This window comes from Anomalospiza imberbis, chromosome 5 (assembly GCF_031753505.1).
Source record: "Anomalospiza imberbis isolate Cuckoo-Finch-1a 21T00152 chromosome 5, ASM3175350v1, whole genome shotgun sequence".
Lineage (NCBI taxonomy): Eukaryota > Metazoa > Chordata > Aves > Passeriformes > Viduidae > Anomalospiza > Anomalospiza imberbis.
Window position 1 is genome coordinate 54,080,972 of NC_089685.1, and position 144,179 is coordinate 54,225,150.

At 40.1% G+C, this 144,179-nt stretch overlaps 3 protein-coding genes across 5 annotated transcripts; 2 read left to right on the top strand and 1 right to left on the bottom strand.

Annotated features, from left to right (window-relative positions):
• The first annotated feature begins 20,070 nt into the window (after nucleotides 1-20,070).
• Nucleotides 20,071-45,530, top strand: FAM180A (family with sequence similarity 180 member A). 2 transcript variants are annotated; one of them, XM_068190852.1, is made up of 4 exons: nucleotides 20,071-20,799; nucleotides 41,964-42,064; nucleotides 42,359-42,734; nucleotides 44,301-45,530. In XM_068190852.1, exons 1-3 carry the CDS (start codon nucleotides 20,724-20,726, stop codon nucleotides 42,698-42,700), a joined length of 519 nt encoding a protein of 172 aa, XP_068046953.1. In that variant the 5' UTR covers nucleotides 20,071-20,723; the 3' UTR covers nucleotides 42,701-42,734; nucleotides 44,301-45,530. The 2 variants fall into 2 exon arrangements, with proteins under 2 accessions (XP_068046953.1, XP_068046952.1); XM_068190851.1 differs by lacking the exon at nucleotides 44,301-45,530 and having other exon boundaries at nucleotides 20,120-20,799; nucleotides 42,359-43,920.
• Nucleotides 45,531-46,597: 1,067 nt separating this feature from the next.
• On the top strand, nucleotides 46,598-72,906 carry SLC13A4 (solute carrier family 13 member 4). 2 transcript variants are annotated; one of them, XM_068190853.1, is made up of 16 exons: nucleotides 46,601-47,523; nucleotides 53,191-53,319; nucleotides 55,956-56,092; nucleotides 56,299-56,480; nucleotides 57,164-57,218; nucleotides 58,834-58,873; nucleotides 59,571-59,648; nucleotides 60,965-61,155; nucleotides 62,308-62,427; nucleotides 65,258-65,359; nucleotides 66,445-66,546; nucleotides 67,601-67,698; nucleotides 68,817-68,947; nucleotides 69,294-69,455; nucleotides 70,942-71,079; nucleotides 71,758-72,906. In XM_068190853.1, exons 1-16 carry the CDS (start codon nucleotides 47,359-47,361, stop codon nucleotides 71,893-71,895), a joined length of 1,968 nt encoding a protein of 655 aa, XP_068046954.1. In that variant the 5' UTR covers nucleotides 46,601-47,358; the 3' UTR covers nucleotides 71,896-72,906. The 2 variants fall into 2 exon arrangements, with proteins under 2 accessions (XP_068046955.1, XP_068046954.1); XM_068190854.1 differs by lacking the exon at nucleotides 62,308-62,427 and having other exon boundaries at nucleotides 46,598-47,523.
• A 4,186-nt stretch (nucleotides 72,907-77,092) lies between these two features.
• Nucleotides 77,093-83,265, bottom strand: STMP1 (short transmembrane mitochondrial protein 1). Its single transcript, XM_068190855.1, has 3 exons — nucleotides 83,129-83,265; nucleotides 80,024-80,077; nucleotides 77,093-77,556 (listed from the first exon to the last, which is right to left on the bottom strand). The coding sequence occupies exons 1-3, from the start codon at nucleotides 83,234-83,236 to the stop codon at nucleotides 77,476-77,478; spliced, it is 243 nt and encodes an 80-aa protein (XP_068046956.1). The 5' UTR covers nucleotides 83,237-83,265; the 3' UTR covers nucleotides 77,093-77,475.
• Nucleotides 83,266-144,179: the final 60,914 nt, after the last annotated feature.

The window sequence follows — 144,179 nt, forward strand, 5'->3', positions numbered from 1 at the left end:
CTCTTCCAGGACTTTTTATCCAGACACTGAGCTTTCAGAGTTTGCTTACTCTGTAACAGGTGGAATCAGTGCTCTGTAGTTACCTTCCCATGAAATTATTTAGTTTGAGTTGGGGTGATCACCCAGGAATATGCAGCAAGCAAAATAACAGTGCTTCAATTAAAAGAGTGCCTAGGTTCACTGCTTTATGAGGTCTTGTAACTTAATTACCAGCACATAGATCAGCAGAGCTTTGATGTTCTAGAGTGAACCTGCTTTAACAAGAGGGCTGGACTAGATGATCTCTAGATGTCTCTTCAACCCCAACCATTAATGATTCTGATACAGCAATATAGCAATTTATTTAATAAATTAATTAACAATTAATTCAGTGAATTATTTCTAAACATAGAAAATAAATTACAAAGTACTTCAGCTCTTTCATGCAAAGAATAGAGGTGTTATATTTGATTTCAGGCAAAATATTCACGTTCAGCTTCCCAGTATAAAAGTCCAAAGGTAATTGGAGAGTAGCATTGTGGGTATGTTTGGACAATTACTTGAAATCAAGGACCTGTAAAGAACACGTTTATTTCCAGCTTCACACCACCTTCACTTTCAGTTTGAAGAGGACAAGTACAACGATAAACATTCTGATAGCCACTTCAAGCTCACAAGAGATGCCCAATATTGTTATTGCAATGGGTCTTAAAAGCACATAGCAAATATTAATATCTTCTTTCATTTCATTGCTGCATTTACTGAAGCAAGAATTTTATGAGAATTTGGTATTGTTGTCACTGACCTTTCCTGATGAAAACATTTACCCATATTCACCATCAGTCTTTCATTCAACAGCATCTGTTTAAGGAAAACCGAATCTTTTATTTATTCTCTTTATAGCTTAATCTTTTTTTTCCCCATTATTATTTTGACTTAACAAAAGGCTTTTTAAAATGATCAGTAACCATGCCTGTGAAATGCACCATCTGGGAGCAGAGACAGACCCAGAATGCAGATGAGTCTTAAAAGAGAAGTATTTTACAAAACAAAGCGCCCCCCCCAAAAAAAAGTGGTTTTTTAATTTTTTTTTTTCATTCTACCCCATCAAATATGGTTTCCACTAAATGACAGAGAGCAGGGAGAACTAGAGAAGAACTGCACTAGTGAACGACAAATAGCTTTTTATACTGTGTAATTTATGCTTGGGGTTACAATATAGGAAATACTGTGTGATTCAAGGTTCATATGAAAACAAGCAGGTCCTCTGATTTAAAAGGAAATAAACCACTTCAGTCTCAGGTTATCAACTGTGGCAGTGATGGGAATGTTCTCTCCTTGTTTCTGCATTCATGATGTTTCTTTTACACCACTATAAAGAGATGTTCAGCTATCAACACGAGAGTTCCAATAATGTTGGAACACAGAAGAATTATAGGCAAAAAATGGCCTCACATGAAACTGGCTATTACATCTCAGATTTCCATCCAATTCTTCAGCATCTGAGAGACCCCTTAAGAAGGTCCACATTTAATGCATTATCATAACCTTCTATTACAGTCTGAGAGCTCTGAAAATGCTCTTCACCCCTGTGTCCAGCAATTACTGATATTGCTATAAAAGCAGTATCCCTGACATGAAACACCCAAGGCCATTTTGTGCTATAAAATAGCACATCTGATGAGTGGTTGGGCAGGACAGTGCAGACTTGCTGTCATGGAATAGTTCCATGCAGTGCAGTCAGCCTAGGAATGACTGTAATCAAAAGCAACTGATTTACCCTGTTGAAAATTATTAAAATCTTTCATGCTTGCTGTTGGTCTTATGAATGCTGTCATGAGAAGAATGCCTTTAAATGGCTCATAGCATTTCCTGTGTTAGGGCTATTTCCAGAATCCATGCTTCCCATATTTCAGAAGGATCCTTCTCAGAAACATAGATGTGATTCATTTGCTATTCCAGGTGTGTAATGATAAAAGGGCATTTCACATGCAGTGACTATTTTTCTAGGAAATGTTTGTTCTTCTTTGTGCTCATGCAATTCCTCTGTCATACTACAGCGTATTTGTACAATCAAAAGCTTTGCCGACTACATCAACAACTAAAAAGTAAAAAAAAAAAACCAAAAAAAAAAACCAAAACCAAAAAAAAAAAAAAACAAACAAAACAAAAAAAAAAACACATCAAAACCAATCTGACAGTTTAGACACTATGAGTTGGGTCTTTTCACACCATTCTATGAGGTCACAGAATCATAGAAAATTCAGTCCAGAAGGGACTCTGGGGAATCATCTGGTCTATTCTCTTCCTTAAAAGAGGGACACTTTCAAATTTAAGAAATGCAGGAAGCAAGGAAGCAGTAAACATCTCAGGTATAATTACTGGAGCTGGAAGCAAGAACCATCTGCTCTTGTAGTTCTCATATAAAGGAAAACCAAAAAGCATCTTGGGAGGAAAGTGAATTTATCTGATGGTTTGACAGGAGCCACTCAGCCAGTGGATGTGCCATTTGATTCAAACCAGGATTCTCCACTAGGATGCCAGTCACGTGTTCCATGTGGGCATTAGCCTCCGGATCCTGGCACAAACTCCCTTGCTGTTAAACCAAAGAGTCCCTAGATGTCAAAATGTCTCTTGACCCATTCTTTGGCCCTTAAGTCATGTTCCCCATACTGGGAGCTGTCTCAGACTGCCAGTACTCACCTAGAAGAATGAACTAACAATGGAAAGAGTTACATGAGGCTGGGTCTTCAGCCCAGCATGGCAAAAGATTTTCTCATCAATATAATGTCCCTTTTTCCTAGCTCAGAAGTGAACCATACAAAGGTGGGTTTACTGCTCCTTACAAAGTTTTTTTTGAGCCTTGAAGGCAGTAATAACACAGCTTCACCACAATTCTTATATGGATATGAAGCATCTTGAGGCATAAAAAACTAAATTACCAGTTTTACTTTTCCAGAAATACATGATCAATAGTCTGCCTGCTTCAATGGTGTTCGTAATTTCAAAGCTGTAAGTAAAAAGAAAATACAAGCTCTTTGTGTGTATATTGCCCAATTATAAAATGAGTTAATGAACCTGAGAGATTTAACATAAGATATTTACAGATAAACATAGAAAGCAGAAGGGCACCAAGTGCAATTTGTGCTGCCATTTCTCTGATGAAGTATTTATAAGCTTAACTTGCCTGTATTTGAGTTAGCAACCAAAGCAAAGATTAAAACACCTGAGAGCTAAATTATCTAATAAATCAACACAAATTCAGCCCTTTGCTTGCCTACAGGAGCTTGTCTTTAAGATAAACCCATAACAGTTTCTTCCTGGAACAATCCTAGGAGTCTTCATTTAGACTTTTTTTTTTTATTAGAAACCCTTCACAACCCTGGGTTAAAGATAATGGGCAAAAAGTGAGAATACTCCTTTTTTTTTAAAAAAAAAGGGTGCAAATCTTTATCATTTTGTTCTTTCCTGTGTGGCTTCAGATTAAAATACTGATGTCTTGATAATGAGACACTGTTTTATGAGATAAATTAATCTCAGCTGCACCTTTGAAAGTACAGCCACTGTGGTTAAAGCCTGGTGTACTTTGCAGAGACATAAAAACAAAGCTGGTGTGAGGGATTATACAAATGTAGTGGCAGAGCCAAAGGCACAGAGTATGAATTCCTGCGAACTCAGCAGGTTTTGTGGCACTGAGTACATTCTTTCACCATGCTGCTGTGAAGGGTCCCTTACCTGTGCCCATTTGCTCACGTAACTGTGCCCTTAGTCTTGGAGATCTTTTTACCTTTTCATTTCAAACACCCATAGGGCGATGAGGGTTCCATTTATGCTAAGGTTTTCCTCATTTTCAGAAAGGTTGAAAGCCTTTTCATGGTGACATATTTGGCATGTATGAGTTTAGGTATGGTCAGAGATTTTGAGGTAGATGATACATTCCTGTTACCTTCAGAATCATAGAATCACGGAATGGTTTGATTTGGAAGGGGCCTTAAATACCATCCAATTCCCTCCATGGGAATGGACACCTGCCACTAGACCAGGTTTTTCAAAGCCCCATCCATTCTGGCCTTCAGCAAGGGATGGGGCATCCACAGCTTCTCGGGGCAACCTGTTCCACTGTCTCTCACCACTCTCACAATGAAGAAATGCTGTAATGCTGTTTCATTTTGTCAGGAACTTCAGGTTACCTGGAGCATGTGTAGAGCAGCTGTAACAATGAGGAAAATTAATTTTGGAACAAATTTAGAAAAGACTTGTCAAATTCACCATAAATTTGCATTGTTTGCCAAGATGGGACAGCTTCCCAAATGTCTAAGTCGACCACATCATTAGATGCTCACTGGAGCAAATATGGAATTGATTGGACCCAAATTTCTGACTGATGCTTTGCCATAGATCACCTTGTAGGACTTTCACAGTTGCTTTTGATGTCTGATAGGATGGTCAAATTCCAAGCATGAAGATGGCCTGACCTAAAAATGCCTTCTCCTGCCACCCAGTAGATTGTCAGGATGTGTGGAGAGGTCCCAGGAGCAGTGGGGAACACAGCAGAGATGATGTGTGGTTGTTTCAGCAGTGCTCACACACTGGTATTTTATACACCTATCACCTGGCTGCATGGCAGCGTGGAGGGCATCCTAAAATATGGAATGTCCCAGCAATAAGTATGTGTGATCCAGCTGCAAAGCACCATGAGCCAGTTGGAAATGCAACATTAGTCAATTAAAAATGGAAGCACTGTAGTATTATTTAAAGTTCAGTATTTGTAATTACTTGGTTTTTAGCTATTTTTATGATTATAATTTCCTTTTATTTCAGAACAGATTTAGGCTTCAAAAGCCTTAACAAATTGCATCTATATCCAAATCTACATTTTTCTTTCTGTATTCATCCAGCCACAAGGAATGTAAAGTAATTTCTTGTTTCCTTTAAATGTTTATAAAATAAATCACACAAATCTGCAAATTTAGCAGAACAGATTTCTTGTGGTTAAAGTATCCAGCAAATGGATCATGTTTCATGATAGAGAAAATACTTGCTACTAAGTAAATTCACATTTTAATTATGATATTTTTTAGAAATACTTTTTTAAAAGTTTTATTGTATTTTGGAAAAGTATGTTGATGGTAGTGCTCAAAATAATAATTCAAATAGCATTTCTATTTTTTTTTTCCTTGTGGATTCAAACTCCTGCCTTTAACCTTACCTAAACTTTGAAATAGGAGAAGTACCAGTGCCTCCTATTTCAAGGAGAAGTTAGAAAATTCTTGGTACAAGAACTGAAAAAAAGTTTAAGGAAGTCTGAAAGTCTGGAGCTATCAGAAAGTGGGAAATGCAGCTTTCAAATTAAATATGAACCTCTAAATTTGAAGTCCAACTGATTTCTTCAATTTCATCAGGATTTGGGCTGAGTCCCATGCCCTGTATCATTCCTTCACCCTCTTTTGGCAGCAACCACCCATCATAGTGAGGCGTACAACAGATCCAACCCTAGCATACTTGAGTTACAGTATTTTCTTTCCGCCTCACAATTTGAAATTTGTTTTACAAATGTTTCACATTGTATATTAATGTCTTATGTTTCAACCTTTTTCAGTGGTCCTACAAATACTGATCTGTACGTAACAGATATTTTCTTTCTTTTGACTATATGTAGCCCTCACATAGTTACAGATACTGGTAGAAGAGCTTTTACCCTGTGGAGAGAATTTTAGTCTTGCAATCAGTCATATATTGAAATTTCCCTTTCAGGAAAAGATGAATTTCACGCAGTTGTGGGACAAGACACCTTAAATACAAAAACAGCTCCAGGCCCAGGCAAGTGGTCATAAAGCTGTAAAGAATACGACATCAATTTTCTCCAATTAAAACCAAACACAACAAGCATGCAACAAACAACAACATACAGCACAGACACCAAATATGAATGGCATCATTTTCTCACCACAAACAGCTTAAAAAAAAAATCTATGTTATGCTTCCTTGTAAAGAACAAACAGTTCATTTAAATAGTATTCATAACTTTCTTGCCAAGTTTGAGAACCTGGAAAATTAATCTCTGTGTGGGTGGAAGAAGTGTGCTTTTTTCCTTGACTGAACACAACTTTCCTCATTTTAAAAAAGGGCCATGCCAACTGCAGTGGAACTTCTTCCCGTGGTCTCCCAGGTGACCTGCCGTGGTGACAGCAGGAGCACGTTCCATGTGTGTCCTTCCCATGTGCTAGTGAGGCTGCAGAGCACCTGTGCACAGAGAGCTTCTATTCCTCCTGCACAGCCTGCTCCGCCACTGCAGGAGGCTTCCACCTCTCCTCCCACCCTTGCATATCCCAGTGGCACCAGCTGGGACGGGCCATGCAGTGCCAGGACACAGCAGGCACTGACCAGCTCGGTTTGGCTCCGGGGTGTGCAATTCCTTGTTCATCTGCTCCAGGTGTTGGCACACCCCAGCACTGCCCGTGGTCCCAGCCCCATGTCTCTTACAGAGCTTTCCCACCTGAATTCAGGAACATTATTCTGCCTTTTGTGGGGCTGGGAGTGGAACAGGAGCTGTTGAAAAAGGGCCTGAAGGCCTGGAGATGTCTTTCTGCACTCATGTAGGTTGGTCTGTCCCCTCAGAGCAAGGAGAAAGGATGCCAGCTGAATCCCAAACAGACCCCAGGGAACAACCTTCAGGTGTGGAAATCTGCTAATCCAGGTCAGAGGCTGCTCCACATAGGATCTTGCTTTAACTGCGCAGAGAAGATTCAGGCTGACACAACCACAAGCTATAAAAAACTCATTTTTCCTTTCCCTGCAGCAGTGGTGACAACTAATTTTAAAAATATGTGCTCTTTATGAGCCTGACTAATGGCCTTTGGGCGTCTTTCTAATTACTTCAATCGCCTTGGGTGGGGTCTTGAACGTTTTTGTTACCTTTTGTGCCAATGGGGTCAGCTGCTTCTCCTCTGGTGGTGTCCACATGGGAGAGAGAGACAACATAGGGAAGGTTTTGGCATATATGTCTTCTCTGCTCTCCTGGAATTCAGTAATTCCCCAGCAGACTAATTAACAACCCACAGGGAACCATAGAGAGATGGAATTTGTTATAATTGGAAGTGAACTAAGAAGAGCATTTGGCCAAAGAGGGAGGCAGAGTAAACCACCACAGGTGAACTACAAAGCCACAAACTTGGCACGCAGTGCTTGGTTCCCAGCCCACCTCTGCTCCTGCCATTCCTTCAGCCCCAGAGCTGGATACCAGGAGGAAGCAAGACACTGGGTCACTGCTAGAGGAGACTGTGGGACATGGGGGCAGAGAGAGGTAAGGACAGCTGCTGAAGAGAATGTAAATCCTCCCTAATTTGCAGCTGCTATGGGTCCCTGGGTTACAGTGGGAGAGACAGTCTCTGCTCCACCATTGAATGTCCTATCTCCTTTCTGCCTGGCAAACACCATACATAAAGTTCTGCCCCATTCAGCCATCTGTGAAGACCTAACAGCTCTGTTGCAAATAATATTCTGTGATTAAAATAGGGCTCCTGAAATATGTTTGGGCCCCTTGCCCGAGAAAGTGTTTCAGGACCAAGCCCTAGTTTATTAGGAAAAATTAGAAAAACGTCAGCATTATTATCTCCCTGGGACACATGCTTGAAACCAGTTATCTGCTGTGTCTTTCTGCTCTCCAGCTAAACACAGCAGGCCATGCTCATCCCTAGAGGGAGTGGGTGGAGGGAATAAAAGAGGTTATTGTCACAGAGGCAGTAACCTGTAAAATCTGCAAAATTGCCTTCATCTTTTCCCTTTGCTGTTCAATGTTTCAACAACTTATCTCAGCTGTTGGTTTTCTATTAGGTTACTGTCAAAATAAAAATAAAAAAGATATTGGCTGAAAGAGAGAGAGAGAGGGAAAAGAGAAGGGATCAGCCATTTTCTTTTTCTAATTTAATAAAGGATTATGTTAAATTTATTTTTTTCCTGCTTCCCCAATTTATCAACATTTACATTTAATCTCTCTTTGATACTTCCCAGAATCTGTTTCCACCTAATCTGTCTCCTTCCCTTATTCTCCTATTTTAACTCAAATGTGGCATAACCATTAGATCCAGCTCTAAAGAGTACAGGTCAATTTTGCTTTCCCTCATTTCTGCTGTCAACAGCTAGCATCGTGTGAGGACACAGAGGGCCCTGTTGGAAGTGAAATGTACATCATTTTGAAACTCTCCATTCATCTGGACACTTTTTTTGAATTTAATGATCAAGAAATTTCACAGGTCACAGAAGGAGGTTATCTGATACTGACCTTAATAGTGACATAGATCTGCATTTAGAGATCACTGGGACGGAGGAGTGGTCACAAGAGGACTGTTATCTGAGTAATTTTTCCTACTCTTTTTTCAAGTCTTCTCTGGTTCCTTAACAACCTGCTAGCACACTGCACACACTGTTTTTGTCACTGTACTTGAGCCTACCTGTGCTCAGATAAAATTTGCCACGTGTTTTCTGTACCCAACCAGCCTGGCACCCCTTTGCTAACACAAGGCACAAGATCTGACCTGGAGGAGCAGCTCCAGGCCAGTGAGGCCAAGCAGTTCCCAGTTGCACCATCCTGACCAGCAAATTGGCCAAGAGGGGCCCCAGAGCTGTAATGAGGCCACAGGAGTGAATGAAGCTGTGCTGGCTGGGGAGCCTGTCCTCATCCCCCAACATGAAGCACAGCTTCTCCTGGTGTCCAGGAGGAGTAGGGGTACTCATGGTGCAGTAAGCACTTTGGTGAATGAGCTTTTGTGGAAATAGCAAGCTGGAAATGCCCTGAGGCTATGAAGCTCCAGAGTCACATTGTGACTAAATTCTCAGACTAAATCCTCAGAGCATTATGCTGAAATGGATTTTCTGTACTTTTTTTCTCATCTCCAGCTGTGCTCTGCAATTCGACTCAAACCTTTGCTTCCATGCTGCAATTGCACATGCATTAGACAGGAGGCTACCTCTTCCCCACTTCTGCTCTGCTGTTTTCCTCCTTTTACTGCCTGCCCTGCAGCATTGCCCCAGTGGGATTATTCCTTACCTCTGGAGATTTATTCCATATCATGACATCCATATCATTCACTCCCATTCCATATCTCCCTTATCTGCATGCTCTTGACCACTGTGAAAGCTCTTCAGTGTCAGCTGCCTCAGACAATCTCACCATGCCAGTGGTGCTGCAGAGCTGTCCTCCCATGCAGTGGGGGAGTTTTACAAACAGGGGGATGTGTCTGGTGTGGTTCTGCCCAGCTCCCATCACACCTCCCTTTGATTCTTCTGATGCTTTTGTGTTTCCAGAACTCTGAGCAGTGATACTGATGCACCCCCCTTGATGCTGAGCTCTTAAAGTTCCACATTATTAGATATTTGAATTCTGCTTGAGGAAACCTCATCTCTGAAGCTTGGTTAAAAGATAAGATGTCTCAGTCACGTGAACACAGAGGTATGAAAGGGACACAGACAGATAGGCATCTTGTTTTGCACTAGGCATTTTCATGTTCCTACAAAGAGGAGAGTCATAAAACCTGTGTCTATAGATGAAAACCTACCACTGCTTTCTGTGCAGCCTGGACACAATTTGGCTCCAAGGGAAGACTAACTTCTGCAACTGTTTGCAGAATCCTTTTGAACTTTGTAAGCTAAATTAAAAGTACTAAATCCAAGCCATTACTGATTTGAATTTTGGTGCCCAAACCTCACTTAATGAGATATATTAAACCTAGTTCACCTTATCATATGTCCTATTACAGGGGCATAATTAATGCTGAGTGGAAACCAGGTTTTCTGCCCTGCAAAAGATTTTCAATTGTCAAAAAATGTTGAGAGAAATCCAACACCTTTCAGAGAAAGAGAGGTTTGACTTCACTCCTTTTGTTAAATAGGTTTCAATTTGTATAAGCAAATACTCATTAAGAAGAAGAGTGAGGAAGGTGCTCATTAGGTTTATAAAAGGGTGATGGGATGTGAAGGAGACAAGTTGGAATCCCTGTCTCCATGAATACTGATTTCCTTGAAAGAAATTGAGTCCTTACAATGGAGGAGCCTGAAGGATTCTCTCCTCATGTAGGCAAGTGCCAGGTAAGATTCCTGTCTCAAATGTGGGAGTTACAAGGATTTGAATCCAAGTTTTCTATGTTTTGTAGCAATACACGAAAATATTTCATTCATTCACTGAGGACTGAATGCTCTCTTAAGTTGGACCAGCAGTTCCCTCTGGGGTTCAGAAACATTTCCTGCCAGAAATGGCACACATATTTTCCCCAACTCAGAAAATGTTAATTTTATTTAGTTGTCGTTTTCCAAGAAGAAACTTATTAAACATACAGGATCCTGAGACCTCTAGGTTTAACTGAATCTTATTGATTTTACTGTTTAGAAAAGGGAGATAGTGCTTTCTCTCGTTCTTCTGCAACATGCCTACTGTATTCTGTAAAAAGGGGAAAGGGGAAAGGGGAGGAAAGGGAAGGGAAAGGGAAGGGAAAGGAAAGGAAAGAGGAAAGGAAAGGAAAGGAAAGGAAAGGAAAGGAAAGGAAAGGAAAGGAAAGGAAAGGAAAGGAAAGGAAAGGAAAGGAAAGGAAAGGAAAGGAAAGGAAAGGAAAGGAAAGGAAAGGAAAGGAAAGGAAAGGAAAGGAAAGGAAAGGAAAGGAAAGGAAAGGAAAGGAAAGGAAAGGAAAGGAAAGGAAAGGAAAGGAAAGGAAAAAGGAAAAGGAAACATGAGAAACAGGGTCAGTCTGGCTTCCATGGCACTTTTTGCTATTGTGTACAACAGAAAGAGTTGGCAACAAAAGTAATGGTTCAAGTCCCACTGAAGTCAAGTAACTTAGCAATAGGGAATTGTTCAGCTCACCGATAGGGTGGAGGTCTCAGTGCTCAGTGGATCCTCAGTTCACTGGAGGCTTGGTGTAAGTCAAGCCAATTAGGCTGTTCCCCTGGTACAGCAGGGGCACTTGATACAGCCCAGGATGCAAAGGAGCAGCTGATAGAACCTCTGATGAGTGACACCCATCAGAGAGGGAAGGTTGCTGTGGTGCAGGAGATTTTGTACTGCTGGGATTCACAGGCATGAAAGACAATTTGTCCCCTGGCTGAGGGAGCTGCTGTCAGCAGTGAGCTCTGTCCTGCTGTATGATCACACACAGACATGCGTACATGTCTCCATCTATAGCTCTTCAAGGAAAACGGAGGAGGTAGAATTTCCTGGGTTTTTCATTACATTTGCCCTCAAGTTTTTGTGCCAAGCTGAAGAAGAATGTGAGTGCACTTCAGAGAGGAACCAGTCCACACCCTTGTCAGCACCAAGAGAGATATTTGGTTGTGTTATCACCCCTTCACTGTGATGTACATGATCAAGAAGTCAGCAGATCATAATCTTGGCTGTGCTATAAATTTGGGTGGTTTGTGGGTGCTAGCACGGCAGGGGCAGCCTATTCTGGGAGGGATCAGAGAAAGGGAGCAGGCAGCAGCAGCAGCAGCAGCAAAAGCTCAATTTTCCTGCCTCCTGAGGCAACGTCTGACACAATTGGCAGCTCATTTCTCCTGCCCTCGGATGTGAGCTGCCTCTGAATGCCTCCCTTGTCCTAGGGCTGGTACTGAGCTAAATGTGGGCCTGGTGCCAATGATTACAATTCCCATTAAGCTGGAATATACATTAACTTCAGAGTTTTCAGACCTCTCCAGCAAGGGAATTGCCTGCTGTATGCATCCATTATTTTTCTGGAAGAGAAAGAACTCTGTTTCATGCCTGTTATTCACTCCCACAGTCTGTTTGTTTTGGTTTATTCTGGGATTTTTTAGGAAGCTGGCACTGTTGGAAACAGTTCTATAAAGGCCCTGAGGCAGTTTTGTCACCACAGTGTAATATTTTATGCTGTCATGCAACGTGGCACTGGGCGGCTGCAGCTGCTGGGGATGAGGACGTGCCCCAGGCACAGGCAGCTGCAGGAGCCTGTGGGATGGCTGGAGGGTTGCATCCACCTCTGCCCCAGCACCTGTGTGCACACAGGGCGAGAGGATGCCCTGTGAGCCCGAGCAGAGAGCCAGGGATCACAGCTGGGAAGAGTCTCTTGAAAGCTGTAGTGATTTAAAGCAGTTGTGGGAGCTCTTTTAAAGCCAGGGCATTACCTGTGCTTTCCACTCACCTTCGCTTCTTTATCCTTGATCAAATCTTGCATGCTGGACAGATTTTAGTTATAAGCCTGAGTTGTTAAATCAATGAGCTCACTCCTCTGCTGAAGCCTAAGATACAGTCTAGGGCTTTAAGATGCTATTCACTTCATAGTTGTTTATCAAGAAAAATCCTGGTTCACAAGTCTGAAAAATGTGTTTTGAACAAAAATCCAGCTTTTAATGGGTTTAGGTTATTGATTTTTACTTGAGTCTGTGCAGCCTAGGAGATTTAATTGGTTCTGACCTCCTTTTCCTCTCCAACCTGTGTGTTATTTTCTGTGCTGTCAGTAAAGCTGTGTCTCAACTCTTATCACTATGATTAGTTGCTGTTCACTAAATGCAGCCAAAGAAACTCCTGGAGAAGTGAGTTGATCTGCAGTCTCTCTTATATGTCCACACACTTCCCTACACCTGAAACAGGTGTCTTGATTTTTAATCTGAAGAATCTGGTCACTTTTTTCATCTCCTAAGGCTTCTAAACAAATCTGTGTACTAAGTATCACTGTTGGTTATGTTAGCTGGGAATCCTTCAGGGTGTGATCTGTTTGAATAAAGTGAAAACTCCTTTTTCCCTTCATCTTGGTGGCTCATTGCAATCATAGGAACAGTATGGGGGATTGGTCAGACACCTAAAGCACACCAGGGCATCTCAGAGGTGAGGGCTTTGTGTGCTTAGTGTGGCACAGACAGGCTGTGGCTGAAGGATTTTAGAGTCTAAAGAGATAAACAGACAAGGAACAAGGGAAGTGTTGTCCTTCCTTTTCTGCCCACAGGTAAACAAGGCAGAAAAAAAATCAGTGTTTTACTCAGTTTGCCTTTTACCTGAAGCAAATGTTTGCCTGCATCACACAAAGAAAGAAATGGAAGTATCCCTGAATTACTCTTGAAGACCTTTGTCACAAAGTTGTTCTCTTATTTGGAAACTTTGCTGCTTCAGGAAATGTTGGATTGGTTCCCTGGGGGTGTGACAGCCAAGTGTACTGGTAGCAAGGAAAAGTAACTCTTGCCTCTCTAAAGATCTGCACATTCTCAGTGGATCTGAGGTGTCAGACACACATCAGACCTCCCATTTTTTGTGGATGTTTTGACTTCCCGCATCCTACCTATCTGCAAACTGGTTTAAGGGGCTTATTTGGGAGGCTAGGAGCTCTCAGTTATTGTTCTGCAGGAAAAATGCATTTGGTTTGTGATTCCTCAGTGTAAAAAGGCTTGGTGTGGCAGGGAACATTTCCAGAGGGAAGTGTTTGGTATCTGAAGGGTTAGACATTGCTTTGCAGACCACATGTTTCATCTCTCCTTGTTTTGTTCACATGGCTGCCCAGGAAGAAGGGAAAAGCTAAACCACCCTTCTGCTTCTGCCTGAAGGGAATGGTTTGAGTTGTCCTCTCATCTCTCTCCTGTATTTAGTCCCCCACCCTTCCCTGAAGAGCCCTACCAGTGTTCCCTGGAGTAAACGTGGGAATATCAGTGTGTTAAAAGGCAGAAGCAGCAGATGAAAGTTTTCAGATCAGGAACCAAACTTTCAATTACACTTCCCTTTGACTCTGGTTTTATCTCAGGGCTTTTGCACAAGAGCCCAGCTCTGCCCAGTTCCTGTGTCTGTTTGCTGATGTCGTAACCTCACCTGCATCTGGCACCCACTTCTAACCCTTCTCCTCTTCTGTCATCATCTTTGCATGATTCAATCTCATCCCACTCCAGTCTGAGCCTTGATGCAATGCTACTTCATTGCACCCCACCTCTAACACTATCACCACATAATCCATCTTTTTTGTGTCTCTAATCTCTCAATTTTATAATTATTAGCCAGAGTCTTTGCCTCTCTCTTTATCCAAGAACAATTTTATCCACAATTTCGATAAGCTGATGAATCAAGGACTCTGAACTAAAATGTAAATCTCTAGAATGCTCTGGTCTGGCTGTTCTTGATAATGAGTGGAAATGAGCTTATGCTCAGCATTTGGTGTTTCACTCTGTTCCTGAGATAGCACCAGTTTTTCCTGATAAAGCTGTAAAGCTCTGTTCTTATTTTGCATTGTATTTAACATTTCATAACATTTACTGAGGAGACTTTTTTTCCCCTGCAGTTCTGAGGATTTAATCATGAAACTCCCCCTGTGAATGTTCACTGCTGTCATTACTGGTTTTACAGGCTGAAAAGCAGGAAATGCTCTGCATAGCTGACCTTCCTTTATGATATTAGCAGTGATTTGTGGCAGATATTTCTTGTCTGCTGCATTTCAGACCCCGTTTTACAGTAGCACTGCTAACAGCATTTTCTGTTGCTTAACTGTAAGTCACGGCCCTGACTTTCCATTGGCTTCGTGCCACTGGGGCTTACCCTGGCAGCCAACAGGCTGCAACAAAGCAGCACTGATGGGATCTTTGGGAAGTTAAACAGTCCAAAAGGGTCATGCTGCATTAGCCAGCAAGGTCTGCCTGCTCATAGAGAGGTATCAATCCTCAGAGAGTCTCTCAGGGAGGTGTGGCTGTAGTGATTTACATCAGCAATGCCCAAGCAGCCACGAGGAAAGTTAACAGTCTGCACTTTATAAGGTGCAGCAAGAGAAGGAAATCAGCCTCCCATCAGTGGCTTTCTGTGCTACATCCTGCTGACTGCTGACTCCTTCTCCTGTCTCCATGCTCCTTCCACTGCAGATTGCTGTCAGCAGCAGCCCCCTGACTGATGCTTGAGGGACTGAACAAAAAAAGCCCTTGCACTTGCATCATGAGGTGGCATCATTAATTTCTACGTAGTCTAACACACATTTGACCAAAGCTGCCTTACTGGCACTCCATTTTTTATGAAGTTTTGGTTTAGGGAAGACTCTGGCTCACTGTTGCTGGGATGAAACTGTGAGCATCACTCTGAGCTGTATTCACAGCTCCAGTTTCAGTATCTGGGCTATCTGTACAGCGTCTGGGGAGAAAGCCTGATTTTTGAGAATGTTTCACATAATCCAGGCTGAAACACAGAGACTCTCTAAGCTAGTCAAGAGGAAATACCAAGAAGAAAGGGGTGTATTAAATTTTGTGTCTCTGTGGAGCTTAAAGCTAGTGGGAGTTATTTGTCTCTGCTCAAGTTTTCATTGCAAACATGATATTTTTTGTATCTAAAGCAGGAGAGCTTTTCTTAGATACTTAACATATTTGAGGAAGAAGCAAGAACCTGGATTCAAATAGCTCTTCTACTTGAGGCAGCTTGAACTTTCATTTTTATATGAGCTTGGTGAGTAATGCAGTACTGATGGAATGTATCCTGCTTCCAAATAAAAAAGATGGCTAGGCAGTAAAACCTGTCTTACGTGTGAGTGCTGTGACCATGGCAAAAAGCACCACCCTCCTTTTCCTTCTCTCTGCCACAACAAATATTTCATTACCTCCCACAGATAGTAAGAGATTCAGCAGCAGAGTTGAAAAGCTCCATCCCAGAAGATCCTGCAATTCAGGTCTTAGGGGTGTTGTGGTGTATATGCACATGTCCTCGGGCTGAGAATGTGAGAGAATGGGCTGAGCCAGGACACCTTATAAAGCAGACAACTTCTCAAACACACAAGTCCCAGAGCAAAATATGTTCCCCATCTGCATCCTGAATATGTGGAAAAAAACCTGAAATGTGCAACATGGGACTTGAGAGGGGCCTTTGCAGTCATATGTTTTTGTGAGTAGTAAGACAAGTCTCAACATTTTGTTTGAAATATGAACTAGGAAGTAAGAAGCTCTGTTTTTTAAGGTAGATACAGTGATACAAGCATTTAAGAAGCCTCACAGGGGAAGCTCAGGCGCACAAGGAATTCAGATATCTGCAAAGCTGCATGTGCAGAATTTAAATTTCAGTTATTTAAATGTAAATCTGTAGAGTATCAGCTCAGCATCTAAGTGCTTCCGTGAATGGGAGCTCAGGCAGCTAGAGGAAGGCAACAAGGGAGCTCTGGGGCACAAGGACAACTGAAAGATGCCCTAAAGTCCCTTCCAGCTTCCATCTCATGTCACTGTGTGGTCATATAATGTTCATCCTGGCTGTTCATCCTGCTCTGAGGCTTGGTGAGATTCTGACATCCAAATTGTTGCTGCAGGAAGCTGCAAGCTCAGCTGAGGGGCCAGCTATAGTCATTATGGACTATGGGGTTCAAATGCCAGTAGTCTAGTTTCAAAAGGTTTTTTCTTCTCCTAGGAGCTTGTGCACAGCTATTTTTTCCCCTTTCTTTGTTCTCGTTGTTAAGAGGGTATTTCTTTTCCACTTGGAGAAGCCACTTTCTCTTTTTGGTAGATGGCAGTGGTGCTGTGTGAGCTGCTGCAGTGTCAGAGCAGTCCCTTATATTTTGGGCAGAGGAATGGATCTGCTCTCAGTGTGTGCCCACAGCTCTGCCATCATTTCATTCAGTGGGTGAGTCACTTTGTGTGCATGTCTCCATTTCTCCATCCCTGTGGTGGGCAGGACAGCAGTGTCTGTGTCACACACATTGTTCCACGCTGCTGGCAGACTGGCAGGCAGATCCTGCAATGCCCATGACACAGGGCAGGGCTCTGGCTGCAGAGCAGATTCTTGCTCAGAGGAATTTTCCATACACACTCTGTTTTCCTATTGAAACAAGGTACATTCTAAAAAAAAAAAATCTGTCTGTTTAACAGAAGATTTGCAAGGGACACTCACAGTGATGGGGGTGTCAGGGCAGACTGCAATCCTGCCTTGAATTTGGAAGAAGCTCATCAGAGCCAGAGCTGGTATCATGAGTTTGTATTCCCCAGTGGAACCAGAGATTGTTTTCCTTGGGAGACCCACAGGCTCCTGATCACCCATTGCCTTACTTCCCCTTCCAGTCAATTTTTAATTATGTCATTTCACACCATGAGCTACTAAAAAAAACACAAGGGACCCCCTACTTGATACACTGGTCACTCCACAGCATCTCCTGGGAAATTCAGGATTTCTATATATCCAGCTGGCTGAAGTTGTTCTTCCACCATGACAGCATCTGTGATGGGAAGAAAGAGCTTTGGAGTACCACTACAAGCCCTGCTCTCACCCTTCCAGCGCTGCAGAATGCCAGCTGACAGCTTCCCTGTTGTATCTTCATGCACTTCTTTCCACCCTGCCCCATTTCCAGGTTCTTCAAAAGGACTGTGTGGCAATAGCAGTGGCAGACAGTCACTGACAGCATCAGGATGGAGGACTCAAAAGGAAAAGTTGCTAGTTAGTATCTAGTCACTGGAGATACATAAATGTCCATTTTCACCTCACATAGCCTACCAGAGGCAGCAGTCACACCTTTCCTGGGCCGGAGAGGTCTCACAGGTACTGGGAGCAGCGGAGGACTTGCAGTTCCAACACCTAAACTTGTGAGACTTGGCAAAACATAAATATTCACCTTAACATAACTGTGACACTTAAGTCTAGCACTACACTGATTTAAGACCTGAATATTGACCGGCTAGCATCCGTCAGCCTCCTGGCTGCAGCAGCATGGCTCCCTCTCCTTCTGGATGCATCTTTGGGATGAATTTTTCACTCTGAAGCTCCCCTGCTATATACTTCCAAAGTAATGTAGGCATGGTTAATATTTATAAATAGCCAGGATTTCTACCCTTCTGCAGCATTCATTATAGTTGCAGTGATTCAAACCTCCGGCATAGACAGGAACTGCCTTGAGCTGAAATTGAGCAACTATCTAATAAAATACAGTCATGAGATGAATAGGAGTTATACAGCTGAAGTGCCTTGAGCATGCTTGAAAGATTTATTTCCTGGCTTCCTCTGGAGGGCTTTTTAGCAGGGAGGATTGGACCCTGGGTGTGTATATATCCATATAAGAGAGAAAAATATTTTAAAGTTTTAAGGAGCGGGGTGGGGGAAGGGACATCTACACTTCTTGAGGAGGTGCTAAAGAGAGAGCATTCTTCATTTTCTGTGGACCTGCTATATTTGCAGCTGCTGAATTTCCTGCAAGAACAGGTGTGAGTGCATCATTCACAGTCTTACAGACAAGTTTGCCATACACTTGTGGTACATGCAGGGAGACTCTCAAAGCTGTGGTGCCTGAAGACTGCACTGGTATGTGGGATGTGGGTAGAGATTGTATTTGAGCTCAGATGGGGAAGAGGCTGCTGGAGAGGATTCTGTAGCCAGACTCAGATTAAGGAGAAACAAATAACAATTAAGAAAATATATTATGTAACTTCAGAGCAACATGTCCAGGGTCTGAAAAAGGAGAGCTCAGTAATCATTTCATACTCTCATATCCCTTTGATCTGTACACCTGTCTTACCACACATCTCTTCTGTCTCAGATGCAACTCCTCCGTTGCTCCTAGGATTCTTGCTCCAGAGGATGGAAGTAGGGGGAATATTAGGCAAGGGAATTCCTAGGACTCTTCTCAGCCTTTTCTAGGCTGTATATTTAAAGCAGTGACAATTAAGAAACAAGAAGTGTCCCATTGCTGCCAGCCAGAGGAGAGAGCCATTCCAAAAACTCTCTCTAGAACATGGCTCTGATTCTGGCTTAGGGTGGGATACAGCCTGTCTGACCTCTTTAATCCTCTCTTATCAGCTGTTACTACCTTAAATGTAAGAAATTACACAATACAGCACCTCAGAAGTTTCTATCCACACTCTCCAAATAACAATGTAAAGATGTTCCTTTGTCACCCCACAGGATTTTAGGTTCTCTCATAATTTTCTCCCATTTCTCAAGCCTGCAATGTGCATCCCAAGTAATGCTTCTACCTTGTTTACCTGACTTTGAAACACCTTGTTCACAGACCCTGCTGACATTAAGATCATTGTTCTTGATGCACATCACCTCAGAACTGGCCAAGCTGATGACTGAACCTACCTCCTTTAAGAACAACTCATCCTAAGTGACCTGAACAAAGTACAAATTCTCTCTCTTTCTCTCTCCCCCTCTCTAGGGAAGCTAGAACTCAGTTGCCTCCAGCTCTGTAATTTCTGGACAGACACAGGAGTGAGCCCATGCCTAAATTTATCCCTGCATTCAGACCCACCCCTACTATGCTATGGTAACAGGAGTGTATATAGAGAGAGCTGGTGAGCCACCCTCCACTTGAATTACACCTTTTGTCATCTCCTTGGCATGTGAAATACTGTCTTGTATTCATGTGCTGTTCATGTGGGAGTAACCTGGGGCAGTCTGAGCATAGGAAAATCTGTACATGTAGGAAAAGAAGTGGAATTGCCTTGAGCAAGACAACCTTATTTGACCCTCCTCCTTCCTTTACAGTTGGTGTTTCAGCTGGGACAGAGAAGAATGAGGGGACTGAGGCTAAGGCCAGATGTTGGCATCAGGCACGCAGGAGTTGAACAGGTTTTCTCCATGCCTTCCTGCCAGTGCACATTAATCCTGAGCCACAGTGTCCTCTGTCATTCCAGCTCTTGATCCTTTCCCTTAATCCTTCTATTTATACCTTCTGAGCTGCACTCTCCTTTCTTATGTGCCAGTTTTACACCAGTATAAATTCATGGATGTCTGTAGGTTTGTTACTGGCTTACTTTCACCCACAAAAAAAAAAAAAAAAAGAGAATTAGACTCATCAATTCCAGGTACCAAATGGTGTATCCCTTATCCCTTGGTTTTGTAAATACTCTTGTATCCCTATTTTTTATTAATCTGTTCTAACACACATCAGCCTGCTGTTATTTTGGTGCTATATTCCCCACGATGCTGCTGCTGAAGCTGTGTCAGGGACAGTAGATACCTGCAGTTCCTCCATGCTGAGTCAGTTTGGGATAGACTCTCCCAGGGTTGTGTTCCTTGGCACCAGCATCAGCCAGGAGATGTCTTATCAGTAGCCTTTTATTTTTCTCATCTTCACCCCTCCACATTCAGCCTGGCTAGTGTAGACTGTCCTTAGGACTGTTTAGTGTTCCTCATGGTTCCATTGAGGAGAGCCAGTTAAAGATTTGGACCTTCCTGTTATCCATACTGGCCAAATGGAGGAAAAGGCCAGGACTTGTCTTGCCTAGAACTGAAATCTAAAGGCAGCATGGTATGTTCTTAATAAATGAGTGATTATATGAATCACAGTAGCAAAATGTTCTTGCAGAGCACATGCCCCATTCCATGACTGAAGTGTCTGAGGGTGGCGATCCGTCATTCCAGAGGAGGGATTGGCCTTGGACAGGGGTTAGTTAGTGTGTAGCCCCCTGTGTTACAGAGGAGCAGCTACAATTCCAAAGTCTCTTTTAATGACGTTCCTTGTGGCTGTTTATTGGATGAAAATAAATTCCAACTGGCCCATATAACAAATGAAACTCAACTACAAAAATGTAATGATATTTATTCACCCAGCTGCCAGCAAACTCACATGCACTATGAGTCATTCCAGATGTGGATAAAAACAAAGTCTGTCTGTGAAAGTAAGTTTCCTGATCCCGAGGAGACTTGGTTTGGGAGAGGAGCTGTGCGCTGACTTCAGCTCTACTCAGAAGAACAGGCAGGTTCTTCTGCAAAGGGGGAGGGGGAGAGGAAAGGCCATTATTTATTCCTGAAAAGAAAGGAGCTGGGAAAATAAAAAAAAGCTACTGTACAGCTAGACACACATATTTGAAAGAGAAGGATGCTTTGGAAGACTCTGGTGCTGCTGCTGTTCTATTACAGTGCTTATGCCACTGTGACCCACAGATGGAGCAGAGGTAAGATTTCAACCTGAAAAACTATTTAAGAAAAAAATTTGAGTTGTAGATTTGGTCTCAGATTTTGTTGCATTATACATGTCTGTAGATAGATATATACAATTATAATTTTTTTTCCCTCCCAACTCTGGAATTTTTTTTTTACGTTAAACAGGTCAGCTAAAAATGTATAGATAAATAAAAAATATACATGAATAAATGCAAAAAGGTAAAATGATATATGTATTCTATTATAACAAAAATATATAAAATAGCCCAAGAACCAGAATTACATTCTTACACTTCTTCCCTTCTTCTTTCTAATTTTTCTCCTGCATTAACAAAAAAGTATAGCTTATGAAACCTTAAAGTGAAAGCCTGTGCAGTCACAGGTGGCATAATCTGCTCTAGCAGGAAGATACCTGGGAATAGTAAAGCAAAGAATGCCTAGATTGTGCTAGGTGCCTGGGAATGCTGCTACCCTACCCTGGCAGAGGAGCACAGGGAACACAGAGAAAGTGACCTGGTGTGGTATCAGGCTTCAGCTGCCAATGTGACAATACACAGTTGTGACATATTTGTAGATTTTTTAAAGTGTGACAGCAGCATATGGAATGTTTGGGGACTATTGGATTTGCATAGGAGACGCTTGCTTCAAAGCTAGTGATGATGTCCATTCCCTTTTTTGGTTTTATTCTCTCCTCTGGTATTTGGCACTGGTTCAGGAACTGCTGGAAGTGGAGAAAGGAAACACCTCCCAAACGATTTCTTTGGTTCTGATATTGAGATTCACAGACATTTAAAGGAATCAGAGTCTGCTAAAAAAATAGAGCATTTAAATGCCTCCCTCCCTGCTCCAGTCTCCCGTGTCTTCCTCATAATAGCCGGTACCATTCCAGTCTGCCATGTGGGTTTGGTTTTGATTTTGTAGGAGGGTGAATGGTTGAGAGAATTAATGAAGAGCTATACAATCCAGCTCAGGCTGCTTAATTTTTCCTTACAATGCTTAATTATTCCTTTCAATAATCCCTGTTAGTGGGAGCTCACTGGCAGGGCATTGACCTGGGACTCACCATGGCAGGTTCTTTCCACAACTTTTTCATCAGACTCTTGGCTGATATTGCATGAGTCATTGTACCTGCATGTTCCTTACTTTTCTCTTCTGGTATAAGACTGGAAATAGCACCAATATTTCTATCTTGTCTTAAGATCCTATAATTCTGTTGGTAAGAATTTGTTGTTCCAGGGGTGACATAAAAATGTGAGAAAATCAGAACTAGATTTGTAGATATTAATTTAAAAAAACAAAAACAAAAACAAAAACAAAAAACACAGCCCCACCCTTTGGAAGAATGATGTCACGTTGCCTAAGAAATGGAAAAAAATTAAGAAAAAGGAGTTCAATTTCATGTAATAATCACTATTCAATTTAAGGATGTCCTTCTCTTTTGCTAACACACTTTTATTAAACAAAATCACCACCCTAAAGGGAATTCATGCAACTATTAAATTTCAATTTTAATCACCATGAATATTTAAAGTAAACATAATATATTATATTCTATTATATTATATAAATTCTATTGTGCCTTTTGGGAAAGCAGATTTTTTTTCAAGCTGGAAGCTCTAGTGCTTATTTTTGCAGACTTCAGAGGGAAGAGAAGATTAATTCCCTGTTGTGATAAGGAGTTCAGTTGCCACAAATAGTATGTGCAGGCATTTTCTGAGGAGGAAACCAGATTTCTTTTCCACATCTACTAGGACTATTCTGCTCTAAAGGTGTTTTAGAGGCATGACTCCTTCAGCAATAACTACTTCAGTGAACCTCCACTCCCTTGAACTGTGTGTCAGCCCAACAAAATCTGCAGTACCTTGAGAGGGTCCAAGCACTGTCTTAATTTTTGAATTGCTTAGAAACCTAAGATAAAATTTGAGTACTGAGAAATGACACATTCTTCTGCACACTCAGAGCTCTTCTCTCCCTCCACAAATGACAGCTGAGTCTTGCTTAGGTTAAACCTCAGTCATTTAAGTCTTATCTGAGTCCTGATTTGAGTTTTGCAGTGAAAAAGGAAAGACAGATCAGCATCTGGTCTGACGGAAATTAAAGACAGATCTGTGTATCATCTCCATGTTGACTTGCCATCCAGATTGTTTACAAAACAGTAGGGCAAAGGTCTTGCTTTAATTACCAGCAGAAATGAGCAGTCAGTGTTGTATACAACAATGTCTGTCTTTGACCATTTTTCCATGGGAGGCACTGGGATCCCCAGCCCTTATAACCAGTCATTCAAGCTTTGGCTCCAGAAAAACTCAGACATGAGATAAGATGAACACACTCGTGCTGACTGGTGACTGTGAGCTCCTGACTCCCTTTTCCTTTTCCTTGGAAACATCAATGAGTGTCAGGAAAAAAAAAAAAAGCATTTCTGGCAGGAAAACAGAGGGCTTTATTCATTCATTTTTCTTTTTAAACTGCCTCAGCCCTTTGCATTAAAAATCTCACACATGCTCCCCAGCCTGCCTTGATTGAACTGTGGACACAGGTCCATAAGTCACAGGCAAAACTTAGTCGCTAGGATGGGTGTGTTTAAAACAACAAAGAAAAGATCCTGAGTGATGATCAAATAATTTTCTTGTCATCACCTCAAATTTCCTTGAGCCTTTTGTAGGTTTAGCTGCATGGAAGTATCCTCTCAGATTTTGTGAACCTCCTGTCTAGGGAAAAAAGGGAATGAAAAAAGGTAATTAAAAGTCTTTACTGACTAAGTATTTTTCCCAATGCAATAGCAGAGGTGTGGTCATATAAATTCATCAAGTTACAAATAAGAATTCCAGATCTTAAGATAGGTTTCTTCTGAAGAAACCAAGGAACAAATCCTGGGTTTTAACAACAAAAATAAGAAAAAACACCAACCCTTCCATGCAGCTATGGCAACCAGTGTCACTGCTTGCTGGTTGCTTCCAGAAAACTTTGAGAAGTACCAATCCACTGGAGAGCAGAAGCCAGCCTTATGAGCATTACAAGAGTTGTCTGTTCCCTGAGGTGAAGCCCTAAGGCAATCTTTACTAGCACATCTCAGCTGGCTGGAGTTTATTTGCTGTAAAGGCTGCCTGATTCTAATAAATGGGACACACAAACAGTAGCATTCTTGTTGTGTGTTTACTCAGGGAGGGAAGATGCAGACTTCTTATGGTTGTGGCTTTTGGACAGTGCAGGAGCAGCTGCAAGGGTAAGTTCACCCCTCAGTGGAGGCTGGAAAAGGAGATGTTAAAAGACACAAAATTCTAAGAATAGTTTTTAGAAAGCTTTTCACTCATCAGTGTCAAAAGGATAAATCAGCACCACAGAAGTTTCATGCTTTTGGGGAGTTGTGCTGTTCCTTCCAGACCTCAAAAGCAGCACTATAGTCCCATCCAGATCTATCTGGTCCATGTGCATTATTTTCTACCCAGTCTCTAGTGGCTGGTGAAAGTGAAATGGCTGTTTGAGAGCACCAGGGGAACACTCTGCTCTCCTTAAAGGTTTTCTGCAGAAGGAATTGCTTGAAAGAACAGGAGGTCCATCCTCTTTGATTTCCCCACAACATTGCAGACTCTTAGAGTGGTGGGAGCTCAGTTTGTGGGTTTGATGGAGCAGCTGCTGCCTGAGCAACTTTGGCCTGCTCTTCTGCTTGTGGACTAAGCCTGAGCAGGCTGGCAGCTCTCGAGTGCCAGGAGAGGGAACACTGTGTAGAAGAGAGAGACTGGCTGTTGCTAGAAAGCCAGCCAGTACTTTTGTAAGGAAGCACTGTTTAATATGCTCTAATCTCTGTGGTCATTTGGTTGCTGGTGATCTCTGCTGTGTGTGCAAAGATTGAGTGCCTTAGAAGTTAGAGCATGCCCTTTATCCCCACTCCTTTTCATCTTATTGCCCTCTCTTCCCTGCTGCGTCTCATACTGCATCCCTACAGCCAGGCACTCCCTGCTTGAGCAGCTTCTGGGATTCCACCACTGACTAACTCTTGGGTGACTTTTTTGGCTTGGAGAGCATGAGCAAAGGGAATGTGGCCTGAACACAGCCTGTAATTGCAACAAAAATGGTCAAACACATGCACATTTAGGTACCCAGTGGTCCTTCAGTAACCCAGGTTATGGTCTGTGTTATTTGATATGTGACAAGGTTTCCAGAGATCTGGTTCAAGTGTAAAAAGCACTTACATCAGCTGGACCAGCTACCAGAAATTTTTAAATTGTAACATCTATCCAACTTATTTCAATTTCTATGAAGACACTGTTATCCAGTTCTTAAAATGTGCAGTGCAAATGGAAGATATGAAATGCAGTGGAACAGCACCCACTCTGTCTGAGCCTGGCTGTGTAAAGAACGTTACTTCTTATGAGGAAAATGTAATATTTCCCTTTTCTCTAGTCATCATATGATCACTTGGAAAACTGCCTCAATTGCCCCAACTTTCCTGCTCGTTGGGCCCATTCCAACAACCTCACTGGAGCAGCAAAAGATGATTTATCTCCTGCAGAGGTTTTTCCCACCTACGCAGAGTCTGTTCCATGAGTCTGATCAGTTCCTGGGAATGGATGTTTGTGGGCTGGAGTCCCCTGATGCAAATTATTTCTGCACCAAATATTGCAATTCTGTCTATAAGGAGATGAAGGCATCTCCTAAAGAAGGTCTGGAGAAGGATTAGTTATTAGTAAAGCTGCTTGGTGTTGCAAAGGTAGCTGCAATATCACAGTCTCTGAATGGATTTTAACCATGGTAGGATAAATACCCAGTAAGGCAGGGCTGTGACTGTAATCAAAATCCATTCTAGAATGCCCTGATTCCCCAAATGCTCCTTTAGGGCCAGACTTAATTAATTTAACCTGCACAGAGGATGATCCCTGAATCAGAATTCACAGTGGATACATGAACCTGAAAGACATGCAAAGGATGCTTAAAAAAAATAAAAATCAAAGTTTCCATTTTTTTCTAGGGCAAAGATGCTAAACTCTGATGAGATCAGAGGTAAGATAGATTATGAAGTTTTCACATTTAGTTTAGATCACAGATGGATTTTGTACTCTTTAAAAGCAGTCATGCTGTTAGGAAGCAAAGATCTAAGTGATTCTGAGACTGTATTCACCACAGAAAACAGCCAAAAAATGGCTACAGCTTACTGCTCATACAGTAAAAGTTAAAAAGAGACAGGAACCAGACAATTTTGAGGAAACCTGAGTAAACAAGAGGAAGACATACGAAGTAAAGCTATTTACTCTTTGATATGCCTGAGACCAAAAAAAATCTATTTGCTGAAAGTGGCACCTGTAGAAACTTCCTGGTGATCCCAGTTCCATCCCAATACTGAGGACTGGCAAGTCACTTAGACATTTGCTGCTACTTTGGTCATCTTTCTCAGAATTCCTGCATGCTTTAGTGTCACATCTATTTGCCCCAGTTCCAGAGAAGGAGCTGTCCTGGGATCTGGATCAGTTTGCACAAAGTTTCTCCTGCCCCAGCAAAGCTCATCTGGGAAGCCCCTCCTTCCACTTTCATCTGGAAATAGCTCCCTTCACCTCGTCCCTGACAACCATCTCACTACTCTTAGTGCCTGTTGTGTTCTCTTCCAGAGGTGAGGCAGCTCTGTGATGAATGAAACCACTCATGCAAAGACTGTAAAACACTGTGAGTCCCCTCCTGGTGACCTTGTACTCAACTGCTGGGCCTAGACACCTCCGTGATACCTGGCATTATGCAAACACACAGAATAAAAAATAATCTGTCCTTCTCCAGAGAACTTTCAGTGTAATTAAGGAGAGGAAATATTAGCATCCTTTTTTGTTGTGAGGCACAGAGTCATTAAATCCCTTGCCCCAGATCTCTTCAGGATGGCTGTGTGTGTGTTTAGTCCTGTGTATTGTTAATAGCTGTGGTTATTTTATTTTTTAATTCTCTTTCTGAAGCATAAAGTGCTTTTCCTCGGGTAGATCATGCCAAATTCAGCAGGAGTGTAATGAGTTCTCACGCAGAAAGGAATCCTGTCAGATGCACTGAACAGTACAATCTAATTGAAAGGGAAGTCAGGAGGCCTTAATGAACATCATCAGGCTGCAGAGGCTCTGATTATTCGGCTGGTGACAGGCAAGATGTAAATTGCTGAGGTAAAGAACTGTGACATTCGCATTCTCTGGTCAGAGAGACATAATTCTGTCTCTCAGGAGAAGCACAGAGAGAAGAAGAGAAAACTATCTTTATCTCTGCTCCTTTGTTTTCCCCATGTGGAATGTGGTATGGAGATTGTTTACCTGAAGTGATTGCTGGATTGGATTCTGGTGAAGGCTGTTTGGGTTCAATGCCCAATCGGATCGGGCTGTGGCTCGGACTCTCAGCAGAGAGTCACGAGTTTGAGTTAGTTAGATAGGTAAGTAAGAAGTATGTAGAATTGTATAATATCTCTTTAAATAGTATATGAATGTAATATAGTATAGTTTTAATAAAGCAGATCCTTCAACCTTCTAATCTAAAACCAAACATCATCATTTCTTCCCGCGTCAGGGGTCACCTGTTTTCCAATAAAGAACTGAGTGGGGCAGCAATTAACTCTGCAGCAGTGCCTGTGTTCAAGGCAGGGCAGGACCCACAGGGCAAGCCCAGGAGGAGACACTGGTGATTGCCCACCAGCAGTGCCAGGGCTCTGTGAATCCCCTGCAGCCCAGTGGCTCTGCTGAGGGGAGCTGAGTCCATCCAAGATGCAGAGAAGCCAGCTGGGTACTTGGACCTGGCTGCAGCAGAATAGGCAGCTGTGTGAGTGTCTTGGTTTGAAGGGCACAAACCTGGCCCTTGCTTTAACTTTAAGAGCATTTCCATGTACAAACTAGCATGATGACAAAGTCAAGAGTAGTTTTTCTGCTTTCAGGAGTTGGGCCACAATTCATTACCTGAAATTTTGTTTCCTTGCTTTTAAAAAATCTTCCAGGCCAAATCAGGTATTTGTTACTTAAAGTCATTCTGTTTTCAGAAGAATGGCATTGTCATGGGTGAAGGTGATGCAGGGTCAGCTGTACAGAGAGCAGATGCTGGGAAGCAGAGGGGGAAATGTATTAAAGCATCATTAAAAGGAAAAAAAAGGCAACTTGAGAATAAGCTGCAAATGGCACTTGTTATTTAACACAAACAAAAAACCCAAAGGGACTGTCATCTATGGGGTTTTCTCTCTAACTAGAAGGAAAGGAAGTCAAGGCAGGGATCCTGTGTGTCTCTATTGTGACCATCTCTCATTGCACCCAAATCCTGTTTAATTTGGGAGTTGCTATGGCAGCTTTATGATATATCCCCATACTTGCTCATTCAGAGACATTAAACCAGTCCAAATCTGCACCACGGGCTGTGGTGTTCCCATGGCTACTCAGTGACCAAGCCTCAGGCAGTAAGCCCCTTTGCCCTCCCTGACGTGCTCCAGGCTGCAGCAATAACCTGGGTGCACTTCTGTCACTGTCACAGTGCTTGTTACAGCCCAGGCTCAGGGCCGGGCTGGAGGCTGACAGTGTGAGCAGGAGAGAAGCAAAGTTAAAAAAGCTCCACTACTCCCAGTTTCCACAAACATTCCTTTCCTCTGGTGAAAGCATATGTGAGGCCTTTCCTGGCCCAGTTTGCTGGTTAGGTTTGGCAGCCCCCCAGTTCCCCTGAGAGCAGCCTGCATAGCACTCCTCCTCTGGAAATTCCTCCCTGGCCACAGGGAAGCAGGTCACCAGCCAGGAGCCAGCCTCCAAACCACTGAGCCTCCCTCTGCTCAGGAGGAGCCAGGTGGGTAGCTGAAAAAAGATGCTGAGAAAGGGAAAAATAAGTTGTTGAGTGCTCAGAAGTTGTGGGACAGTGGAAGGACAATGCTGTGCTCCAGTCTCACACTGGTGACCCAAACTCACAGGGTCTTCTGTGACACCTGCCTGGCCCCCTCACCCCCTGGCAGGACACAGGGGAAGCAGAACACTTCAGATAGCTTCTGCCTAATTGAAAAGAGAGTAAACTGCACTGGACTGGATGTGGATATCTGCTGCAAGCCAGAACATCAGGATTTAATCATCTCCATCCATTTGGCAGGTGGTGGTGTGCCACAAAATGACCTTGATGCTTCTGATCTCTTCTCTGTCTTGGGAAGAGTAGAGATTTTCCAATCTGGCAGGGATCATTTGAACCACAAAGAGGGAGACAGAGACAAAGGCAAAGGACAGAAAATGGTGAAAAGGAGAAGAAAAATGAAGATAAAGGAAAGGTGCAAAGAGAGAGGAAATGTATAAATATGGATGGGAAATATTAAAGTGCACCACATCAAGATTAGAGTAGCATTGTCTCCCTCGTCAGCATGGTATGCATCCTTATTTGAACCCACACTTCAGCAGATGCCCATCTGCCACAGCTGGTCTCCATCTTACCCATCTGCCTCTCAGGCTCTTGGAATGGTTGCTTTTCTTTGGAGCTGGCTCTGCCTTTTTCTCATGTAAGCAGGACTCAATTTTACTTCTAGTCCCAACAGCCTCTCATCCTACCAGGATATTGAGAGCTTCCAGTCTGGGCAATTAACCTCTAGTCACAGTATAAAAATTAAAGTTACTGCTACTGAATCATTAGTGTGTCAGGATTTCCTCACTTTTTTTAACCCCTCCCTTTGATCTTCTACACAATGTAGGTATGCAAAAAGACTTGCCACTGCCCAAGCAACACTCTGTTTTATTCCACAGAAGCTGCAGGAATCTTGCAGTTTTATAGGACTATGGAGCAACAGCATTTCCTATTAACATCAGTCATAAAAACAGCACCATAACTGCACAAGTCCCTGTAGCTCCCTATCAGTCCCTGGAGGAATGGATCAAGTTTTGAAAGCCTTCAGTTTTCTCCCTAGTTTTCATAATGCTCACAGCCATGACATTACTTTTTTTGTTTATGCTTGGCTCTGAAGAAACACAAAGTGTTTATTGAATTTATTTATTAAGTACAGATTTTATGTCTCAGAGAACTGTTCCTCTTTTAAAATAAAATACATTTAAAACATGCTTCATTTTTTATTTATGTAATTATTCATGGCTTGGCACTGAACAAACTCCATTTCCAGTTAAACACTACTTGTGGACCTCCTAATATAGTACAGCATGTGTTGAATGAAACCATCTATTTTTCATAGTTGCAGCACTTCTGTTTTCCTAGATTACCATGCCAATTTGGCAGGAAATTTTGGAAGGTAATAGTCTAATGATAAAGATGTATACACTACTTGTTCTGCTGCTTTCTACTGCCAGGTTTTTAATAAAGAGAACTCAGAGGGGCTGTCCTACCTTGACCTGTACTTAGCAAACATAAAACTCAGTTGGCTCCTCACAAAGGAATGAGCATAGAAAAATATCCAAAGATTTTTCCACACTGGGCTATCCCATAGCAGGAATCAGATGCAATCAGCAAAAATGAGATCTATCAGTCCCAGTTAGGCCCAAGTGGCAGGGGACACTGTGTGTCTGCCCTGTTGGACTCTCCTGCAGAAGGAGGATGATGATGTGGCCCTGTTGACACACAGAAATCTTGGAAAAGCCAGGGTGAAATGAATGGGCATCACAGCATCTGACCTCTCCCTAAAACCATCCTGCTATTCTGAGGAAAGACAGCAGCCACCTGGCTGAGCCCTAGGCACTGCTGCATATTTGGCATGGAGGGAATCCTGCAGGAAGGCAGAGAGCAGGATGGAGATGTTTAGCAATGGGACTGAGAGAGATGGAGCAGTCACACAGACTGGGGAGTAGTGTTGCCATCGTGCTGCATTTTCCATGTTCACAGCAGGGTAGTGCTTCAGCTGATGAAGTCTGGTTTTGAAGAATCTGCTTGGTAAATACCTACATGTTAAGGATACCATAACAAATTGTACTTCCCTAGAAAGATGCTCATTTTCTAGGCAGAAGCTGTATTTTGGGGAGCAGGCTGCTGGACTCTTGCTGGGAATTTCTGGATACCCTTCAAACCCCGAATGACTAACGGCATGTGCCACAGCCCATCAATCCATCACACACCAGTTCTGTCAGCCCCACTCCCTGTGCCTGCTGCTCCCAGACAGTGTGCTCCAGCAAAGTGAATGCCAGAGCTGAAAAACGTGTGCACTTAGATCCTCCAAAGGAACATAGAGGGACTCTGAAGTAAAATATCACCATCAAGGCAAAGAGCTCAATTTCTATTTGCACAAATTCGGCAGTGTAACCAACTTGTCACGTGTCTTAAATACTCCCTTTCTATATTCATGATCAAAGATGGAAATGTGTGTGATGCCCAGCTGGCTTTTCACACCCATCTGTGATGTTCCCCCAGGAGCTTTTCTCTCCTGGTCGAATTCATGCTACCAACCATGACATGATATGATCTGTCCTCTGCTGGACCTGAGGATGGAGCTCATCACCCCCCGGATATCTGCCTACTGAGGTGGGAAAGAGTGCCAGCCCTTCCCATTGCAGCTCCAGCTGGGAGAAAACTGTGGTTTACTGAGCTGTTCCAAACCCGGTGCATTTCCCTATGGGTGCTTTTGCTGACAAACTAATACATGTATTATTTAGACAAAGTTATAAATCACCTTCTGAGCATTCCTTTCACAACAAATCAGCATGCCTGTCTCTGTAACCCAACTCAGTGGTTAACAGCTACTAATCCAAGGAGCTCAGCCATGACAAGCTAGTTTTCATTCTCCTTCATCCATTCTTAATCCTTTACACTCAGAGGTCAAAGCAGAATTTAAAGATTACTGGGGCTAGCATTTGGAATTATAAATAAGGAGGAAAGTAGTTCCTGCCTTATTTTGTGGCCATACTAAATATCAATCTACCCCTACAAATGACTACTGTATTCCAGCCTCTCAGACAATGATTACCCTAACTTGACAAAAGGAAATCCTATGAAGATGATGTAAGATGGGTATCAATCACATATTCATAACCAGGTGGTGTCTATAAGCTTACCTGGGAGGTCACCATCACTGAAAAGCTGAGGAAGATCTGTCATGCAGATATATCACGTGCTGAAGTCCAGCTTTGGCAAGGAGTGTTTCTGTAGGCCAAAGCAACAGACAGCAGACTGAGCAGAAGATTTTTCTCTAGCAGGATGTAACCCACACACCAGCAAAACCTTGCTAAGCAAGCTCATTTCACTATGCAAGCTTCAGAGTCTCTGAGCTAGCAAGTAGAAAGCCTAAATGTAGGAAACAACAGGATGAGATTTAAGATGAATATCGCAGCTTCTTAATTAAAGTGCTTCTCCACAGTAACAAAGCCTTCACACACAGAGGAGGTACACCAAGGAACTGACTCCCAGCTAGTTTCAGTCAGTAGCATGCTAAAGGGTTTCTTGGCAATTAGGCCTTCCTACCTTTCTCTAAATTTATTCATCCTAAATCTAGAAGATGAGGTCATTTTTTCCTTAAACATTTACTTACAGTATTTTCCCATAAGCCAAAATCTATGTTACAAGTTCAGCTCAAATGGCTCCAGAGGAGGGTGTACATTAAGGAAGAAGAGCACTGAATCAAATACATGTGACAAATTGGCAGGGAGCCACTGGGAGATGGCACCACTGGGAGATGGCAGGGACTGCAGCAGTGAAAGTGGCTGAGAAAGGGTTTGAATTTCCATCAACTTCAGGCACAGCTATCAGCATTTTGTGCCTTTCAGGTCTCTCTCCTCAGGAAACAGGATATTTGGGTTATTCTGTCGGCTGTAAGGTTTCTGTAACCCTGACTCTACCGTTCTTGTCTCCTCTGTGATCCGAAGCCTGTCTTTCACAGCACAGGGCTCTCTGTGGCCTGGCTGCCAGCAGAGCAGCATCACAGGGCTGGTGGTGCCAGCTCAGGTCATCTGAGGATCTCACCCACACTGTCCAGCAGCCTTTAACAATTTGCAACATTCCAGGTTTTAGCAAGACTTTCTGTTTTTAGTGGTGAATCCAGTTGTACATCAGTCTCAGCTTTATTTCAGCAGATTTTGAAACCTGAAAAATCTCAAAATAGGTTTTAGGAGAGTTTGGAATAACAATGAAGATTGGAAAAATATCAGCTTTGTAAAATGGAAATCCCGTATGCATGTTTGTGAAACGGGGAATGCAGCTATAAACCCAACACATTTTACATTTATCCTTTATATTTCTATGCTATTTTTATGGTAATATCACAAAGACTGTCTTGGCCCAACACCATATCTGCACACATTTAAATCCACTGATCAGATTTAGTGGAGGATTATCTTTGAGCTTCACTAATATTTTAATATTATTTCCACAGAGATGCAGACATTAGCATAACAGGGCCCAGACATGCACACAGGTGTGTTCTTGACAGAACAGATGTCTTCCCATGCTGATCCTCACTCACCTCTCCAGGAGAAACATGTGTTTGCCCTGACTCTCACCAGGGTTACAGCCCAGCTTCATGCTGTGCTTATGTAACAAAGCAGCTGTACCAGTCCAGTTCAGAGACAAACCTAAATCCATCTTCAGGTCTTGAGTCCCTTTCTCAATCTTCATATCTTTAGTGACACTACTAGAAATCATACAATGATTTGAAAAGGCATTGCCCCTAAAAATGACACAATTCTTTACAAAAAAGGACCCAGTGTCCCTATTCTTTTAGTTTTCTGGGCAAGGCTGATTTATACTCTTTCTCATCTAGCACATATTCATGTCATTAAGAAAACCCCAGCAGGTGCACTGACATTTGGAGTTCAATGAACAGCTGGAAAGGCAGCTGGGGTTTCCCTGCTTTTGAAGAGCATGTGAAATCCCAGAGCAGAGGAAGCAGAAAACTGCTATTTATGTATTCACTTCCTGACAATTTATTTCAATTTGGATGGGGATCTGAAGAAAAAGGGAAGACATTTCTGGTTGTTTCTAATTGGAGTGAGAAGCAATGGTTAATCCAATGTGTATTCCTGGTCAGTTCCGAGCTGTGATATTCATACTTAGTGAGGATGAGGAGTACCTTGTTGTTTCATGTATGTGAGCGGTTCATACGTGAATAAAATACTAATTGTTGGCAATCAGATCAGAGACTGCTCCTCGACCCACTGTCAGACACTTGAATTTATTTGCCAGTTGAAACCACTCACAGATGGCTTAAGTGAATAATTCCAGGGTCCCTGGCATTTCTGAGCTGTGGTTCAAACTGGACCTATGATTCTTTTATCTTCATCCAGTCTGGGAAAAAAAAAATAAATATTATTTCTGCCAGTCAAATTTCCTCTGTTTAAAGCTCAGTGGGGTGGAAGCATAGAAGGGGAAGAAGTGTTTGGCAGCTGATGGTCCTGCAGCCAACCCTCACCTCTAGCAGGAGCAATGACTGCCCTTGTTGAGGTGTCCATCCACAACAAAAAAAGGGTCTTATCCATCTGGTGGTTAGATCAGGGGTGTGAAGGCATGAGCAAGGGCTTCTGCTTTTCCTCCCAGGGCTGATTTCCATCCTTAGGTCGTCTGAGGACTTGAATCATCACCAGCTACACCAAGAACAGTTAGAGCACAACTGCACTGGGAGTTTCTCACATGTGGAAATGCTGCTGGCGTAGCAGATGTGTTGTGAAGTGAGACTGCCTAAAACTACCGCTGGTTTCTTTGTTTGCTTTTCCCCTTCATTCACGACCAGGCAGATTCCTGGCTTAGCTGCCTGTGTGGCCGCACAAAGCGGTGTCAGCACCAAGCGAAGGAAGAGGGAGCACCAGGCAGGAGCTGCCCCTTGCAGCTACAGCTCGATTAGGTCAGGCTCAGCAAAAACCTCGCCAAGCTGTCACCTCTGCCTGCCAAGACACAAAGGAAACCCAGCCATGCTTAACTACTCAGTGAATACCTTTTCTGCGTGCCCAGTGACTCAGCTCTGAGGAAATATGTACCTGGGAGGTGGTGCAAGGCTTGAGCTCCCCAGCTTTGGGCTCTGTGATGTTGATATAAAAAGGGCAGGGGACTGGTGAGAGGGATTTGGTGTTGAAAGGTTTTCCTTCCAGAGCAGCAATAGCACCCTGCAGGCAGCTCTTGGAGCTGCAGTAGTTCTGTCTTTTCCTGTGAAGCAGAGCTCTGATTCCCTTTGTTCTCTCTCCATTGCTCCACAGCAGAGGCAGCTGCTTCATTCTGCTCCTTGGGTGCTTCCCCACAGCTCAGCACCAAACACGAACACCCTGCTGTATTCCTTCCTCCCTTCCTCCCTTCTTCCCTTCTCTGCTGCCTCCTGGGAGAAATGGAAGTAGATTGGCTCATCATTGTACCCCTTCACCTGTTCATTTGTAGAAAACTATTTCAAATGTGTTTAATTAAGACTGCTTGGTGTCTTTTCCCTTGGATCAGAACCACTGTGAGCAACACAGGGATGGAGAGGTGGCTGTGCAGTGAAGACAGGAATATAAAGTACTGGTCCATTTCCCGACTCTGCCTGAAATTAACTGTGTTACCACAATTATTTATTGCCTCTGAGTTAAACCTGTGGAGCAGGGTTGATATTTCTTTCCTTTATTGCTGCTTTTCACTTATACAGTTTTTGCCATAGTCTATCCCCAGTTTGTGCTAATATAGCAGCAAACTGAAGGATAAGAAAACTTCTTCTTCTTTCACTTCTTCTTTCCTTCAGTTTCTCTGGGTGCATTTTTTCTCTTCATACCTTCTGCAGCAACTTTACTCCAGCATATTAAAGGCCTCTCCTGGCTGACTGGAATGTTTTCTTATGGGCATAAATAATTCCAGCTGGGGAGCCCTCCTTATCACACCAAGGGAAGAATAAATAACACAGTATACATTGTTTCAGCCTGGGAACAGGTGAAAATGCTACATAATGGAAATTCCATATGAGGGAATAAATTCTCAGACGATTTTAGTTGCTTGGTGCTCATGATATCTTTGAAACCATTTCACTTAAGTCATAAATGTAAATATCCTCCACCTCTCAAAAACACAGGCTCAGCCAAACTATGTTCTTCTCTAGCAATATCCATTTCTGCAAGCATAATGTTTTTGGTCTTTCTAATACACCTTTACATTTCTTACTTGTGCCAAGTAGCTAGACAGGCTATTACCACTCTATTTTTTTAATGGGAATTCCGTTGCACATTAATCTAATCTCACACATCTCAAGTCATTTATGAAGGGCAGAAGTTTTATGTAGGAATGGGTTCTGTTTCATGCAACTGAGACACCCTTTCAGAATGTGTTTGTTTCTTTAAAAGATAAATTAGTAAAATCTAAATTTGAAAAAACCATTTAATGTGTTGCACTATGGAATTAAATACAATTTGTTATTAATTTAACGTGTTTTAAGGTGTTTTTTTCCTAAGAACAGTATTGCCTGTTGCCAACTTTTGTAGGGAGATCTACTTCCTACATCCTTATTAACAAAACTTTTCAAGACAAAGCTTTTCTTCTCCTTTAACCATTTTTTTTCTTAATAACTCAATATGATGCTAATGTCTATTCTCACTTTTAGTCACAGTTATGAATTAAGTTTAGTCTTGGGAGCTAAGATAGCAAGGATATGAACTGAGGGCAAAAAGAGGCACATTCTCTTGGCAGCTGCTTTTAAACATGTGCTAATTCATGTTATTTTGTAATTAAAATGTTTTCTCCATCTCACTCCTATGTTCTCCTAAGGGGCATTGGGATTTAATCCCCCAATGATGGAGATTTAAATGTATCAAAGTTGGAATATAAAAGTCTTTGCATTGCACTTGTTGTCATAGAAGCTACTTATGTCAATAACTGCAAATCCAGACACAAGTTTCAGATGCTAGGCTGTAGCACTGCAGCTTTTTTTCTTGTCTTTCTAGGAATTTGTATGTATTTCCCTTTTTTGATTCCCCTTATTCTTCCTCCAAATCCCCAGTCTGTCAATTTCTCCTGCACTGGGACAAAGTGTTCAATGATTTCTAATATAGCAGTTTTGATACAGAAAAGCCAGAAGTCAGGGAGTGTAGCCAAAGCTCATGTTCTGCCCTGGCAACAGCTGCAGGCCCAGGACAGTGCAAATGCCTTGCAGATGGTGAAGATGCATTCTTCTGGAGATGAGCCAAGCACAAGACAAGGATTAAAATGCATAAAACCCACATTAATCCTTTAATAATCCTGCCCTTTTTGTGATTTACATTACCACTTTCACTGCCTGACACACCTGTCACAGGTTAACATCCCCCAACCCTGGTGTAAGTGAAGCTTTTGGCACCACTGCAGAATGGTAAAGGGTACCATTTTTAACATATTTTCAGGGGTATTTCCCTGTTAGCCTGAGGCAGCAAATAGGGAATAATGAATTATCCCTCCAGCAATGAAGCAACTCAGCATGGACACACCAAAGTGTCATTAGACAGAAATAAAATTCTTTATGTATAAAAGATACTTCTGGTCTGTGTGCAAGCCCTCAGAAGTAAGGTTATCACAAAGAAATATGAAACAAAAGCTTTTTTCAAGTATATGTAAACTTTGACACTCGTGTCCTCTTCTCTTCTGCACAACCCGGTCAAGGAGAGTTCAAACCTATGCTTCCTACACACATTTATAGAATCATCCAGAAAGAATGGGCCAGGTTGGGAGGGACCTCAGTGAATCACCTGGTTCCACCTCTCTGCTCAAGCAGGGTCAATCCCAGGGATTGTGTTCAGACAATTCTTAAATGTCTCCAGTGCAGGAGATTCTACAACCCCTCTGGACAATCTGCTCCAGTGTGCAGTCACCTACACAGTAAAGAATCCTCTTCTGAGCATTTCAGGCATTTGCCCTAAAATCCAAACCAACATCTTCTAGGAACTGCCCAGAAGTCTCTGCTATCAAATAAATTCAGTCAGCCTGGACCACTCATCATTTTTTGCATAATTATAATGGCTAATGTATCTGCCTATGCAATCACTTATGGACAGTGCTGAGTTTGTTTTCTTTGGCAAAAACTTGAATCTGTCTTGTTCCTCTGCTCCTCCTGTCCTTCATGAAAAGTGTCCTTCTGAAGCAATGAGATAACTCTTTTCCATGCCTCTGATGACAATCAGAATCATTCCTTCTGAGTCATAACCCCAATTAAACTGTTCATGCCCTAGAGCCCCGGGGAGCTGTACTTGCTTTGGAGCAATGGTCTGCACCGAGCCCAAATCGTGCTTCATACCTTTTCATAGGGGAAGAAAAGGGCATTGATGATGCACAAATAACTGAGAACTCCAGCAGCTATGCTCTGTGCTTATTGAGCAAACACATCACAGGAAGCAACTGGGAAATAATGAACAGATGCATGAACTGGAAAGCAAAACTAAACATCTGTGCCCTCACCAATCAAACTGCAGGGAAAACCTGGGAGAAGATCACAAATATTTACCACACAGCTAATGAAGTGCAGAAGATTCTGACAGAATATCTTAAGAAAAATGAAAACATATTTAAAATGAGGCTATTGTCAGCCTCAAATGTGATATTAAGTTTAAGCCATAAAGAGGCAGCTTAGTGGTTAGAAGGAGGTCAATGAGTTGGCAAACGTGGCTTTTTTTTTTTTTTTTTTTTTTTTTTTTAGAGCCTGGGTAGTCTTGAAAGAGAGTAGAATTGAGTCAACATAGCCATAGGAGACTGGATGGGCTCCTGCAGCATGAAGAAAATGGAGATTCCTGTGCCAGTTTTGAAGGGCACTTTTAAATAACCACCCTTAGCAGGAGATATGTGGGCTGGCTGCAGTCTCCAGGCAGAGGAGGCCAGGCAGGGAGGCTTGGAGGGGGTGGCTGTACCCAGATACACTGCTCTCTCTGATCCACCTCCAGCCCTGAGCAGGCAGCAAGGCAGAGCTCCCAAGGCCCCTCTGGAGGAGGGATTTGGAAGAGGATGGCAGTTATATATAAATATATAATAGAAAATGTTTTCAGTAGGGATAATGCGAAGCTTATTTTCCCTAACTTGTCTCCACAAATCTTAAGTTTTTTGTTACATGATTGACCAGCCCTTAGGACAGAAGCACCCATTACACTGGAGATGTCTTAACACATTTGTAAGAGAAATAAAAACAATAAATCAATTGGAGACTCTCCACTGACTTCAGAGATCGCTAGGCTGGGCTTTCTCTGTCAGTACTAATTGAGGATCTCTGCTGCTTAGATGTTCATGGCTATTGCCATTGAAATGAATTGTCTGCAACATAAAACATGCACTTCACTCTGCATCTCCAGTTGCTTGAGAGCTTTATAGACAAGTCCCTTGGGAAAGAAATTAATAAAGAGTTCTAAACTCTTCTACTGTTCTTTGATGTCCCCAGACGACTCATGTCAGAAATGGAAGTAAATGCAGGAAGAAGTAAAAGTCAGCAAAAAAGCTTCAAGTGGAATTTGCAATCATTTAATGCAGAAACTGACTGAAAATCTTTCTGTATCTCAGCTTTTGTACTTAACTGACACGCGTGTTAAGTCAGTACAATGAAAATCAGGGTGCTTGCTCCAAGTGTTCATATAGACTTGGAGGGACTCGTGAATTCATGGAGAGGACTGTGGAGAGAGTGATTTGACTACTGAGCAGGAAGAAAGAGAAAGTCTGAATAAAATGCTGATCAGGAAAATCAGATAACCATGACAAATACAAATGAGCTCTGAAAGACTTTCTGAGTAGAGTCTCTAAGAACTATAACAAACTTTAATATGGTTTGGGAACGAGATAATGAGATGAGGGAATCAGTGCTACAGAGGCTGGCATGCTTCTGATACGCATAAAAATCCCTTCTCACAACAGAGCAGCCCAAGCCCTTGTCCCTTTGAATCTCCTAACAAACCCTTCTTCTTTCTGAGGTGTTACCTGTGACTCAGCAAGTGGGCCAGCACTGAATCAACAGCATTTTTGTGTGAGTCCTTTGCTGAGGCTTTTTTGGGTGAGTGGTGATGGGCTGGAGCTGGTGGCTCCCAGCTCAGCTCCACGATGGGAATCTCTGCTTGGATTGAAGCTTAAAAGCAATCAGTGTGATGACAATAAGCATTACAGCACTGAAGCAAGGTGCCACAGGCACTTTTCCCATGGCTCAGGGGATATTTGAGATGTAAACCATCTGCATATTTAGAGGTACTCCATGCTCTGAGGTTGTTTTCACCAAAAGGGCATCGAAAAGCTAAAAGAGATAAAAATGAATAGTCATCATTATGGACTGGATTTCTGCCAGCTGCTAAGTAATTAGGGTTTTAATTGCCTGGTAATAAAAGTTTTAATTACTCAGCAATTAGTGCTTGAAGTTTCAAGTGCTTCACACACACTCAGTTACATTCTTGAATTGTCAAGAGCAAAAAACAGAGTAGCTCCAGTGTGCCTGAGCAAAGCTCTGAGCAAGAGAGGGAAACATCAGGGATGGAGTAGCTATGCCTGAAACCCATCCCAACTACTCTATCTAACTACAGTATGTTTATTGCAATTCAACAAAATATTTCACCTATTCCCTAGCTAATTTAAGGCCAAAATAGCCTTTGTTTCATCGAGTATGAATTGCTTCATACCTTACATTATTGTGATTCATTTTCCATATGCAGGATAATAAAGGTCCTGAAGCTCTGGTTTCTCTCTTCTTGCTTTACTAGAATTTAAATAACATTAACAAGCCAAACTATAACAGTCAGCAGTTGCCAATGGTGCAGGAAGCCAGCTACATTTAGGGTACAGTCTGGAAGAAACTGCATATTTATGATCTGCTTGGGTAACCCCAAAGAAGCAAATTGTCTGATGAACCATGTAGTCAGAGAGTTGGGACAACTTTTCCATAAAATAATTACAGTTGCTCGAGCCTTTTTTTTTTTTTTTTAATGACCAGAAGAGAGAGTTTTAAATGATGTTCAGTTTTATTACAGCCAGCGTGCAAAATCCATCACATGACCTTTGGCAAAACTAGACAAAATTGATTTAGTAAAAATGTTTCATGGGAAAAAAATCTGGTAGAGGAAGGGTGGGTTGAAACCTTCCAGTAATTCAAAATAAGATGCATGTTCTATTACATGTTACTCATAACTCTAAAAAAAATCTTAATTTTGACAGGGGAATCATAATGCCTATCAAAATTTGGGGGATTTGTTTCCTTTTTTTCTTAGACTGGTTTACAAATTTATCTATTGGCAAACAGTTAAAGTTGAGAAGCGAAGTTTATGGGAAACATACCAACAGTCACATAAACACAAGATTAAAAAAAAAAAAAACCCTTCCTATTCCTGAATATTAGGAAAAATCCAAGAAATTCAAATTATGCTTACCCAAACATCAAAATCAAAATAATATATAAATAATAATATACAAATAAAACACTAAACAGAGTTTTTTTCCTTCTGCTCTGAAAGTAATTTAGACTTTTAAACAGTATATGGATGATTTGTAACCTGGTTAATAACTCAAAGCATTTAGGTCTTCTCTGAAGCAGCATCAGATGTTTTCTATACCCTGGTCTGTCCAGGTCACTGATTCCACAAATGCTCTACTTCACTGGGGTGCTGAGTTCAGGGACTGTACATATGTTTCCTTCTCATTTCCCTGAGACAGCATCTGTAGTGCCCTTCACAGTGGTGAACAGATACCTGATGGTAGCAGATTCTGGTTTTTCCAGTTATTACACTGCAAAGCATTAAAGTCACACTAAGCTGGGATTCACCTCACTGGATGTAGCTGCCTTGTCTAAGCTGGTAACAGGCTCAGTGAAGAGACACAGACATCTGGGTGAGTCACTCCTTCCAAGCGTAAATGCCCAGGACAGATGAGCTGATTACTCTCTGGTGGATCTGTCTCTAATAAATAAGGAGAGATCAACTTTTAGACAATTGAAACCAGGAGAAATGTAGACTTTCAGAAGCATGACAGTAGAAGAATGGACCAAAAAAGAGTAGGTTTTGTTGAGTATCAGTACTGATTTCCCCTTTCAGATGCAGGCAAAGGACCTGTATTTCAGACAATGTTAATGCTGCAATTATCATTATTCCTTTCACCTGTGAGGGTGCAACTCAGAGTCCCAGGCTTGGATAACAAAGCACCCTGTGTTAGGTGCCATATGGATCCAGCTAACCTCTATCCCTGGTAGATCAGGGTCAAAGCAATCCCTGCCACACATTTCATTTACAGTGAAAGGCCATACTGCACAGTAAGACTTTGCAAGAGGCAGTTTTTACTTGACTCTGCTATTGAAAAGTGCTGCTTCTTGTCAGTGTTTGGCACCTTATGGAACCTCTCTTTTCCCATTGCTATCTTCCAGCTGTGCTTTTCCCAGCTGCTCAGCGATTCAAGAGGTCCTCAGCTGCCTTTATCAACCCAGTGTTACAAAACTCGCTGGAAGATGTGGTCCTGCTTTATGAGGTTCAGTATATGGTACCTTAAACCTTAACCAAGACTGGGGGTACTGCCCATACTGGGGTTATCCATTATCTGGCTTTGTGTCACTTTTATTCATCCCAGCAATAAACCCGTGGCTGTGTGATAGTTCATCAGAAAAGTGGGAACACATAGAAACTTTCTGGTCTTCCCCACCTCCAGACAGTGCAACTGTCTGCAAAAATTAAAGACCCAAGGACATGTTGTTAATTTACATGTACTCTGTCTAGAGTCTCCTGGAGAAAATAAATAGCTTTCTGTGTTCTGATTTTGTACCAGTTTCTTTTAGCCGAGCTTGACATTGGCAAAGGTCAGAGGATCTCCATCAAAGATGAGGAGCTGGCTTCCCTGAGGAAGGCTGCTGAGTTTGACACCATCTGCAACGAGATTATCCCCAAGAGCATCACAGAGATCCGCAGGCTGAGCAGCAGGCTGTCTTCCTACCCGAGGGTCCTCAAGAAGGAGGACTTTGAAAGGACAGTGCTGACCATGGTCTACACGGCCTACAGAGCTGCTCAGTCCCAAGGGCACCAGAAAGACACTTGGGCTGAATCCTTTGTCAATCTCTACAAAGCCCTGAAGAACGACTTGATGCTCCCATACAACAAACAGCACTCCTAAGGGAAGGGGCGCAGCGGCTCAGCCGCCTGCTCTGGTTGGTGAAGGACACAATGTAGCACGCCCACCACTTTAGTCTCTAAAGAGTTTAATCGCCTGCTTCGTGAAAGATTGTTCGTTTTCTGGCTCCCTCTTGTGGAGTCCGCTTTCTAGTTCCATGCTAAACGGTGAAAAACGTCGTCAGTCCTGAGAATTCGATTTTTTGTCCTGGCTTGGAGGCGCGTTCTGTGACAGGAAAAGAAGGGAGTTTGGTGCACAGCCAGGCAGACCCTTGTTTGAGGCAAACCCTTGATTAATTCTTTAGGTTTCCTATAAACAATACATAAATATAGTGTGCTTATGCTCACATGCTGATGTGTAAGTGCTGGAGAGGGCTGCTCTCCTAGCTGGGGAAACAAGTTCATATTTTGGCTGGCCAGTAAGAGAATATTACAGAGATGAAGGCCCTCTGTAAAAGGAAGAGGTTTCATAACTGTCAGCCTTCAGAAATTATGCCACATACTATTCATTCCAAATGTTCTCATAAATAAGCACTCTCTGATTCACATCATTGGGCTGAGCCAGTGTTTAATTGCAATAACATTTGCAGAAGACAAAAGGCATTGTGAAGACCAGCAGCAAACAATGACTGTGAACATATTCCCTGCTTCCTGGAGCTGTCGTCCCACACAGTCTGCAATGATTCTTTCATTATTTGCACATGAATTTGCTTCTGATGCTTGTTTTTTTTTTTTTTTTTTTTTTTTTTTTTTTTTTTTTTTTGAAAGGTACATGTATTTGTCCTCAGTGTAATTCAAGGCAAGATAAAAGCCCTATTTAATTTAAAAATGACACATTTTTTCCTGGTTCTATCACTTGAACATAGGTTATCTAAACCTATGCTCCAGAATCCCACTGAGGCAAGGGAGGAAGGTGCATTAAAACATACCTGGTGCTGAATTTGGCACTGTGGCTATTTTTTTTTTGGACAGTAAATTGTATAATCATTTCAGTATCCATGTGTGTGTGTGTGTGTGTGTGTGTGTATGTGCCTGTGTTCCTGCATGTGTGTGCACATGAGTGCTGAGTACGTAGAAGAATCCCAATTTGTTCAGTCAGTGAACAATTGCATCTGACCACTTGGCAGAAAAGGTCATTTACCAACTCAGTGGTGCGAATTATGAATTTGGGAGCAGCAAAGAAAAAAAATGTAGAACTACTGCAACCTATTATAATGAACTCCCCCCCCCCCCAAAAAAAAATTAACAGCAAATAGACAGAAAAAGGAGATCTATTTTGTCAGAAGGATAACTAACTATCAAAAATCCAGACTTTTCTAAATCAAACTCCCTAATGTTTTTGCACAAGAGGTACAAACTCTGTTTTTCTATTGATATTAGAGTGCTTCTGCTTCCAGACCATGGGAAAATAGCTGAACATTTATTTCATCCTTTCATATCATCACTTTCTATTTTTCTATTGCATGATGTATTAAGGATGCAGGTCCAAATCACAGATCCCCAACACTAAAACAGACCTAAGGATTTCAGCCCAAGTTCTGAATCATGTTTAACTACTTTTGCATCAGTTGAGCAAAAGGAATTAATTCTGTGTCCCTTAAAAGGGATACTTCAGGGACTGGAGCTGAAAAAATCCACCCAGAAGCACAGCAAAGAGCACAGTGCAAGCAGTCAGAGCACTGGGTTTGGCAAACACCTGTGGGAATGTGGAAGCACAGCAGCCTTGAGGCAGTCTGGCCATGGCATTAGCAGCTGGACAAAGAGCTTATAAAAGACAGAGTTAGTCTTGTTTCCCCCAGGAGTTTCTGGATCTGTGTGTACAAGTGTGCGTGTTCATTTAGACACACAAATGTGTAGGCGCACTTTATACCTGAAGAATTTTGTTGGCCATCTTCAAAGCCTGTCTGGCAGATGGCAAAGGAAACTGCAAACCTCAGGCACAAAGCTGTGGGCCACAAATACCTCTGCCTCCTCTGCTTGCACACACAGAGCTCAGCACCTCCAAAGCAGCCTTGCTTTCCTGCCCACATGCCCTTTGAGCCCTCAGCTTTAACACTGATGATCTGCTTGTGATTTCTTCCCCCGCCATGCTTTGTAAACACATGAAAGGGAAGTGCCACAGAGTGCAACACTGCCTTTCCAGCTCTGCTTCTTGGCTCCCTGAAACACCACTTGCTGGAAGAGCCTGGAACCAGGGCAGTTCAAAAATGCCTCATAGCCAGCTACTCCAAGTCTGCAAAAATAGCAAGAAAGAGAACTAGAGCAAATATTAATTGCTAGCAGTCACCAATCAGAGAAATACCTCCCAGCCATGCTCCTCACCCCACAACAGGACTGCCCAGCAGAATTTGCTAATCATAAAATATCCCCTAAAAAAAGAATTACAGATCGTTTTAAATAGCTTATGATTCCCTATGGCATACATACCATAATTACAAATTGGTAACTGAAACATTTATGTCCTCAATGGAAAATAAAGGGTTTATGAGTTTGTTTCCCTCCTCCCTTTACTGTGTGTAATGTAAGAAAAAGATTTATTCTTTGGGCAAGTTCTTGGACTGCCCAGGTTAATTTAACAGAGACTCTCAATGTAATAATAAAAACATTCTACGTAAAAGTCCTTGTCTTTGCATTGTATTGATTTCAGCAGTAGATTTACTATTTTGCAACTTCAGCTTGAGTAATTGTTTATCTCAGACTGTGAAACTCTGCATGGGAGCAACAGTACTGGAGAGAAGAGGGAACAGCCCTTCCCTCTGAAGGAGATAATAAACAGAAATGAGAGTGCCTCCTTTTTCCAGAGATCCGGTGGAAAGGAGCACTCTGCCTTCAGGGAAGTTCTTTAGGCTGAGGGCATTTCCCTGCCTCAGTATTGCTTAAGATGCAGGTCTAGGTTGCCTTCTCCCTGTCTCAGTTTTTGTCTTATCACTTTGGACTGAATCTTCTTCATGGGCAGTTCTTATCTCACAGGTTAGAAAACCATTGCCCCTAAATGGCATATTTTATCCACCCTTTGACCTTATGGATCATAAAAATATGAAATAAGATTATATTTTCCCATTCAAAATAAAACAATTTTTAATTTTATGAATATTTTAGACCTTTTTTTATTATTTACTTAGTTTCTCTGAACCTATTGAAAAAAGCCATCCTGAGCTGTATTGGCAAAACCAAAATCTTCACATTAACTATAGCTTTTCTTCCAGATCTAGTTAAATTTACCTGAAAGGTCTCAAGGTTCTGTTTCTTGATTGAAGTATTGAGGTATAGAAAGCTAAGATACAATTAATTAATACAATACAATTAATTTCAAGAACTCACCCTGCACATCCAACTCCTCTGCAAGTCTGCATTTGCCAGGTTTCCAGGACTCAGGGTCACAGAGGCATCACAGTCCAGCCTGGGGAGCTCAGTTTGTCACTGACTAGAAGAGGGTGGGCAGAGGACAGGCAAGCAAGTTTGGAGGGCATGGAAAATCCTAGATGTGTTCTTCCCATGAGATACAGAGCAAATATATATTTGTCTGTCTACCGATGGTGCATGTAACCAGCCAGTGGGTTCAGTCCTAAATCTCCAGTGCTTTCTGCCCCACAAAAAAGCATTAATAACAGAAGAGTTGGAGAAATGTTTTTTCCCCTAGAAGACAAGAGTAGAAAGTCTAAAACTTCTCAATTTGATTTGGAACTCAAGGCACACAAGTCAGTACAGACCTCAGCCCATGCCTTCTGAATTAGTGACATTCAAGGGTCATGATGGAAGAAACACGAAGACAAAAGATACTGTTCAGAAAACAACAATTATTTATTTATCATCAGTACAGGGACCTTGAAACAATAACAAACTGTTCAGCTGCCTAAAAAAGGTCTTTTTATATATTTGTGGGAATGTCAGAAGGCTGTTGATTTTCTCAAATGTTCTGACTGGGTTTGGGACAATGGGTGGAGCAACTTCTACCTTCTGCAAACCTCATTGGTGAATTAGAGTTGCCTGTAGCTTTTTAACAATTTTTTGTCTTGAGATCAAGTATAATCCATGTTGGAATTACTGCCCTGTGAATTCCAAGCTCAGGGCAAAAGTAGGGTAAAGGTAGATACAAAATAGAAGCAAAGAAATAAAATCTGAAGGAACTGCAAATGGAGGGGGGGTTTGGTCTTTTCTTTAAAGAAGAAGTACCTGAAAATTTACTGCTATGCATTGGAAAATAAATTGTTTGGTTTAATAATCTTCCAGCAGAAAAGAAACTATATTTGAGACTTTCAGACTATCAAACAGGAGGCAAAGCAGCAGCTCAAAACATATCTTGCCTGGTTTATGAAAACGGAAATAACACCACCAGATGATGGAAGAAAAAAACTTTGCAAAACATGGGAATAAGGATACAACACATTTACAACTGTGAGTCTGAATTAAAAAGAAAACTTGTCAAAAGATCACTATGCTCCAACTTGCAAACCTCTGCATGTTGTTGTGTGATAATAATTCAGATGTGCTGGTGAGCCCTACCTAAACTGAATGTCTTTTTAATCAAAAAACCTTTTCAAAACAACAGATTGAAGAATAAATAAAGTAAGAAAGATATTTTAGTTGGCTGTGGGGATTGGAGATGAGGTTGTGAGAGTTTTTTTGGGGGGAAATCCAGGCACAGGTGAAGGAAAACGTGGCATGAAAATTGGAATATCTGAGGAACCAGAGAAGAATCTGAAGGAGAAGAAAGCCACTAGAAGGAGTATGGCAGTGATGAAGGAGATTCTCCGATCCAGAAATCTCTTGCTCGTTGTTCTCATTCCACTTCTGCTGCTTCCTCTGCCACTCATATACCCCAGCAGTGTAAGTACATTTTCATTTTCTTTTTACCAAAGCCTCTGAGTGCAGCAGGTAGTCCTGCTGTTTAAGTGTGCAGCGTGCAAAAAGAAAGACAAAGATGTCAAGAAGCACAGATGTTAGAAAAATCAAAGACTCATATTTGAATGACTGTGAGGGTCACTGAGTAATCATCACTAAGAGCTAGAGATACCTTGTGGTGTCACAAGAAGAGATGAAGAGCCAGGTGAAGCTAGAAAAGCACTGCTTTAAAGCAGAAATGTTGCATCTCTTCCTAAAATCATATCGTGTGGAAGGGGGAACAGAACAAACACATCCATTACATTTTCGTTAAGAAGAGGTCTTTAAAAGGAATGCTTATAGAGTCTTTAGTTTTTAGTTATAAGTATGCATGGAGGGACTTTTTCAAGTGTGTGTTTATAAAGACAGCAACTCAGGTGTGGGAGGAGCTGGGACTGGGTGACAGTGCCTGGCACTGACTGCTCCAGAGCAGGTGTTGGTACCTCTGCTGGAACACTGCAGCTCTGACATTGGCATACACAGCAATGCAAAGGAGGAATATCCTGTGCTTAACACACAGACCAGGGAAAGGAGTGAGTGCAGCTGGGTTCCTGACACTGCTTTGGAGATATTGAATGCCTTGACCACATGGTAAAGTCCTCTCTTTGCACATCTCTGCAGTTGTAACCCATAAAATAGCAATGTTTTCCATCCTTAGAGACTTTAACTTATCAAAATCTGCAGTGTATTAAAAATCTGCAGCTTTTCCTTCCCCATAGACCTAGACATAAATCTATCCAAAAAGTGCAGCAATATCCATTCCATCCTCTAGCCTGCTAAAGATTCATTCTTCCTTAAAGTATCAGGGGATTTCTGAATACTAGTACTTTACCCAATAGAAATGCAAAGGATTAGAAATTGAATAGCTGATTTCAAAAACAAAACAGTAACATTTTGTTTGGAAAATAAACCAGGATTCATAGAAAGGAAATATTCCTGCACCACTGAACTGTATGTTGCACTTTGAGTTTTCCTGCTTTGAACATCAATGTGTCTTGGCTGTTGTCTTACAGTGCTTTTTCATCTCTATTATCTCAAAAGAGGGAATGAATAACAGACAATTGTGCTCTTCAGGGAACAGAAAGGCTCACCCTTTCACAGAGGCTTGTTCTACAGAGGGGTTTAATCTCCCCTGATGTCACTGGAAGGGTGACATGAAAAGAGATGCTCCCTGGCATGCTCAGCCAAGAGGATTGTAAAGCACCTTATGGCTGCTGAAGCAGTTCACTGACAGGATTGCTGCAAGAATTGCTGTTGTACAGTAAGCTCCTCTGCACTGTCACTCTGCACCTCGTGGTGCTGCTTTCCTGCAAAGCGATGGGAAAATCCATCCAGTGGAGATTTACATCCACTTTGTATATATGTGAGTGACCACAGAGGGTAAAGTACAGCTGACAATCTGACCAAGAGCTAGGCAAATGTTTATAGTGCTATTAAGAAAACATCTACACCAAGTAAACTCAGCTGACTGTACATTATCCAAGTGCTTTTTTGTAGATTTTACTTTGTTACAACCCATTAACTATAATTACTTTTTAAATTTGAAGATTACATGTTTGCATTTTTAGAATTATATTAGGGGTTTTTTTTGGTTTTTATAGAGATTGAAATTACCAGGTCATTTACATTTGCATTTCTTCAGCGAATCAGCTTGCAGTTTCTTTGATGCTACCAGCACATCTCTGGAAAGTTCAAAGGAGCATTACATGTGTAGTGGCTAGAGAGATCAAAGGGAGCACAAGGACTCAGAATTGTTGGTAGATGCTGCCAATGGGAATAAAGCCCACAGCTTCTTTTATATTATTTTGTGAAAAGAAATGGTTGAGTGAAAAATAAATTTGAGAAAATTTACTCAAATTTATTTTTCCCCTTCTGGAGTTACAACTGAACTTGTACCACAGGTTTGGACATGCATAAATGCCTTTCAGGTCAAAAAAAAGTGTATGCTTTACAAACTGAGGGTCTTTTTCATTCTGTCTTCATTTCCTTCATTGTTTACAGCGACATGTGAGCATTTTTGCTTCTTTTTTTGGTAATCTTTATCCACTTTTTTTTTTTTGGTCATAAAGCCAGAGATACCACAAGGCATGCCACATGATTTCAGTCAGCTGGGGACAGGCTTTCTGTAACCACTGTTGCTGTGGCCACACTGCACACCCAGTCATGGACATCTGGATGACTCCTGAAAGTCACCTGTTGACAGAGCTGTGAGACCTGCAGTATCAGGGGATTTTGGCATCTTGATATGCCAAATCAGCAGAATGGCCCCTAAAGCACAGAACATGCTCTGAAGAGCCTCAGTTGACATATTTTAATTCACCTTTGGTTTTATTTACCAAATAGAGCTGAAGGACGGAAATTTTTTATTATTATTTTTATTATTTAATTATTTACCAAGCTCAAGGTTGGATTTCAGCATGATCCCATAAAATCAAAGATGTTATTCCAGAGGCTGGACTACCACTTTGCAGAGCTTAACCACATATCTGCATGCAAGGCATGCAATGGGCAAATAAGTGGGCAAATTTCCAACACAGAATTTATTCTTCCTTTTAATCATTCTGAGATCCTTGGATATTTTAGTTACAGAAATTTTATGCATGACCCTTAGTGTGGAGCTTTTAACCATGGCTTCCTTTCAGCTCTTCTTTTAACCTAAGGTGCTGACTGAAGAGAGATAATTAGATGACAGTCCCTCCAACCATCACATGTTTTCCTATTCCCTGCTTCAAGCTCTGAGGCGGGTTTAACAGAATTTTTCAGCTGTAAAAACAACAAGTGAGGATGGTGAAACAGTTAAAATTACATTGCCACCGCTTCAGTGTAATACTTAGTAGCTTTGGTAACCATTAATTAAATATATAAACTCAGTTCAATTAAATAGAAGAGATTAATATGGTTTCTCTTGGAAACCAACTGAGAAAATAAATAAAGTTGCCAGACAAGCCGATTAAGTCTTTAGTGGAGATTAGCAATCTTGGCTTTCCCAGTACTTGCTTACAGTTTTGTACCATTTAAAAATGCAATTTATTTGGGTTTTTTTCTTTTGTAAAATGATTACAGCCTACTGTATAGGAAACACAAAGACTTAGTGCCCATCCCAGTAAGGTTTTGGTAGAGATGCAAATTCCCTCTGTCCTATTCCATTTTCACTACCAGCCTACTTTTTTGCCACACACAGAGGAGTAATAGAAAATTACATAATTGCTCAAATAAATTAGAGAGAAGTACATTTTTGGAGAAAATGGTTTGGATACCCCTTGGATCTTATATCTGGACTGCTCTGAAATAAAAAATCATTGATTCTTCTTTATTTAGAAGTTATTTTTCTCCTCAGGCAACTGCTGAATCTGATACAGAGCCCATGCAAACATTAGCAGAAGCTAATGAGTTAAAAATTAAAAGTGTTTCGGAGTCACGAGGTCACAAAAAAGGCCCCATGCTCTGCTCTCTGTGGAATATTAACCTTGAGGTACAATGTAGTTAAACGTGACTGAGCAGTAAGTTGGCTAATTCAGAGCTAAATTTCTCCAGCAGCCTTTCAGATACTCTTTATAACCTCTCAAGTAATTCGAGTTTATCTGCTCAAAGGAACTTAGGTTTTCTTATAAACTTATTTCAGTTATTTTAGTGGCCTTACTTCATAGAATCACAGAGTCATAAAATCATTAATGTTGGAAAAAACTTCTAAGATCATCAAGTCCACCTGCTCACCACTAAACCATATTCCCAAGGGCCACATCCACATGTCCTCTGAAAGCTTTCAGGTATGGTGGATCCACCACCTCTCTGGGCAATCTGTTCCAATCCCTGACCACCCTACCAGTGAAGACATTTTCCCCGATATCCAATATAAACCTAACCTGGCTTTGTTGAATTATAACTGTGTAATGTTGCACTTTTCTGAAACAGGAGTCAGAGCAAGACCTGGCAGCTAATTTAAATCCAAGTTTATGAGTAACTTTGGCTACAATTCTTGCACAAGTAAAGGAAATAGTACATACCAATCTACCTTAACTTCTTCTCTGGGCTGTGCTCTGCCTGTTGTTAGCATAAGCTGTACTTCAAAAAAAAAATGAACATCTGATTGTGTTCTTTTAGAGGTACTGTAAAAATTACGTCTATAAAGATGAATTTAAATACAAGCTATTGATTAATTCCATTGAACCCACATCCCTGTATAATTTCACTAGGCTTTACCACCTTGTTCACAAAACCGATTGAAAACAATGAAATGTAAAATACGCTCTTTGATTTGCACAAGGATCTGTGAGAATTGCTTGTGAGACCTCTTGAAAGCTTCTTTATTTAGAAGTCATCCAGCCAGGATGGATGTATAATATATAAAATTATATTTTAAGAGACTCAAATAGCACTAGTGAATAGTGAATTTTCCAAACAATAGCCATTTGCGAGCTGTGACTTCATATGGCTTGATAAGCTTATATGGAGCATCTGGTGCATAATGAAGAAATAAATTTAATGAAGAGATAAATTTATAGCTGGAGTAAATCAGTGCAGACCTACTAACTGCCATAGAACAGCAGGTTAAGGCAAGTACAGGACTTGGCTTCAAATTTGAGAAAGGGAAAGAAGAGAAAAAAACTTTTCTTGAGGACAGTTTCTGTAATTATCACCAGCAGATATCCCCATGTTTCTAAGTATAAGAACTATTGCTAAATACAACAGAGTGTAAGAAAAACTCCAATGAGAGCCATAAATAAAGACATTTCTAAAGAAATGGACCAGAAGACTTCCACTCACTAGCTGTGTTTTCCTGTAAGAATATTCAGCAGATAGCACTTTTCTCTACCACATCCCAGCTCCCCATGACTGCTCACCATGATGCTCTCATGCCTTTTTCAACCAGAACCTTGGACAGCAGCAAATTTGTTTGATTAACTCCTTTCACCCATTGCCTCCTACCCTGCAGGCCTGTGGTCTTCTTCCAAAGGTCTGTAGAAATTACCTGAGCAAATAAAATTGGCTAACAAAAATGTTTGCACATTGCTTAAAAAACAAAACAAAACAAAACAAAACAAAAATCAAAATAACAACAAAAACTCAAAAAAAAAAAAAAAAACCAAAAACCAAAGCAACCCAAGTTTCCAGAGCATTTCCCAAAATAACTATGAGGCAGTTTTATGGCAAATATGAATGCTCTCATCTGGTCCTGAAAACTAACAGTTCCTGTCTTTGTCCAGGACTGGAAAGAAAAACATGCTGAGATAACAGGTCAACAGGTCTAATCTGAGGAGTCATGATTGAATACTTGGTATATATTGGATTATGGAAATCAAAAGAATTTTCAAATGCCCTTGAAGCCATTGTTTTGCTGATAAATAGGCTTATCCCAACACTTCGCCTTGGATCATGTCTGAAAATCTTCATTAGCATCATCTTCTGACAGTCTCCTTTCAGAAGGTAGCCAAGACTTCACACCCAAACAGCTGCACCTTTGGAGGTCCCAATGAAGTCCTTTTAGGTTGTTTTTTTTTTTTTTTTTTTAATTCAGGCACCCACAGTCTGAAGAATCCTCTGGGCGAGTTCACAGGGCTCCCCACAGCATGTGGTGGGGCAGTAACACTCATCCCCTGTGCTTTGTCCCTGCAGGAAGCCTCGTGTGCCTACGTGCTCATCGTGACAGCTGTGTACTGGGTCTCTGAAGCAGTGCCTCTTGGGGCAGCAGCCTTGGTTCCTGCCTTCCTGTACCCTTTCTTTGGGGTCATGAAGTCCAGCGAGGTCAGACCATTGTGTGTTTCTATCATTTAACGTTCTTACTCTCAGCTAATTATCTGAACGGGGCTGATCTTAGTGCAGCAGCAAGACTTGGAGGCATGGGAGGCAGAAGTGTACATCCTGTAATGTGTAACTGGGTCCCACCAGCCCTTTCTTCATCCGAGGATAGATTTAGGATATAAGATAGTCTATAATAGCCAGGAGAGGTGTCCATCCTTTCAGCTCCTGCATCACCAACGATTACCAAAACCTATTGCACCAAAAGATCCCACCTCTGCCCTCCTCAAACCCGTGTGAACAGCAGCTGTAGGATAAAGCTTCCTTCCAATAGTAAAGTTTAGTATAGTATAGTAAAGTTTCCTTCCAATTTTATTTATTATGGATGTCATATAAGGCAAGCAGTTACATATGCTAAAACCAGTTACCATCCACTGAAAAAGACTAGATAATTTTGTTAAATTAGCAAAAGACTAGATAATTTTGTTATCCAGGTGAATGTCTAGCCTTTTTCAAAGCTGTAACCTTCTGCTGCGCTGTAGCCAAAAGTTCTCAGGCAAAGGAGTAGCTGTACAAAAAAGTCGCTATGATCAGACCTGAATTTGCTTACTTGAGGTTTTTTTGAATGCTAATTTCTTTCATTATATGCCAAGAATTTCTTTTATTTTCTCTGCAATTTTTTTTCCCCTGCCTTTTTCTATCTCTTTTTGGGGGCATGAGGGGACAGCACATTTGATTTAAGGATGAGTAATACAGATAAGAATGCAGAGGAATATGTAGAAAACATAAAATTGTTGGATTTCTCTCACAATCTAGCACTGGGAATACCCATAAATGGATAGAAACAAGCATGAGCCGAGAATTTAATGACTCCTTATTCCCCCAAGTTTTGTAATAGAATGAGATACATTTTCACACCAACACAATTCAGTATTTTCACAATCTTTTTTTTCCTAACATAAAGGTAAAGTAGTAGGGCATTTTCATTAAAAATTTGGCAGCACATTGGAGAAGGAAATTTAATGTCAGCCTGAGAGAAATTCAACGCAATAACAAATAAAGTGACAGTAAGAATACTGCAAAGAATGTATTATTTGCTTTAGGAACTGAAATAAATCCCTGCATTCAAAAATAAACAACTCTGAAGCACTATTTCCAGTCTGCTGTTCTGGATTGATTCTTGCCTAGAAAATTGCTACTATTGAAGATACAAATTATTCACAGGGGCTTAAGAGCATGAGCCAGTGTCATATTTATGTATGTTGGTATTAATGAGACTAATAGCATTCACTTATTCTCCAAAATGCCTATGAAAGGAATAAAGGAGAAAAAAAACCCAGATTCTTCATGCTGCTGGATCGATGGTTTTCCTTCATTCACCTCATTGTTATTTGAAAAGGTAGCAGGAAAATAAAGAGAGTTAATGAGAAAGAAACCAGTGAAAGAAAGCCAAAAAGGTGATATTTAAAAGTTCTGGCGCACAATTATGATGGCCAAGTCTATTTAGTCACGATAGAGATTTATTAAATACATGTCATTAAATATATAACTTGTTGCAGATTTCACAAAATAACATTATTGTCATTCTTGCATTTTATGGAGGATCATCAGTATAACTGAGGACAATGAAAAAATTATTGCTTCTTCTGATCTTAATTGTTTTAAAATGCTGGCACCTACATTTCATTAGAGAACTAGTTTTAAACCGAAGAAATTATATTTTTTGAAAAATATTCCAGCAACAGCCTAGGAAGGATTGCATCAAAGTGAAATGAAAAATTTTGCTAGGCCCCAAGCACCTGTTTGCAAATTTTATTTTCTCCCATTTTGTTTTTTTTTACAGAAGTATGTGTGTATGTTTGAGTAAGAATTTTATGGTTGGCCTAATTTGTCATTTTTACAGTTGCCTTACAGAATATCTTCTCATATTTTAGCAAGACCCACATCCATGATTCCTGCTTTGGAGGTGATGTCTGAATATTTTCCTGAGCCAGTGATGGTTTTTGCTCATTGTCTTTAAATTAAAGTTCTTTTTCTTGAAACTTTTCCCTCTTTTCCTGATAAAATGGAGATGGATTTCCAATGTGACAAGTCTTGACACAGGATTTGTGGATCACTGAAGCAATATACAAACCTTTTTTTATTGCATTCAAAGAGCAAGTCCCAAAGGACTTTTTTTCCTGACACTGTAGGTTCTAGGGATGCCACATTTTGCCCAAAAGCTGAACAAGACAGGATAAATATAGGCAATACCTCCAGAATGAAAAAGCAGATGAAGCACATGAATAAGCTGCCTTCAGTGCAGTTTTGTCTGTGCTCGTTTCCATCTGAGCCTAGTTGAGTATGACTGACTCACTGCAGGCACTGGACATCCTGCTTGCAAATATAACATTTCTCTTGATATCTTCAAAACTCACAAGCCTATAAACAATAGGGGATAGAGCCTTATTTGTAAACACAACAAGAAAGAGATTAAAGAGAATATTTTGATTTATGAATTCTTCATTTTATCCAGCTCCCTGTCATTCTTACTTGAGGGAGCAAAAATGCACTATGCTATATTTTTTCTCATTCAGCATGCTTTCTGTGTAGGGTATTTACTGCTTTTTTAACTGGCTGCTTCCCCCTGTCCCTTAATGCAGGTGGCTGCTGAATATTTCAAGAACACCACTTTGCTCCTCATGGGTGTGATTTGTGTGGCAGCTTCTGTAGAAAAGTGGAATCTCCACAAGCGAATTGCCCTGCGCATGGTGATGATGGCTGGAGCCAAGCCAGGCATGTGAGTGAACCTTTGGCTTTGGGGTAGTCTGAGGCTGAGAGCAGCAGCTTGAAACCATTCTGATCTTCCCATTCAGGGGCAAAAGCTACCTTGTTTTGGGGCATTTTTTATACCCAACTTTCCTTTCAGAGTTTGAAAGCTTAGAAATCTTCTCCTCCTTTTTCTGCCGCCTCCGACTCCCCGTGTTTCCCTGCACTGCACTCCAGGTTGCTCCTTTGCTTTATGTGCTGCACCACGGTGCTCTCCATGTGGCTCTCCAACACCTCCACCACAGCCATGGTGATGCCAATCGTGGAGGCAGTGCTCCAGGAGCTGGTGAATGCTGAGGAGGAGTGCGAGGTCATCACGACTGCAGGCAGCACCGTTGCTGAAGAAAACAAGCCAATAGGTATTTGTCAGTATTGGCATTCGCTCTTTTCTCATTTGTTTGTCAGTGACCAGACTTGTTGATATGTATTATTGAAATTCTATCGAGGTCAGAGCTGTCTGACTTATACTGACAAAAACATTGATATGTACTCTTTCTTTTTGTACTCTGATATTCCTTTCAAAAAATGAAAGGAAATTTTAGAAGTAATGGAAGAATAGGAGTTGGGAAGCTATTTTACTGAATCAGGGCATCTGCTGTAGCTGTGTGTCATAAACTCTTGGTCATAGGGTTTTTCAGGGGTGGAAGGAAACCTTTGGGAAAAAAGTCCAGGAAATTTAGAAGAGGCTCAGAAGTTTTCTCTTGACAATCTCATAATAAAAAAATTGATAAGAGCTCTAAGGTTCATTTTGTTCATTCCTTCCCAGAAGAAAAAGGCTGAGAAAGAAAAGAATCTCTCTTTTCTTTCACTTTACAGTTTCCAGGCTGAAAATTATTTTATCCAACCTTGTCTTTTATACATAGGTATCGTAGTGTTTCAATTGCCAGATGCACATGATCAATACAGTACAAAATAATTAAATGCCACATCAAGAGAGAACCTGAGACTGTTTGGACAAGCTTTTGTTTGCAGCAGCACCTCCAGGTGCAGTGGTGTGAGCCAGGGGCTCAGCTCAGTTCTTACCTCTGTTCCTCTGTTGCAGGTCTCGGTGAAAAGCACGGCCAACCTTCACTGGAGCTTATCTTCATCAATGAGGAGTAAGAATGAGCCCTGTACACCAGGACTGGACATTTGAGCCCTACACAGGTTGCAATGAAATGAACCTAAGAGTAGAGCCAGGAAGGGCAAGCAAAACCTTACAAGTGAATGTTTCACATGTGACTGACAAGGAAGGCTTACATGATAAATAGGATTAATGCAATGGTCTGGATCTCACTAAAACTTCACAGTGTTCATTCATTTTTTAACACTATGGATATTTTAGGGAGAAGGAAAATATTTCTAGGGGTTTGAAAGCTCTTTTGAAATCTGAGTTTATGCTGTGTAAGGAAGTGCTGTCCACAGGTTTTTATTCTGTTCCCCTGAAGGATCAGTGATGAAGAAGATCCAAGTACAGCACAGACTGCTCACAGGACATATCCAGAGGGACATCACTTACAGGGCCTTTCTGAAAAAAGTCTGAACTGCCTTCATTTAAGAGAGATGAGAGTGGAGTGCAGGGGGACATGAGGGGAGGAAGAAGCCACAAAAAACCACCCCTCCTCCCCTACAAAATTTGCAGAAGATTTCTTTAAATTTCTTTAAACACCAGTAGTTTCTATTTGGGGTAGAATCTAGTAAGGGGAAAAGCTAAATCAAGTAAAGGACTAATTTCTTTGTCAAATTATCTAATTAACCATCAGTTCAAGATATACAAGATGGTATACAAAGCTAATGTTCTAAAAATTATCAGCCAGTTCTGAGGGGCATCTTATGAAGTGTGAGAATAAAATTGCACAGTCACTTTTTGAACTCCTTCTGTATTGTTTGCAACAGCTCAAAATAAAAGAGAAACAAGTTTCTTTTACTTTAAAATTTAATTTGCCTTAAAACAAATATTATAATAAAAACAGTACAGGTTGATGACTTTAAGTTAACTTGCGAGACCTAAATAGTTTTCTCATTAATCTAGAGACTATTTGGGTCCTCCAATATTCCCTCTGGTTATCCCAGCCATATCTCTTTCTATCCCAGCCATATTTTCTATGCAATATAGAATCAAATCTTCAGATTGGCATTGTGCCATTAAACCCTTTAACCCCTTATTGAAGAGTATGTGTGGGATATTTCAAACAGAACTATTATTAAAATAGGACTACTTGAAAAAGAGTTTTGAATTTGGCAGGAAAAGTAGCACATCTTCTGGAAATTGCTTCAGTGGATTGTTTGCATGATCCACATGCCACACAGGGCAGGTTTTAGGGAAGGCTTTAATGAGGTACAGGTAGGTACTCAGAAACAACATTGGAAAAGTTGGCAGAGGAAGAACTTCACTAGAACAGGCAGCAGTGGTGCTGGACTGCCTGGTGATTCACTCCACAGAGAATGGAGTCATCTCCTGGAATGGGGTAAATACTACTAAGAAACAAAATTTTTCTTGCATGGAGGTGGAACTCCACTGTTACACAGCTCGAGATTGAGCTATGAAACATAATAATGACTCTTATTATTTGGCCAAGAGCCCACACAAGAGGTTCTAATAAGTGGTATTCAACATTTCAGTAGGCACTAGTTCTCCTGCAGAGGTTGCCCCTGCTACCCATGATGTGTGCCTCTTGCAGGAGCTGGGTGAACAGACATTTTTAAAGCATATTTTCCTTTCTTTGTTTTTAGTGCTACTACTGCTGACTTCAGCTCCTTGATGCACTCAAAGGTATTGTCATAGGTGGTATCTTCTGTGCTACACTGTCTTCTAATGCGGGAGCCAGCAGAGCAAAATGCACACAGCTCTGGAAAAAACTGCTGCTCCCTTTATTTCAAATGTGTGGTGGTTGTTGGCAGAAAGCAGGTATTACAGAATGTCCTGCTTTGTTTTTAACCTGTCAGCCTGCTTGCAGAAATCAGTAAGATTAGCTCTGTAACAGCAACAGAAGTACAAAACCATAGAAGTCTGTTGTACTCCTTGCTGGAGATCCTGAGATCTGGTCAGTGAATTAACAATTCCATATGGTTTATAGCAAATTCAGATATGATCTTTTGTTGTTCCAGTATTGCAAGCTTCTGAAGCTGAGAATTCTCAAGTTGCTACAGCAGCCTGCACATATCACAAAGCCGCAGGCTCAAGGGACCTGTTAGAGTCTCCTACATGACAGATGAAGACCTAATCTGACTTTAAAATCACTTTAAAATTTTAAAAAGCAGGGGGTTTAAACTTTTTTTTTCCCCCAGTGTAAAATTAACAGCAGATTTTAGTGGGTTGGATTTTCTTGTAGTTTTGGAACCCTTTTTCTTTTTCCTTTTTTGACCCCAAAGCCTGCCACCCAGTACCTTTGCAAAGCATCACAAATTCTATTCCAAGTGCCCCTAGGAACACAAGAAAGGCTAATCCAAAGGCATTTTCCTTCTTGCAGAGTATGAATGGTGTGCACATGTTAGCCAACCCTATTGGAACAATGAATTCGACAAGCAATGGGCAGCACCTACCTCAGGTAAGGAAATGTTAGACCCTGGGGTGAGGCAAAAGACAGATGTGGATATCACCTGCTCCCTACTGTTTCATATTTGTTCCTTGAAAGGAATCATTCTCCATCATCTCAGCACAGCCACAGCTTGGCCCTTTGCCAGTTCTTGCTCCCATTTAGATGCACCCAGCACAGGTTGCTCAGAAGACCCCTCCCCAGTGGCTGGGACAACTCATTTAGCTTTACATCCAGTAAAGTGTTCACGAGTTTCCTTTATTATTTGACTGTAATAGCGACTTTGTTTCTGCAAATCCTCCTTGTAAAATAGCCCAACTCAAAAATAATAACCCCTGGCACACAAAACCCTACTCAGAATGAAAAAAGCAGACCATTAATCTGTTCAGCCACTTTGTTAGGTACTCTTAATATCCACTTCCTTTTGGTCTTCCAAAATACTCAGCCTCAAAATCCTCCATTAAATCAATTTTTCCAAAATACCCAGCCTCAAAATCCTCCATTAAATCAATTCATATTTGTACTTCTCTTGAGTGGATCCAAGAAGAGATTGCTGATGACAATTTTGTAGTGTCCTAATGGCATAAATTTATGTCCATGACAGAATAGGCTAAAATCAACACATGCATTTGCATTCATAGTTCAAAAATAAATCAAAATAAAAATTAGTAAATGTAAAAAATCTTTCTGAACCACTTGCTGCCTTTTTCCTCATTCTTAAATTATAGGTTGCATGAGAAGTGCCTTGAAGTACTGTACATTTTTTTTCCCAGTACAAGGACTTGATCTACCAACATAGACATTTTCCTGTCACTGATTTGAAAACTTCTTTTGGAGAAAAATTTTCTGGCATCTTTTCCTTCCATATTCCCATTGCTTAGCCTTTTCCATGCTGTTTTGAGGTCCTTAGCACTCCATCCCTAGAGGCCCTGAGCCAGTTTTAGTGTGAAAAGTTCACCAAGCCTTTGTGTGGTGGCTGCTCCTAAGCCTCAAGGATTATGGATTCCTTCTGCTCAGTGCTGGCATCCTGTCCCTGCAGCCCTCAAAGGCTTTTGGTATCCCACTGATATTCCAGTCAGACCTGGAGCTGGTCCAAACCTTAGCCAGAAGTCTGATTACTGTTTGTCCTACACCTATGTCACAGACCAGACAATTTTAGGCCCTGGGACAAGTTTCCAGGACTGATCCCAGTTAATCTCTGTGAAGAAAAACCTGTCCTCCCTTATACAAACCTGTTGCTTCTCTGGGCCCCGTATCATTCTGGCATTAGAGTGAGCTGGGCTGCTGCTCTGATCACCTGCTTTGCTTGTGAATATGTCCCCTCACAGGCTCAGATCCTGGTCCTGCCCCCTGAACCCTCAGATCTCGGGCTGAGCAGCAAGTACCGGTACCAGACCAGGCACGACCACATGGTCTGCAAATGCCTCTCGCTGAGCATCTCCTACGCGGCAACCATCGGGGGGCTGACCACCATCATAGGCACCTCCACCAGCCTCATCTTCCTCGAGCACTTCAACAAGTAAGTGGCACTGGGACTGGTGAGAATCATTGTCATCCTTGTGGGTCATTTCCTACCTCACCTAGTAAGAACACTCTCTCTGAAGGAAAGTTTGCTTCTTCCTCTACTCTAATGTTATTACCAGTGGCTCATGTTTGAAAGTTAATATATATCCATGTCTTTCTCTCATGCAAAGTAAAAACTCCTCAGTGTAGTAATATTGAAGTTTCTCCAGCAACTTCTTTTGACTTGACATAGTGATTATCATGAAGGCAGCAGGCACTCTAGAAAAGTAAACACTAAAGCTATGAAGATAGAGCAGAGAAGACAAAGAAATACTCACAAAAGAAGAAATGTCATAAAAAACAGGTGTTCAACATGTAGTGCAAAAAACCCCAAACAACCAACTTAGATTATGTGGCCTTATGCATTTGCTTCAGAGAAGATGAGAAGCAGCTCTCTGATCACCTAAGTATTTCCTTTATCATAGGCCCAGGGCTCTCACAGACATGAATGTTTCAATGTCAGAAACATTAATGTTTTTCTGTCAGGAGACTAGCGGCACTTCTCATGCACAGAAACACTTCCAAGCTCAGATCTGATTCTGACCATCTCCTGCTACCACTACTGCCTTGATATCTCTCATTTCTCTCTCTTAAAGAGAGAAGACTAAGTTCAGAAGTCATGCTTCAGCCACGGATTTGGATTTTACTAAATTTTCCAAGATCTTGCTTTTATGACAGTTGCATCAAATGCACACATCCAACATCTTTGTCAGAGCACAGCAGAATGTAGTTGATATTTGTGTGGCCCATGAGAAGACATAGAAGGAGGTTCTGGGTGAAATCATTCTGAAGACTGCCAACTCTAAAATAAGCTTTAATATAAGCCACAGGTAGAGATGGAGTTTCACTTCAGGTATCTCCAAGTGTTTTTGAAGCTGGACAGACAATCCAGACCATCTGGTGTTAAAGCTTTGGAGAGCTACACTGTTTATCTGTTGGTTTCGCTCTGCATAGGTAATGCAGCTGTTGCAAATGCAAACTGATGGAATTTTTCTCTCACCCCATGACAGATATATATGCCCATAGATGTGTGTGCAACTATGTCTTTTGGAGGTCCCTGTCCCTGTACTGTTCTAACTCCTCATGCATCCTCTTTTTTAATTCACAGCCAGTACCCAAAAGCTGAAGTGGTGAATTTTGGAACCTGGTTTCTATTCAGTTTCCCCATCTCCCTCATCATGTTGGTGCTGACTTGGTTCTGGCTGCACTGGCTGTTCTTGGGCTGCAAGTGAGTGAAAGTTGTTCAAGATATACAGATTACAAAAGCAGGGCATCTGCAGCTCCTCTCAAACATGTTTCATAAAGAAGTTTTGACTGGCAAATGATAGGATTTAAGGCACAATTTCCTTCTTGTTGCCAGAACAATTACCAAAGGAAATCTCACTGCTTAGCTGCCCTGCATAGACAGCAGTGTAGAATGTTGCTGCTTGAAATTGAAGTGCCCAGGTATTGCTGATAGAAATCCATACTAAGCATTCAACTGGTTTGGGTTGGGTTTTTTTTTTTTTTTTCACTTTTATGACAATGAGGATTCCTTTGTGGACCAAATATCTTGTTATAACTACTTTTGGAAAAGCACAGTTTAAAAGATGAATAGAAAAATAACTGCAAGTGAACAAGTCACTTTTCAGATCTTCCTCCAGATCAATGAAATTAGCATAAAACCAATTAAAATTAAAAGTAAATAGACTCTCTATATATTTCTCTTTAAAGTGGAAGGGACTCACAGCCCAAGAGACAAATACATTTAATACCAGTCCCTAAGCCCCAAAATAAGAAAAAGTTTCAGTCTTCTAGTTCATTTGTACCACATATTGTCTTTACAAAGTTAATGAAAATTGCCTAAATGTGTGCATTTAGAATGGGTTTGTTAATCTGCATTGAATTGTGATGCAGACACATTTACTCTGAATTAAATTTGCCTTAATTTGATTTAGTTCACTCTTAAAAGTAAACTGAATTGACATTGCTATTTCACCCAGGACAATGAATAAATTGATAATGTGTTCTGCTTGCTGCTGACCTTGACTAGATTTGAAGAAGTAATTTAGAGGTGAATGGCTCCATGCCCCTCTCAGTCAGTCTTTGAGTCTTATAGTTTCAAATTAAAAGGCTAACATAAATTCCCTCTGCCACTTTTTTTAATCTTGAGAAGAAACAGGTCCTAACATGACCCTCAATTAATTTGGTTTGAAAAAAAAAAAAATTGAAATTCCACATTGCATCCAAGACTTCATGCTGATTAATGTTGTTCTAAATAATACCAGAGACTGAAGCATTATTGACTTTTTGAGAAGAACTAGTTGATTCCAAGGCTTCTTAATCTCTGACTTCTATTCACTGCACTTCATTAAAGAACATATTATGTTGGGAGCTGGGCTTCAATTCTCTGCCTTCACATCCTCCTGAGCCTGGAAACACTTAGAACATGTTGAAACAGCTGCCTAATGCTTGTGCATAAATGTTTAATGAATTCCCGTAATGTTATTTTTCTTGAAAGCCCTGTGCCATCAATCTGTTATTGCTTGGCTTAGCTGGAACTGAATTTCAGACTTTACGGCCCTAGACCAGGTCAAGGGTGAAAGAGAATGGACCCACTCAAGGATCATTACCAAAGAGAATGGACCCACCAAAGGATCATTAGCAAAGAGTTAAGGGTAGAAGTTACTGCAGAGCTGTCCTTTATATAGCTCTTCTCTTCCAGCCTTGTCTCTCCCTGCTGGTAGGTTTTACTAAAGTCTAACAGCAAGATTTGCAAGGAAATTTAAAATACCTATAGGTGAAGGGCAGTGCTAAGTGAGTTAAAAAAATGTGTTACGTATTTGCCCATGTGAAATGAAAACCCTGGTTAAGTCCTATGGTTGACCAGTCCTTTTGTTGCATCTTGAGCAATGGAAATTCCTTTGCGAGTCTGGCCTTAAGCAGATACATTGAGGGAGGTTGCAGTCCATGGCTTGGCCAGTGCTACAGCTGGGTGCCTAGTGAGGTACTCAGTGAGATATTAAAGTAGCAGGAACCATAAAAGCACTTATTATCACCTTAAAGAACTACAAAATTCTGCTGCCATGGTACCTGAATCACTGCTGCTGCCTCTTTTAGACTGGCTTAGATCCTGTTACACCTCTGTGTGACAGAGGGTACAGCTGGAGTGAAAAAGGAGGGATCTCTGTGGCTCAAAGCACAGCTAGGTAACACTTCTGGAAAGAAGAAAAGGAGAGGGTTAAAGTGAGCCTGAAAGCATCTTAATTTCAATTAAGAATGTCCATGCTTCCTTACAGAATGAAGGAAAATGGAAAAAACGAAGAGAGTCACTTAACATCCATACCAGTGCATAGGAGGATCAATAGATTCATGCTTGTTTTCATGTCCCTGGCAGAAGTACAGGCATTTTTCACCTGGACAAAATACCACGCTGACTTCCCTGGCCTCTGTGGTGCTTTTCTGGCTGTGCCTGATTTAGAAACAAATGTTATTATGACAGTATAAGCAGAAGCAGACAGGTCGTGGCAGCTAATGGGATCCCAAGCACAGCTTTCCCTCCTTATGAATCCTGAATATTCAAGGCAAATATGGTCTCAAAAGCCAGAGCAGGCCCCAAATATGTTGGATAACCCTGATCCAGGAAAGCATAGTTAGCCCATGAAAAATTTCTATTGATAGCTGAGCTCTGTCACAATCTTTCCACGTGATGATAGACACTAGCCGTAGCTTTTGGAGGTTTCTGGCAGCTCTTCGAGGAAGCCTACGCAGAGGGAGCCCAGCCACGGCTCAAGATGGCTCAGCGATACCAATCAGTACTAGTCAGAGCACCCTAGGGACCTTCCAACTATGTCTAGAATAGAATCTTAAAAGAACTTAAAATAACTGAAACCAGATTAATCAAATATCATACTCAGTAATTTCCTTTCCCGTTGCCATCAGTCCTTGCCTCAGTCACTTCTTCTCCCAACAGTCCCTGATACCAGAATTTTCCAACTATCTCATTGCTGTTTTGTTTTTTTTTTAATTACCTTTCCCCCCTCTTTATGCCCTTGCCTAATTTTATTGTGCTCTCTCAGTTTTAAAGAGACTTGTTCTGTAAGCAAGAAGAAGAAGACCAAACGAGAAGAAATGTCAGAGAGAAGAATTCAAGAGGAATACAAGAAACTGGGAAACGTTAGGTAAACCAGACCTGCCTTCCTTGGGAATGTGTCTCTTATTGTCTCCTATTGCCCTCCATGTTGCCTTAGACTCATGTAGCTTATTTTAACGCTCTCAGCTCTTTTTCCTCCCTTCCAGGATAGAAATAGAACAAAATGAAAAAATTAACTAAAATCAAAGAATTTGTTACAAGCATGCGTGTTAACTTGTAACTCATTTATTTCTGAGGAAAAAGGAAAAGAAAGGAAAGGATTCAAGTTTATTCCAGGGTTCAAAGGTCATCTGAGTCCAGGTTTGTCTGAATCCTAAAGGACCCCTTCTCCTAATTAAGGCACATACTTATTTTAGTGGATGTAAGTTAAAAAAAGGCCTTTTCCCATGCCATGAGTTACCCAGCCTTCCCAGCTGCCCATAATATTCATGCATGATGGCAAGAAATGTCTCTTGGAAAGATTATTTGGCAAGATTTTCATTTTCAAAAGGGCTGATATGGCACACAATTCCTTCTTCACAGAATGTTTTTGTGCTGTTTAACTGAAATATTGACAGATCAGCTGCCTAAATATGATAAACTCTGGAGCTAAACTGTTGTTCAGGCTGTGCCTGAATATGAAATCACTCTTAATTTAAATATATGCTAAATTAAAAATCCTCAAGCCACCTCAAGTATCCTCAAGTCACCTTGTGTGCACCATCGGTGCTAATTTACATTGTCATTTGCTCTTAGGCTTTCTACCCTTCTGAAAAATGCAAGAGAATGTGTTTACAGTGCAATGCAAATAGGAACTTCACCTTGTTAACACATTTAATCAGATAATAATGCAAATACAAAACAAGCATTTAGAAATATTTTCCTTCAGGTCTTGCCCATGAATGATTGAATTGCAAATACAGATGGATATTTTTAGCCTATTTCTTACCAGGTTTAGATGGTTACCAACTGGGAGCCAAATCTAAAATTCTTTAATTCAAACTAATCTTCCTTGCTATTTTTCATTTGTTTTTTATCCTTTTTTGGAGCCAGTTTCTGCTTTCTTTTTTACTTCTTGAGTTTTGAGACAGGACTTGGAATTACTTCCTTGCTTTCTCTGTTTTTTCTTTCTAGCTATCCCGAGATGGTGACTGGATTCTTCTTCATCCTGATGACCTTGCTTTGGTTCACTCGTGAGCCTGGCTTTGTACCAGGATGGTCATCTTTTTTTGAGAAGTGAGTAAAATCCCCCAAACAACTGCACAGGAATACAACTTTGCTTCTTCTGACTTTCTACTTTCTACTTTTTTCCCCCTAATACATCACCAGCCACATTTAACGAAGCAGTGAAAAATGAACTCTTTATTCAAAAATTAGGATTTTTTTTTCTTAAATTATATCTGTCTGTATAGTGAACAATTTTATTCTTTCTCAGTATTCAAAGTGAGTTAAGTAGAGAAAGTAAATGAAACCATTTCAAATGTAAAAGACTAGGAGGGTCAGATTCTGAGCTTAAAACATTTTAGTGCATTCATAAAGAAGTTTTCACTAGAATATATTGCAACTATAATTGAAATTAAAATTTTTGACAAAGAGTGTTTTATCAAGAAAATATGCATTCAATTAAATATTGCTGAGAATGGTGACTGAAGCAAATAATTTTTCTTTTATTTTAAATAATATTGAAACAAGTTACATTAAAGCTTACTGTAACACACTTTGCACATCAAAGAATAAGCAAATTGAATGTAATTTATATTACTACTATATAAAATTGCTTTAATTTTTCATGCCAATTTCAACGGAAAAACAATTCCTAATACTGTGATTTTCTGATGATCACTGGAGTTTGGCACTCCTCAAAATACTTTTACAGAAAGAGTTTTAAACATTTAATTTCAAATCAATCTACAGTTCATTTCTAAAGGATCACCTGGGTTTGGCTTTTCCCCAGAACGTGTTTACTGTTTCTTACACTACAGTAAACACACTATTTTTTTGTACCTACAAGTTAATAGATTTGTAAACCAAAGGGGATTATTTTTTCCAACCAGAATATTAAAAATTGTTGAGCTGTGATTGAAGTTGCCTACCACAGTCAGTTTAATAAATGGGAAAAAATCCAATTTGTACCCTTCATATGCAGGCATATTTTTCTAGTGGGCTGTTAGCATGACTTCAGATGTGGGAATACAACTGCACCTGCAGAAATGTGCTTGGAGCTATGTACCTGGTTTGGAAATGTTTCTGTTAAGGTGTTTTTATGAAAACGTTGCTATTTTTTTCCTAGGAAAGGTTACCGGACTGATGCCACTGTCTCTGTGTTTCTTGGGTTTCTCCTTTTCCTGATTCCAGCAAAAAAGCCATGTTTTGGGAAAAGGAGAAAAGGTGAGGAGAATGCAGTAAGAAAGAGAACTGGTACATTTTTCAGTGTCTAATGATTTCTTTTTTTTTGTCTGTAAAAAGCTCCAAGAAGATACTTTTATGTTGGTAAGCCAAGGTTCAGTTTCTCCTCTGATACCATTCCTTCCTACATCAGATCCCCTTTTCCTTTGCTGTAATTTATATTGTCTCATCCAGAGGATGACAAACAGGTCTTGAATCTGAGACTGCTGCCTCTTCTGTGCTAGCAGTTATTAGACTTCAGGACTGAGGACTGAGCTTTGGGAAAGGTTTAGATGGAGTTCCATATTAAAAAACTATAATGGAAAATCAGCTCAAGACAAACCCCAGTAAAAAAAAAAAGAGTCATCACTCATGCAGTGGAAATCATTGCACTGTCTTAAGATAAATATAAATGGTCATAAAGTGCCAGATAATATTCAATTTTGTGCAATGCTTCTCTTACAGTCTTTTTGATAGTGAGATTATTTCACATTTGTGTTTGGGTAGCACTCAGTGGTTTGATCAGTTTGCTGCATCAGTCTTTCAGCAGTGCTGTATGAAAGTAGAATTGTCTGCACAGTCTTATGCAAAGATTATAAATTTATAGAAACATATATTTTTATGCTATTATATCTTGTACAGGTTTTAGGAAAATATGACACTCTCTAACTCCTTCTTTAAGAAAATACTCAGGCACTAAAAAAAATCCTAATGTCCTCAGATAAAGTCTAGGGGCCTAAATGCACTTTGTCAAGCATCATGGCCTACTTCATAGCCCTTCTTTGATAATATAATCCCATTGTAACACCATCTCTGGGGTCTACAGAGATATGCACATGCATACCACAACACAGTACACAGTCCCTCTAAAAGCTGTAACATGAGAACACAGGGGTTTACAAACATTTGCATCAATGGAGCAGCCAAGAGAAAGTCAGATGTTTAGAATTAATACGCTGCATTTTGTGAGGCCAGGCTATTGAGAGAAACAGGCTATGCCCTGCCTCTTTGCCTCTCTCTCAGGCAGTCCCATGCATCTTCAGTAATTTCTATTCTTGTGAAAAATGTGAAGGCCTTTGCAAAAAAGGCAGTATAATACTCACACACCTTTTTTGATATAGGAGATGGGGAAAAGTCAGCAGAAATTAACTCACTGGAGCCCATCATTACCTGGAAGGACTTTCAGAAGACCATGCCCTGGGAGATTGTAGTGTTGGTTGGAGGAGGTTATGCCTTAGCAGCTGGATGCAAGGTACTGGTGTAGATTTTTTATTTTATCCTCCTTCCTAAACATATTATCAACTTGCTCTTTATTCTTTTTTATGCTCCCCAGTTTGGATTTATGATGTGGATGCTTACAAGTTTGTACATAATGTAGTGGGCAGCACTCCCAGCATTCAGTGTATGTCTTTCTTGCTATTTGTTAAACACTGCAGTGAAATCTAGTTTACTGAGCAAAAGGAAATGCAGAAAGCATTGACCTGAACTTTTTTTATTTGCTGGTGGGATTCTCTGCTGTAAACTGCCACAGAAAGAAGAATCTGTTTTACAAACATACCAAGTATTTAGTAATTCTTGTGCTTCTGTCCTTTCTCCAGACCTCTGGCCTCTCTACATGGATTGGACGTCAAATGCTCTCCCTGAGCAGCCTTCCCTCCTGGGCTGTAACTCTGCTGGCTTGCATTTTGGTGTCCATGGTAACAGAATTTGTTAGTAATCCAGCAACCATCACCATCTTTCTGCCTATTTTATGCAGTATGGTGAGTTAAAATAGTGACAGTTTCCTCCCAGGCTTGTGGGAATTTTTCAGGATGTCAGGGTCTTGGCACTCTGTCCACATGAAATCCAGCCTCAGTTCCCAAGATACTGTTCTGTAGTCTTGAAACTAGGAAATATAATATAATTGGGCAGCCAAAATCATATTTTAGCATCATGGAATTTATAATACCTCTCAGACAAAGTGCACTGAGGAATTCATATGCCAGGTACAAGAGAAGGTGACTATGGAATTAACAAGTTAGGTGAATTTCACATAAAGCTTGAGATGCTTTTGTCAATGTTATTTAAAATGTGTTGTTCATTACTTAGTAGTCACCTGCTCCCTGTTTGTGAGAAAAGACTGGAGTGACAAATTTTATTTCAGATTTAGAAGTGTTCAAGGGGTTGATCTGGTAAGCATACTGTCTTTCACCATGGAAAGCAGAGATGTTCGTAAGGGGCAGAAAAAATCAGGATGCTATTGACAAAGGTAGAAGAAAGAGAGAGTAATTTAATTTTATATTGGAATAGCAGTTACAGAAAATTTCCTTTTTTTTTTTTTCTTAATGCAACATGAAACTTTTCTGTCCAAGAATGGAGGTCATGAATCATCTTTCCCTATTATAACTATTTTATGGGATTGTCCCAAATCATATTATGTGAACAATTCTGAGTTAATATTAAGATGTGGTCAGATCACAATATGTAATTCTGTTTCCGTGGCTTAGGAGTTCAGATTTGTTTCTGCTCCATGCAGAAAGAGATTCTCCTGAAAACTATTTAGAGCAGTAATCTACTTATAGCAAGAAATGCCATCTTAAGGCAGACTCTCTTTTCAGATTGCAAAAGTAAGCTGGAGACACTTCCCTCCCCAAAATGATTGTAGCCTTGTTTATCCTTCTCTTTCCCTCTCATATAAAACTGGGCCAAAGCAATGCAAATGAAAATGGAAAATTTAATCACCACTGAAAACTGTATTCTTTAGCCCACTGTAGAAAATATTCCATCATCTCTGCCTTCTCACCATGCAAATTTGGATCATGAACAGCTGGTTCTCTCAACCACTATTCAGGAGGACATCACATAATGGTCTCAGCATATTCAGCAACTGGAAGAAGCAAGTTCTTTGTGTTAACCTGTTGTGGCTTCTCGTGGATGAAGACTGAAGCAGCAGTCAGTGTTAAGGTCCAGAAGACACAATACAGAATGACACAGAGAACAAGTGGGAGAAAGAGCAAACATGTCCTATTAGTAGCAAACTCCACCCTCCCTCAGTGTGAAATGTCTCAAGAGAGTTCCCTGGAGCATGACCAGCTCAAAATTATGGCATTGCTCTAAAAAAAACCAAACCAACCAAAAAATACTTTCATGCTTACGCTTAGAAATTAGGCAGGTGTGATTCACAGCAGAGAGGGTCCTTTCATAGTCATTGTCAGCCGGTCACTTTTGTTGATCAGGTGAAACACCTCTCTCCCTCTCTTATTCCAGTCAGAAACCCTGCTTATCAACCCTTTATACACCCTGATTCCCGTCACCATGTGCATCTCATTTGCTGTGATGCTGCCCGTGGGTAACCCTCCAAATGCCATTGTCTTCAGTTATGGGCATTGCCAGATCAAAGATATGGTGAGTCTTGGCACTGGGTTTATCCTCCCATGCTTCATACAACTCCAACACAACTCCCGCATCAAGCAGTCAATACTAATACTAATACTAATACTAATACTAATACTAATACTAATACTAGCAGCATTGGTGCAATAAAAATGACTATATTGCTGCTAATATTAAGTAGTGATGTCTGCACTGCTCTTACACAATAGAGCTGTCAGGTTAAGAACAACCACAAATCTGCTGTAGGGTGCACACATTTCTTATTTGTATTTTTTTAATGAATGTAATGGTCTGAAGAGCTTTAGGAGTATGCAATCCTTTCTTCACTGACCTACTAAGACAAGCACAAGAGAGCATAAGAAATTAGATTTATCAGCTAGCTCCACAGCAAGTTGTGTATCACTATTATGTATGGTTTAACTCCCCATTCTGATTATCTGATTGAGAAGTCCAAGTGACAAACTGAGCAGTTCACAATGAACTGCATCAGCCTCTAACCTGAATATTCACTCCTGAATACTCCAACATATACCCTGACACATATGCTCTCATTTATGCTTTTTTTTTGCTCTAGAAATCACTATACATAAATTATCATACTATATATGAGTCAGTATAAATCCTACTGCTTTTTTTTTCCTATGTTAACTGTTTTTGATTAAGTTGCCCTGATGCATTTTGCTTTTGCAGGTGAAAGCTGGCCTGGGTGTAAATCTGATTGGCCTGGCTGTTGTCATGGTGGCCATCAACACGTGGGGAATTAGACTCTTCCAGCTGAACACCTTTCCAGAATGGGCAGCAGTCAGCAACATCACAAGCCAAACGTAATTTTAAATGACAAAAAGAGCAAAAGTGCAAGACCACAGCAAGTTGGGACAAAATATTGAACCTACATTTCACATATGAAAGAAAGAAGGAAGTTTGAACCAGGATCCGTTGTAAAACCATGAAGAAAATCCACTGGGAGGTCTTCTGCAACGTCTTTTCAGTTCTGAAAATCAGCGTGAGTTAAAAGGAGAGATTAGCTTTGCTCTGTTGTTGCTTTCTCTGAGATACCATAACTCAGAAAAAATCCACTCCTCCAAGTTATTTGCCTATAGATTTTCATGCCTTAGAGCAGTTAGATAGGACTGGTAGGCAGGACTCGTGGCAGAAGACAAGTACACATACACTGGAGTACTCAGCAGCAGCAGATTCAGTCCTACACTGAATGTAGGGTGAGCCTTATTCCCAAATCCAGAGGAGTTTTATAAGCCTACTTCTTTTGAAGGTAAATTATTCTTGTTTTTTTTTGAGATGACTCATCACTATTTTGCAAAAACCATTTTTCCACCTATGACCTGGATAGAAATCCAGCTACCAACTACAGCACTTCAAAGGGATAATAGAAACCTCCAGAGAGGAAGGAGAAATCTCCTTGGAAGGAGAATATGGGTTATTTTTCCATACAGCACTAGCATAAATTTCCAATATTGCAGTACTTGCAGTCTTGGCTTTGGAAGGAAGAGTTTCAGGAACAGAAAGTTTTGTTCAAGACCTTTTTCATCATTACTGCAGTGGGAGTTCTTTCAGCAGGGGAAGCTGTGACCAGCAAAATCATACCAGGCCAACACCCCCTATCTCTCCTGTCTCTTTGGCTGCTGTTTAGTTATGCACTTATGATTCCCCTGACTGAGAAAGTCTCTTCCCTGATGGCACTCAGTGCTGCTCCATGAGTAAGAAGGGAGAGGGCTGAAGTGGAGTGGTGCTGGTGTATCTCCCCATCCTGTGCATTCACTTGAATCTCACACCCCCTGCTCTCTAGCAGCCCAGAAAGCAGGAACTTCAAATGTAGGAAACTGTGGCATAGAGTAAATAACTACCAAGCCAAAAGGCCAACCACTTTATCTCTCATCATCAAAGTGAATGCCCTGCTTTCCTCACTGGATCCCTGTGACACTCATTAATTCTCATGTATTATGTCCAGTTTTTAATAATTTCTTTAATGTCAATACATTTAAGCTGTATATTAGAATGATTGAATCTCATGTAATTACACACACACACTTTAATGAACTTTTATGCTTTCCACTTTTAATCTAGGCTCTCTAGATGTGAATGTATTCTGCAAAAATAAAATGTCAATAAAATAAATTATTTACTACTGCATATTCTGGTGCTCCATGTGCATATAAATTGGGTATCTTTCACCCATAACCCACCAAACCCTTAGAGAAGTGGTGTTGAACCAGCAGGAGGTTTTGGATTACTGCTTGTGTCAAAACAGAGGGATCCCACAGAATCATCTTGGAAATAAACATACAATAAAAAGTTGGCAGAGGGGAGAAATATGGGAAAAAACAAAAAGCATGTCTTAGCCCTCATTCCAAAAGCAGGAAGCTGCATCCTTTAGCAAAACAATTGCTATTCCTGGTAGTTCCTGTAAATTTCATTTTGAATTGCAAAGTGTTTCTGTGCATCAGTCACTTAAAACATTTCCATGACCCCCGATGCATAAAAAAAGACCTCGGCCTCACTTTTTCCAACTCTTCTCCCACCTCACCCGTTCCTGTGTTCCCCCCACCCTGAGCTGCTGCTCTGCTGCACTCCAGCACACAAAGCTCAGGGCAGCCTCTGCCATGCAGAGCCTCCTCATTCTTTCTGCTCCCCTCCCTGGGTGTTTCCCTGCTCCCCAGCAGGAGGCTGCTCTGAACAGACCCTGAAATGGTGCTCAAAGCAGAGGCACTGTCCTCCCCTGACACTAGCTCCATCCTGAAGCCCCAGGAGCAGGAGAGGAAGGGGCTGCAATGCCTGTTCACCAACATGGGCAACTTCCTACAGGACAAGCACTACAGTGGGTGGGTGTGTCTGCAATACCAAGTTTTGTCCCTAGACACAGCAAGCAGAATGTCTCTTTGTTCACAGTACCTAAAGTTACTTTTGACCATTCTCCCTCTGCTAAGAAACTCTTTCTGGCTTGCTTTCTTCCCAGGGCTTTAGCTGCTCTGCACCTTTTACTTGCACTCATCTCCTGATCCTTTTCACTTCATGCTTCATCCACCAGCATCTTCCAATTGCTTTGCTGCTCAGCAACAAATCACTCTCAGCTCTGCTCAGCTCCCATCACACCCTGCTATCCCAGAGATTTCCCAGGGGATATGAACACGGGATAATCTCATTTGTGAGAGACGAGCAGCTAGCATCCCAGCCAGCCTTAGGGAGACCTGGGATTACTCACAAATCAAACAGGGTGTCCAGCAATGCTCTTCAGTAAGAACAGCAATAACAGTAGGTAAATGAAATGGCTCGGTGCTCTTGCACATCTCAAATAATATTTCTTCAGAAACATTTCCAGGAGGCTCTGGTGTAGCTTGTGTCTCACAAGATTGGTACAGAGGCATTTGGAGCGGACTCAGGCAAGGAATTTCCTCAACAAACTGTTTCTCCTGTTTTGGTACTCTTGGCATGCTTCCACATTCACAGCTGCTGGCACTTGTCACTGCCATGTCCCACCAGGTGATGCATGAGGCAGTGGTTTTGGGATGTAAAACCAATGAACGTTCATGTTAGTGAAGTTCTGTGAGGTGCATCCACCAACTTTTTTTGGGTTCTGGTGCCCAATAAGCTAATAACTAGCATTGCTGTCTGGCTTTTTGTTTATTTTAGTTATTAACTCTTGACTGTTTAATGGCAGAAGAGCCTTAGGGCAGCATTTTCCAACACAGTATAATACTCTCAACCCACAGCAAATGTTTTAGAAGCCTGTCAGTAGCTCATATATTCCTTTCCTCGTATTTTGCCTTGAAGCTTCAGCTCCAGACTATGTCTCAAATGAATCAATACATGAACACAACTGTTTTTAGGAAAGGAAGGAAGCCTGCGTATTTTAGCTGGCAATTTTAGCTATCCACATAGGCATTTGAAATGGGCAGACATTCCCAGAGTCCATGTTAAGTGGGAAATTTGCTCCTAGGTAACTTCATGGAGCATCCATCTTTTGTGCCCTGCTATGACACCAGTGCATCCAAAGCATTCTGAGCCACCAGATGCAGGGCCTGCATCAAGCGCTCATTATCTGTGCTCACCCTCTGCCTTCTGAAAGATAAAGTCAAATTTTAGTATCACCTAGGACCTCAGGCTAGCTAAAATGTGTTATGCAGTAGTTGCAAAGTCCACATCAGCTATGTTACAATGTTATCCAGATTTACAGCATACTATGTGGGAGGAAAAAACCCAGCTTGAGCTAAAACGGAAGGTGTTACAATGTGAAACACCTCAAAAATCCTGTCTTTAATATTAATGAGCATATATTGTTTCCACAGCATTCCAGCTGCAGCTTTTCACTTACTAATATGATAGGGAAAAAAAAAATTCTAACAGCTGCTTGGAATGCTTAGCTGAAAGAGTCAGGTCCAAAAACACTTTTAGAGTAACTGGCCTGTTTGGCAACACATACAGAGATTTTGAACGTTATTTCACTTCTCATCCCCATATAAAGAAAAGGAAGAACATCAAGTACATTTGAGCAAAGAAATAATCCTATTTTAAACACTAATATAATTTTACATGGCAAGCAAAGAAAAATGAATGGGTTAGAGACAGTATTTTTCAATGCTCAAGAACAGGAAAGAGAGGGGAGGGAGAGAAAGTTGGGGGAAACTTAAATTCATCATGTTCATGAAAACATTGAAACAGCTGTGCAGCACTATCATTCTAGGGAAATGTTTTTGGGCATGGAAGAAAATTCTTTCAGTCAAGTCTGAAGTCTGAAGGTAATGGAAATCTCTCTAGGTACCTTCCACACATGCTGCTACCACAGGGTTTCTGGTAGCTGGGTTTAGGTGGTACAACCATTTCTCCCTGTTGGAGTTTCTTGGAGTGTTTCCTGTAGAGAAAATTGTTTGCATCGCTACTAAGATTGTCTGACTTGAGCTGGCTTTTAAACTTAGCAAGTAACCCTCTGCAAAGACTGAATGCTTTTATGTCAGCTACACATTTCAGGGCAGAGGAGAAAGGAAGGATTTAAAATTACAGGTGAAATATTCCTTAGGTATCTTTATATTGCTTAAGAAGGAGAATCTTTGCATAAGGAATACTTTCCTCTCTTTCAGGAATGCAGTGTGGAAGAACTCTGTCACCAACAAACTCTGGCAAAGGATGCAAGTGTTTGGTGTATGGTACTCTGTAAATGTGTCTTTACTGATCCAGTGAGAACTCTACACTTGGAGTCCACTCAGATATATCCAAATTAAAGGCTTTGGGGTAGAGGGTGAAAATTACAATGAGCATATAGACAGTTCTGTACTTTGCAGCTATGTTTATATCAAACAGCACATTTCACTGACAAAGCAAGACAATTAGTGCCCAGAGCTTGGGTTCTTTTCCTTCTGAGTGCCCCTAGACCTGTCTAATGGACTAAACACCCGTGAGAGATCAAAGCACATCTTCTGATCTAGTCTCTTCTGAGAGGAATACAGACCATGTGCTCTACAGTTTTCCTATGATGAGAATGAAAACATCGTAAAAGGACAAATCACTTTTAAGGCACAATCCTCATCCTAATTAAAACATTGATGGAGAAGCACTCTAGGTATACTTTAATCTAGAGCCTGAACAAATGGAGGTCATTCTCTGTGCTTGTCTGTAGCAGTTCATCACCAGGCATTCTCAAGAAGAGCAAGAACACCTCCTGGCACTTTTCTGTGCTCTTCATGTCCTGCAAAAAACTGTCAAGGGGACTCTGTCATTTAAGCCATGTTACAGAGTTGATAGACCTCTTCCATTTTAAGGGAAGAAAATTATTTGAGAGATTCTTGACTTAATAAAATTGACATCTATTCAAATAATTGCAATTTTTTTTTCAGAATTTACAACAGGATTTTTGCAGAATTATGGTTTCAAGAGAAGACATGAGTTTTACAATGCATGTGTGTTTTCTTGCACACCAGGAGTTTTAAGGGCTGCTTTTTTTTTGCTTTGCTTATGTGTGTGGCATAAGGACAATGAAGTACCACTATTCACAACAAATGACAAGAAACTCTGAAAGTTACTTCTCGATGCATTTAATTTCTTTTGTGCTGTTCTAAGAGCTAGAGTATTATCAAGTGTGAGGTTACAAATGTAACAGGACCAAAAGCACTCCAGTTGGATCAGGTAAAAACAGGTTACAAAATATTAGGAAAAGAAACACTGAAAAATACAAATCATATCATCCAGTCATGCATCAGTTGCCAATCCAAACTCTGAAACCCTTGAAAATCAGTCCCAGGAAAAGTTCACAGCCACCCTTTCAAAAGGAGGATATTCCAGTTCTAGGAGACTAAGAGTGGAGGAACCTCCCATGCCAATACTCTACTTGAACTTTGCTGCCTGAAAAGTAAATTGCATCCTTGGTGCACACACAGAGTTGACCTAGGGAACATTGCTCTTTCAAGACTTGTCGTTAGGAGGTTTCTTCTTGGCTTCCACATCCTTCTTAAAATCTTCCAGCTTCTTTGCAATGTTAGGAATCTTTAAAGACAAAACAAAACAATCAAACCCCACACTACAAAAAATCCTGGGCTATGTGAGTTTCATCAGGAAAGACAATACCATACACACAGCAAGACATCCCATAAATTTTAAACTGGTTTTTAAAAGGTATTTCCAGTATCTGTTGCCTTGAACAGAGCTTAAACCTAAGCAGTATCAGGCAAACGGCAGATGAGGCTTCAGGAAATACTTAGATTATTAAGGGTATAAGTCAGTGGTGATGAGAACAGGAGGAAGGAAAAAGGATCACCTTACAGGAAATTTAGCATGACCAGTCTGGCTTCCTGACTGAAAGAAGACAAACTTCCAAGAATAAGCAGATTTAAACACTGATGCACAGGCTTTCAAAGGGGAAATTAGATTGCACTATACTGGTCATAACCCAAGAGAAAAGAGATGTTCAAGAGCATAAAATATGTTCTCAAGAAATTTATTGAGAAATATTTCTCCTGGTTCATCTTGTGTGAAACAAAATTCCTCACTGGGGAATTCTGCTGCAATGCAAATTGGCACCCTTTTGTAGTTTTACACCTGAATGAAAATTCAATTTACTGCTTGTGAGTTCCAAATCTTCAGCTTTCTCTTACAAATAAAATAATTTTGATAAAATAATCCAACAGTAAATTTCAATAACTTAAAAGGGAAAAAAGCTGAAGCTCTTAATAGCAAAGAAGATTATGACTAGCTAAAACAGGGAAGTGATAATGTATGATTTTACAAAATAATGTATGATTGAAACAAAATTAATGCAAATTTTCCACTCTTAGCTTTGAAAAAAAAAAATCCTGGGTTTTTACTTCATATGTCACCTGACCACAGAGCAGAAGTTAATCCAAACAGAATGCAGTTCTCGTATTGAATGGTCTGAGGATCACAGAACTGGTAACAAGCTCCTCTTACCTTCCTTTTCAGAATTAAGCTCTGTTTGAGCAAATAAAATTAAGAGCCCAGCCTGACATTTAAACTAAACCAAGTGAACTCTACCACTGTCAGCAGAACCCTCCATGTACTTATTACTAAGCACACTGTGTGTACAGCTGCAGAATTAGGACCTCATTATGACAAGCTTATATTAAATGTCACCTCAAACCAATCATCTTCAACACCAGCAGTAAAACTTCCATGTTCATCCTGCAAGTCAGTGTTACATTTCCATGGAAATATCTCCAGCAAATCAAAGCCTGAGTCCCCCTCTTGTGGCAATACTTTATCAGTGCTGCCAGAAAAGCACCATAAAATGCTTGTGATACATATTGATACATCCAAATATATTCTTATGACTACATGTTTGTAACACTGTAAAACTTGCATTGGACAGAAACACCAGCCTTTCATTAGTCCTTTTACTGGACTGACTGACAGGAAAAATCACCAAATTTTGCATAAATAAAGAGCAAAATGTAAGATTTTTTTTTTAAGCAAGATGATTCAATACTGAAGATGAGAGGAAAGCAAAACATAAATGTCACCAAAGCCTCAACAACTTTGTTTAGTTTTTTATCAAGGCCAATACAGACTGCCTAAGAATTTAAAAGGATTTATATGATAAATGTTATTAACTCCTCTAGCCAGTAAGTAAAGTGGCACTGCTCTTACAAGGGATTCTGCTGACTTGGCAAAAAGTAAAAGCATGTTTTGAAGGCTCAGCTTGAAATCTTTTTCCTCTGCCCTCTCACATTGGAAACTGTTAACTGAAAACTGAAAAAAGAAAGTTCTCTTTCTTTTCTCACTGTGAGAAAAGAAGGAAAAAAAGATTGCAGGACAATACACTTTTTGAAGTAGGGGAAAGTATTGCATTTACAAAAAACACTGGCAAAACTTATCTTCATTACAGGTCCAGAAAACAGACATTTCACATGCTTTGAGAATTTGTATTAACAGTTATACTGGGAGGAGAACACTGTAAGAAGACAGGCTACCTGAGACAGGAAGCCAGTATTTAATGCTGGTAAAATCCATGAGCAACAGATAAACCTTTTCTTTTTCTCCTGTGTTTGCCAGTAGAAGGCTAGGCTCTAGAACTGAACAGAAGTTTAGGCTTTAAGCACTACACTACCACAGATGATGTTTTGGTTACACTTTTTTTTTTTGCAATTAAGGTTGGAAAAATCCTACAAGATCAGAGAGTCCAACCCTTGAACAATCACCACTTTGTTAACTAGACCAGAGCATGAAGTGCCATGTCCAGTCATTCCTTGAACACCTCCAGGGATGGTGACTCCATCACTTCCCTGTGCAGCCTGCTCCAATGGCTAACCCTCTTTCAGTGAGGTAATTCTTCCTGAAGAAGTCTCAGTTCTCCTGTAACTAAAGTCAGCATGATCTGCATTCTGTTCAAATAATATAAGCCATCAAAATAAAGACTGATTCAATTCTAATTGAGGGAAAACAGCTGTATCTTTTCAGTTCAGGACAGGTTTACCTCTGAGAATACTAGGATACTCACATCATAGTTCTGAGCCAGATACATCCCAACCACGTTGCCAAGAGTAAAACCAAGCTAAAAAGGAAGAAAGGGAGAAGAGTTAATATCCTTCCATCAAAAGCTTATTGGCTAAAATAAAGAAAAAGGGATATTGCAAGTTATTTAATGAGTTTCAACTCCACTCCTACATAATTTCTCATCTTTCATCCAGAGAGGTACAATTTTCCCCATCTTCCTCATCAGAAACACCTTGCCATCATTTCCAAAATACCACACAGTTTTGTTATTCAATCCACATCCCCAAGACTACTTGGATCAAGCTGTGTTCGTTCTTGTAAGGTTCTCTACACACCCACAAAGGCAATAACTCCTAGAAAAATGGGGGAGACAGCAGCACGGACCTACATATCACAGACTTCTTGGTCCATGCTGGGAAAGCCTAATGCAACATCCCACTAGAACAGTGCCCAGTGTTGGAAAAGGACATACATGTCTTAGGATGAAGTAAAAAACCCAAAACTTCACAACATGAACTTAAACTGATGTAAACCTGCTTCTTCTCTTCAGCAGCAACAGCTGTGCATCTTCCAGACAAACCCTTCTGACCCCAAGAGATTAGTCCTCAGCCAAATCCACTCTGCTCTAGGGGCTCCTCCAAGGCAGTACAGTTGGCTGGAAGCTGGGCACAACCTCTTCTGACAACTGTGCAAGCTTATAGTTGATGGAAGGTGTCCATAAAAATGTACTCTGGAAGTAGAGCAAGAGCAAAACACAAGCACAGTTTCTGGCCCAGACCCTGTCTGCCAGCTAAGGAAAATCCTCAAGCATAAGAACACTTCCAGGGTGAAAAAAATTCCTCTTTTCAAAGGCAGGTGATGAGATTTCATTCAGCAGCTGCTCAGTATCCTACATTTTATTTTGTTGTTGCACTTCAAAATAAGTCTGCCCTATACCATGAAAGCTCATTTAACTGTTTTGAAAGGGGACACTGCTAATATTGTGCTCTCATTCATTGTCAGTAGACAAATCACTCTTCGTAACAGCTGAGGACAGTTCTATTTAAAAAAATTGTTATTGCTCATGGTCACTGCTGTCAAAATAAGACTATTTTAAGAAAAATAAAACCACAGTCCACAAAGTAACTTTGCCCTCACTTACAGACCACACATCTTTTCCAGGCCCAAAGCAGCACAGCTCATCTTTTCTGTGATCCAGACACCATAAGCAGCACTGGTGAAAATCTATCTACAGAAAACTAAAATTGGCTGAGAGCTGTCATATGAACTCTGACTGCAAGTTACTTCAGTATTTCCTTAAACCCATTTTTGGTCTTATTCCTTGATTATAATTACTTTTTAAAGCATAGCTTCAATAATTTAAGAAGAATTATTCTTGTGTGTACTGTCCTGCTTATCATATGCTCTTGTAGTTTCAATTACCAGCTAAGCAGGTACTCTGGGAGATACTAACAATGCATTGATGAAAAACAGACCCGTGGCTCCTCTTAATTCAGAGTATCACTCTAGAAGAGGAGAATTTCCTGTATCTTTAGCAGGGTCTGAGAAGCCACGTGGAAACACAAACCAAATCCTTGTTTATTAGCAGTGTTCTAGCTTTTATTCTAGAACCTCTCTAATATATGTCATATTCTGTTGTGAGATAACCCTTACTCAGTAGAGATAGTACTGAGATCAGTATTCCCTTAAGTGTACTCCTTTATTGGAAAGTCCAGCACTGCATCCACTCAGTTACATTTATTTTTAGAACTGACGATTCGAGCAGTGGGGAAAAAGAAATCACTACTTAAGACTTCAATTATATGGAAAGCCAATGAAAATGTGCATATTCACTAAAAACAACAGGACTGATGAGGGTTCAGGGTCTTCCAATTTTTACCCAGCATTTCAAGGTGCTTTGTAAACAAATGGCTTATTTAAAGCTTAACTCTGGACTGCAAAAACACAAGGTTTGTGAGATTATCCCTTTATCTCTCTGCTACAGCCCTAACCAGGAGAGCAAGAGCCAAACATCCAATATACACCCAAGCAGGGAAGAAACCCAGAATTAGTATATCTTTGTCTGACGGTCATGCACTAATGAGAAATTGTAATTATAAAGTATTTTCATCTAGCAAGAAAAAAAAAAAAAAAACAACAAAACAAAACCATTAGCAAAAAGCAGTAGAGTTTATAAACACAGAAACTTTGAGAGAGGCTAACCATATTTAGCCTTACTGAAGGTTTCCATTGGGGTGCAGAGGGGATTATAAACAGCTACGGAAATGGCTGAGGCTTTCATACTTCTTATTATGAAGCTAGGATGAGAAATATGCCTCATTTATTTATTTATTATATAAAAACAGGCAAGACTATCCCAATTTACAACAGGCCATCATTTCTTGCTCTGTATCAAAACCTGCTATGAAACTTACTAGCCTGCTGCATTATCTCACCCCAAGGAAGTCTAATATTCAGTCTAATAATTCTGCTGTTCTTCGGGGCAGTAATGAAACGCGATCCCTTGCTTTAATTTCCACATATAAAACTCCCCATCTCCAGCGGTACGCTTTCAAGGGTGTACGAAACGGCAAGGGCTGACACCCCTGCTGTCACTAAAGGAGAGAGGCATTTATGCTTACACAAAGAAATCTGAGCAGCGAGGGGAGCATCACCGTGAGCAAGCAGAATCTCCGAGGCAAATTAAGAGCACGACTTGGAGGAAGAACAAGCCGTGGAACCCCATTTTCAGAGCCGCTTTAAGGCGCCGTTCTGCGACAACAGGGGGGACGGGTGGGAAGGAGCGGGAGGAGGGAGGGAGCGGGAGAAGGGAAGCCGCCGAGGGGGGAAGCCGCCCAAGGATGGGGCGCTGCCGGGGAGCCGACACCGGGCGCAGCCGCCCCGCCGACAGGGGCGGGGGGGTGGCCGGACACGGGGCCGGGGGTGGCCGGACACGGGGCCGGGGGTGGCCGGACACGGGGCCGGGGGGTGGCCGGACACGGGGCCGGGGGTGGCCGGACACGGGGCCGGGGAGTGGCCGGACACGGGGCCGCGGGGGGGCCGGACCCCGCGCCCTTTCCCCTCGGCCGGGCGGCGGCGCGGCGCCGCGCCCCGGAGCCCAGAGCCTTACCAAGAACTGCAGCATGGTGCCCGCTGCCCGCGCTGCCGCCCCGCCCGACAGCAAGGGAAGTGAGGCGGGCGGCGGCTGCTCCCCTTCCGGGCCCGCCCTCGCCGCCATGGCCGGGGGAAGGCTCTGGCTCGGCCGCTGGCCCAGCCCCGGCGTGAGGGGAGCGGTGGCCGCGCCCGAAGGGCTGCGCGGGGATGCCGAGCGGTGCTGGTTGTTTGGTTTGGGTTTGGTTTGGTTTGGTTTGGTTTGGTTTGGTTTTTTTAGGTTGCGTGAGCAGTTGTTCTTTGTGAATCACTTTGGGTTCAGCTTCTTTTAATGGCTGTGCTTAATTGATTGAGATTTGGGCAGTAAGTGCCAGTGAGGAGGAGTTGTCCTGCTGCAAGTCAGTAGAAGATGGCAGGCTTTATCGCAATTTATTTCAAAGTTCTTTTCTCGCCCTCGCAAATTTTTAGACAAAAACAAAAAAAAAAAGAAAAAAAAAGAAAAAACAAAACCGGGGAAAAAAAACAAAAAACGAAAAAGCAAGCAAGCAAACAAACAAACAAACAAAAAAAAAACCAAACAAAACCAACCAAACAAACAAAACCAACAAAAAACCCCAAAACTTTCCCAAACAAACAAACAAAAACAAACCAAAAACACCAAACAAAACAAAACTCCCACCAAACCAACCCCCCCCTCCACTGGGAGATACGTAGATTTTTGAGGTATTGGGAAACTCTCCCCTGAAAGCAAGTTAACTCACCTTACATCTCAGTTCCCAGAAAGCTCAAATGTTCATCTAGCAGAAAACACGTAGCATCTGCCTTTCTAGGGAAGGTACCTTGGTGAAGTAAAGAAGGATCTCCTTCCCACTTCAGGAAAAAAAAAAAGACACTAAGTAACAACTTTTTTTCTGAAAATGACACAAATATTTGAATGGATGTGGCATAAGAGCCAGGGCTGGGCTTCCTTGGCCTCTGGAATGACTGACTCTTCCAGGGGTCTCATAAATGAGGTTTGTTCTGGAAAGAAGAACAAATGAGCTGCTAAAAGCTATTTTCCTAATACTGAAGCCTTCTCCATGTGTGCAGGATCGGAGCATGGAGATAATATTAAACTCCAGCCTGGGCACATGTCAGAAATCAGATGGGGCAAACAAGGCTTTTAGTAGTTATAATGCCTCTGCAGTATCATCACAGGGAGATAAGTTTCACTAAAAACGTTGTTATTATGCTTAGGCTATAATGAATCCAGCATGTGTTAGACAGTCTTGGCTCAACATTACTCTACACAGTTATTTTCCTACATGCCATGAATTTCCTCTGTGACATTTAGCGGACTGCCAATTTTTTTTTCCTTTAAAGTAAAACTATTTCGTTTGCATCAGCCAATGCTGAATCATATTGGGTCAGAGAATGTAGAGGGTGGGTGCTGTGGATGGTATATGTTAGTGGAAGGAAGAGCTCAGTCTGGTAGTTTTAAATGCAACAATTATGCTTTTATAAATGGGGCTGTGGCGGGGTGGGGGGGAGAAGCTAAACCAAAAAAACAACCCAAACCTACTTTTTTTTCTGCTAGGGAAGACTTTCTAAATGCTATCTACTATACTCGTATTCTGCAAGTACAGCCAAGCCCCTGAGGCATACAGAAAGCTTGTTTGTCAGGAAGTACTGGCTACTCAACATTATTTATTGCTAAATCATATTTGGAGATGCATTCATGTTGATTTCATATTGTTTTTATAGAGCATGTACAGTACATATGTACTCCACTCTGTGGAAAGTGAGAATACCTTTTTTAAAGGATAACATTTAATTTACCCCACTTTTACAATAAGTTTGCTGGGTTATGAGCATACTAGGACAAGGATGTTTTATATGTTAGGCCCAGTAGAAAAAGAAGGGTGTTCTGTCATGATATTTTGAGAATTGCTAACAAAGAAGAGTTTATACTCTGATATCCCCATAAGTCCATGTGCCTGGACAAAATTTGCCCCAGTGTGAGAGAAGTGGCTGATATTGCTGCAGGGCCACTGTCTATAATGTTAAAATTTATAAATTTTAACAGTTATTAAAATATTATGGAGTTAAAAGTTATGGAGATCAGAGGATATCTTAAATGACTGGAAGAGGGCAAATGTCAGACACATCTACAAGAAGGGCCCAAAAGAAGGCCCAGGAAACTAAAGACTCATCAGTGTTGCTTCAACCCCTGGAACAGTGATGGATCAACTCCTCTTAGAAACTATTACACACCAAGTGAAGCAGGTGATTTTTCTGTACAGGCAGTAAATATGTGATTGGCACATCTGAAAGCACCAGTAAAATATTTGACATGAAAACTTGTGATAATTGTGTTGCAAATATCTGAGGGTTTACTTGAATAAAGCAGTAGTATTGATTTAGCCATCATGAGGATATAAGCAAAGCAAGGTTGGTAGGGAGGAATAGTATTTTGGCATTCTAACTGGTATCTTAAGGAGAAATGATAAGTTTGCTATAGAAGACCTTTCTCAGACATGAAAATTATTCAAGTCACAGGATATAAAAACTAATTTTAAAAAGTATTCTCTTTTTATTTTCACAATAAATTATATACAACTTTGAATATAAGTCCTCAGAATATGTACGTTTACCTGTCTTTTTAATACCACTCTTCATTTCCTGTGTGCAGCTGGAAAGGGAAGTCATACTTCCTTGAGACAGAAATATTGTAAAATAAACACCAGATGGAGCCACAAAACCATCTACTAAAATTTCTGTTAAAGTTTTATTGTGTTTAATCTGTACATTTTGGTTTTAGTTCTGCACATTTTCCTTGCTTTGTTTTAGTAAAATATCTTTTATAATCTGCAATGTGGTTTCAAGGTTTCTGAGAAGTTGTAATTATCCAGGACTCTTTTTTCTTGCCATGGAGACATGCACTATAATAGCACACAATAGATAGAGAATGTATTCTGCACTTGACACGTATTGAACACTATGTAATAAGGAATCAGAACTGCAGGGCAGTAAACTTGTCAAAAAATAAGTAGAACTTATGACCTTTCATTATACCAAGTGTAATTGCCTACCTCAAAAAAAATAGGTAGCCTTTCATCTCAAATCTTTCCTGGTGGAGATGCAGTTTATTGTTAATTAAAGTTGTTGAAAACATCTTTTCCATAATAACTTCCAGTGCCTTCTGTCTCCTCTTAGTGACTGTATCCCAAAGTATCTGGAAATCTCAGATCAATAGCCTACTACATTTTTGACAGAAAACCAGAAAGCCTCCCTGACTAACCATATAAGTCAGATTGTTTAAGGCCAAATTTTCAAAAGTAGTTATGACTAGAAGAGGTAGTTGGTTTATGGTGGCTCATATTGACCGTGTCAAAGTCAATTTTTACACAGAGCTCTCTGAGAGCCAAAGCTGATTCTGTACACTGGAGGCTGCCTGGCTTTGTGCGAATGATTTCTCAGAGGCAGAGAGCAGCTTAGCCCTTTGTGCCAGCCCTCAGCCAACCTGCAGTGTGTGCTCCCCTCTGCTGCCCTGGAGGAAATAGGCTTCAGCAGCAGCTGGAACAGGGAGATGTCAGGCACTACTGAGCTCAGAGTGAACTCCAGAGTGCACTCCAGAGCACTCCCTTCTCCTAAAAGTGCTACTCAGCAGAAAGAGGGAAACTTTAAAGCATGAGGAACGTGAGCCCCAGGAGAACCAGAAGAGACAAACTACAGAGGGTCTCTGAGCAGCAGAGCTGAGGGGCAGCATGAATCATAAGTTGGAGGTGAGGGATCTGTCCCGCTCCTGAGGTGACACAACAATGCAAGACCCTGGCCCCATTTCAGTGAAGATTGTTTCTGCATTTCCAATAAGATGAGAAAGTGGTCCTTACTCTTGTGGCATGGTCTGATGATGGATGTTCTAATTCAAAACATCTATGGCTTGTTCCTCTCTAGAGTAACTCCACAAGACCTTTGGCACAAGGGGAGGGAATCAGAGGGACTTGAGGAGTAGCTAGAATATACATAATACAAGCAATACTTTATGTGCAAAATATTAGCAATGGGATGCTCTTCCAACAAACCAACTATGGAATTTGAAATACTTTAAATGAAAAAAAAAAAAAATTCAGCCACACTTTTTGTTACTTGTAGATGCATAAAACTGCACTTCCTGACTCATTTAGCTATTCATTCCATCCTAGCATTGCAACTTAATCTTGCATTTCAACAAAAGGTGATCTGCAAGCCCTATCTATGAATTTATCATATACCTTGAAATTATCTCACACAGTGATGTATATAAAAGCCTACAGATGGCTGTAATTTATCTGCTTAATTTCTGACCACACGTCTTAGTGTCTCTGGTTTTACCCATGTAAGTGGCTCTGCTTTATTCTTTTTTCTCCACTCCTTCAGTATATTTATATATATAGGCAACTTCTATTTGACTTGGACTCAGATTTCAACTGTTTCATCATGAGGTCAGTCAGATGCTGGTGCAGGTCAGAGGGGCTGGGCCATATTCATCGTTCAGATTTTCCTTTTTGTTTTAATGGACGAAATGAATTTTTCAGTCTTTGCATACAAAAATAAAGAAATAATCATCTACCCTGCCAGAAGAAATGGAAACCTGTTCAATATAAGTTCCAGTGTATAATGAAAAAACCCTTCAAACTCAAAAGACTGATTATTTTATTTATAGGCAGGGTAGTGGAGTATCTTAAATGCAAATGAGTCATGATTTTAAGTTTTTACCCTGGAGCTACAACATCTAGAAATGTTCTTGAAACAACTCCTCCCCCAGCCAATTGAGATGTTCCCATGAATACATGTCCCTGGGACTAGAAATTCAAAAATTGGAGGCTGAGTCAAGCAAGAAATTATTGAGTAATGATACCTTTCAGCTCTAGCTGCTGGGCTGTGGCCTGACAAAGACAATATATGAGAAGCAGGTGATGTATGAGGAATATATAATTCTCCAGTGACTCACAGAGAGGCATAATTGCATGAGTAGATAATAGATATGAAATTAATTCTACTCTGTGCCAGACCCACAGAGGGCATGGGTGCCAGTCATGCAGATTTAGCTGGTATTTCAAACTGTAGCTGTGCATGCAGTTCTGGGAGCCCTTGGTTCCGCTCCTCACATTCTGGTTTAGAGACAATCATCACAATCACATCAGGTATGAGACATTGGGGAAATAGTCCCATCACTCATAGGATGACAGCAATCACCTGCACACCAGTTTTCTGAAATTGTTTCTCAGAACAGCACTAGAGCTTTTTAAGAACTCAAATCCTATCAAAAGTGCAGAAAAATGAGCAAAGAAAACCTATTTATAGCTAAGCTTTCTTGCTGCAGTTAAGGCCCTGAGTGCACTCACAGGCTCTACAGCCTTGGCTACCACCCCTGGGTTGTGAGACAAGACTGAGAATCCTCACTGGGGCCCTCTGTGCCTTGGATATGAAGCTGAGCTCGCTTCCTGCTGCTAAGGTGTTGCTGGCTCCTAAAACAATGAAACATTGCAGTAGTATTAGCTGATGGCAGAAGGTACACCAGCTTTCTTTCACATGTGTTCGAGTCATCCAGAACTTCTGGAGTTAAGTTTATGACATTGCACACAAGTAAAACACACGCAAGGGAAACTCATACAGGAATTTCATAGTGATGATCAGTAGATGGTGCTCTTTTCCTGAGCAAGAATGTAAGAAATATTTTCAAATTATCAAAAATATTATCAACATCTTTCCTTTTTTTTTTATTCCAGAATTAGGTAATATTTATTAAAAGTTGTTTCAAATACCTTTTTCCTTCCAAAAGTCCGGATTTTCACTACATAAGAGACAGAGACACTGGTTTAAGTGACCCACTTCATTAAACTTGGTAGAATAATGTAATTGTGATGTTGCACTTTAAAAAGCAACCCTTCAAATAGAATAAGATTATCTGCCCAGATTTTAATTAGCTCTCCTCTTTTTATCATGAGATAGTCTGTTTTGCTTTTTTATGAAAAAAATAAAACAAACAAAACCAACCTGTCACCCCCAAAATCCCAAGCCCCTTGAACTCCCTGGTGTTATTTTCTTAGACATCATTTCTTCAGTTAATTAAAATAATCGGAGTTAATATAGAGATCAACTAAAGAGTGACCTGTTCTCCTTACAGTAGTAATGTCAAAAGGAAGAGATTTTTTTTTAAAATGCCCCAGGATTCTTGTCTTGAAGCAACTTCCAAGTATGCAGTGAGAAGTTCAGGTGACAAGTCACAGATGTCATGCCTTTGCAGGACTATGGCTCTAAATATTCAATTAATCTCTGACACAAGAAAATCCACACTGTTTCTTTCTGCTGAGCCCTGTCCACATTTCTTTTTAGTTCTCAGTGCAAATCATAACCTGCACACATTACACAGAATTGCAAAACCCCATTTACTTGATTTCAGTAATTTGGTATTCACTCACTTTCTGTTTTTCTTTGATGACTGTCATACTCACTGGCAAGTAGAGTTCAAATGCTCCCAGTTACCAAGCTACCAAGAAATTTTGTGCTGCCACTTCCCAAGTTTCCATCACTGTACAAGACAAGCCATTAAAGTCAATCTGGGAAGCACAACTTCTATGAATGCTCTTTGGCCGCCCTGCCCCTGAGTGCTGTGCCTGTGAGTGCTTCTATTGAGGAATTACAGCTCCAGAGCATCTCAAGCCTTCTCCTGGCTTTGGGGTTTGGGCTAAATAGTTTAAAGAGCCCAAAAAGGATTTAGAGTTTCAAATGCTACTAAAACACATGCTTCATGTGACAGCTGCCTTTAGAGAATGGAACATTTACAAGAATTTAATAAAAGTAAAAGAAAAAGTCTGGAACTCATACCATGTACATAATTTTTTCCTGCAATGACTATTTAAACTGATTGAATGATTCTTCTGTTTTAGGCCAATGTGGTGTTACAGGGAGCATTCAAATCACTGTGATTTCATACAGCTAAAGTTAAGGATATTATGAGATGTGAGATTTTAGCTTAAGCAAAATATGTATTGATTTTTTTAACCAGATTGATGAATGTAAGATCAAATCTGTGCTTTGTACTTGTCTGTAATATGTAATTCAGAACACATAGTTTCCTTCTGTTTCAGAAACTGAGTGCTCCCTCTTTCATAGGCTCATTTAGATGCAGACAATGAGATCCTTTACTTCAATAGCACAATTCTTTTAGATGGATGATGGATATGTCTCTGTTATGCTTGGGAACATTGAGGCTGCAAAGGTGTAAATTCCGTGGATGAGGAAATGTGATGGACTTAGAGGCCTAACTCCAAATTATGAAAAGCATTGGACATTTAAGGCCTAATTTACAAAAGGACTAAATTAATGTCTTGCCCTCGGAAAGGTTAATGAAGTAGAAAACTGAGATGATCCAGCTGATCCTAATTTCTTTCTGGTAGTGTGTCAAGAAACAGCGAGGCAAGCTCACACTTTCCATGAACAGGCATTGTTAATTGTACTGTCAAATTTATATCCTATTAAAATAAAACACTGTGTTCATGTGTGTCATGTACATTTTTGTATAATATCACATACTTATATTAGAGTGGTTTAAAAGTCTAAAATGAAATAACACAATCTGATGATTATGAAGGAAAAAATTCACTCTCAAGGAAGCATTTTAAAAGTATATAGTTATTTTTTGTTCAAGCTAAAGCATCCATTTATGCTGACATTTAATTTCTGAATGAGAGAGTTTTGAATAAGCTTAGAAATGAATTGCTATGTGTATTTGATTCTGTGATCTTGTGGAAGGTTACACAAGGGTGTCCTAAGAGCTTTGTAAAGTGCTATTGTATTGTACAATGTGTGCTACTTCTTGCAAGTTCTTGTCATAATATTCCTGACCTCTGTTAACTACCACAGACCAAAACTGGCATATACATTCTCATTTTGATAATATATTCTCATAATGAATGTATTGTTCTCATCTAACATGGGAGAAAAACATAGAGAGACACAAGTGCTCCACTTTAATCTCAAACATTTCATATTGCTCATGGTTTTCAACAATGTGTACAGCCAGATGCTCTTAATCTTCTCCTGCCGGCAGTTCTGACCTGTCAGTGCTCACTATCTACTAAGGGGTAGTGGGTATTTCAGTTTTGCTAATTTCACAGTTTTTTTCAGGAAATCACAGTATGAGCTGCTGTTTTCTAGTTCAGAACTCCTTCAGAACTGTGTTTGCAAATGCTTTTTGGATATTTCTTATTCTGTAGAAGCAAAAGTTGATCTTCAGATAAACAGATCCCTACTTCTCAAGAAGTATCTTAATATACTAATAGTGATTGCAAGTTCTTTTCACATTAGTTCATGTCTTGCTACTTAGGTCGAAGTAAGGTGGTTCTGGCAACATCCATTTTAGAGTGAATATTAAAAAACAATGTGATAGGTAATGAGCATGAGGTTACAGACTTGAATAATAGGTATCAAATGCATGCTCCTGTTGCCTTAGTAACCATTCCTTCCCCACTGAGAATTTAATTTAACCCATCATGCAATGTAAATTTAACCCATGATGTTTCCCTGTTATAGTAAAGGGAAACATTTCAAAACATTTCATAGAGACTGAATGAAATTGCTGGAAGAAACAGAGGCTAATTTGTAACATTATGGCAAATCTTTGGCTCCATTCCCTGTTCACCTGTTACATAACCTAAATACAGGACACTTTCCTGCACCCTTTTTGTTTAATATGCATGTAAGAATCAAAATCTTCATAAAAATTTACTGTACATCTGAGGATGACTTTTTGTGGAAGTGCACAGGTAAACAAATGTAGTTTTGAAGTTACTGATTCTGTTTAGCGAAGTGTTTAGCAAAACCAGGAAGATAATATTCTTTTCCCCTTCTTGTCCCTTATTTCACAAGTACCCAGGCAATTATCCTTGAAGCTCATTCCAGGAGCTGCCTCTAGTTATTGTAGTTAGATCTGCTGAGGCATGAAAAGAATTATGTCAAAGCTTAAGGTAAAAAAAAAAAAAAAAAAAAAAAGCCAAAGAACGAAAGTGTTAAGCTATAGCTGGAGCTGGTTCTGTACTCAGGGAATTTTGCACAATGTACTGTCCTATCTTAAAGATATAAAAGGAGAAGGGGAATCAAACTGTTCTTCCTTCATGTCTTCTTGAACTGGCCCCTAAAAGACCTGATATCAGATGAGCTCCTACAGTAAAAAATTTGTGCTGGCATTGCTCAGGGACATGAGGAAGTGTGATACCTGAGCAGCAGATATGTGCTAGCTGAGAAACCCTGGTAAGAAGCAGTTATAGAAAGAAAAAAACACATTTCAGTGTGTTGCAGTGTGCACTATATGAAATGCATCTTTTGAGCTGTTTTAGCAATCAGAGCCCTTTGCATCAGTATAGCCTGGAGTCAAGGAGGCCTCACTAGACATTCTCCTTTTGTTTAGATTTTACCAGATAAGTATCTTTTTTTCTTCATTTCAATATTTTATTTTGCTGTTTCAAGAGTTTAATTTTCCTTCTGTCTAAAACCGTTGGAAAAACACAGCGGTGTCATGCCACATGGCCCCGGTAAGGCTCTTGATGTGCAGCAACATATAAAACAAGATCATTTGGAATGGTCTATTGAGCTGATGGCCTGGACCTCAGGCAGGAATGCTTAAACACAGTTTCCAGAGAGGCTTGAGACTTCTTTGTATGAGGAAGGGTGCCTGCTGAGAAAACCAGTTGTTAGCATGAAATGAAAGCTTAAGGGACTATGAAGAAGTAGAACTGCACAAAGGGAGGAAGCACAACTGAAAAGGTCTCCTCAGTCCTAGTATTCCCTAATTTTTTTGTGTACTATATAGATATTTTGCAAGCCGTATATTATTTATGAGGTAAATGCCTCAGGACAAGCTAAATGATTTTCAAAGTCCCATCCCACCTCAAATAAAACAGCCCATAGAAAAAGAAGAAAAATAATTGAATTATACAAGTTTTATTTGAAAAAAATACTTTTGGTGCTGTTCATAAATTATCCTTGACTTTAATACCAGTTAAGCATTTTGCCCCCAGCATTTATTTCCAAGCTACCAGAAATCAGGCAACCTCCGACAGGGAGAAATTATGATGTCTGCCTCCAGATCAGAAGGCTGAATGATAGCTTTATTAAAACTATACTATATTACATTAATATATTATTTAAAGAGATACTACACTATTCTACATGCTTCTTACTTACCTAACAAAATTGTGACTCTGCTGAGGGTCTGAGACACAGCTGGATCTGATTGGTCCATGAATCCAAACAACCTTCACCAGAATTCAATCCAGCAATCACTTCAGGTCAACAATCTCCATACCACATTCCACACGGGGAAAACAAAGGAGCAGAGATAATGATTGTTTTCTCTTCTTCTCTCTGTGCTTCTCCTGAGAGACAGAATTATGTCTCTCTGTCCAGAGAATGTGAATGTCACACCATGCCCTCTGCTCAATGATCCCAGACAGTTTGTCCTGACATTTCTACCTCTGTTTCCATCTCCTTTACTCCTTGGTACAAGTTAAAGCCTAAAGCTCAGGCAGACAAGGTAAAATAAGCATGTTCTTCCATAGTATTTGAATATTTCAAATATTTGTACTTCGAAGAAAAGCAATAAACTAGATACAACATTGCAAGGTGCCAGTGCAATACTTTCTTTGCACAGATGACAGTAATGCTGTCATGCAATTTGTTCTTTTTGTGGCCCTTTTTTCTTCCAGTAAACCCATGCAACATTGCACTTACAGTGGATGCAGGAAAAACCATTCTGAGGAACACAGACATCTCATCCTCAACAACTGAGTAGTGGAAAGAATAAAAAAAGATTATTGGAAAGAAGGTCCACTTTATACATATATTCTAATCTCACTCTTTTTCCATTTCATATCTTGCAAATAAAAGTTATTGACCATTGTTGTGTTGTTAGTAGCAGAATTGGAAAATGTTTTTGTGTCTACAGCCTGTGCATATGTTCGCTGTCAGGTGTTATTCAGATGTTTTTTTTGCTTTGAGAGAGGTGTATGGAAACATTTAAAAAGGTACCAAATAACCATAACCATCCTACAATAAAGCTTTTGGTGGGCATGAAGATAATGGGGCCAGTTAGGCAGGTAGCTGTTAAGGGCCTTCTAGACTGGGAGTGTGAAAAGGAATCAGTGAACAGGCTCTTAGACCCGGAGAGAGAGTTTCTCTTCTTTCTTCCTTCCCCTTGTGTTTCTGAGACTCACAGGGAAAAACAGGAAAGTTTGGAATATTGGAAAAGTTGTGGAGAAAGCAATGCTAAAGGGTACAAATGTAGTTGACACAAATGCACTGAAAACTCCCATTATGGATCCCTGAGTTCTTTGGGATAGTAAAACCTTTCTGTGTTCTCTGTGCAAGTGGTGTGATCTGATAAGGCTCCTAAATTGTGACACCATGCCATAGGAAAGAAAAGATAAGTTCAGTGAAAAGCAGTGTGCTGAGAAGGAGGTCAAAACCCTGGCACTGACACAGTGAAATCAAACTCATGGCTATTATTTTAACCAACTCACACTAGTGAGAAATAGCTGTAAGTGATTTTCATTCCATTAACATGAAATATTTTTCATCAGCAGATCTCAATACAGTCCACGACAAAGTGTGATTGGCATAATTTTGGAATTGAAGAAATTGAGGTATGGAGAATTAACAGAGTTTGATGCAAGGTCACCCATCTCTCTGACAGTACCACAGTGAATACAATCCAGGAATCTGTAGACTGAATCCAAAATTTTCTGCAACATTGTCTTGTTGAAAGTGTGTGTGGGGTGTAGATGGCATGTAGATCCTCACACATCTGTGCACAAACTGTTATACTAGCAGATATTCTAGAAATAACTGGAAGTATAATTCTCTACTATCCCATACTAGTAATCACCTTGTCAGGAAGGCATTGAGCACATCTTATCAGAGTGCAGAATAATCTTACCTCTAATCACTTTCACTTTTAAAATCCATTAAGAGGTCCATCTCTGTTGTGCCTTCCATCCAATTTTTTTTAAGAGACCCAACTGATCTAACATGTATTGATCTGAGCTTGTCTTCCAAATTACTAATTTGTTTATATGCTCCTAAATGGCTCTAGCAGTGCTTCTGCCAGGATTCTGGCAGAATCTGAAATAGACTATTTTTGATAAACAAACATGCAACTGATATAATTTTTATAATAATATTTGATTAATGTTCATCATGTTTTTACAAATTACTTCAACGTAGTAAAGGACAGCACCTGCCTTTGAGTACAATGGCTACTTTTATAAATGCTGCAATTTATCATTTCAGTGAACCCATTTAAGCAAGCTAAAGTTATCCTGCCTAAAATTGTCCCAAGGGAACAATGGGATCTACTTTTTAGTTTTTAAAAAGTACATTTGCATTATCACAGACCCTGAAAATTAAAGTAATATTGGCTATTATAAAAAATAATGACTTAGCAAGTACAGAATGCAAGTCATCAAGAGAAATCAGATTTGTCTTATTTTATATATATGTTATATTTGTCATGTAATTAATTTAATCTGATCCTCTGTTATTTTAAGAATCAGAACTGATTAGAAATTTGCTAGCAGTACTTCCACTAGAAATCCCCTTTTTATACACTTTCTTTGGATATTTGTTAATGTTTTTATAAGAAATGGTAGTATAATGGTTCCATATTACTGTGGATGTTAGTCTCAGTGTAACTTCTCAGAAACTTCTTTTTCCTTGAGATCACTGTTAATATTTAAGAAATTTTCTAGATGAAATATTATAAAAAGATCATAAAATCATAGAATGGTTTGGGTTGGAAAAGACCCTAAAGTTCATCTAGTTCCAAACCTCCCTTGTCATGGGCAAGGACACCTTTTACTATTCCAGGTTGCTCAGAGCTCTCTCCAACCTGTCCTTAAACACTCTCTCCAACCTGTCCTTAAACACTTCCAGGGATGGAGCATCCACAGCTTCTCTGGGCAACCTGTGCCAGCGCACTGAAATGAAATGCTCAGAGGGTAAATTTGATGCTAATAACTGCTGGGGATACTACTAAGTTAGAACACCAGAAACTCTGATTTCTAAAGCCACAAAGACTGAGGACTTTCAACCATGTAAGTCTGTATGTTCCTGGTGGTGGAGGTGGTATTCTCCCTTCTGCAGCAGGTGGCTGAGCCTGGGGTTGGATATGGATGCAAGCTTGGCAGTAAGAGGCTGAGCCTACTGGAAGCCACTCAGTTTGCCCTCTTTTGCAGGCTGTTTTCCTTACAGATATGCTAAATTCCAACTCAATTCATTGTAGTTTGCCCTTCTGCACTCTCAAGACAAGATTTATTGGTTCCATTCTGAACCAATAAATTGCACACTCACTGTCGGTCTGCGGTCCATCTCAACGGCCTTATTATCACCCACTGTCCAACACAAAAGTGTTGTTTTTCAACTCAGAAAACCCAGGAGAAAAGTTCTGGCTGCAGAGAGCAGCTTTTTCTCACTCTTCCATGCCATCTTTGGATCTGTTTGATTACTTCTCCATTTTATCTTTTTGTAACTCTCTATAATGTTCCTCCCTTCCACATGTTTTGGATGCTTCAAAAGCAGAGGGAAGAGATGGACAACTTTTTAACCATATAAGTTAAATTTTTCTCTTGCCACGAGAGCACCAAGCCACTCAAGGAAGCACTAGAGAAGCTGAAAACACCAAGGAATGTTCTTCTCTTTCTTGCATAGAATAAGAGCTGCACTTCTGAGAACTGGAAAAGAACAAAGTCTCTGTGCAGAGCCTGGGCACAGTGGGAAAGATTCACAGATGCCTCTGTCTGACTGCACTGACTTTGTGAAATTAAAGCACATGGTGTAAGTTGATATCTAGGAAAAATTGCATTTATGAAATTACATTTGTATAATCATTTAAATGCTTCTTTTCCCACTGTAGTGTTGGAATTATTGATTATGAGCTAGAAAATTAATTCTGTTGCTTTCCTGGCATAAAGAGAAATGTGGAAATGTGGATACATCCATGAGGATTCTTCTCCTTTGCTGGTAACTCAGAATGCCCCTAGGAATTTTAACAATGCAAAGAACATCTCAGGCTCAGAAAAACAGAGAACTTAAAGGTATCAGCTCCCATGTACACAGTATTTGTCAAGCCTTTGGATGTGAGAGACTGTTGTTTTACCAGATTTCCCTATGGCCAAAATTTACCTAGACAATGCTTTGTTTGGTCTTATGGATATCTCACGATTTACTGAAGCTCCTGGGTGTCCAACTGAGTGCACATGTGCTTGTCTGCCATCTGCCAATAATGGTTCATCTGTAAAGCACACCCTGCCAGTAAATGGATAAAAACAAGTAGAGTCAAGAGACTTGACCACAGAAGACTTCTCCTCATTACAACAAACTGTCTGAAGGCCCCGAAAATTTATTCCATTACAAGCCCTGCTAATGCAGACAGACCTTAACAATATTCTGCCAATGATCCACTGTGGAGTAGTAGTTACCTTGCACTTTTCATTTAGAGTTGTTTTTCTTTCACATTTTTCCTCTAGGTTTTCTTTTAAGACAAAGTTAAAAGGCACATTTCAATCTACCAGGCTGGTGTTGTTAAGCTCATGCACTGAATTCCCATGGGGGGGAAAAGCCAACAAAACTTTCTGCTGGAAAGGGGAAAACAAAACTCTCTGCTCCAATTATGTTAATCAGGAATCTGTGTGCAGGAAGGGAAGAAAGGGTTAAGTGAAATTAATAGAGGAGCAAAAAACCTATTTTATTATTTATATTTGAGTGAGCGTGCCTGACATCTTGCACTCGAGAGACCTTGCTGTCAATAAAAATATACCACGAAATATTGTTAAAGAACTGTACAGCAGCATTTCCTCTTTCTTAGGGAGCAGAAAATATATTAAAATATATGTCAGAATTATAATCATAGAAAATAGGGCTGGAAGGGATCTTATTTAATCATCAGGCTTATATTGGCACCTCATGCCTAAAATATACCTGGCAGAATCTCGAACAGTAGACATCTCGCAGCTTTTTTGGACTAACAGTTCCTTGTCTTTAGTAATTATCTCTTGTAAGAAAGCACACACATTCCCCTGAAGCCCTGTCCTTTTCTAGCAAAACCCAGCCTTTTACAGTACCACTGGAAGCTGCTGTAGAGCACTGGAGTTGACCCTGGCAGTCTCTTTCTTTCCTTTTTATGCAATATTACCCTATCCAAATAGGTCTGATGGCAGCTGCTGCTAAGCAGACCCTAAAGAATAAGATGTTTTCTCAGATATTTGTCTCAGGTATGTCTGGATTCTGCCCATTCACGAGTGTGGGTGCAAGAAGGAAGAACAGAAAATGAAGCTGAGAGAGGAGCAAATACAGCACCTGCAAGATATTGGTGTGCCTTGGCACTGGATGCAGAAGTTCTGCCAATTTTCCTCTGAGTTGTGTGGCAGGAGCAATGAGAACTGATGGCATATGTCACGAGGGTAAGTAGGGTTGATTGAGTGTGATAGGCCATGAAGATTTCATGCACTGCTAATCAGAAATTTGGTGAAATGCCTGTTTCCCCCTCCTTTTTAGTACAGCTGTTGCCACTGTGTGCCCTTACCACTGGAAGGACATGGACAGTATCTGGACCTCCTGGGTGCACACAGCTTCAGTTATGCCCTGAGCAATTTGTTTTTAAACACAATCAGAAGTATCAGGAATTGTGGGGTTTAAGTAGTTTTGGTTTGTCTTTTTTTTTTTTAATTCTGTTTTCTATTACCTATGGAGTACCATGTCAAGTAGCAGCAAATAATACCACATTGTTTCCTTCATTTCATCTGGCACCTGGAGCTTAGGGGTTGTACCCTGCAGAAATCCAGACACTCTCCTTGTGATACTTACATTCATATCATCTAGAAAAAAATTCTTTATTGGAGTTTAATGCCTAGCAGCCACTGCTATTTGGGTGTGATTTTCACAAACAACAAAATTACTTCCATAATGAAAATGGCTCTTGAAAATGTATCTGTTGTGTATTTTTAGCACAAATTTACTTTCACCCAAAACCAGTTTGAAATATTTTACTGCTGAATTAGGATAATGATATATTAGATCTTTTAGCAGAAAATGAACCCGTTTCTAATTTAAATGTTGTAGGTTTTAAAAGAACAGATCACTTTACATAGTTTTGGGAAAACCTACCATTTTATGGAACTGAAAACTCGGCCACAACTGGTAAAATAATCGAGAATCCCATTTCTGCATAGTGGGCAGGAGAAAAAAAAAAAAAGTGACTCCAAGCAGTTTGTTTACTTGACTGAGGAGAGAGTTTTAAAAATGGCATTGGGTCCTATGAGCACCGAGGCACATCTCAATGTGGTGCTCTTCCAAACACAATCTCTCCTCAGCAAACATGGCCTGTGATGAAGACCCATCTCATATCGAAATTGCCAGGCAGCTCACAGTGAATCTCTGGCATCATAATAAGGTCTCTGCTTTGTTCTCTTTATTTATGCAAAATTGCCATGGCAGCAGGAGCAGTTTGGTTGGGAGTGTTTTCTGCTTGGCACAGTAGGTGGATTTGCTGAGGAAAGGGAAGGAATTAGGCTTGCTGGGAGCTCTGTGCTGCTCTGTACAGGATGAAAGCAAGGCATTGGCTGTGCCCTCCCTTGTACATCACCCTCCTTCCTTCTGCCCTCACTCCCCTAGACCAGCTGCAGCCAGTCTTATCCAGCAACACTCATTGCTGAGGATGGTGATGCTAACACTGTATAAATAAGGCAATAATAGGTAAAATCTGCAGGCTGAGGGATGGAGAGTGTCCCCCTCTTTTTAAAGATCATCCACAGCTCTCACCTCAAACCCCCCCAGTCAGCAGGAAAACTTTTTAAAAACTTACTTTTTCATTGTACTTTTGAACACAGTGCTGGGGTAGGGTGAGGTTGGCCTCTTTAAGGGACAGATAAGGGGCACAGAAATGCCCATCCCCTGGAGAGGCAAGAGGATGATTTTAGACAGCAGGCTTGCTGGGGTAACATATTTATCTATTTATCATTTTAGGCTTTGTTTATAAAGAAACATGCTGGCTATGTCTGTAAATATTTAAAATAGTTCAGTTGGTGGTAGGCGTGGGAAAGGGATCCAAACAGGGATTCTGGGCATTTTCCTTGCTCTTCCTTCTGACATGTCAGTTCAGAGCAGTTGGTAACCTAGTGACAGGTTACAGCACTTCATTATCACCACAATCTGGTACCTTTTTAATATAGTGTCTGACATTTCAGTCAGACAGAGATCTGTGGCCTTAAGCTGGCAGGAACCTGATGCCTTGCACTTGAGAACATCACCTTGCTGGGTGTGGGGGTGAAGCAGGGCACAGGCTGCCTGTGTTTATCTAGATATGCCACAGCATGGCATTCAGGTGAAAGGTAAAGATATATAAATGCTGATGGAAAATTGCCAACAAGATCCAAACCATCCTCTGCCATCTGGCAAAAACATTTCCCTGTCATGCAGTTTCCAGCAAAGGCTCACAAAAGTGTTTATTTGAAAGAAGAAACCCAGTGTCACTTGAACTTTGGCAGAGCTGAGGTACCCAGTAGGGCAGGTGCTGGTGTTGCCTGTGCCACGAGGTTGTAGGGAAGATGCCAATGCTGAAAGTGGTGTGGCCACAGGGGCACAGGGTTGCAACTATGTTAGCCAGGCAAGAGGCACAGGCAGGACTATACTTTTGGGATTGCAGTGCAGGGAAAAATTTGAACTTGCAATGTTCTGACTTAGAAGTAACTCCATGCCTATGATTTTCCTTAGGTATGTTAAAGATTTGTTATTTCTGACCTGCCTCTTTTGCATGGCTTTGTGTGGCTCATCTTGAATGTTCTGTTTTGCTCTGCCTACTTGCCCTTGATGGGAATCTGCTATTACAAAACCTAAATAAATGGCAGAAGTGAAAATGTGTAATAATATCTATTGCTCATTTAAACCTCTCCATGTCAAGACCTCTGTTATAAAATCTTAAATAAAATCAGACCTGGAAAGCAGATGTTACCTATATTAATTTTCCAGACTGGTAAACTGAGGCACAAGCAGTTATTGGCCATGTACAAACTTTCCTATCTTTACTGGGTAGCAGAGTTTATCCCAGGAAGACTGTGAATTTTATATATTACATGGAAATGATGCACTAAGTTCTAGGATTTGGCTTGCAAATAAGTAACCTAACTTTGAGATCAGAAAGTTTTGCTTTGCCACTTTAACAACACTGGCGAGCCTGATATTTCCTGGTACAGCCCATGAGATTTCATTCAGGGGTACCAGCATGACTGAGAAGTTTAAATGCTGTGCTAGATGCTGATCAGCAGAAGAGCTGCCCTGTTTGCTCCACAGCTGCACAGGAGTAATGTGTGAAATCCTCTTTGTTTGTAATGCTTTCTGTGTTATCCAGCTTGAAAGACTGGATAAGATTTTGTTAATGTTTCAGCAAAATTTGTATCTTAAACAAATCTTTGATCAAAACTTAAAATCACCTCATTTAATCTAAGCTAACTTTACAGGTAGAAGTAGAATAAAGGGATGATTTTCAGTACTCTCCATTTTATCTTGGCTAGAATAGTTTTTCTCAATAATTTATGCACTACAACATCCATAATCTTTCTTTTATTATGTCTTGACTATTTGCTTTAATACTAGGTTTAAAATGTCACATAGGGTAACTATTGGAGTTCTGTGAACTGAATTGATAACAGCACTTTTCTGCTTTGTAGTTCACTTAAACCATAGGCTGATTATGAAAACAGAAGGCTTGACCCTTTAAGTTATACTGACACATTATGATTGTTGCAGTGAAAAGAAAGATGAAATCTTTTTCTTGTCAACGAGAAGCAAGTATGTAAAACACAATCCTGGTCTGATTTGTGAGCAGTGTTTAGCACAGTGATTTAGTGGAAACTTTATAAAAGCACCCCAGTAATTTGGAACATTTATCTTAATTTTTACAATCATCCACAACCTGTGAAAGCTTAATATTCATTGCAAATTAGGGAGACTTGAACTCCTAAGTGTCTAAAGCCTTTTGAAAAACAATGATTCAATTCTCAGAATCTTGTTTTTCCTTCTAAAACTCTCAGTTCAAATTTAGGGGTTTTGTTTGAGTTATTTTAATGTGTTAAACTTCCTTAATACTAACACAAGTTTGCCTTAAAGGGTCTTTCACACTTAGTGAGTATACATGGGAAATATGTAGGATTCTCTGTTATACTGAAACACATCAGGCATCGCCTGGGACAGACTGAACTTGCTCACTGAAGTTCACTGCCTGTGAATAGTAAAGTAATAAAATACTAAAAGAGGATGCTGAGCATGCATTAATTGATCCAACACTCTTCTTGCCCAGTGGAGGGCTGGCAAACACCTGTAGACAACGCTCGTGGTCAAGGAAGGGTATTGCACAGTGAGAATGTACCTGGAAATCATCTTAATGCTGTTTCTAGATGTGTTGAATGTGCTTTTCATAGTGCTTGGAAGTCACCAGTGTGTTGGAGGTCTGATAAAGCTGTCAGTCAGCTAGGAAATATCAGGAGATATCTAATGGCCGGCACATGAAGAGCTTTTGAATTCCAGGTCACAGTCACCAGAGCTGCATGGCAGATGGAGTTTGCTGTGCAAAACCAGGTTCCTACTCTTTGTTACATTGTGTAACAGCAATTGGTTGACAAATATCATCAAAGGATATGAAAGAAACACTTAAGAGGCTAAAGAGCTTCAGTGCTAAGGTAATTTTCCACTGTTTTGATCAGAATGAGGGGAACGGGATTCATCACCATTATGGCACTAGAGTGTGCAGTTCTTTGCTGAGACCACTCTAGACTTTGCACCTCGTTTGGTAGCAGCTCTTTCTCTCACAAGAAGTGTTTGCTGAGTGTATTGGTTTACCCCACCTGGCAATTACCCCCCACGCTGCTTCTCATTCAGTGAGATAGGAGAGAGAATCAGAAAAGTGAAATCTCTCGTGGACTGAGATGAAGGCAGTGTAACAGGTAAAGCAAAAGCCACGCACACAAGCAAAGCCAAACAAGGTATTCACTTCCCATTTCCCATGGGCAGGCAGGAGTTCAGCCATCCCCAGGAAAGCAGGGTGCCATCTCAGGTAAAGGTTCCTTGGGAAGAAAAACTCCATCACTCCCAACATGCCCCCACTTCCCCCTTCCCTAGCTTTGCCCGGTGAACATGACAATGCATGGTATGGAATATCCCTTGGGTCAGTGGGCATCAGCTGTCCTGGCTGTGCCCTCCCACAGCTTCTCGTGCACCCCCAGCCCACTCCCTGTGGGGGGACAGGCAGGAAAAGCCCTGACCCTGGGTAAGCCCAGCTCAGCAGTAGCTTTCCATACTTCTGTAGCATAAACAGTATTTCCAGCACAAACCAAAAACATAGCCTGTACTTACTACTGTGAAGAAAATTAACTCTGTCCCAGACACAAACACCACACCATGGCAGTCTGGCTGTAAAAACAGTGCTGATGGCTAATGGAAGAAAAGAATGAGATGTGAATGAAAAATTGAATACATTATATTGATGTCTCAACTAAAGAGAGATTTCTGACAGTACTTCTCCCACAGTTTTGTAAAACAGTACTTCCATTTTATTAACAATGACTGAAAGAAATAAACAATTGCCTACATATTTTTATAGGGAGAAGTTTCTCCTTCTGAATCCTTTTAATGAAAGGCCATTCTCTCTGCCTTTCTCAAACCAATTTGTTCATAATTGCTACCTTCAAAAAAGAACATGTCTGAAGATTTCAGTTTTCATCTTCCAGTCCAGATATTTGAAGTGGAGGCAAAACAAATGAGTGCAAGCTAAAAGTTTCTCCTTTTTTGTGTGTGTGCTTTCTTTTTTTTCTTTTTTTTTTTTTAGGTTCTTTTTGTTTGTTTGTTTGTTTGTTTGGGTTTTTTTTTCCACAAAAATAAGAGCTAAAACAATAGAATAGACCCATGCTCTATAATGCTCTAAACCTTTGCAAAACCATAAGTCCCAGAAGTTTCCTATCAAGAAATGTCTTAATTGTTAAACATTATACAGCTTCATAAAACAAAAATAAAAAAGTCTGCCTACATCTAATTACTGATCCTTTGTATTCCATAGTGGAAAAGAGAAGACTTGTGTATCTCATAATTCAATATCTGAGAAAATACAGCCTGGCAGTTAATGAAAAGGAACCTGCTGTGGGTCATTTTTGGGTAAATTTCAGAGTTTATCATTGACTCACAGCACAGTGCTGAGGAAAGAACTTGATGTCTTTGCAGCCCACTTTATATCACTATTTATAAGTTGTAATGAAATCTACCTTCTAAGGGTTTTTTCAAGCCTTATTGCTCATAAAACACCAGGACAGCACCAGCCACTAGAGAGATTTCAAAGTATAATTAGTGTTGGAGGATTACTAGGCTATTTCCTACTTAGGTGATGTGCAATTTACCCTGTAGGCATCTCAAAGTGCCTAAATCCCCAAATTCACTCTATGAAACACTGATAGTCTTAATTTACAGCAGCACCAAAAAGTAGATAGAGGAAGATAAATATATAAAGATTAGATAGATAGATAGATAGATAGATAGATAAAACAAGGATAAAGATAAGATAAAGCTTGAAAACTCCTTTGAGTGGCTCTTCAAGCTGTCAAGTAAAGTGAGCTGCAAGTTAATGCCAAATTAGCAGTGGTGAATCTGTATTTTCCTCTTGACTGTATTGCTGAGATATTCCTTAGTTTGTTCCAAGATGTTGCTATTAGGAGTCTTGGATGTAAAGCAAGCATTTTGACAGTGTATCTGAATTAACTTTCTGTGAAAAAAGAGATGATATTTTAAAAGTTGTCTATGATACCTTCCTGCAATTATATTATACTGGAATATATTCATCATTGCTGCTAGTTACTGACCTCAGAAAAGCCAAAGGACAAGCTAAGTACTCTCCTTTTGGTGTAAATCAAAGGAGCAATTAACCATTTGGATAGCCAGGGCTAGAAGCAGCTCAGTGGTGGGAGGCACTGAGCACTTGCACTGTGCAGCTCAGGAGAGCAGATGCCAGAGCAGCTGCCACGAGTGGGTCCAGGAGCCGCAGCTCATCCTGAGCCATGTAAATCTGAGTTTGGGGGCTCAGCTGGAATGGTGCTGGCCACTGCCAGCAGTGCTGGGAAGCATAAGGCTGAGCAGAATGATGAGAGGGTTCCGGGGGAGCTGGCTGCCAGGACAGCCCCCGGCTACAGGCGGATTACAGGAGGTCGAGTGTGGATTTGTGTGTGGCAAGAGTGAGAGCAGTGAGTGTTAAAGCCAAGAGCTTTATTTTGTTTTGCAAACACACTTTTCTTTCTCGAGGCATTCTTTTCTGCTTGTTTTTTGGAAAGTTTGACTTATGCTGTGTTATAGGAGACAAGTAATGAACTCAGATTTCACCAGTTTCTTCTTCTGTCAGTACTCGCATCTCACAGTTTGAAAGCTCTGCACCTGTATCTTGGAACAAGAGATCCTTGCCCTTTCTGTGAAGATTTATTTAAAAAAAAATTATTTGGACAGAGATTCAGCTAATGTTTATATGAATAATAGAGAAGATGGATATTTATAATTTGCTTTTCCTTTGCAGTTTAGGAATTAGGTCCTCTAGAGAAAATAAACAAGTCCCAATATATTCAAAGTACCCTGAAGAAGAAATTCAGGACTCTTGTCCTGAAAATCTTTGCTTTTCAGAACTAAAAAATTTGTATTTACTTCAAATTTAAATTGTCAAGATGTCTCTTCAAATCTCCCCATTAGAAAGAGTCTAAAACTAGTATTCAAATTTAATTAATACACAGGATATGAGAAAATTAAAAACAAGTAATTATCCCATGCATCCTCTTGTGTGTATATGGGTTTTTTTCTTAGGAATGCCATTGTAATTAATCCTAAAGTTTATATTCTGAAAAATAAGCCGATTTGAATGTATGTTTTCTTCTGTTCTATTGGGACAATAGTTTACATTCCCATGTTATTTAGCAGTCACCTCAGCTTACAGCATCACTTGTGTTTATGCTCTTCAGAATTCTCCTCCAGAAAGAAGTACATCTAATTTCTCTTCCATTTCCTTAAAATTTTAACAGTTGCTGTATCACATGGGTCAAGCTTGGTATTTCTCCTTATGCATAAGGTTACTGAGAGTACCTTTCTTTTTTACAGTTGCTTTTTTTTCCTTTCTTTATATTTCCCTCCCTAACGACCAAGAGTGGTTAACCTGGGTATGATGTCATTGTAGTGCCAGTACCAAAGCAGCAGTTTTAAGTGTTCAGAAACCTACTACTCATTTTGGATTTAAGGCAGTCAGCCACTGTGAGTTTGGATGAAGATTCAAGAACTCTGTTTCTTTGAATATATTAATGAAAGAGCCAATATTACACAAAAGTAAGTAAGCATAGAAAAGAGATGAAACCAGAATGCTTTAAATTAGTAACAGACCTTGGAAATTCACCAGGTAGGGTACTGCTACAGACAACTTCCTTGCTGAAATGAAATTATTTGGCCCGTGTAGAACAGAAAAACAATTTTACTACATCCCATACAGGCTGAATTGTAGGAGAAACCTTCTGTGACTGCAAAATGAAAATGCACCAGAGAGGGATCTGACTGTAAATGTTCTTTAAAGGCTCTGAATCTGTCAGCAGGTCTAGTCACCTGCAGATCACTTTGCAAAACGTTTTTAGATGTTTCCCTAAATGTGGGACTTATTGTTTGAAAAATGATATGTCAGATATTGTAGAAAGAGTCAGAGCCCAGCAGTGTTATCAGAAGAACAGCTGGTGACCTTTGTGAACGCCCTGTAACCCTAATTGCACCTTCTTGATCACTTAACATCAGGTCCCATGCTGTCCAATGCCATAAAATAAGGCGGGGGGGGGGGGGGGGAATGCTATTTTACAGGGTATTTTTGGCTGGCATAGGGTTAATTTTCTTTATAGCTGCTGGTGAACTCCTGAGAACACACATTTGAAGAGTTTTGTGTAACTGGGAGGAAAAAAGGGCACGTAATTATTTTCTGGTTTTGAAATGGGAAAAAACACAGTGCAGTAAAATAATCTGCACCAAGTGATCTAAAATGTCAAGTGCTTCAATTTCTATCAATTCCACATCCAGCTAAGGTTGAATATATTTAACAATTGAATAAAGTGCTTACAAATATTTTAGAAATACCAAGTGCTATGCTGCCATTTTATTAGATACAGATTACATGATGTTGGAAGCTGAAAAAAGTGGAATTTCACCAAGAAAGCCCTGGAGGTGGACGATGGGATTTCTCACTTGGCTTGGGTCTGTGGTCTTATTCCAGCACTGTGGATGAGTACAAATATGAAAGGTAAAAGAAATTAAACTGAAAAGGGGAAGACTGAGCAATAAAAAGTAAACTGAAAAGACTATGAGCATATTGGACAGGAGCCATGCAGGAGCAGTGCCTGCTGTGGTAAGCCTGAAGAGTCAAGACAAACCTTTGCCCCATGCCTGTAGGTCTGTTCCTTCTATTGCTGCTGTGCCCAGGTGAAGTTGTTTCAGTGACTACCAGTGCTTGACTAATTCATACTTTCCCCAGAAAAAATCTGCAAAAATCCACCCACAAAAGATGCTTAGGAAATTTAGTAACCCGTGTGACTGTCAGTTTCATGGAGAGTTTTAACTGCTTTCTCTAAGGACTCAGTTCTAATTCAGGAGTTTAGAAGGTGACATTTTAGGCAAATGTCACTCAGCAGCTTGTAATTCATGCAGTATATAATATCTGTACTCAAAGGTTATACCTACAGTTTAAAAACAATTCTATTTCTCAGTGGAAGTACTGTGAGTGGAGTTGTACCATTTCAGGGTGGCAGTTGTCCCCAAAAGCTACTTTTTCTTCAAAGAACTGTCTCCCAAACCTCCCTATTTTGCTATGAAGGGATTTCTTCCAAGAGTCCAGTGAAGTGTATTCCCTTCATCCTACTACCAGGCAATGGTGGATTCAGATGAAAAGTAAGTATTTGTGTTCCCTCTTTTGTCCAAATAAGAAATGTAAAAAAAAAGAACAGAAAGCAGCACATGACACACAAAATGGCAAGGAGGCACATCACTAATGTCCTTGATAAGAAAGCTGCTGAAGGCAGAAAAACTTAATAGGAGTTTTTCAAAATACATCAAAGCAGAGAGCGAAACAGAAAATCAGCCAAAACAGAAAATTATCCAGGTGTAAAAGGGAAGTGAAAAAATTAAATGTTGATGTTATACCCCAGTTTTCACTATGGAGAGGTTTAAAAGAGAGTCCTGCATTCAGATAAAAGTCTGAGAACCTTTTAGAAAAGGAAATACTGGCAGAAGAGATATTTAGAACAAACTTATACAAATGATAATAACTGTTAAAATTGTTTACTAAAGTATTAAGTAAGGCTTTGATCAAAAAACAGAGAAAGTTAAATCAGTTTTTAAGAGTGATTTCACAAAAATACATCTCAGTAAATCTGATTTCCACAGTAGGAAAACTGGCAGACTTTATAATGAAACAGGAATAGTTTCTGATATACAAGTATAGAACTGGGGAAAATCAACATTTTTGTCATGCACCACAGATGTGTCAGATTCTTTGTAACAGTTAACAAGCAAGCAATAAAAGGGCCTTAGTTAATACAGCATTATTGAATTTCAATTCAATTACTAAAGTTTTGAAAAGCTATTGCAAATGTAAATAAATGGCTTGCCATTGATATTTTCACTCAAGAGTCTTTGTAGAGCTTGTGCTATTCCTCGTAATCATAGATGATCAGAAAGAAGGGGAAATTAGCGAGATAATAAAATTGCTTGCTGACACAAAATTATTCATAATAGTAAAAATTAAATCTCAAAACTTACTCGCGGGGAAGGATTTTTTCAATGGTGATTTGGCAATTTTGGAACTTTTCCTCTAGAACATCATGGGTATAGAAATTATTAGCCCATTCAAACGTTAGAAAAATTCATCTAAATCCTGTAACTATTCATTTCTCCAAACATGGCCAACATTCAGGAAGAACTACTCACTCCTTGCTTTGATGCTGTGTTCTTCCCTGTGCATCTTCCAGGCACAGTCAGAGACAGAAAGCTGGCAGAGAAAAATTGCATGTGTCTCCCATCTCTATCTCCATCTGTCCCTGAATCCTGCTTTCTGAGGAGGCTGTAGAAATTCTGCAGTGTTTCGGGGTAGGGACTGTTATTCAGGACAGCCTCCCTGTGTCCCATGTGGGAAGTATGGGGTGATTCCCTGTCCTGTCCTATGGGTGCAGGATAACTCATGACAGTGCATGCCTTCATCAAATTCAGGTAAGAGCTTGCATGAAGCTGCAGAATTCTTAATTCAGCCCAGTAGGACACTGTGGAAAACGCACCTTGAAAAAAAAAACCAAACATTCCAAACCAACCCCCACCAAAGTTCCTTCCCTAATCATAAGACACAGAAGAATTTTGGTTTTCAGGGTTGTGTTAGAGACACGTTGATACTTGATCCTGATGAGAAGCTTATCCATGCCAAAGGCAGGGAATTATTGTGGAATAAAAACTGAGGTCTCAGTTAAGCTACTCATTATTATTTATTAAAACTGTTCCCTGGTTAAGAAACCATGACTCTCCTGAAAAGTTTCTACCAAAAAAACCCTTTTTTTCACAGCCTAGCACCTTTGGAAGCTTATGAGGGTGCTAAAGGCCTCCAGTAATCCACCCCAGATCTCATTTATCTTTGTCACCTTTGTGTATTTGATTGCATCATGCTCCAGCTACTCATAATTAAACCTGTCATTCAGACAAGTGTCCTGACTTGTTCTGAGAGAGAGAAAAACCTAGCAGACATCGTGCTGAGGTGTTGCTAATGTGGGAACCTTGGAAAACAAGTCCAAACAATGAATCTGGGACAAGAAGAAGAAAAAAGGATACTGAACTCTTCAGGGAGCAGGCTGGTCAAGAGGATTGGCTAGAATAACGAACTGCCTTTTCCATTATTAGTCAGAATGTGTTCAATACAGCACTACCATTGTTGGTGTGAACTAAAATTGCCACTGAAAACCTCAAACACTGCATCAGGAGTTAAAGTTTAAACACATGGGGTAGGGGTGATGAGGATGGGGTGGGCAAGAAAGGCCCAATAAAGCTTGCTTTTCTTCTTATGTCATTTTTTTTGCTCTGCAGAAAGAGATGACAGCTCTCGTATGTTTAATTCTGGCACCTTTTCATTAGTGCTAAATTTGCTTTCTAAAATCAGGCAGTAGCACCAGGAACTTTGTTTAGAGCAATTTTAGGACTGAGTTCATTCTTAGGTACCTTGATAAATCAGTGCCCAAATTTTCAGCTCCAGTTCTTGGCCTTTTAAAATATGTAGATTTGTACTTAGTTTGATAAACCAAACAGATCTCTGAGGGAAAGGTGTATTTCTAGACTTGAGCTGTCACTCTTTCCCTTCAGAAAAACAAAACATTGTGCTTCATATCTATATAGATAATTAGTTTGGGTTTGTTTGCTTTTTTTTTTTTTTTCCCTTTCTAGACAATTTTAAAGATTTTAAGCCATAAGCATTATCTATTCTGACTTACCAATTCATCTGAGTCACTGAATTTTGTCTGGTCATTTCTGGTTTGAATCTAATAGCCTGTAAATGAACTAGAACTTTTCTTCTGGGTAGACATACAATCAAGGAAACATTGATTTTATACTTAGAGCATATTGTTTTCAAAAAGTGTTTTCTCTGCACATATCTATTTAAAAACATGACAGCAAAGAATCTTGAAAGAGTCTCAGGATATCACACTGTCTGGACACAGAAATTTGTACAAAATACTCATCACTCATAAGGAGTGATGCAGAATATTATACTAGTGAAAAAACTGCTACAACTTCATATTCAGTTCGTGCTACAAAATCCCTAAAATTATTTCTAAGGAAAGCAAACTTATTATCTTGTTCCAAACTTATTATCTTATTCTAATTTACTTTAAATCCCAAAATTACATACCTGTGTCTTATTTGCAAGTGGTATGTGAATGCTGTTGTGTTGGTACTTTTATCTTTGTGAGACAGCCTGAACTGGATTTCTTGGGATGCAAGGGACAGTTTGCTCCTGTAATTCACCAGTTATTTTTGTGAAGGAATAGAAAGACCCAAACCTAGGAACAGACCTAAAATGCATTTCTCCATGCACTTCTAGAAGACTTGTAATTCAGAAACGTTTGGTTTAAAAAAAAAAAACCACACTGGAGTCCTGTAAAAAGCGCAGTCTTTATAGGACCAGAATGGGGTTTTTAACACTGAAAATCACATTGCAGCAGTCAGAGGGTATTCACAAAGATAATTTAAGGGTTTTCTTGGTTGCTGTCTATAGGGTTCGGTTACCTTAACTGCAAACAGAAGAAATGCACTGAAATTACTACATCTCAAATAATTAGCCAAATAGAAAGAGCTTCTTGTAAACCTTGTCAGACCCTACACAGACAGGTGAGACAGTCAAAGCCAGAGGCTGCTATGCTCTCATGGGCTTCTGAGTAAGGTAATTCTCTCATGAAGTCTCTGCCTGTTTCTGTACCTATATTTTATCCACTGCATGATCAAAGGTCAGACCCCACATCCACCCCATGGCGTGCCTTTTGCTGGGAGTTGAATGAAAAATCACAGGAGAGTTAAACTGCCAGGTACCTTTTCATCACAGAGTTGACAAAGATGCATTTGCCCTTCTGCCCAGCTCTGACACATGCAGAGGCTTCACCACAATTCTTAGGCAGAATTGTAAAGGCTCCAGGATTGTAAAGGGAAGATGTGAAAGAGGAAAGAAAAGGTGTTGAGGTGAGGTGTGGAACAGAGCTAGGGACGTTCCAACTATGCCTGGCGTATCAGAGGTGTTAAAGATATAGATATATTGTTTACAGTGTGGGAGTCCAACAGAGGAGGGCACAGAGTATTTCAAACCTGTTTGAAAGGAGCCTGTATGGTGTCAGCTTCTTTTTTCCCCATCCAGGCTGTAGAAGGAGCCTAGTGAAGGTCTCTGTTTCATGCCAGAAATATTCAGAAGCTTGTCCTGATGGCTCAGCTCTCCAGGAGAGCAATCTTTGTTAGTGTAGCTCCCAACGTGGTGCAGCTGCTGCCTGCTAGTCTAGCTAGAAATGTCAGGCCGCATAAAGACCTGAGAACAAAATACCTCTAGACAGATTTCCTCTCATCTGATTTTTCAATAGAGGCATTATTTCATTTCAATATTTCTATTCCCATTGCTTGCTCTCAGAGCAGACAGTGCATAATTTTACCCTAAAACACATCTACTCCTTCTTATATTCTACTACAGTAAGCTGAAGACCCTTGATAGTCTACATTTTACACACTGCACATTCATTTTATGGGGTAGCAGTTTCACTTGTCTTCCACAATATAGCCTAAGAACTTTCTAAATATTCATCGAAGTAAGATGTCGTGCCTCCCACCTTTATCTATCTCTGTCATATTTCTTCTATCTAAGCAAAAAGATAAATAAAATAATATAATAAATAATAAAAATAATAAAATTAATAAAATAATAACTATATAAAATATATAAAATATATAATAATAAATATAACATAATAAATATTATAATTTTATTAGAATAAAAATAGTCTGAATGTTAAATAAGTTCTACAGAGCTTAGCTGCCATCTTTCTGAAGGGCTTCTAATGGTTAAATAAGATCTGGCTTTGTTCAATTCACAACTCCTTGAGTTAAAGAAAGATAGAAATTGTACAGAAAATAATTTTATTTTTTGCACAATTTCATCAGATTTTCTAAGATAAATTAGTTTCAAAGGCAGATCAATTTGCATATTTCTCTCCGCTGGTTGGATGAACACCCTTGTAGGTATGATCTCATTTATATTTCTTCTATTTCTCTATCAAACAGAAACCTCCATATTAGATTTTTTATTCCTATCCTTGAACTCTACCAAGTTTAAGAGTTTTAGATTCAGATACGAACAACAAAGAATACGGCAGAAATATAAAAGGCTGCAAATATGGTGGAAGAGGACTTGCCAGTTTAAGGGGTTTCTTATACATAGTGTAGGAAGTAAAACTAAACAAATTACTGTAGTGAAGTACATTAGTTGATAGAGTTGATTTATATTTTTTTCTCTGTTGGTTTATACTCCCATCTAATCAGTCAGAGCTTAGTATAGAAAAGAGTAGCTGATAGTGATTTTCCAAATGGAAAAACAAAGTAAAATTGACTAAGCTCTTTTCAATATTGCTGTTTTAACTCTCCCTGGATCATTTTATTCAGGCACTTTTAGCATTTATTCAAGTGCTTCACAGATTACTTGAAAAAGCAAAGTAGTAATTTGCTAGCTAATACATGCAAGGAACAGCTACACTTACCAAACTTTTAGTCTAAACAATTCATGTGCTTGCAGTTCCTAGTAAGAAGCCCCTGAGAGTTTGCATGTTGGGCAGTGGGCGAGGCAGGGGCACCAAGCCTTGATATTGTTATTTTACTGTCTAATGGCTTCCTGCTCTTTCTTTCATGGTTTTACACACCAAGTCTCCATTCTGGTGTTTATCCTCATAGACCCTCAAGCTGCTGTGAGTTCATAGTTTTAGCTTCTTTCCTTGGTGTGACCATAGGGGCTTCCCTAGATCCATTTCTCACACGAAACCTTGCTCTGATTAAATTAATCCCCAGAATTTGTAGCTGGGCTGCATCGGGGCTAAGCCTTGGGCTACAGGGAGTGCATCCCTTGTCAGAGGAATTCAGGGGAGGGAGTTGAAGCTAAAAACGTGTTTGTACTCTGTTTATGTACGTTTAAGCAGAGATAGGTGCAGTGGTTAATCCCACCCTGAGCTATTGTTTCAAGGCCTCTGCAGGTGCAAGATCTCACACTGGTTACATGTGGTTAAAATTGCTGACCTGAGCGAGCTGTGCTTCCTCCTCTGATTCAATTTTGCCTTTTTCTTTGAAGCACATGAGTTTTCCTTTTAAACTGTGGGAGTACAAATGATAACTCTCCTCATTTTCCTTTTGTTGGCGCAGGGGTTTAGCTTCCTGCCCTGTGGAGAATTTTGGATAACTCATTGTCAAGACAACCCTCAGCAGGATCAAGGCCTTGCATGAAAAATCACTTTTTCCACAATGAATGCTTTAAAACAAAGCACAAACACAGCAGGCAGTAGGTGCCAGTTTAGGGTGGTATCTGATGATAGAACATTTCCACAGAAAAAGAACCTGCACTACAATTGCTCTGTTCCATGAAAATCATTAGATGTCTTTTCTTCACACTAGATGGTTTTCACCATCTCTTTTTCATTATATTGAAATAATTCATGCAAAATAAAAGTAAAACTTAGAAAAGCCAGGAGGGAAGAGCACAGAAGAAAACATGCCTAAGTCTTCTGAACAGATGAAGAGTTTTGAAGGAGCTGAATAGAGCAAAAAGGAGCCCCATGTCATAAATTATGTTGGCCAGTGATTTGGAACAGAGAGCATGTTTAATCCTGTGAGACTGCAGTACCTTGTATGATGTACAAGTGCCTCACAGACAGAAATTATTGTCACCATTTATAATATAAATGACCATATCTGTGTAGCAGGGTTCGTTACTAGATAATTCCTTATCTGGGCTGAAAAATTAAATTGTATAACGATAGCAGCACAATAGCTCTCTTGGCAATAGAGCTGCACAGTTGTTGAACTGAAACAGCTCCCTGCAAGGTCAGTTAGAGACCTCCAAAATGCAACATATCCTTTGCTGCTCTGCTCAACCATGACACTCACTAACCCAGTGTTCTGTAGAAACCACTGGTTTTTCTTTCTGTATGTGAGAAAACAATTTTTCTCATTCAAAATGTTAGTTACAGCTATTCTTATATGTGATTCCACTAGAAATTCACTTTATAACAAAAACCCTGGGCTTTTTGAGCAATACAGCTGCCAGAGGATCCACAAACACTCTGAGCAGGGTGATGAACTAATATTGCATTTACCCATTAAAGATAAGATTGTCTGAGAAGCCACTGGTTTTGGTCACTTCAGACTCTTCTGGGAGAGCCATGAGAAGCCTTTGTGAAGCTGTGCTGGCTCTTTCTGTCATGAAGCACATAAGCCATATTCTGCAGGATGAAGCTTTTCCAATTTGTGGATGTCTTTGGCCATATTAAGAGGAATTTGAGAAGAGCTTAAGGAGAATTAGAAATCCTTATTCAGAACCCAGTAGCTTAGCTGCTGGTTATTATTCTGAGCTGCTGGTTTTTCTAATATAAATTTCAATGATTTTCATTTCAGAAGAATCATCTTAATAACACATTGGGAGCAGGAATAATATATGGAGCTGTTTGGAGGCTACTGGCTTAATAAATATAATTTCTGTTCAGCCCATCTATTCTGCTAGATTTTTTTTTTTACAGCTTTCTTTCTGATAACCTATCCCATATTTCTTCTGGTAAAATTGGAATTAATCAGACATGAGTTTTAATTTCTCCTCTAGAGTCAATGCAAAGAGAGAGGTACCTCCAAACACTAACTTAGTGCACCATGACGATAAAGCTCTGCACAGCTTTGAAGGGAGCTATTAATGAGCAGAATCTTTTCTTGAAAGTTTAAAACAACACAAGGCTAGGCCAACCTATGTTTGTCCTATTGAGTGTCTTGTCTAATACCAAAACATTTCTGGCAAATGCAGCACAGTCAGAGCAGAAAGAGTTGAGAGTAATATGCTTTTTGCCTTAGAATTGAAGATCCACATTATGGTATAAAAAACAAAGTCATTTCAATATGCACCCAGTGTAGACTAACAGTCCAGTCAGGGAGTGAAAAATAAGACAGATGAAAGAAAGCTGCAAAATTTGCTTGGGAGCAGGCACACCTGAAATCAGCCATTGAGACACTATTCTGGGAAAAAAGTATTGGAAAAAATACTATTGTTACCCACTGTAAGAGGAGATCTGACCATGGCAGAAGTACTGATGAACCTTGCCATTGACACTTTCCTTAAGAGTAAATGCAATCCAGAGATCCAGGAGCTGATCATGACACAGGTAATGGATCAACTGTTTTTCTTAGAGAGATTCCATCTTGTAAATGAGCCATTTCTTTATAGAATTGGAAGATATGAAGTATATAAAACTGGGGTTTATTTTGGCAGCTTTCCTGTCTCCTTTCATGTCCATGCTGAGAACCTTTTCTATCAGTGGAGGCTTTTGTTTCCTTGCTCAGACACCCATCAAAACAGAAGATGCGCCAAAGCTTTTGCAAATTTCCTGAGTTTCTGTATGAACACACAAGCCTTATGACTTATCTTCTAAGGTTCTGTGACAGAATCCCATTTTTCCTTGTTTGTTAGACTCTCTCATAATTAGTCTCCTCCCTGTAAAAATAAAGATCCCCCAAAATAAAGAGATCGCATGAAGGAGAAAAGTGTTCAAATTAAAGGTACTTTTTCTAGTGGATCATTAGATTGTAAAAACACTCCCTTTTTTTCCATCTAGGTCACATTTTTTTAATATTTCTGCAGCTTTTAACCAGCATAAGGTGTTGCACAAAAAGTGTGCTATGGAAACAAGATGGGGATAATCTCTTCCTCCACCTGCTGTCTCTGATCCCAGTACTAAAATCCAGTTTGCAGCTTCTGGCATCACAGGAACATGCTGGTGATTAATGTTCAGTTTGTGGTTCACCAAAACTCTCAAGTCCTTTCCTTCATGGTTTCTATTTCACTCTCCTCATTTTCCTTTTGTTGGCGCAGGGGTTTAGCTTCCTGCCCTGTGGAGAATTTTGGATAACTCATTGTCAAGACAACCCTCAGCAGGATCAAGGCCTTGCATGAAAAATCACTTTTTCCACAATGAATGCTTTAAAACAAAGCACAAACACAGCAGGCAGTAGGTGCCAGTTTAGGGTGGTATCTGATGATAGAACATTTCCACAGAAAAAGAACCTGCACTACAATTGCTCTGTTCCATGAAAATCATTAGATGTCTTTTCTTCACACTAGATGGTTTTCACCATCTCTTTTTCATTATATTGAAACAATTGATGCAAAATAAAAGTAAAACTTAGAAAAACCAGGAGGGAACCAGTTTAGTCTAGTCTATGTGGTTATTGCAGGACTTTCATTTGTCCTTGCTGTAATTATCAAGACTCCTGTTGACCCACATCTCCAGGCTATGAAGGGCCCTCAGAATGGCAGCCCTACACTCCAGCATTTCAACCACTCCCCCAATATGCTCTCGTTTGGCAGCCCATTGGGTAGGTATTTTATACAGCCAGTAACTAATGAAGATTTTAAATAATATCAGTGCCAACCACCAAGAAGTGCCCCTGGTACCCAGCTGCCAGTTGGACCTTAAACCTCTGACCATCAGACTTTTAGGTCAGGAAAAAAAAAAAAAACCAAATCCAACAGTTTTCCACTTTATACTCCATCTATCCAAAATCTCGTTCTCCAGTTTAGCATCATGGATACCAAGCTGACACTCTTCCTGGAGTCAGGGTAAACAACATCTGTTGCTGTGTCTGCTTGTGCATGGATCAAGTCATCTCCTCAAGGAAAACAAATCAAGTTGATCAGCTGTGCTTTCTATTGCTAAATCCATCCTGGCTGCTCCCAGTCTTTCATGTGCCTGCAAATAGTTTAAACAAGAATTTACTCCAAAATCTTACCAAAAACTGAGGTTACATTCACCAGCCTGTAGTTCCCCAGGTTCTCCTTGTTGCTTTTCCTCTGGCATGTTTTTTCTCCCAGAGTGAGGATAGATGCCTCAAGCTCAATTAAATACTTTTCCTTTTCTTTTCCACCCTCTTAGATTTGGATCAGACTCCCTCTTCATTCAACAGACCTGAACTGATGGTGAGAAAAATGCTCATTCACATGGACCTGGGTTCATAGCAGTGAGTCTGTGACATGCTGATGACAGAGAAGCCTAAAGTGATAAATAGCAGAGGGCTGGTTTGGGATTTGGCCTCTTCTTGTGTGTATTACTTCTAGTGAACCCTTTTGCAGGTACTATTTTAGAGTCTCAGCTGTCTTCCTTAGATGGAGGATTTTTTTCTCTCGTAACATCCATTATTTTGCTGGATATAAGAAATCTTTGGTTCAGATCTAGTAGAATTCTCCAGTCCTCACATGCATGTAAAAGGACTGCCTCAAAGTTCCATTGGTTTCTGAATTCCATCTGAATTTCAAACCATTAAAAATGTCAAACCATCAGAATTTCAAACCATTCATCCCAACTGAATTTCAAACCATTAAGAATTTCCGTAAGCTCAGTTGCTCCTATTAAATATGTTTGCACACACAGGAGATAATTTCATTCAGAGAAATATCTTTACACAGGAGATTAATTAAAGAGACTGTATCTGCTGGAAACTCAATTAAGACTAATCAGTTTTATCCTACTAAACTAAGAAAGTTTACTTAAACTGTCAATGGTAGGACCTGGACATATAATTTAAATCTTACTTTACTATTTCCTTAGGTATTTTATTTTGTCACATCCCATCTGGCAGCTCAAAGATAAACATCTAAGGAATTATTTTCATAAAAATAATGAATGAAAAATGACAAATTGTTTTCATTTTGTGTAAACCTCGTACTTTCCAACATCTTGCTGTGCAGCAAAAGAAACAGCAGGAGTTTAAGATATGGAATCACAGAACCACAGAATTGTTTTGGTTGGAAGGAACCTTAAAGATCAACCCTCTGCCATGGGCATGGACACCTTCCACCAGACCAGATTGCTCAGAGCCTCATCGAACCTGGCCTTGCACACTGTCAGAGATGGGGCATCCACAGCTGCTCTGTATAACCTGTTCCAGTGCCTCACCACCCTCACAGTAAAGAAGTTCTCACAAATAACTACTGTCTGTCAGTTTGAAGCCATTCTCCCTTGTCCTGTCACAATATGCATGTATGGTATGGGACATACTGTGGCAAAGTTGATAAATTTCATGTCTACCGTGTCACTGTTAGTATCACCCACTTGAATAAATATGATATATTTGGCCTGGATTTCTTTTGAGTTACAACATGAAAAAAATAATATTAATAGTAAGCGATCTGCAGAAACCTGACTGTCTTCTATTTCAAACTCAGAATAGCTGAAAAATGCACTGAACACTGAATTGCCATTGATGTCATTTTCATGGATTTATTCCTGGAGTTACTTCTAATTAAACTGATACTAGTATCCTCTGTCTCTTCCCATTTTAGAAAAGGTGCAAACCAGTCAAAAACTATTGTCTCCTATAGGAACCTATAGGTCTTGTTAAGTCATGGCTTAAGTACAGAGTTTCTGTAATGCTTATGAGATTCTATGTGCAGTTATAATTGTAGCAGCACCCAGAATAATCAGGCTTTACACAAATGCCTCGATGCAAAGAGCAGCCTAAACAATCTGCTGGAAGATACATCTGCCTTGAACACTTTATACCATATAGAAAGTAAATTATACCTTCAGCTGAAAGTAAGAATGTATAGAAACAGCATTCAAATTGGAAACACCGCTACTTACTGATTGCTGTAAGAGCAGAGTTTAGCCTTTTATTCATGGATTTGTCTTCACAGTAATAGCACCCAGTTATATCAGCAAGGGGTCAGTGCTCTCTTCTACAAAGGCAAGGGAGAAGAAGGTCCTGTTTTTATGATGTAAGATGTGAATGCCATAGCAGCCAGGAGAAGAGACAAGCGGTTTTTATGTAATCTTTCTAGGATACACTGAGTTTGTGTTGGCCAGCTTCAACACAGCTGTAATCTTTCTGGTAGAAGGTCTGGATTTAAATAGAAATTACATTAAACTCCTCATTCATTAATATGGAGAAAGAGGGGAAATGATCTGTGTTTCCATGTCATCCTGTCAGACCTGTAGAGACTGCTATAGGGGCATGAGAACAAATCATAGTTTTTGGGATAGTGATGAGGCTCTCAGCTTTGATTGTTAGCAAGCCAGGACTTCATTACTGACTACAGTCCTTCATTTAGGGTTAGTCCCTTGCAAAAGGCATGAAACAGAAAACTTTGCAGGGAGAAATATATTCCTAAACCTGAGGGCTTACCCCCACATAGTAACAGAAATAATTCAACATAAACAACTTTGTTAGTAAATATCTTCAACCAGTTCCTCAAACATCTTCTGTTCACCCTTGGACTATTCACAAGGGAAAAACTGAGCATGCGTTAGAAACAAACAGCTCAGAGATCTGGATGAGAAGCAGAGCCCAGAACCTCTCCCACCTGTGGCCATCTCCTATTTTAATTAATTGAACTCAACTGTGTTTTCTTAAGTTTATGAAGAGAATAAACTCCATTCGTTTCAGTTGCTGCTTTAATTGCACCACAGGATCACTGCCTTGGAAGCTGTAGGACATTACCATAAGTACAGTCAGTGACAAAAGCAGCTCTAGGCTCATTCCTCAGCACTCAAATGTAGGATTCAGGTCGGTCACATCCTGGTTTAGCTTAGGAAAGATGAATGTCCCCAGTGGAGTGACTGATTTTTGAAACCAGGCAAAGGAACCCCCAAAGCCCAGTGCAAGTTTGTGAGCTCTGTGGTGGTGGAAAGCAGTCACAGAGCAAGCATTGCATCCTTCCTCTTTTTCCTGTCCCTTTCAGCTCTGCTGCCTTTCAAGGTCAGGGTTACATGTTTTTGCTGTTCTTTGGGATTCATCGTCACCTGTTCCTTGGATTTAACATCTTCTTTACTTTAGTCCAGTTGATCTCCATAGTACCAGACAAAGGATTATAGGCAGTAGTTGATCTCCATAGTACCAGAGAAAGGATTATAGGTAGTACTTTTTTTGTAATTTATAAAAAATATTCTCTCATGCAATTGTCATTTATTCTTTGATACATTAACATTCACTTTTACCATTAGAGGGCTTTATTGTTTGTTACTTCTCCATCTGTTGTCTATTGCATTCTTGTTTATATCAGTCAAAAACTACCTGTAATAACACCACAACACAAACAAATTCTTGCCTTCCACCCAACAAGTGGCATGGATCTTGTTTGCTCTCATATCAGGAGTTCCACAGAAAGAGGTAAATTAGCAACAATTACTGAGTTAACCTTAGAGGTCTTCTCTGCTACTGCTGATCCCTGAGAAAATGATTTGCCTCCTTTCTCAAAGGGAAGCAGATAGAGCAGATTTGTATGATGATATCTGAGAGGGAGGTCCCAGAGAGAAAATCTGTCCTCACTGAGGTCAGCAGGAAATTTGCCACTGAACTGGGTTCAGGATTGCTCTTGCTTCTGCCTGACACATTAAAAGTTATCAAGAGCTCCTACCAGTGACTGAGGGGGCTAAAATGAATCTTTGCATGCAATCACAGCTGTCTGTAACCTCCCAGTTTAGGATTCATTACAGCTTCCTCTGTCACATTTGAAATACTGGCCCTCAGTGCAGACAGAATCACAGGCTGAATGGGGAAGGGCAACTACAGCAGTTTGTTCTTTACATCAAGACCAAATCAAAGTTTCTCCCTAAGAACTCTTAGGTCCAAGGAGACCTGCAAAGAATTCATGTAGAAAGATAGATAGATACATTTTTTTCATAAACCCCAGAAGGGGTCAAGCTAATTTCATCAGTTTTTTTTTCAAGGCAATGGCTGTACCCTATTTTTCTGACCATTAGGAAGTACAGATGCTTAAGCAGTGTGATTGAGTTAGCACAGTGGAGTTAGCAGAGACATCCACTAGTTAGAACCCTCATATATACATGTACAAATTCAGGTGAAACAGACAGCATTTTCCAAAGCTACCCAAGGAATGCAGTGCCAAATCCAACTCTGTGCAACACCTGGTTGGATAAAAGACAAAATTATTTGATATTTTCCATTATAGTGAGATCACTGGGTTTTCTTTTATGACTTATCTCATGCATCCAGATTAGAAAATGTCAAACCATTAATTGACAGGTCTTCTAAGCACTCGGTATCAGAACAGCACTCCACTGTGTCACTGGGCTTCAGGGGACGTTTTCAAAGGCATAAATGACATGCAGGCACCGACTTTCATTGTCTGCTCTAGAAATTGTTTCAGAGGTTACGGACATTAGGGGCTCTGACGTTATACATGAGGAGACTATTTTATCAAAATACCTCATTAACCAGGGCACAGAGAGGAAAAATTGTCTTAACTTGTCATGAATAAAGCTGTGTTCTCAATTCAGCAAATCTTTTAAAGACATGATGGTGTCCCTTGAAATTCAGTACCACAATTTAGGAGAACACAGTAGCCATGTAGAGAGAGAAAGAGAAATTTCAGAAAAACTAGAATTTCAAATCCTGACATTAAAAATACAATCAAAATTTTAAAAATACAGTACATTTTTTATAACCAGTAGGAGAGTTTAGTTTCAAAAATTCTGCTCTGATGGTTTTGAATTGGAGTCAGGGCCCCTAACACACCTCTGCCCCTGATATTTAAACTGAGGAAGTGCCTGTGTATAAAAATGATATAGTAGGTATATGGATCTCCACAAAAGGCTTTGAGAAAAGATACCTGTTGTTCTTTCTGCTTCCTAATATTAGGCCATACAGCAGAATGGTCTTTCAGAAAAAGAGAATCAAATTTAATTTGCCTTCCTAACATGTAGACCACAACATGTCTACCATGAGCTATGGTATTTATCTTTATGCAAAATAGGTACAGAAAGCCACAGGTGAGGACAACAGCCAAACAAACAAATTAAAAAACAATAAGGAATGTTCCCTTTATTTTTTGCTTAAATACAGATTTTTTTTTCAGTTTGCTTTTGACTGACAGAATATCAACATATGGATTAACTCCCTCTTGTCATTATTGGCAGGAATCTTAATGTGTCCTCTTAAAACTAGTTGTGTCACACTATTACAGACTGTTTTAGAGAAAATGTTCATGAACAGTTGATGGCAAAATTCTGCCAGGATTCACATAGAGAAATTAATCTTGATTAGTTTGCTGTGACAAAGCCCCCAACACCAATATTTCTAAAATACTGTGAAAATTACGCTAATAATTTAAAAATAAAGATCATGAAACGATCATGAAATGATGATACTGGCATAATCAGTAAAATATTGGTAAAATTATTCTAATAATTACTTCTACTTTTATTTGTCCACATTATCCTATGGCCTTCATCTTTGAATTTTAGTCACAGTTTAGGATCCTGGTGTGTCAAATGCTGTAGGTTTGGTGCTGTGAACATATAAATCTGTTTTCTGTTCAGAGAGATTAGAATTAAACCTTATGACAAAACAGATGGACAGAAACAGATGAGAGGAGTAAAGGAAAATAGTGAGGCAACATTTGTGGGCGTGCTTGGCTTCTGATCTCAGAATATACCCAAATCCCAGCAGTCCCTGCTTTTGTGAGCACCTCACCAAAGAAGAATGGTAGTTAAGCACTGGTTTTAATAACCAGAATAACCAGAGTTCTAGGGAAGGCTGTGAGAAATAAAAGATAGGTGAAGGTGTCACTGGATGCCTGAATGCATGAAGTTCAGAATTTAACATGGGTGTGATGAAAGTTGGCCTCACAGACACCTGCAGGAGGGAAATGTCAACTTGATTCTGCAATAAGACCCGAAGAGCTTGGAAAATGAAAAAAAAGTACTCTCTTTGATACAACCCAGAAGGTGAGAGCAATAGCAGAGTGTGAAAGTCAAAGTGATGGACTAGGAAAATGACCTTAGCAGCAACCTGCCACACACACGATGGCAGCACAAAAGTGCCTCTGACAGGAACAGACAACAAGATGCCACAGCAAGTGAATTGTGAGATAGGAAAGCTTCAAGGATTTAAAGGGACAATGAAACTCTATCTTTGCAGTGCTCTGCAAGCTCCCACCACCACCACTGAAAAGGAACCTGTCACATTTAAAAATAGGTCTCACATGTCAGTGTTAAAAAGCACTCTAAATTAAAGATTAAACCTAGATTGCAAAGCCAAGAAATAGATCACTTGCATCTGTAATGGTGTAGAAAAGGGATGTCGCAGAGGTAAAAGGCCAAGATGAATTTGTGAGCTAAAACATGCCAGGAAGCTCTTCTCACTAGTGAAAGCAGTAAAAAGGAAAGATAAAAAGAGTGCAAGGAAGCTACACAGTGAGGTCATGGGAACAATGAGCTCCCATCTCATTGTTTTGGACAAAGGCAGTCAAAGAGTAAAGGAGTTGGACAAAAGCCAGTCAAGAAGCATCTGCTTTTAACAGGTAAATGTAATAGTTTTAGAACAGGAACACAGAAGCAATGCAAAAGCCCTCCCTTTGATCAGGTTCCTCTTGGGAGGCTGAGAGGACTATTTATGGAACCAGTAAAATGCTGGCTGCAGTGGGGAGATCCTCAAAGACTGTGACAGGGTGATTGATGGTTGGGGTGAGAAAATCCACGAAATGTGAGGAGAACTGTTAACTGGAGAAGAAAGATAGCAAAGGTGTAGTAAATGTTTTGTGGCATTTATTCCACAAGTGTCCTAAGTCCAGAAAGAGGAACAAGGGGAAAAAGCAATGGGGATGAACCAGGGTTGCATTCCAGCACAAGCTAAAATGGCGCATGAGAGAAAATATTTCTATGATAGAAAGAAAAATCTTGACAATAATTATGTTAACAGAGAAAGGAAAATAAAAGAGAAATCAGGAGGAGGAGTGACTCTATAGAAAGCTAAACTGTAAAGAGTGGAAGGAAAGATGGGTGATGTCAGGTCAGTAGGTGCCTCTGGCACCTTAGGTGAGCTACTTGCTGAAGAATTTTAGTAAAAATTATTTAAAGAGAAATATACCCTAGTGATTGCCAAAAACAAATGTCAAGAGGTCACTGCAGACCGACACCTTTGAGAGTCCTATGACCAAGGCTCTTTGTGGCAGGACAATAGGAAAATACTACAGAGTGCATTTTTGCCTAGAGGACTAGAGAGGGACTCAGTATGATGTGAAAGCCATGGGTCCAGCACTGCTGCGAAGGTCAAAAGTTATGTTTAGAAAAATATTGAAAAATCCAGCAGGAAGCCAGTATTCAGAGAAAGCACTGGGAAATGGAATTAAAAAAATACATTCTAAAAACACCACTCTGTCCTGTTCTACTGCAGTTCACATATAACACAGAGAAAAACAATATTTTAAGACTAAATATCTAATCTAGGCTGCAATAGCAAGTGTTTGTCATCTTAGCATTTTGAGATCTCACATCCATTGCTCAGGAGTCTATATGTGGAATGAAATGTGACTCACAATATATTAATGGCAACTGAGGTGGGTACAAAAGTGACTCAAAAGGGAGAAGGCAGGGGAGGAAAACAGGGGTGCTCAAATTCCTTGGGGTGGGAATGTGTTTTCCTGTGTGTAATGAGAGGCTCTCACCTGTTTCATGTGGAATGTGGTGACAAGCTGTGCTTTCAGAAGTGAGCTGCATGGCTTCTCAACCCTCCCAAGTCTGGCCACTTTGTTTCTCTGCTTGGGTATTTTAAGAACCAATAAATGTCCAAGGTTATTTCAAATTATTTTCAGATATTTCCCATAGGTACTTGATTTTTTTCAGAGTCACTTTCCATTACTGCCCACTGTGCCTTCCTCCTTTCTAGTCCTGTGTAACATATTTCACATAATTTTCTTGAAGCTTCATATGGAATTTGTGCAGTGCTAATAAATAATGGAAGCGAGAGGAAAAAATATATAAAAATAGGGTTGAAAGAGCTCAGTCTAACTGAAAATACCTCACAAATAGATATCATTATTGCAAGATTCCTTACACAGCAATCATAATGCCTAAATAACTAATTTCTGGGCATATCCAAAGACAAAAAGCAGGAGAGATTTGTGTTATTTTTGAGAGTTTTTTCAGGTATTTGTCTAAGAATCCAGTGGCATCTGTATCTCTGAGGCTGTCTTTCAGCACTGGGAAAATCTCATTCGCAATACCAGTATCTATTCTGCAGCCACACTTCACAGACTGTCACCTTGGAAGGTTCTGTCTTCCTGGATTTTAGCCATGCAAAGTTAAATGTTCGCTCTTTAAACTGCTTTTCTAGAGGCCTTCTACAGTTTCTAGAAATAGAAAGATACCCCTACCACGGCACAGAAATTGTACCCAGGAACTTCCAGAATATTAAGCTGCTTTTGCATGTTTAGCTTGATAAAGGGATACCAGAAGTTTTGCTCCAGGATTTCTGCAATTTGCAGACAAGATAAGAGTAGTAAAATGAGAGCAAAATTCCACAAAAAAGAGCAGAGATAGGTTTTAATTTTTTATTGTAATAATTGAAAGCATTTTATGAAAGCATGAAATTACTGTTAACTACATTCTAGAGTTATCCTAATGAAACAAATAGTAATTTTTAAAACAAAACAAAAAAATTTTAATGCTAAGGTCTTCTTAAAATTAAAAAAAAAAAACCATAGAGCTTGATTTGCAAGTGGTTGTATAAACACTCACAAAAGTTCTCACAAAATAGCTTCTGTCTGGCCCTTCTGCAATTTCTGTAGGAATTAATTTGGTCTCTAATTTCTTATCATCAAAGTATATAAAGTAATAGTTCACAGCCTTCAGAATTATTGTGCAAAGAAATTAATGAGTGTTTCACAGTCACTTGTATTCTAAAATTGTGAAGACTACACAAAAGTAAACTTGTTTTTGTAGGTAATGGAATCTTTTCAGTTCAACCAGCTGTCCAAAAAAGGTGAAAATCATTCAAAAGAGAAATTTGGATTTCTTCCAACACAAATCCAGAAAATAAAAGTCAATATTGATTCATAAATAATTAATTAGCTTATGATAAAAACTAGTTTATGGTAAAAGATGTGTCCCCTAAGCTTGTGAACATTGATTCAAGTTTTACTTTATAAATGGTGTGAAAACACCTTGCAGTTTACTGTCTAGTAGAGACTGATAAGAAGGGAGTCAAGGCTCAGTTTCGTGTCTGAAGGGACCTTTAAGGCAGCAATAGTAGCATTGTAAGACCATTCAGCACTGCTTTGCTCAGTAATTTTCACCTCTTCATCAAACAAACAAGAAGCACCACAATCAATAGAAGGAGAAAGAAGGATCAGTGTGTGCTGGTCCAGCAATCACCAGGAAAAAGCAGAGAATATGGACTGCAATGAGGAACCCCAGCCACCTGGCATTCTGCCAGTTTTACCTGCAGGCCTTGAGTTAAGGACTAGAAATGCAAAATTAGGATTTGGAAGTCTGTAGTCACACGGCTCCTTGGAGGACTGGGAACCCAGCGGGTGCTGGTGAGACGCGTGGCTCCAAAAGCAATATTCCCATATTTGTTATCTGGACATTCCCAACCCCTGCCCCAGTCCCAAGTCTGCAGCTGTGCCAGGAGTGACTTTGAAGCCCCTGGCAGAAAAGTGGGCATTCAGAAATTTTGTAAATCAGATCTGTGCTTAAATATAGTCTCTAAAGTCAAAACTGAAGCTGCAAGCTCCAATGCATGTTGTGCAGAGACACAGGCAGGGAAAATGCCCAGCACTGAAGAAATATTCATATTTCAGCCTGTGCTGACTCCCCTGTGGAGCCACTGTGCCAGACTGTCCAGCCCCAATCACTGGAGCACAAATCCTGGGGAGGAAGGAAAGCAGAGGTGTGACCAGGGAACAACTGCAGAAAGAGCTTAGGAGGAAGGACAGAAAGAAGATATTAACACAACTTAAATACCAAATTCGATATTTTTGAAGCACACTTGTAACAATAGGTCAAGGAGAAAGAGTGAAAAGCTTCTGCCAGGTGTCAAAGGGAATTTATTGATGGAAGGAGACATTGCCAAAATGTTAAATGTCGAGACTTGCATTTCTAAGGCAGATTTTTATTCTTTCAAGAAAAATGTTAATGAATTGAATTCAAACATCTTGGAACATGGATCTAACAGAAGGTAGCAAAAAAAAAAAAAAAAAAAACAAACCCAAAACAATTAAATTTGAGACTAGGGTATGCAAATTCATACACTAACTAGGGAAAAACCAGCTGGGTGTGAATGGAGAAAACACAGCAGGGAATGAAAACTATGGATTACATAAATATAATAAAACTGTTGTTTAGTGCACAGGAGAATCTGTTTCAGCAATAATAAAATGTTTTAAGAGAAGGACTGTAAACAGGAGGGGGATTTGAGGCTCAGCATTAATTACTTTATAATTAAATAAAGATATTTCCAAGAATCTAATATATGATTTACCAGCATAGATAAAGAGATTGAGGCTCAAACCATACCCTGAAAAAGCAAGTTTATAGCCAGTAAGGATATTCTTATTTAAAGCAGGGAATAAAAAGCTTCTCATTTAAATTCCAAAGTTTCATTTACAATCTCTGTAAGAAGTTCTTTAAATGACCTTTTAAATACTTTTAATTAAAACCCAAGAACATTTTTTTTTCTTTTTAATATAAAAATTGTTTCAAAATGCAACCAGCTCTTCTAATTTGAGGTACAGTATAGTTTTCTGTGTATTACATGCAATTTAATCCAAAGGTTGAATTCTGCACTTCTGGATTGAGCAAGCTATTTTGCTGGTAGACTGAACTCTTAATTAAAGTAAGATGTGCTATCTTTGCTTTTCTACCCTTTACCAAGTGATAGGAGATGAAATGTTAATGGGAAAGCTCTTTTTTACCTCCAGAAGAGACAGAGGGCAGCCATTTACCATCTTTTGAGGGCATCTGTTTATTTGCCTCCATCCCTCAGAACACCACAGACCACACAAGGCACGGGAAAGGTCAGGTCTGTATTGATTATGTTGTATGCTGAGGACAATCCCAGTGTAAAGCTTTCTGATGGGCTCTGCTGACAGCACTGGTTCTGTGGAGATAAATGCCCACTGTATTCATTTCATGTTGCTTTCCCCCTTTCCACTTCAAGCAGTTTCTGGCTGCAGAAGTGACATAGATCTCTATCCATTACTAACTTGAAAATCTGATCTAAAGCTCTGTGAACCTGCAGGCAGTGCTCAGTAAATTGGTATTAAAACCCATATGAAGAATTGCATAATCTTTTAAAGAACATTTCATTTGCCAGTGACCTTTTCAGCACTGGAACTAGTTTCTTGTTTGGCAATGATTATTTGCTAGAATAATCCTCAATACTTGCATGCACCCTTTATCTAGCACGAACCCTGAATTTTTTTCCACAGATCTGTCATATTAGGCTATGGTTCTCCAGGTAGATGGCTCTAATGCAACCAATATCATCAAGACATATTGAGTATATTGTCAGTAAGCTATGAACAGTTGACTGTAGGTGCAGCTGATGATACACTACCAACAGTGTGCAGTGACCATAAAATTATTTACTTAGGAAGCTGTTCCAGAAGCAATCTATCAGCCAGCAGCTTTAAACCCTCAAAATTGCAGAGTCCCATGGATATTAAACCTGGCTTAAAAAGATCAGATGCAACAGGTCTGGGTGAGTGTGGGAAACACTGGCTTTTGCCAGGATATTTTCTCTGCTTTACATGTGATTTTGCAGTTGTGTGGTTTTTGGGTTTTTCTCCTGGCCACATCAAGTAAGCAGTCAGAGGAAATTAAGGCTGCACAGGGGTAAGCAGTGATGCTGAGCTATGTGGCAGCTTGACCACATCCTCCACTGATGGTTCCTCACCTTTGTTACCAGGAGTATAAAGCTTATTAAAATAATTGCTGACTTTTTTTTTTTTTTCCCTCCTTCCTGAGATGCTACAAGAACAGCAAGGAATACTCTATTCCTTCTGAAATTGTCTGAAGGTCCCTGGCTGTGGTGCTGTCATTGCCAGAGATGTCAGAATGAATCAAAACCCCAGGTACACTTCAAGTTTAGATCAAGACCTTTCTTTTTACAGAGCCTTTTAGTGATACCAGAAGATAAAGCTAAAGGGGGAAAAAATGGAGTCCAGCCACACTTCAGCTTTGCTTTCCAACTTTGAGACCTTTAGGACTGAAATTACTGTCACCCTGTAAGGCCTTTACATAGGGAGAAAGACCCAGGAACACAGAGTGCTTCAGAGGGTGTTATGAAAGACAGAAGATACCATATTGCAGCTCTATTAACAAAGGTGGTAATTAAAAATATACAGGAATAATGGTTATGTACATTTCCAGTAGCCAAAAAAAGAGAGCTAGTCTACTCATTCTCTCAGACATGCTATGGCATAGACACCTGTTGTCAACTACTGTGCATAGATCTGTCAAAGTGAATTCCAAGTGTGGAAGTAAAATTTCTCTTGGTAAAATATTCTTCTGAGAAATTTTATTAAGATGTTGCCCTCAGCAGAGAGTTGGGGAAGGAAATTCTTTTTGTGGCTGTTATTATTCTTAATATGAATCTTTTGAGCTGGAGGTTAAAATGGAAGTTCCTTATCCTCAGACTCAAAAGAATGCTTAAAACAAATCTTTCAGACTTAAAAAGGCTTTTCTGACACCTTATTAATTCTTTCACCACTTTTTTCTTGGAAAGTCAAGAACATTCTCTCTTGATGGGAAGATGAGTTGGGACAAACAGGAGGCAAACCAGGAGAAGGCACTTTTGAAATAAAATTTGAGGGTAGCTACCAGATCACTTTGCTCTGCCAGCCTCTCGTTTAGATTAAAATCAATTAAATGAATAACAACTAGTCCATAGGTAGTGTGTACAGCTCTAAATCCACTGATTTCTCTAAGTCCATATTACATGCATGTTGAAAAAAATCTGGCAAATTCAAGTATTTATGAAGACCTACATCAAAGGCTTCATCTCAGTTCTAAGAAATGTACTTGCACTGTTCATACAAGAACCAATAAACCATGAAGATGAACTTAAATATTGCCATTGCTATTAGACTGTGAAACCACATTATACTGTCACCTGTACTTAATTAAATTTTTCTGCAGTCATTTAGTAATGTTCAATTTGTTTATTAGATTGTTGGTTTTTTCCCTCTCTATTTTAAAACCCATGTTTTTCTCCCTTGAGAATTAGGTTGGGATTCACTTCAGAAAAATCTTTCTTGCTACCGAGGGATCAATCTGTATTTTTTTGCTATATCAAAACTCTGCTCCACAGGAATTAAGGATTCAATGCCAATGGTTTAAAGCAGTCTCCAAAGTGCAACTGGATTTTCTGTCAGAAGTGCCCTCTATATACCTTAAGAGCATCCCAGAGTCAGGTGAATTAACATCTTGACACATGGCAGTCAATATTGGTGAGTGCTGTGATGTTATTTGTACAAGTCCCATACTTGAAAGCTCTTTCTGTGGGAAATCCATTATGATGTCCATTACTAAATTTTATATTTTTTAAAGGTTTTGGCATTTTTTGGGGTTGGCTTGGTTTTTTTTAGGTTTTCTTTTTAATGTTAGAGGGGTGAAAGGAAAGAATATGTCCTTTCCCATCTTGTGGAACAGGAGGCCACAGCAATATTGCCGCCCTTAACCCTTTGAGAGCGAGCAGTAAAAACTGCTAAACAATGTTGTTATTAGACAGTTCAACCTCATAAAGATGTTTTGTTTTCATTTAGCAATAACAACAATTTGTATCATGGAAATGGTAGTGCAAACAGGAAATTGAATATACAGAATAATGGGAATAATAGGATTTGGCCATGGATTTTTTACATGAAATAACAGAGGAGGGGAATATTGGGGGATAAAAAAAGAACCAAACAAGATAGCAAGAATATTTTAGCAATGCAGTCAGTGAACCAGAAAATATATGATGTAGGAAAACTAATTTTCACAACAGAAGATCAAAAAGCAGGCAAAATAAAAGTGAATCAGCTCCCATACAAAATATTGCTGCTTCACTACAGCTGATCTGTACTTTAATGTGGCAGCAGAACCTCTGCTGTAAGAATAAACTGAATAAAAAAGAACACTGGGGACAAGTAAGTCACTTAGAAAATTAGTTCTCACCCATTCTCAAGTGTTTTGCATTCTGATTGGAATTCATTATGTGCAGTATTATTTCTTCACAAGATAAAAACCATTTATTTCTGTGTTTATGAAATGTTCTTGTAATTTATTCTATTGCTCTGTTACCAGCTTTTTATTTTCTAATGCCTGGAAATTTTCCTTTCCTCATTGTTCTCTTTTTGTTACCTCTTTCACTCAGTGCACTTTTTTTTCCTGTTAAATAGAGCAAGATTTACCAGGAAACAGAGGTGAAGTAGGCTTGGGGTTATAATTCTATGTATCTCTTCCTGGAACTACAAGGGACAAGACAAAATGTTTTCTGGCAGTATCCAATGTTTTCCTCAATTGGTCTCATTCAGTTCTGACTTCAGGTCTTGATCTCGAAATAAGGCAGCTCAACAAATCTGGAAACTAGGTTGTTTTAATATCTGCTGTCTCTGGTGTGCCAGCGCAGTACTCAGAGATGGAAAAAGAAACTGTTCACAGAACTTATTCATCTTGGACTTGGAACAGCTGCACACCTAATATTTGTTTTCTTCCTTTTTATAGTTCAATGGCTTCACAGTTCTTTTCCCCATCTATTATTACTGTAGTTGTTCAATCAGCCATTTTAATCTATATTATCTTGTGATCGTTTCCAATGTTTTTGGTGTTATTTACTTCACAAGCTGCTGACAATCAGTTTCTGCCAGATGTTCTTGGAATCAAAGCAGAAAGTTGAGATGAGATTGCAGCAGACAGCTGGGACAAATACTGTCTGGGATTTTTGGCATGTATTTTTTTTTTATTTTATATATGTGAATAAATCTATTTAAAACCATAGTCTGACAGCACATGATGAAAAACAATGGGCTAATCAGCCAAGCAATACGTGAAAGTCAAAGTATTTACTTCATTATTTTAAAACACATCACCAATACATGATGAGAACAAGCTGCTGTAAGTTTTCTGAGCTTTACTGTTCATGTTTGTGCTGTATGAGATTACCACAGTCTGCACTACTAAACCTCCACGGTCAGACTGCTCTTACTGAGAAAAGTGAGAGCAGACTAAAGATTCTTCATCGTAAAGAGATCATCTAACCAGAGAATGAACAAGACCAAAGCTGCATCTAGCATGGCTTAAGAGGAAGATGTTTGGGCACATGCCTGGAGTTTCATATTTTTCAAGTTAGAATGATTTCTGTTCTTATACTTACAGTGCCTTATTAATATTATAGCTCAGGAGGGGGAAAACATCAAACCATTCAGAGTTATTATCCTCAAAACAGAAACTAAATGTCAAGATCTGGCTGTGATCAAAGCAAATGAATTTCTGTTGTATTCCTGTTCTTCACACTTTACTAAGGGAATTTACTGCTTATAAAAGGTAACAGATTGACTGCCCTGTGAACAGAGGTCTTCTATTGATCTTCTGAACAAATCTGACAGTGTGAGAAGCTGTCTCACTGATGTACCACCTTTCTGGCCTGAGGGATCAGACAGAAATTGTGCTGCAGCTCCTGGTTTATCTGAGCAGGCACTCGCTCATCCCAGCAGCACTGTGGGTGCTGATCAATGAGAACAGGAGAACAGATGAGATTCTGCTTTCATCTCACCACACGCTGCTGGTCTGCGCCAAGACCTGAACCACTCAAGAGAAATGGGAAATATATGTATGTGTACATTTATCTGCTCATTACTTTGTGTCTGGGCATTCATTTTCTCTTAGGCTCACTTTTAAAAGCAAAAAAACATGAAACAATAAAATATCCACCTTCACAAAAAAACCCCACCACATTTTCAGGTTAAAATGAGTCTTTGAAGCTTCTAAATTACTGCAAAAGTAACATGCAGATGCAAATTCTAACACGAACATTTGGAGTGCAAACGTGATTGAATTCACAACAGATTTCCCTGATTTGTTTTTATTTTAGTGGACATTTTTTTTTATACCAAATGTGGTGGAATTTGTGGTTTTTTTTTGTGTAATAAAGCAGCATCAATATAAAATTTTATTAATTTTTAAAATGGAAGATGAGTGCTCAGCAATAAACTGATATTCTCCTTGAAACTTGTTAAGGTCCTGCACCTTTCAAACTGCTAAGAATTTGGGACAGTCTTTATAATTTTGATTTTCTAGATTTAGCCTTCTGAGAAATGCTAGAGCAAAACCCAGGGTCATTTGTCAAAACAAGACCTAGTTTTGCTTCTTTCCACATTACTTACAAGTGGAAAAGTCATTTAGGCTGAGAGACATGCTGAAAAAGAGAGACGTTGACAGTTTACCAGTGTTGTGACAAAAAATATCTTTGTGACTTGTACAAAGCCAAAATTGGGTTTATAATTCAATTTAGTTGCAAGGTTGCATCCTCTAAATTTATTTTGTGTGTCAGCAACCTTTATGCATGAAGTTGAGGAAAAGCGCTGCATTTACATAGGTTGCAACAAGGAATCCCAAATTAGTCTTCTTGCAAGCTGTTGCTCCCTGGAAACCCTGTCCTGCTTTTAACCAGGCACCTCTGTTCCTATCATTGAAACCTTCTCAAGAAGGAGTCCAATTACAGCAAAAAAGTACAGGCTAAAGCAATACTGAAGTTAGTTTCTGTGCACAGCGTTCATCCTGCCAAATTGTTGTGAACTGCTCCTCCCCTCCTTTGGCGGAAAACGTTACTTCAAAGGAGAAAGTGTGACTTTCACCAAACCACAACACACACAGGACAGCTTGATGTTGAATGCCCCTATTGAATCAGAGTAAAAAACAAAAATCTGAGACTCTTGTACTGCAACAAAAATCAGAGATCTCTACTTTTTTCTCCTTGATTTAGCATTTAATGGCAAGCTACTGATGCACCAAAGGAAAGCCCCATGGGATCTGGTAAATTGTGATGAATTAACATTAGACACTAATGGGTTTTAACTGCCTGGTTGGCATCAGAAGCATCAATCCCAGAGTTTATTAGAAATGCTTTCTGCAAGGTTCTGGCCTTTTTGGTATTTCCATGATGCTAATTGCTATCATTAGCAAGTTGCTTCCTCACCAGAGATGCTTTTAAAGGACAAGTTTGTGGGATTGGATTCTGAGTGATAAGTGTGCCATCTGCTTTCCTTTTACAGCCCTCAGTCAGATAGATTCATCAGTGCCACTTTAAAAGCAGTGCCAGAGGGGAGGGGAAAAAAAGGTTCTTTGCCAGATGTTACCCAATATTTTATGAGAGATGAAAGGCCAGATAAATTGATGATGATTAGAAAATTGTTGCACTTTCACTTTTCTTTTTGGTTACAGTTCAAAATAATGTCTTCAATAATAGCTACAGGCATGAAACATCAAACTGCAAGCCTCATGTTGCAACAAGGACAGAGTACTGCATTTTTTAATCCATTTCAGCTTGTGGGGACTGGGAGTCTGTTTACCTTTGTGGTGGGAAGGGCTCAGCAGAGTGTTTGAACACATCAGAAAAACAGTAGTGACTCAGCTGTGCTTCTCCTTTCAGTCCCATTTCCTTTACATTGTTGTAATTTCTTTTCTCTGCATGCCCCCAGCTAATCTGAGCCATGGGGGCAGTGGTTTCAGAGGGTTTCCCATTTCTCATCATCTCCTTCCTCAGGTGGCTGCACAAAAGAACAACAGATAAACACTTTCACCTCCTTGGCTGAGGTCTGAGTGTGGATGAGTAGGGGAGAGGAGGGAGAAATGTTGCTTCTAAGCACTCTTATGCAGCCCAGAGTATCATCTGAGGTCACACCAGACAAACAGAACCTCAAAACACAGAGCAGATGAAATTTTAATCTGAAATTCTCCATCGGATTTAGGATTAGCTGAAACGAAATGTCAGGCCACTGTGAAATCTGCGAGTCCCTGCAGGTACCAAAGCCCCAGAGTGAGGACTGAGCTTCACTCCTGGAAATAAGGAATGTTTTAACCACCTTGCACACAACATCTTCTGGACACCACAGGAAGGGCAGTGCCAAAATGCTTTTCAGCTTTGTGGTGAGTCACTCTGCTTCTCAGGAGAGGCTCTCCATGGCAGCTCAGGTGAGTTTTTTAAAGGGAAATACAGATGGTCCAGAACACTAAGGAGAAAGTTCAGGGTTATAAGTGTGTTGTTGAATATTAGCCACTAAACTGAGGTGACCAACAGTAAAATGTCATGAGTGGGAGGGTTTTCTCAACCTTCACTTCCAAATCCTGATGAGCAATGAGGTGATTAGAGAATATTCTGTATAAAAACTGTATTCCTGCTGGATAAATTAGGGACCAAGTATGGATTCAGACTCAAATTTCACAACTGTTGAACTGTCATTTAACTGGATATACACAGAGTGACATTTCCCACGTTGTGAAGTTCACAGCTCATCTCTGCATCTTGGAGACCTGAATTAAAATGTTCCTGACTTTGAAAGTTGCTTCAAGCGCCCAGTTAAGCCATAGGCCTGAAGACACCCCATACCAAAGGGTTGGAGAGCAGAATGCCATGAGGACATGAAGATCATCTGAGAACATGAAGATCATCTGAGAGATCTGAATTGGTGCAGCCCTGTTAACATTTTATGTCAAGTGTATCTTTTCCAAGCACAAAAAATATTGTGGAGACGGTACATGGGATGCACGTTACATAAATACATGTGGCAAGAGGAGTAATTATGCTTCCTTGTTTAAAAAAACCCTAACAAACAAAAGGAAAAAAGGTAGTTTTAATAATTGTTATGAATGGTAGTGTGACTCTTTCCTTCACACCTTTTGGAAGAGTTGGGTTTAATCTCTTATGCTCTATTAAAGGTGAATTATTTTTAAAGGAACTAATTGTTATTAAATGGTTGCCCTAGCAACACAAAGAGGGTTACCATAGTAGCCTCTTCTATCCAAATTGAAATATAGCCAGTCTAAAGGCTCTCAGGGCTGGGGATTTTAAAACCAAAGCAGAAAATATAAACTTCTTCCTCCATGTAGTGAGCCCCTGCCATTACATAAAGTCAAGGCTAGGTCAGACCCTGAGGTTCTTGGTGTTCTCTTCTTCCTGCTGTAAGAAGTCTTGTTTGATTTCCCCCTTCACTGAAATTTTGTGAAGGGAAATTAATAAAGATGAAATTGCATGATATCTGTGTAGTTCACAATCTTGTCACAGGAAGATTGCTGAGCTAGTTCTTTTTCCATGGGGCAATGTAGAAATGATACTGCTCTCTCTGTCCCTGCATTATCCATCACACTGGGCCAGAGGAGGGAACCTCCCCTATTTCTTTGCCTTCTGATAAAACTTTTTCATCAGTAAATTACTTAGATACAGATTCAAAGCATTCATATGGAGATCCAGAAACTTCTCTGAAACAAGAAAATATGGAATATTTTTCACAGTATCACTGTGAGCTCAGTAAATGAGTTTGTCACTGGCAAGAGATAACTAAATCACTGGTAATAAACAGTGTGCCCAGTAGGTCACAAATCCCTGATGGATCTGTGTTGCTGTTTCTGTCACTGTATTTTACTCATGTTTCTTTCTCTGTTCTTCTTCAGATGGAGTGCATGAATATTTGTGCCACTGGTCATGTTGTAAAGACTTACAAAACACAGCTAAACTATTTCCTAATCTCGTGATAGTGCCACTGTTGTGGAATAAGATTTTAAAGCAATTCCTAACCATTTAATGTTTTCCATAAAGACACAGTACCCAATTCAAAGGCCCATAGAAGAATAAACATTTCTTTGAAAATGTGGAATGGGCTTCTAGTCCTACAGATTGTAGCAAAAGGCTTAAAAAACCCTTTAGAACCTGATCGGGTAATGCAGTTTCAACCTTTTTTCCCTCACTCCATGTCCCCTCAAGAATATGAAATGAATCCCAAAAGCAATTGAAGTCGCATCAATAAACCTCAGACAACTTCAAGGCTTCCTAAAGTGACATGCCTCCAGAAAGACTGCATCACTGTAAGTCAGCATAGAAAAGCTGGAATTCTTCTTTTCACTCCAACATCACAAAGTTAGCATCGCAATATTAGCTTCAAAATTAATCTCCATTTTCACATAAAATTTCTCATAAAAGTCACTTTTGAATGATGTTTTTTCAATGACTCTCACTAGCAAAGTAATAAAATTAGCCATGGAGTCAAAATTTTATGACTCTTATTACCAAAGTTCCACTTCAAATGCCATTTCTCAGAGCCTGTGCTCGTGCACCCATCCTTTGTCTCTGTAATGGCCCTGCAGAGCTGCTGGGCAGCTGCCATGAAAGCTGGGGAAGTCTCCATAACTCTAAGGAGAAAGCAGCTCCTTCCCTCTGAAAGTCCAGCTCCAGCTCCTCAGGCTTCCATTGCCGCTTCCCAGGAGGGGTTTGTGCTCCTCAATGTCTCACCCATGGCCTCAGGGGACCTGCCATGAGTGACCCTGTCACTTCTCATGGCAGCCCTGCCTTGTCAAATATTCACACCCACAAGTGCCTGTGGAACTCCTTTTTACCGGGTGATGGCTGCCTTGGTCAAAGCTGGAGACTCAGATGATGAATTCCAGTGAGAAATGGGCTTCTCTTGAGATGGTTGTGAAGATAATGATTTCTTCTTTATCTGGGGAGGCTGTGCTAACAAAGCTAAAATGACATTAAAAAGATAAGTGTAACATTTATGCAGGAGGTACTGTCTGTTGAAAATTAAATTAGAGACTAAGAAAAAAGTACCTAATTATAATTAATCAACAGAAAGGTTTGCCTTTACTATTTTAAACTGCATTTTAAACTGACTGAACGATTCAGAATGAAACAATTACAACTCATGTACCTTTTGTTTCTTGAAAGAGCAGGAGATTCTTTTAAACCCTTTTCTAAGGGTTTTCTAAGAAAGTCTTGCACATATCCACATAATCAGTCCTTGGAAGAAAGACAGAAATTTTATAGATGATTTTTGCACAAGAAATATTAGTCTGTTAATGAATCCACTTTGCACTCTAAGTAGCTGCTCTTAATTAGGAGTTAAACATCCAACATTCATGCCACTGAGGAGAACTCAAAATTCACTGTATATGATGTAAGGTGAATTGATTTCTTGAGAGACTTCTTCCACTTGTGGAAGTCGAGTACAGATGCATGACAGAAACATGAGATTGCCCATTGCTGCTTATCTTTTTCAGTTTGTTAGTGTTTGGGTTTTTAAATATGATTTATAATTTTTTTAATAGTAGCACATGTTTTATGAAGACTGCACAAATCAGAGAAACTGCTGCTGGAGAAAGAAACCCTCAGCTGCTGGGTTGCTCTGGTAGCTAGAGTTTCCATGTCTGTTTTTTCCTCTTTGTCCAGCTCCTCAGGCCCATCTGACATTACTGCTGTGTCCATGAGCTCAGCACAGTGCTTTTGAAATGGTGTCAGCATCCTGGGCTCAGGCTCAGGTGTGCCCCACAGCACACCTCCCACCCTGGCACAGCCCCTGGACAGGCGCTTCTGGGAGCTTATCCCCCACGCTGCCAGCGCTGCAGAGACACAGCCCTGAATCAATGCTGGGCTTTGGAAGGCTCTGCGTGCTGCTTTGGCCTTTTTCTGCAGGCACATAAGGCCAGGGTGCAGCCTGGAAATCAGCCTGGAAGACTGACACGGTTTGTGGCTGGCGCTGCGTGCACTTGGAACTGCTCCCACGGGCAAACAAGTGGCAGGCGCTCAGACACGCTGATCTGCAGCTGAAACTAAAGGAGACTGGAGAATCTCTCTTCTCTCAGTAAGTCTGACCTAGACATTCAGATGAAAAGTGAAAGCGCTGTCAGAGAGGGTAAGCATGGTATTTTAAATAAAACTTGGGAAGAGTTCTTCTCAGCAGAAATCTTTTCCCCGAGCTTTTGGAGGAAGATGAGAACTGTCCTTGCAGAGCAGCAGGGTCCATCTACTGCTGCTGATTGCTGCTCTCCAGTCTGCTGCCACTCAGGGCAACCTGTTCCAACCCTGACTCAAATATCCAAAGTTCCAAGAAGTGATTTCTAGAGAGAAGATTGAAAGGACAATGCAGATGTTAGTTTTTCTCTTTTATTCTGCTCGTGGACACTTTATAATTTGTGTATTTAACCTTTTCTCTGTACCTAGGATAGACAAAAACAAATTTTGCAACAACAAAACCTGGTTGTTTTGTGCAAAACCTCGGGTTCATTTTTAAATCAAATTAGGGCAAATTTTAAGAAAAAAATAATTATTCTGATAGTCAAAATAAAAATTGAAGTGAATTTTAAGAGATTAACTTACCAACAAAGCATTCAAAGGAATTGGAAATAAATATATATATATGTAAAAATAAAATAAATTAGGTCCTCTGAATTTTAATAAAAGGTGATAGAAAAAGGAAGAGATATTTTCTTTTGTTAATAACTATCAAAATATTACCTTGTAATGTTAATTCAAATATTAATTTTCAAATCTTTTTTTTTTTTTTTTTGCTTGGGACACATTTGGCCAATGCATGAAAGATTGACTTTTCTTCTTGAAATATATATTTTCCTCCAAAAGTATCCCAAAACCCATTTATTCAGTAAATCAAAACGTTTTAATTAGAAGAAACTGTACTGGATTGACCCAACTTTTTTTCCTTTCATTTTTTTTTCTTGTATGCATAGTCCTAGGAGGTATTACTAAAATAATAAGTTGCTGCTGCTTGAAGGCCAAGTGGTGATTTCAATTTTACACTCAGTTATTCAGTACTGCTATTACACCATGAGGTAATAGAAATAAAAACCTGAAGCAGAATATCCATTAAGTTCTCATTTTGTCTTATCTGATTCATTGATAAAAACCCCCAATTCCTTCATATAGCCAGTTCTTCCCTTAAGGGTCTTAACAAACATGCAAGTTAATTAGCTTCAAGTATGATAAATGAAAAGCAATAGTGTGTGCAGGAGTTAATTAGGAAATTTTGTGAGGAATCATACCTTAAACAGCTAAGGAATTAATGGTCTTTAAATACAGGACAGATTAACAACTCTAAGAGAATAATCTTGGTAAACCCTTAAAAGAAGACAATCATTTGCCTAAATCAACATCCTGTAAACTGATGAATAATTTAAAAAATACTTTTATTTTAATACTTTGCTTCTTAGAACTATTTGCCGCATTCTTTTTTCCTTTATGTTTACTATGGCACTGGAATGATTGATACAAATTGTACTGAATTTTCTCTCTTTAAAATGTAAGTAAAATCCAACAGCAGTTAGGGAGGTGGGATGAAAATGTCATTAAAAACTCCACCTAGATTTAAGTTCTAACAATGGTTAATGTGTTTGGTTGCTGTCAATCCCAAATGATTTCCTTCAGGTGGGGAAATTAAAAGCAGTTTAACTTTTTTGTTGATAGACAGGTTGAAAAACATAATTTGAGTATAAATTATGTGTGTTCTGGGGGAACACAGGAAAGTGTGTTCTGGATTGCAGTGTCCTTTAAAGTTATTGTCTCTTTTAGAACAGGCTTGAAGGAAAGAGAACTGCAAGTCGTAGTCATTTCTATGTAGAAAACAATTTGAAAAACACAAAACAATTTTAGGTTAATTTTTCTTTTTCCAAAAGAAAGAACTCTTTGAAACTGAAATGGCCCCTTCACAAGCCTGTCTTCACTCCAGTAAATTAGTGAGTGCCCCTATTAATGTCCCTGGGCAACCTTTGCCATTTCAGATTAGGTGTGAAAATATATGTACAAGTATATGCATACATGTACATTTAATGTGAAAATGTCAGCAGGTTCTACTAGGGTGTAGCTATTTTTACCAAAAAGAATCTAAAAAGATCCTCTTAAATGCTATGCTCTTTTAGATGCATGACATAATCCAAGCTTGGAAATCCATAAAATCCTCCTTTTCCATGATGATTTGACTACTATCACCTGTTTTTCTATACCTGGTCTAGGAAGGCGTATTTTAACCACAGCTTTCATCTCTGCTCTTTCAGAGGCTGACACACAGAGCAGCTCCTCCCTCCTGAACCTTCTTCCTTTTATTCAAAGGAAAATGCCAGGCTGTCCAGCTGGGAAGTTAATTCCCATCTATCAGACATATAGACAGGTGCCTGGGATTTGCTACCCCTGGGGATAAAGTGAAGTCATAATTTGGTGTGTGTCTGTCATTGCCTCAGATGTCCTGTGTGCTGCTCATTTTCTGGACTCATTTTGCTTTGGTTATTTTTTTGGTGGGACTTTTTTGGTGGTTTTTTGGTTGGTTGGTTGGGGATTGTTTTGTCTGTTTGTTTGGAGTTTTTTGTTTGGTTTCTTATGTTTGGTTTAAACATTTTTTTTTTTTTTAATAACTCTGGAAGTAGCATTGTTATTCCTACCACTGAAATCCATAATCTACATTGGATTCTTTCATCTCTCAGGATATAGGTCACATCTGGTTTGTTGGACATGACCAAACGTGCTACTCCATCACGGATGCAAAACACCACAGCCTGAGGACAAGCGGTGTCTTCTTGGTCCTGCACACAGCATTCACATGAGAAAAACAATCCCAGCTGCATAATTCATTGCCATTTCTCAGTCCCTGGGAGCAGGCAATGCCTTGCATAGCTGCATCCAGCCTGCTGCCACACAGGATGGCAAAGCTCGTGTGGCCTGGAAGGAGCAGTGTCTGTCCTTCCCGGGGCAGCAGGCACCAGATGGTGATGCTGGCCCTGTGTGGCCGTATCAAGGAATATTCAGGCAAGGAATGGTCCTTGCTTCACAACACAAATCACCCAGCCCAGCTCCACACCCAGTAGGCCACAGATGCTCCAGGTGACCCTGTCCTGTTCTCATCAATCCTCTTTTATCCCTCTTGGCACAGGCTCCCATCTGTGTCTTGTTTTCCCCTGTCCTGCTGCCCCAGATCCCTCTGCCCTCAGTGCACCTTTCTCTCCATATGCCTTGAGTCCTTCAACATCCCAGATTTTGCATGTCTGTAGACACCTGATTTTTTTCTAATCAGAAGTGGCGTGGTTTAGGGGGTGGGGGGGAGGTCACCATGACTAAGTGCTGTTTTGATGGTAGATAAATCAGTTTCCCCTGAAGTTGCTATGGACACCAAAACTCCCTACAGTCCTATTCCATGACAAAACAGGGATTCCTTGTAAGGATGTGTGGCAAGCTCCTGTAAGTCACATTAACACTCACTTTACTCTCTCCATTGCAATTTAGTGTGGGGCACATGTCCTGTGGAGAGGCTTTCAGAGCTCTCCATCCCTACCATCTTCATTTGGTACCCCTGAGGGTACCAAAAAACCATAACTGCAGGCTCACCTTGAGCTGTCCCAGTGCAGCCCTTGGCTTCAGGGGCTATCTCACCCTCCCAGAGTTCTGCCATGATGGTTTTTATCCCCATCTCCTGGGTGTTCCCTGGTCCTGGATCCCCCTTTGGTGTACAGATGGGTCCCTCAGGGAGAGCCCAGCCTGTGCTGCTTCCTGGCACCTCCAATTTCTTGATTTTCTTGGTGTTAAAGTAAAACAAGAGCCAAGGACATACCCTTGCTCAGTTTTAGGCAGCTTCCTGTTTAATTGTTCACCGAGATGTTTGAACGCATTCATACCAGACCCCCTGAGGACAGCCTGGAAAGCCTGTTATTATCTCTCTGCTCTTTATCAATTGTGCTCTCTTGGCATTGGTGACAAATGAAATTAGTTAGGCAGAAATTATAGAAATGTGAAGTCAAAAAAGTGGTGAATGTTACTCCAGAAAAAAGTTGGCCATAGGAACATTAGAAGAACACACATAAATGATCTTTTTTTATTGCACTTACCATCTTCATTTCAGGTCTCAGATTTTTTCCCAGAATTAAATTATGGGATTGATTGTAATTTCAAAGGGATTTCTACCTACTACATGAAATCCATATGATAACAGGGGAGGCACTTGGCATAACCTTGGGTCCTCATCTCAAAATCACTGAGAGTTGTGAAAGAATTCAGATGATTTGACGTTTTTTTGGATAATTTCCTCCATGTAAAGTTGTCACCAGAGATGACAGTGCAGATCAGATAATCCAGTTTATCACATGCTGTTCATTCTTCCTTTCTTTCTCTTTTTCCTGAACATAGGGCAGGTTAAAAAATATTTAAAAAAACCCACAAATGCAAGGAAAAAGGAGAAAGAAGCAGTAATATTTATTCTCTGCTTCATTATTCTTTACACATTTTTTATTTAATTACACTCATTAATAATTACTCTGAATCTTACATTTTACATTTACTCACTCTTCCAAGGAATTTCAAAGTCATTACAATTTTAATTTCAGTGCAGTTCAGTAAAACAAAAAAGTTGTCACTTCCAAGTTCAAAACTCACTGGACTGGGTCAAA

Coding starts and splice junctions, on each gene's coding strand:
- SLC13A4 (XM_068190853.1), top strand. CDS start 47,359: ATGAAAATTGGAATATCTGAGGAACCAGAGAAGAATCTGAAGGAGAAG. Junction 59,649..60,964: donor ATGGGCAGCACCTACCTCAG/GTAAGGAAATGT, acceptor GTCCCCTCACAG/GCTCAGATCCTGGTCCTGCC. Junction 67,699..68,816: donor TTTTGGGAAAAGGAGAAAAG/GTGAGGAGAATG, acceptor TTTTTGATATAG/GAGATGGGGAAAAGTCAGCA.
- FAM180A (XM_068190852.1), top strand. CDS start 20,724: ATGCTTTGGAAGACTCTGGTGCTGCTGCTGTTCTATTACAGTGCTTAT. Junction 20,800..41,963: donor GACCCACAGATGGAGCAGAG/GTAAGATTTCAA, acceptor GCTATCTTCCAG/CTGTGCTTTTCCCAGCTGCT. Junction 42,065..42,358: donor ATGTGGTCCTGCTTTATGAG/GTTCAGTATATG, acceptor ATTTTGTACCAG/TTTCTTTTAGCCGAGCTTGA.
- STMP1 (XM_068190855.1), bottom strand. CDS start 83,236: ATGGCGGCGAGGGCGGGCCCGGAAGGGGAGCAGCCGCCGCCCGCCTCA. Junction 80,078..83,128: donor GCACCATGCTGCAGTTCTTG/GTAAGGCTCTGG, acceptor CTTCCTTTTTAG/CTTGGTTTTACTCTTGGCAA. Junction 77,557..80,023: donor ATCTGGCTCAGAACTATGAT/GTGAGTATCCTA, acceptor TTGTCTTTAAAG/ATTCCTAACATTGCAAAGAA.